The sequence below is a fragment of the Sphaeramia orbicularis genome, chromosome 13 (assembly GCF_902148855.1).
Source record: "Sphaeramia orbicularis chromosome 13, fSphaOr1.1, whole genome shotgun sequence".
NCBI lineage: Eukaryota > Metazoa > Chordata > Actinopteri > Kurtiformes > Apogonidae > Sphaeramia > Sphaeramia orbicularis.
In genome coordinates, this window is record NC_043969.1 from 8,646,102 (window position 1) to 8,782,153 (window position 136,052).

The following is a 136,052-nucleotide window of genomic DNA, read 5'->3' on the forward strand; positions in this document are numbered from 1 at the left end:
GTGTGCAAATGGATGCGTTTCTGCTGGTGATGCATGTCTTTGCATGTACAAATATTTCCAGAGGGATTTTTGTAACATTTTTCCAAAGGTACACAATTGATTTGTGTGTGTGTCTTTGTATTATGACATTATGACAGAGCCAATTAAACACATTGTCTGTGAGGTAATTTGTCATCTTCAAACACTGATTTACTTGCATGTGTATTTTACTTGATGTTGCTATTTGTTTCAACCTTACTCACTTGTAACATCTTGCAGGCTTTTCTGAAAGCAAAAAAAAAACATTTTATTTTACCATGAGGGTAAACTGTGAAGTTAAAGGACATGCCCTTGCAAGTACTTGCAATGGAAGGAGTTTTAAGTCCCACTGTGATTCATGTTCATACGCCTTTAAAACATTTGGCTGGAAAGACTATCTAGTCTGTATTCTAGTCTGAAGGTTTTTGCACTTTGAGAAGAAAAATTCCGAATAAAAGGGACTCAGGCACCACGGTACTGCTGGAAGAAATGCATAACTGTCAAAGTGGACTATGATTGAAAATAATCCATACTTGGTCGTATAATACAAGGGCATCACAGATGAGACAAGACATAAACAATCAAAGTATCCCTGCATCCATTTTCAACATAGGATTTTGAGATATCTTTGAGGCTACAAACCTGCTCTTTAGATTTCAAATGTGTTATCGACTCAAAAATGTAGCTTATTCCATATTTTCCAGAACAGGGGTCCGCAACCTGTGGCTCCGGGGCCACATATGGCTCTTTTGTATCTCTCTATGGCTCCTCTGGTCAAAAAACATAAGAAACATTTTGAAATGAACTGAGCGAGTCATTACTTTTAAACATTGTTATAGGCCTAAATCTATTCTAACTTTGTCCATCTGCAAAAATGCACAGGCTTTATACATTATACATTCAGACTTTACACGGAATAAAATAATTTTTTGACAGCATAAAACCAAAATGGATTATTTTCTTACTAAATTCAATACAAGATGCTCCATTTGCATTTGTTCATAGTTTCTAAGTAAGCCACTATGCATGAAAGTTGTGCTTTTTCTCCATTCCACAACGTAATTATGTTTTGGAAATAGTGTTCTTCTTTAAAAAATTGTACAAATCTTGAATGCTTTCTTTCTTGTAGTTGTACAATTTCATAAACGCACTAGACCTTGCATTATTGTAATGGAAATACAAAGTTTAATCGCAAACTAATCACAAATAGTCTACAGCAGAGCAGCCACCTCATGGTAAAATGCAGATGGGTTTAAATATTTTTTTCATGGCTCCAGTCAGATTTCTTTCTTTTTTTTTTTTTTTTTTTTTTTTTCGAGACAAAAATGCCTCTTTAGGTTGTAAAGGTCACTGACTCCTGTTCCAGAATGTTGTCCAGTGGTGTAGTGGTCCCTGGAGAAGTGGGTATACTCTTGATTTTTGCCAATTTTTTTATTTTTTTTTTTTTAAGTAGTCCAGAAAATCACCCTGCTTTAGAAACAGTGACATGTAAGACTACTCTATTTAGTTTACCCAAAAATCCGTCAGTAGTATTTGCTCACTATTATAAAATTATTATGACTTGATCCAGAGCAGTTTGTAGGTTTTACTGGTCACACAAGCAGTGCATGAATGTAAAATGTATTCAACATGAGGCAAACATAGGATGACATTAGCCTTTCATAACGTTAGCCTACTCGCATAGTTGAACTATTGGTGACAAAATCTCTTCTCTAAATGTGCAGTCATGTGGCCAGTAGTTTAAAACAGTGACTCATTCTGAAACCACCTTAAAACTTCCCTCAGAATTATGTACTCCATGAAAGTAGGTTCTCTCGATATCTGTGACTCACAAGACGTTTATTCTGCCTTTCTCATTAGCATTTCCAATAATCATGCATCTTTCAATGAGACGTGCAGTGACCTGTCAATCAACTGGGGTGGCACTGGCACCTGAGATGTCCAATCAGGTTCCAGAGGTACTCTACCTCTGATTGGCTCATCAGTCCTTGTGCCTAATGTTAACCAATCAAATCAGTGAAGGCAGTGAGTACTAGCCAATTAGAGGCAGAGTAGGGTGGGTCATGGCTTCACCATCCTCTGGGAAAAAGTGAGTAATGTGGTTCTCAGATACTAGTGAATGGTGTGCATCAGGGGGATTTAGAAGTGAGTATACGCAATACTGACAGAAAAATAAGTACTCTTACTCTGGACTACTCCACTGATGTTGTCATTTAATGTTGGCACCTTCTAGAAAAACAGCCAATCAGCTCCTGGGATGACACCCATGGTCATTTTAAGAGGAAATCTGTTTGGATCATCGACCAGTGACATTGTTGGCTCTGTAGTATTTTAGTCAAACATAGGACAGGTACGCCTCAGTTACAGAGAAAAAAAAACCATAATATTAGGTTTGTAAAACAGTGTCAATCTTGTGGTAGTTTTTCCAATATGCCCATTATTTTTGCAATCCGCTTCTTGTATATGTAGTGGGTAGAATAAAGAATGTATGCCTACGTATTATATTGTTGCTTTGCAGTGATATGAAATAAACTGCATTTATTCATGTCACTGTGAATGCATGTGATGAATAGAGGGAGAAGTAATGCTGAAATCATTTCTTTTACACAGGTGAGTTAGATTATGAGCTTTACGATGGTTTACTGTGACTCCCCCTACTTACCCCCTTGTCCCCTTCTCCCCCAATCTCTCTCTCTTTCTTTTTCTCCTCCTTTACCATCTCTCTTTAATTGCAGCTGGTCAAGGCAGATGACCATCCTCCAGGAGTCAGGGTCTGCTCCAGGTTTCTGTCTGTTAAAAGGAAGTTTTTCCTCATCACTGTCACCAGTCACAAGTGTTTGCTCCTGGAGGATTCTGTTGGGTTCTGTAAATTGTCTTGAGAATCTGGTTTCGACCAGCTCTATATGAAAAGTGTCATGAGATAACTCTTGTTATGATTTGGCGCTATACAGATAAAATGTGATTGCTACATGTGATTGATACAATTTTATGTTTTTGCCGGCATTGGTTAGTCTGTCTGTCCGTGTGCAAGATAACTCAAAAAGTTATGGACAGATTTGGATGAAAATTTCAGGAAATGTTGATACTGGCACAAGGAACAAATGATTAAATTTTGGTGCTGATGGGGGGGGGGGGGGCACTGATCTACCTTGGTGGAGGTCTGCGCTCTCCGAGTGCTTTTCTAGTTACATCATATTATTTTCTTTGCGAAGTTTCAAACAGATCTTTTTCTGCAGCTGTTGACAACACAAACTGTATACAAAACAGAGGTGATTTGTGGTTTTACTTTAGCTGTTTTCTGTCTAAAACAGTGCTAACAGAGTTCTAATGTAAACTATCAGTTGACGCAGCACATAAAGATTATAAGACAAGCTTTTACATTGGACCAAATGGGTCTGTGTTTGAGGGAGAAAACTTGATGACACCACAACACAGGTCTGTGTGAACACTGACTTTATACTTTATTCACCCAAAACTTTGGAAGTTATGGGTGCATCCTAGTTCATGACTTCCCCCTGCTAATGTTCTGACAATTTTAAATATTATTACTACACACTATAATTCCTTTATATATTAAAATGATGAAATAAAATGAAATGATTTAATTGGTTTTCCCCTGTAAGTTGCTTTGGAAAAAAGTGTCTGCCAAATGCATAAACATAAACATAAAATATGACTAAAATTTTATAAACTTCTGTCACCTCTTACCAATTTTCTACAGTATGTGTCTGTGTCAATAGTATATGTTTTCCTTCATCATATGTTAGTAATGTTTACTACAGTATCTGCCCCGGAATCACTACCTTTTTATGTAAACATGTGCTAAAGTGGTAGATGAGAAACAACTGGCCCTTGTGAACATAGTAAAATTAAGGAAACTGTTTATTTTTGGCAAAGCCTAACTGGTGAATTTGACGTCTTCCACATGTGTCGGTGCTTAGTCCTGCTCTCAGGTCTCTGGAAGGTGGAAAGCTCTGGAATACACTGCACATAGTTGTTGCATCCAACTTTCCCTCTCCAGGTCTCCACTCAGGGGATGGGGGCAAAAGTTTAGTGAAAACACACAGACAGTCTATACACTGTCTAACACAGAGCAAACACACACTTGGACTCGAAGGTGGGATCTTTAATCATATTATTTGTCTTGTCTGATGTACATCTCTCAGTTGGTTGAGGTATTACCAACACCATGACACCAATATTATTCAACAATCTATTTTTGTCTTTCTACTTATTATTATTCCAAAGAACATATTTGCTTTTGCATCCCTTTAACCACACTCTGTCTATCCTCACTTCATCCCTCGCTTCCCTCAGTCAGACTGTTCCAGAAAGTGTAGCTTTGTGTTGTATGGAGCTCTGAGAAACAAACTATTTTGCCATTATCAGTGCGGCTGTTTCCCCTCATTTCCACACAAACGGCTTGTCGGCTGGTGGCACCGTGCCACAACCAATGCCAGTCTTTGTAGCTCTTCCAGGTGGGTGATTTATGCGTGGCAATGAGCCCCCAAAGCGCCACCAAGACTCTGCTGTGTCCCTCCTGCCAGGCTTGGCGCTCAATGGGATATAAATCCTGCTCAGACGCCAACGCCGACGCCAGCGAACAAACTTTTTTTTTGCTTTTGTTGTTTTGTTATTTTTTAACTTGGAAGCATAGCCTCTGTGTTTCATTTACCTCGAACATTAGATTGATTTCATTCCCCATCTCTCTCTTTGCATCCATCACTTGAGTTACTTCTTGGCAGTTAGTGTGTATTAGAAAATATTGGCAAAGTAATACTGAAAAAAAACATCTACTTTAGCTATCTATTATTCATTGTTGATACAAAACACATTTCTGCCTAGAAAACACCGATAAGTGATGTTTTGTGGATATCCTAGACTTCTAAGGTTGATCTTACAACGAACAGGAAACTTGGAAACGGTTAAGAACATTTAAAAATATTTTCACTCCACAGTTATGTGAGGAAAAAAATGACTATATTACAACTGACCAATGCTTATTAGTATTCATCAATTCTAACCATTGAAATGTATGAGAAATATAAGAAACTAGATTGAATAGTGAAGGTATAGGCAAAATAAATCACATATGAATACATCTTTATGAATGTCTTGTTCTGCTTTAGATTCATGGAATAAGGTAGATCCCACAGCCCACTGTATATGCTCACATTCACACACAGTGCTGTCATGAAATAAAGATCACGGTCTGAGTCTGTTTTGCCTTTGTTTTCATAGCCCGACTGAGCTGTGCAAAGTGCTGTGCTGTAAATTTAATGATATTTATGACCGCGCACACACTGGCATCTGCCTCAAAACGTCAGCTCACACATGCATGTATGAAGACATGCAAGTTTGCATACACACAGGCACTCAAACGTGTGCTTAGACATACGCTCCCGTAAATACACACACCAGCTGATGCAATATGCATGTCTGCATAATGAATGTTGTCAGCTTGTGGTGTTGCTGCAGATAAGCTCTCATAGAAAAAGGGAGAAAAAGATGGTCAGACTGAAAAAAAGAACGTCAAGAATATTGGACAAAAACACAGAAAATGATTGAAGCTAGAATGAAAGAAGGGAAGATAGAGGGAGGTAATCGAGGAAGAGAAGTAGGAGTTGGAGTTAGAGGATTGCACTACAGAATAATAGATGGATATCTGCGTGTGTGTGTGTGTGTGTGTGTGTGTGTGTGTGTGTGTGTGTGTGTGTGTGTCCTCTCACTGGGACCAGATGAAGTATTCCTCAGTGTCCATGGCAATCGACCAGAGCAGCGCAGCTCCAATGATGGATACCACCGCACTAATCGCTCCTCCGATGCCTTCTGTTTCTCTCACACATACTTTGCTTCACTCTTACTCATTCATTTATCTCTCTCTTTCTTTTTTCCTCCCTCTCTCTTCAACCACTTTCCAACTCTGTGGCACAGAAACAGAAACAAATCACAGATTTAATGAAATTAAGTAGGGAGAGAAGCCTGCCGGAGGGGTGTTTGTTTCACATATTCTGACAGCTGCCGCAGTGGTGCACCTCAGCCACCTGACTGACTCCACACCCCGACATGACTCACAACAACTTTCCACACACACTCACATCTTTTCACATCCATGCAAACTTTGCCTGGTGGGGAGGATAAATCATAAAGGCAGTGGTTATCAAAGTACAGCCTGGGGAATCCATGACTTTTTACAGTGTGTGTGGACATCATGGACATCAGGCTGAATTTATTTTTCAGTTTGTTGCTCAATGTGACCACATCTAAACATGAAACAGGCCATAGATTACAACCCACAAAGAACAGACTAAACTAGACACTAGGGTTTTCATTTATTTGTTCAGATGTCCACGACCTGGAATGACTCAGCATAAGATGTTTTCCAACATGATTTGCAATGACCCGTTTAAACTAGAAACTCACTGCATCTTAGCGCTACATAATCCAGGCTGCAGAGGTGGCAAAATTGCACACATTCTTCACAAGTAAAAGTACAGATACTTAAAAGACTCTGGTGAGAGTTAAAGTACTGACTTCAACTTCTTGATCTGAGTAAAAGTAAACATAAAAAATGGCAGTTTCTGCAATGTATTCAAAGTAAAAAAAAAAAGTACAACATTGCTCTGTGAAGAGCCTTTCAGACTGAATCTTATTGTCATTAACATAGCATAAAAACTATTCCATAACATCAAGTGAAAACATCATGACATACGCCTGTCTAAGTTACATTTCCTGTCCATTTTGTCACATTTTCATCATCACATTTTTCATGTCTGATATGCTCTCATGGATATTCAACGGGATTAATTCTTCTATGCAGTTTTGTTCCATATAGGTTGAGAATGCACAAAATGATGCAAAAATAAAACACTCAACAATAATTCCCTTCAAGTATAGTATGTTAAAACTAGTAAAACCATTATAAAAACATTAAAAGTGAAGCTACTTTTCTATACCCTCAGTGTTAAGATGAAGTCACAACCTGGACAAATTGATCAGTGATTGGTAATTAGAGCTGTCAATCATGTATTTAACCCTCCCACCTCACTGAAAAGACTTTTGATTGGACAAAATCCCAGCGTCATGGGGTAGATTTTATACAGCCTAAAAATACAAGGAAAGAGTATCTGAAAAACTCTCATGCTCACACAGACTACTTGAATTATAATAGGCTGAAAGGTAATAATGGACTTCTTTTTTTTACTTAGTTATAAAAAATATATATGGGTGCTCCTATGAAACCGGTCTCTGAAAACAGGACATGGGGGCTAAAAATTCAAACCAGATGTAGATTAATGTTTTGAAGCAAATTTGGAAGCACTTTGGGTCTATTTTAAAAATAAATACTTACTGAGTCAAAATAGAAACTATTTTTCAGATAAAACACATTTTTATATTATTTTACATTATATTTAATACAAAAATCTGTATGTAACATGGTCAAAAGGACACGAAAATTACATGCAACTATATTTCTGAATATCTCTTTATTCTCTCTCAGGTACATTTTGGAAATTGAACTAATTATGCAAGGCAGAGTGTTTCACAAAATTTGCCGCTGTTTCAAAATCATTCATGATTTATATGCGATTAACTGGGCAGGTTCTGCATGTAATGCCAGTGGACACGATGGGTTACATACAAAACCTGGAATGACACTGCCAATTCATGGAAAACCTGCATGTCTGAAATACAAAAACCACCAGGATCATCAAATTTAACACAGTGTCTTTATTTATAGTGCTATATAAGACCATTTCAAGCCATGTTTTCCAGATCAAATGCACTGACACCTAGGTAGCTTTTCCTGTCCCAATTTTGGTCCTATTTTTGGCCCCAATATTTTATTAAAAATTCATTAATTTTGGGATGGCTCGGAGCAAGAGTATAATTTTTTTTTCATTTATCTGAGGTCATCGTTAGGTACATCCTGGGGGAAATATGTCTAAATTTCTCTTTTATTATTGGGTCTAAAAAGCCAGCAAAGTGCAAGACACCAAAATGTACCCAGTTTCATAGAACCCCCCATATATCAAGTACGGCAACTTTAAGTAAAAACAACTTGCACATAATGATCACATATGAGATGACAGAGTAAATATGAAGGACAACAGTTAAATTTGACTGCAGCGTCAAAGAAAAAGTGCAGCACTGACTTCAGATACAGTAATGTTTAGTGAGCAGCATGACTCACTGGGCAGCCTGTTCTGGATGACTGTCTATGTATCATTAAAATGCTGGCCCAACCTGGCCTGATCAAAATGATCCCAAAAGCTAATTTTACTCTGCCATATATTTGCAACGTTTAACCACCTTTTTAGATGACTTTCATTTTTACAGCAATTTTCCCAGCCCATATCTACTTCTAATGGGGTACTTTGGGATGCCATTAGGCCAAACAGCCATATGTAGTCTGACGCTGGCAGCTCTTGATATGGAAAAGCCAGTCTCCAACAACATTATAGTTTAAACAGATTGGGTAAGTGTCCTTTTAAAAATGACACACCAGGGTGTTCCTCCATGTGGCCCGTTTCGAAAGTGTATCCTTGTAACACAAAGGCCCATAGTTCGTGGAGCACCCCTGGGTGTGAACTGGATGTAGACGCTGACAGGGGAAAGATGAAGGAGGCGGGAGAGGCAGAGCAGGACAGTGGGTGGTGTGGTAGAGGGTCTCCTCTGATCTCTCCTAATCCCCCACTTTGCTTTGGACTCACTCTAAAGCTCTCACTTGAACAAATACACACTTCTCTCACTGTCTAACTTTTCAAGACACCGCCCCCTCCTGCCTTCGTACCTCTTTTCGTTCTCCACATCCCTCCGTTCTGAGACCCCATAGCGGGCCTGTCACTAGCACTATTTTCATTCTTTCATTTTTTTTAGCCTTCACTGTTTGTTTTCCAAAATAAAAGGCTCATTGAGCGTTGCGGTATGTGTGTATGTGTGCACGGATGGTTGTTTTTGCTCCTGCCAGTGGAGCCTTAATGACCTGAGTTCCACTTTGCCCAGCTGTCTCCACTCTGCATCAGCATTTAATCTGCACAAAGGCTACAGGACCACCCCAATGGGTCACAGCACACACACACACTCACACACACACCTTGCTCACCAGGTAATTATGAACCAAGGGAGAGAACAGGAGAACAGTCATCCTTTCCTCTCCCTCCTACCGCCTTCTCTCGTCTTTGCTTCCCCTAACTCTATTCCCAAGCTTGAACACAGAGGCAATAAGTGTGTGAGTGGGTTTTTAAAGCAAACTTTGTGAATTATGAGAAGCAGGGGAGGCTGCGCTGCAACTTAAAGAGCTGAGTTAGCAGATGGGAGACAATGCACCTCAGGGAGACGGCGGAGAGAGAAATGAAGGCCTGGAGATCAAATCAAGACCTCAAGAATCTCATTCCGAAGGCAGAGGAAATGCACCGCATAGGACGAGACTCAATAGCAAAACAAGTCATGTGGTTGTGCAGGAAAAAAACTCCTTGCTGATATGTCTTGTCCTCAGGAAATTGTACTGAGGGATTTTTTATAAAGTTGATGTGTTCTGTTGGCTTAATCGTGTATCAACACTGAAATAAACACTGGTGTCTTATCTGAGATACATTCATTTTCTGGAGCGAGCTGCCCCGCTGCTTAGTTTACGGAACAAACAGACTGCATTTGGACTCTGTGACACTGGTGGTGGACAAAATGTCTTCAGTCTGACTGGAAGTTTGCAGATCAGAGGTTCCAAACTAAGTGTTTACATGGACATCAATCTGATAAGATCTGTGTTTACATGCCGAATGCACTTTATCACAAACCTTCTTGACCAGCACAAAATAATTTTACTGGTTCTACCAGAAACATAACAGAAAAAGAAGAACACGACTTTGGACCCAAACATACTACGGGAAAAACATTCGGGTTTTTTGGGTTTTTTTTTTTTTTTTTTTTTTTGCTTTTTTATTCTTTATCATTTTCAACCAATCACATATCTAACAACACATATTTTTTTAAAGTCTTGCTGCTTTTTTGTTCTGCCCCCTTCCGGAACTCATCATGTGACTTGATGTCACCCCAGAAGCATGTGTTAAGAGGAATATAGTCAAATAAAGTTTGATATTTTCCTATTGACTGGATTACCAAAGGCTGAATACCACCCTTTTCATTCCAGTTGAAGTGTTATTGTCATCAGTAGGGGTGTAAGAAAATATTGGTTCTGCAATATATCGCAATATTTCATTTCACAAAACTGTATCTACTGTATATTAAAAAGTACAGTATCGATATTTTTAGGTATTTTTTCAAATGCAGATATTGTGGAGGTTCATTTTTGTTTTTTTGTTTTTCTTTTTTGTTTACATTTTATTTACTATTATTATTTAACACTCTTTTATTAAATAATGTTAGTTCCTTTGTTGAGATGGCACAAAAATAATGACATGATGTCAGCTATGAACTAATAGAATATGAACATTTGAACAGGATCTTAAACTGTAATGTCTGCTAAATATAATTTAAGTTTTAACACAGGAAAATTTTGTGATATAGCATTAGATCCTGTTCTGATAAAATAAAAATGTGTTTAGTATTTGTGCACATTTCTGGTGTAATTAAATTCTTCAAGGAAATAATCATTTAAAAAAGAAACAAACAAAAAATTGCCTCTTTAACAGTATCATGATATATCACGATATATCATGATATATTGTAACGCCAGATTCTTGCCAATACACACCCCTAGTCATCAGAGGTGTTTTTATTCTGACTGGACTCGTTCCGATCATTAGAGAACAGTTAAAGTCCATGTAAATGTTTTTTTGCCCATTTAGAAGTAAGAGCAGACAAAGATAAAAAAGCATGAACTTTATCTAAAACATAAAAGAATGCTAATGTTGGTGGATGTGCTAATTTGTGGCTAACATTTGCATTCCTCATCAAAAAGCAGATGCTGCCCAAAGCCACATACAAATGAGGAACAATACCAGTAACGTCTGATTTGTTTGTTTGCTTATTTTCTCAGGGACAATACTCTGTTAAAATGGCCGCATTAGCCAAAATTGCTAATGTTTTCAACTGTTGTCCCTCAGCCAGATGTTTCGTCAGCCATTAAAGTGACGATAAAACAACAAGATTCAATGCTTGTGCAGGAAAAGCAGAAAAAACAACTTAAAAAAGCTTAAAGAAATGAAACATGAAGCATGCTAAATGAAGCATTGGAGCACAGGCAGCTCAAACGTCCGGTTACATTACATACGACACGCAACAAAAGCCAGATCCAGAAGGCACACAGTGACAAATACTGGCAACGTATGAACAGGTCTGGTTGGTGATTACATGCAAACAAATTCCAAGAACCACTACATTGTGTATTATTCAACATGTGTTATAGAACTGGGAGGCTCTTTTATGATGACATGGGATGTTTTTTCCTTGGGACCAGCATTTTCCTCCTGGATTTGTCAATCTATGGACAGCATTCTTCTGAAATATTTGTGAGTATGTCAAATGGGAGAGGGCTAATCCTGTAAGGGGTTTATACATTAAACAAACATTATGAAATTTAATAAGTTTTCCACTAGGGAAATTATAACTAGACAGGATTCAGTGATGACAGATTTTTGCTTCATTTGCCAGGACTTGTAGAGGTTGTTATTCAGATTGCACAATCATTGTCACCAAGGGTCAGGGAAAATATTAATGTTTTAAGCTAGAGAATATAAGAATGAATAGCATATACATAAGTCCAAGTAGGTTCACATTTCAGTTCTTCTGATTAAAGGAGCTATATGTAGTGTTTATAGTAGTGTGTAGTCTTTCTCATTGTTATGATGACTATTACTCTTATCACTTTATGTGATTATCAAAATATATACACATATTATGCATATTATAATATAACATAATTACCTCCGCCAAGGAGGTTATGTTTTTGCCGGCGTTGGTTTGTCTGTCTGTCCGTGTGTAAGATAACTCAAAAAGTTATGGACGGATTTGGATGAAAAATTCAGGAAATCTTGATACTGGCACAAGGAACAAATGATTAAATTTTGGTGGTGATTGGGAGGGGGGGCACTGATCTGCCTTGGTGGAGGTCTGCAATCTTCGAGTGCTTTTCTAGTTAATTATTTGTTACCACTTTGTTTTTGGTTGTTTCTACTTATACTTTCCAATGTGCAGTTGGCTAAAGGGAGCAGTGAGTCACTCTGGTGGTCTTCAATTGCAAGGAAAATGCTCCGAAGTCTTTAACCAAAGCATAAGAAAGTGATGATATGGGATGAGAAGAAACTTTAGTGTCTAAGAAATTATGAATTGATCAAATCCCAAATACTGTTGTTGTTTTCTTCACTGGACACAACTCTGAATGAAAAAATGCTGTTTAATGCTGAAATCACAGTGTTCAGGGTTTCTCAACCTTTTCTGAACCGAGTCCCACTAACGGCATCATGACCCTACTGTCACCACCCCTATAACCGAAAAAAATTTGTGGGGGATACATAATCCTACAAGTAATGCAATGTACCTGTATGTGGAGGACAGGGTGGGTTATATACTGTAGCTCTGTAGATAAAGCTGTGACAAAGTGAAAGTGAAAGTGAGCTCCCCTCTCGTTTTCATTGATTACCTGCTGCCCCCTGAAAACACAGGGATGACGACGATGTGCCAGATGATATCCCCCCTCCCATGTGCCTCAGTCTGGACCACTATGTAATTCAAACGTGACATATCATTATCTGGAGGACGTGTAGATAAAGCTGTGAGAAAGTGAAAGTGAAAGTGAGCTCCCTTCACCTTATCACTAATTATCTGCTGCCCCCCGAAAACGTATATGTGATCGGGGGGGGTGCTGGACAATATGCCGGACAATTTTTATACAAAATGCAGTATGTTGTTACAATATGCAGTGTTAATACAGAATGAGGTGAAAAATTATTACATTATTACATAATGCAGCATAACATAACATAACAATGCCTAAAATGACTCCAAGGCATTTATAATAGTTTCTCAACTCATGTATATATACAGTATATTCAATGTTATTAGAAAAGTTCTCTTACTCATTCTGCAAAAAAAAAGACTGTTTAGTTTTTCGCATCAAGGTGCAAATAAGAAGCTGCCAAACACTTTGTAACACCTTCTGTGATCTGTGAAAGTTTGAGTAGAATCCTTCATGAATAAGTTCACTGAAGTGTTAGACAGCTACTACAGAGATGAGGCCTGGTAAATTGCCTTCTGTTTTACTCTCACATTGTGTATCAGTGCAGTATCTGTGAACACAAACGCATCACAGAAAATCCACAGTGGACATTTGAATCAGTCATTTTAAACCGGCTTTTAATAACGTTAAATATTGACTTTTCCAGCTGAAATGTACTCATATCCTCAATGCATTGTATGAATACAGATGAAGAAACTAACTCTGGTTCTGTCTGATCCACAAAATACCCAAAAGCCACTAAGTTGTGAAAGATATGAGATATAAGTATTTAACCCTATAACGCCAAACGTATCATATTTGATACATTAGTCTTGAAGCCATCTACATGATCAGTGTGATATTTTTTTTCTTGAAAAACCTGATGTATACAATTAGATACATACAACACACAGATAATCCACCAGGGTAGAGGAATTCATTCACCAGAGGTCTTTCCAGTGACACTACAAGACTGTCACTAATGAGGAAGGAGGCAGAACGGTGCCAATTTTGAAAAGGAATTACCAATTTGTTAGATATGTTCGTGTTATATTTTGTTTTTGTTTGTTCAAAAATAATATTTGAGCATTGAGACTTGAAGTATCAAATATGATACAAAATTGTCACTCATACATGGAAATTGATATTTAAAAGAAATATTTTGGGTTGTTCAAAAGGACCAATAAAAGCTCAAGTTTCAAGGAACTGGAATTTTCTGTCAATGATTTAATGGTTCAGGCTTTACAGGGTCAAGAATGTACGTATTTCTTGACATTTTTACCAATTTCCACACAATTATATCATCAGCATGCACATAAAAAGTGATGCTGTACATGTTTTTAATCCCACAGAACTAATACAACACTGAACAAGTGGTACATGCACTACAGTTCTGCACCTGCCTCTATGATAAGTGACGTACAAATTCAGCCGCGACAGATGGATTTCCATAAATCAAATGTGTTTGTTAAAATGCAAATGCTGTGGATTAATGATAGGCAGCATGTGGTTTGTGCCATGATGGAGTTATGGTTTCATGATCAGGCGGCAAATGTGTCAGTCTGCAGGCAGTCTGGACACACACACACTCACACACACAGTGGGATGGATAGATCAGTCCCTACAGTGTGATCAATTGGTGGTTTACTGCCGAGGATGGATTGATCCCATGTTGAATGAAGCGACCGTGCATGCATGTGTGTGAGATAGAGTCGTTATTGATATCATATGGCTGCCTGCTGCTCAGATCAATAGTTGTTTCTCTTCATAAAGCTGTTTTGACCGCTATATGAAACCCATCTATATACCACACCAGCTGGAACCAACTGGAACAAAGCAGCCAACACTTATAAAAACATGGTATTTTCTTCATGAGGGCCAATTAAAATCCTTGCTCTTTGTTCCCAAAGTGGCTCCACAGAACAGTCAAGTATGTTTTTGATTACGGAATACAGGTCTGGGACTCATGGAGCTCTTCTGTGATCCAGGGTTTAGCGTATTCTTTGTCGTTATGAAACAAGTCTGACCCTGTCGTCCTCTCTTGAGCTCTGACCTCACGGCCCCCGATCACTCATTCATTCCCGACTTCATAAATACCCGACTGTCAGCTCCTTCTTCGCTTTGGTTCCTGTCCTCCACCTCTGCTCCCCGGCTAATAGCGGCTGGCGGGGGCTCCTGACACCTCGACACCCTTACAGCCACATCCAATCTACCCACCTGGATCACACATGCAAACGCACACACAGATCTTTCCTTGTCTGGTGTCGGAGGAAACCCCTCTTACCCCGTGCGGTCACTTCCAATCACCTCGTTTTCAGCTGTGGAGAGAAGGGAAGGGAGAAAGGGACACAGACAGGAAGAAGGAGATGCTGTTACAGACATTTCAATGATTTACTTGAGTTTGGGTTTTCAGTTAGTTAGCATATTCCAAACATGTTATTTCATTCTATATTCCCTCTGTTTGTTTCATTTACTTTACTCTGTTGTGTGAAATTTCAGTGTAATTTAGATAATTTTAATTATAAACACACTTCAGTGGATTTGCCTTTAAATTGTGTTCGTTGAATCCATGCACAGATCAAACATTTCTGGATATTTGTAGCTTTGAGGCTTGTGTATCACAGTCCTATCTTGTAACTGGAGGTGAATAAGAGGTTTTTTTATGCACTGTTGCATACATCTGCAGCTGAAACTATTTAGTGCAGTGGTTCCTGACCTTTTTTGGCTCATGACCCCATTTTAACATCACAAATTTCTGGTGACCCCAGACATTCAAAATGGAGGCTTTTTTTGTTTTTTGGGGTTTTTTGCTAAAATTAATTTGTTTTTGATCATGTAATAGTTTGCTATACTATGTTGCAAATAAGCTTTAATTTTAGATTAAGTTTAGGCTACATAATGTATATTATTATGGACAGAAGCAGAAACACCAAGTGAGAATTTTATTTTCCTTGGTCAAGATACGTACAGTCAGTCCAGCTTGTATTTACAAGGCTGCAAATTAATACTGAACAAACAATAACTCAAACTACTGTATGAATTATGAAAGAGCAGCACCAACCACAATGAACATTTGAAAGATAAACAGTACCACACACGGCAAAAATCTAAATCTTATCAAGTGTATTTTTCTCATTTTTAGTCAAAATATCTTAACTTGCACTTAAAATAAGACATAATCACCATTGGCAGATTTTTTGCTTGAATTAAGCACAAAAAAATCTGCCAATGGAACAAGTGAAAATTATCTTGGTAAGATTTCTTGAAATAAGATTTTCAAGATCTATTGTCTAAAAATAAGTTGTTATATCTCACTGAAAAGTTACTCTTTAGGTGATTATGTCTTATTTTAAGTGCAAGATGAGATATTTTGACAAGAAATGAGAAAAATACACTTGGTAAGATTTTGATTTTTGCAGCGTAGGCTTCAGTTTCAGCTTCAGTTAGTCATCTTTTTATGTATTGTGACTGTCTCTCTCAACTCACCATATGTTTTTTTATTAGTAAGCTTTTTTTTTCTTTTTATCAATTACTAGAAATTTCAGGTGGTCCCATTTGAATTCCAGGTGACCCCACATGGGGTCCTGACCCTCAGGTTGAAAAACAATGATTTAGTGTCATCTATATTTTCTTGTTCTTCAGTGCTTATTTCTGTGGTGGCTTTTATCATTCACACCAAAAACCAGGAAGAAAATTCAGTTATTTGTGTGAGTTTTTTCACTGTTGGTCAAAGCTGCCTTTGGAAAAGGTTCTCTGGTCATGGTTACATACATCAAATATCCCAGTTGGGGCTAAAACTAAACTCTTTAACTTTCACCTTCTGGTTTTTATGATGAAACAATGATTGAAACCTCCCTCTCCTTTAGAGCAAGTCTCCTTAATTACAGAGTTTTCTCTTCACTGTGCAGACAGATGTGTGCGTAGAGTGTGCGTAGACACTGTCTGGATTTTCATTTATCTGCTCAAGGTGGAAAGTTTTCATCTCAGTTTTGGTTGTGAACTATGTTGTGAAGTAGGATTTATTCTTTGTCACAGTTTGTCTTTCTACAAGTCACCTTTTAATTTCAACATAGCAATAAACACAACCACAAGACATAAATAATGTCAACTCCAAAGTTTTCTCTATGTTTTGAGTGAAAAATGTAAAATCACATGATGAAAATGTTTGCATCTACAAACTATCCTTTAAAAAATGTGAATAGCATGAACAACCATGAAAAAAGTGAAATTTCTTCAGAAAAAAGTGCAATTTTAGCAATATTATGTCTCTGCTTCTCATTTACACATGTTCGTTATAACTTACAGATCACAGTGAATCTACAAATACACAAAATATTTAGTAACAGGCAGAATATTGTTCATATTTGTTCAGTTTATTCACACTGTTTGTAAAAAAGATAAATGTAAAGATTTTTTATGTAATTCTACTTTTTTTACACTTAAACAAAGACAAAGTAAATCAAATTGGTCTGTATGTGGCCCCTGAGCTAAACTGATTTTAACACCTTTGATAGTTAATATCTTCAGTGTAGTTTTCGTATTTCACAAATTCATCCCGTGGGCTGGATTGGACCCTTTGGTGGCCTGGTTTTAGCCCATGGGCCACATGTTTGACACCTGTGTACTAGATCAAATCCTATGGGTTAATGTTGTGACTGAAGCACAAAAAGTGTCAGGACGGTCTGTACATGAAAACACACAGGATGAAATAGTGTCGAAGCAACAGGATATGTTTGGGTCGCTGTGAAGCACCGAGCCGCTCCTCTCAGTTCTCATCTTGATGCTCCTCGGTTCCTTGCCTTGAGAACCAAGACTACAGGCATTTTACCAAATGAGACATTGCCTTGAAAACATCATTTTGGGCGGCTGTAGCTCAGTTGGTAGAGCGGGTCGTCCAATGACCAAAGGGTCGGTAGTTCGAATCCTGGCTCCGACTGTCCACATGTCGAAGTGTCCTTGGGCAAGACACTGAACCCTAAATTGCTCCCAGTAGGGCGTGGCAGTGCCTTGCACGGCAGCAACCGCCCACTAGTGTATGAGTGTGTGTGTGAATGTGAGGAATTGTAAAGCACTTTGGGCATCATGAAGGTGTAGAAACTGCACTATATAAGTTCAGTCCATTTACCATCATATTCACTCCTTGTAGATTATTGTCACAAATGTGCCACAGTATTAAACGGTTTTGGTAATGGGATGCTGCTCAACACTCTGTGAATTTATACAGTATATGTTATATATGTTTATATATGTTCATGGATCACTTTCAGTGGTCTGTTACAGTAATGGTGCTATTAGTTTTATGTCAGTCTACTGATTTTTGGATCATTTTTGTTTTGTTTGGATTGGATTGTTGACTGGAGGAAGTGATCAATACTTACATCAATAAAATAATCTACATATCTGAGACAATGACAGAATGAATGGCTGTGTGTGTTTGTTTATGTATTTATTACTGTAGTGTTTAGGTTGTTTTTGTATTATTACTATGCACTGACTGTTCGACACTTTTTTTTTAATTTTGTTGTACATGTTACATGTTACAATGACAATAAAGGACTATTCTATTCTATTCTATTCTATTCTATTATGCAATTACGTCTAATGTCACTAATTAGCATCATATCTATTGTATGTGCTATATTCAAATGAACAATCTGCACTTAATTTAGCATCTGCCTGACAGCAACAACACAAATAGTTCATTTCTTTTTTATAACTCTAAATACATTTAGGGAGTATGGGTTTAAATCGACTTCAGTTAAGCATGTACAGTAACTGCTGTGTCACATGTTTTTTTTAGTTATTTTTACAGTTCATGATTTCTGTCAGATGAGTGTCTGTGTAAATTTATGATTAACTTCTAATTCCATTCACAACATGGCATCACGTGTCAGTAGGTGATGTAGGCATGTCATACATTTTTTTAATACAAAAAAGTTTGATCATGCGTTAGATCATTTCAGATTAGTAATACAACTTCAGTCTTGCTCCTGACTAATACATCCTGCCATCAACATCATCATCATCATCATCATCATCATCATCATGCGCTGTGTCTCCCATAATAGATAGGTGCACATCTGACGTCAGCATGTTGTTAATATCCTTTGTTTTTTATCTTTTCCCATCTTCCATTTGATATTTGGCAACAACAGCCTGATGTAATGTTTAGTGACCGGTCCAAAAGTCAATCCAGAAAGTGTTGTGTAAATGAACCGAAGCATGGCTCAGTTTAATCCAGAGCGGGACCACCTTTTTTGGTGCTTGGTCAACATCATAAAACTCTGGATTCAATGACGTAGGTGTGAAAGTGTCCTGAGAATCAAAGCTCAATAAAATACTTTTTTGGTAGTTAAACCAAATTAGGACAACTCCATGTACTGTGACTTTATATTCTAAGCAGTGTCACATAAAAAAAGGTGGAGGTTTCATGGGTTCTATGTACATTATTGCCTTTGTGAGTACAGAAGATCCAGAAGGAGGGGGTGTGATGTACGGTATTGAGAATAAAATTGCAAAATGATGTTTTTTTATGCAAGTGTGTCAGAATGGCATATTGATATCTTTTTATATGCACTGAATCCTGGAGGGTTTTATTATTGCTCAACAGTATCGCTTATGAAACTCTGTCACATCAGTAAAATCCCTATAATGGCTTAAAATGACAAAAGACAAAGTATAAAAGTGAGAGCGATGAGGGTAAAGGTATCTCTGAGGATGTGAATAAGGGAGCTACATGCACATCTGGCTGAGACATTAGACCCCCACTGACCCGTCACTCCTGCCAAATTTAAGAGATGGATAACTGGATCTGAGTCAAACACAGAACACACACTGCTTTAGTCTCTTGTCTGTAATCTTAAACATGATCCAGACAAGCATCATATCTGCAGGGATAACTGTCACATACACAAATAAAACGCAATGCCATATTTGAGCGTGTTGTTACTGTAAACCAGCCATTTCATAGGTTTACTGTAGATTTTTAGTGCCTCTCTGTATCTGTTTTCATCCGTGGCGGCTGGTTGTTTCCCTCCCATCAGCAGTTCCAGCTATGAGCTGTACAAACATGGCACTGAAAAGCCATCCATCACCTCCTGCCTCTAACCCCCCGCTCTTCAAACCTCTCTTTCCTGTAGTTGTGATTGGAACGAAGCGGAGAATTCCTGGGGCGCGAAACGGCAAGAGAAGAGAATGTAGAGTTTAATTTGAGAGGATCTGCTTCCTGTACTTTGTCACCCTCAATGGGAAAATTTTAGGATGGAGAGAAGAACTAGAAGAAAGAGGAGGACTGGTGCAAAAGTGTGTGTGTTTTTCTCTCTGATTTATCATCCATGATATTTCCAGACTTTCCTCTAGCATCATTTTTATCTCCATCTGTCAATCACATGTGATATGAGACGCAGCAGATAAGACTGGCTGAAAAGCGATCCATTTTACCACAACACAGCAGTTTCAAAACCAGACATTTGTCACAGAACCTCAGTGGCCAAAATGTGCCACTGCTGGCCCTTGTCAACATAACTGTGTGCTAATTCTGACGATTTAACAGTTCATTTAATCACAGCAGTTTAGCTCTTCATCTATCAAAGCTGCTCTGACTGACAATGATGAAGTATGAAACATCTGTCACAGCTGCTGCCAAGACCAAAGTCAGGTTGAAGTTGATAGATCTATCTCGCTGTCGGCTGGATGAGGAGTATGGTGGGGGGGGTTTGTTGTTTTCACACTGAGCCTGTCAAACCAGCGTGGCTCGGGGGGGTGAAAGCAGGTAACGTATTCGCATTGGCATCTGGACCCCTGGGCTATAGCCTCAGCCTGTGTTGACCCAGCTTCTGTCAGAATGGCAGGACGCTGTGTGAAAACAGACAATGTAACAGCTACTAAAGTCAGCCATTTGTTTTGTTTTTTTTTTTGGTTTAAGAAACCCAAAACTTTTTGAGCGTGATAACTTCTGAATATAACGGTATTTTTACCTCCGCAAGGAATGGCTGGATGAAAAATGAATGAGTCAAACACCTGAATTTCTTAAGAAAATCTCAGTATATCCATTCCAACTCTTGAAAACCGCAAATATTCCGCTGTCTTTGATAATTGGTGTGATTTGCCAGACTTATTTCTTTGATTGTTGATTCTTTGACAGCAGGAGGTAACTTACATAGCAATGCCCAACCTCAAGAGGAACATAACCTTGAAAATGCTACATATCCTCCTAACCTGGGGAATACTTGGTGGTATTTAACTCTCGTCCAATCAGTGCAAGAGACCAAATGGGAAACTACCCTGGTCCTGACCTCGGGGCCAGACTGTGTTACATATCTTTAAAAACACAAGCAAAATCTATTCACCTCCATGTCTGAGGCTGCGCTCGATAACCACACTATAACTCTGAGCCACAGAAGCAGTAAGAAACATAAAAAGCATTACAGGATATGCGTTTTACAGTGCTCTCCAGGCTGAACGGCAGCCACTGCAGACAGGCTATCCATCCTGTGTTTGCAGAGACTGCATTAGTGTAATAAGACAAGGTCGCTATCACATTCCCCACAGTCAATTCCCATTGTGAGCGTTCCTGGCCAGAGGAGGACAGCTGCCAAGGCTTCTCATCCAGCGGCTGCTCGTGTGTCCCCGGCCACGCATGACGGAATAGGACGGTTGTTGTAAAGAAGCAGACTGAGTTACCAGGCTGAAAGGCATTCCCTGTAAAATCACAGCAGCCCTTTGGCTTTGTCTACACTCTCTACATAATCCATCACCTCTTCGACCTGGAGAGACAAAGAGAGAGTGTCTTCAGAGGCTGAATGGTGTATGAGAACAGAGAGGTGGACGGATGATCCAGTATGTGTTTGTCATGCATTCATTCATGCATGCCCTGCGTATGCGAAAAGCAGAGTGGGGGTTTTAGTGAACACTTACACTCTCTCTTTTTCTACTTCTTTTTCTCCCGCCTGGGCTCTCCTGTTGGGCCGGCTGACAGATTCAGCCTGGCACTTTGGACTTGACACCAGACAACTTAGCGGGCTGCAACGTTGGAACATGACCTAGAAAGAGTCAAACATAAAACGCAAGCTTTCAAAGCCGTGCATCGTCTTACTTTGTCCACTTCTACGCTTCTTTTTGACTTCTTGTTTCTGCCTCTTCTCCTATTCTGCAGCTTAATGAGGTGAGGAAAAGTCAGAATTTGCAACCTGTGTGTGCATTGGTGTGTGTGTTGGCTATGTTTTGTGAGGTGAAATACAGCAATGGAGTGCTTGTTATGACAGGGTAATGAGTGAGACAGGCCAGAAGCAACTGGTCATAGAGAGAAAGAAACACACACATACACACACCTGAACTGAAACTCACTCACATACCTCCACCGCATGACAGATTTGACTCACATGCCCACTTGAACCATGCACATAGCTACACACCCATAACAGTAATAAATAAGAAACGAACAGAGGGATTTTTAGGAACAGAGAGGGCGCTTAATGAGAAAGCCAATACGCTGGCTCTGAACCCGACGTGGGACTGAAATATGTTATTGAGCTTTCCAGAAGGGATAAAAAAAGATGGAAAGTTGACCCAAAAGGGTAGGAGAAATGCAGCGCCACAGCCAAGTGTCTAGGTAAAGAAAATTAATCGTAAATTGCGTCGCTAAATGCACCTTAAGGACATGTTACAGTGCACACTTGGAGCTGCCTCATAAAGTAACAGCTAATTTTGACTGACGCGCAATTCAACACATACTAACCGAAATGCGAGTCAGCACTCAATATCAATTAGAGGAAATCCTAAACAGAAGTAAATGAAGATATACATGTGAGTGGTATTGACAGAAATGCCAATGAGTCATTAGAGGCCCCTGTGGGCTGCGGATACTCAGTGATCCCAAATGCCCACCATGCAGCGTGGACTCAGTGGTCCTAATGAGAAGTGAAGGGTAAATAAACTCCCAGCGCGGTGAGGCAGGACAGACCGGCCAAACTGCCGCTTTGGGTTCTTCTTTCAGAGGGAGCTCATCAGAAGGAGGGTGAGTTACAAACGCAATCTGTCGTCAGGCGTAATGGCTTCCTGCTGCCGCTCATCAAACAGAGACACGGTTGTAAAGACCACAATAAGATCTAATGATGATTCGTTCGATGTAAGTGACACACGAAGACAGACGGTATTCCAGTAATCATAAATGTAAGGTCTGAGTGTGCGACCTCTTCCAACACACACGTTGCGCTTTCACATATTTCAAATGTCATTGGTGGTGACGGGGCGGACGTGAGTCAGGATGAGACTAGGCAGAGTAGCTGGCTTTCCCATTTGGTGAGCGCTGGAGGAATGTCAGGCTAAATAAACAGGGTGTCTGCCGGAGAACCGAACCAGTCCTCCCAACTCCTCTGCACTCCCCACAGCGGCGAGGACGGCGGGCAGCAAGGAAAGACACTTAACATTAAACAGCACTTACATGTCCACATATAGGCCTGGAAACATGTACACATACAAGCCTTGGAGAGATATAGGGTTTGAAGGCTTACAGTACTGAGCGCTGACTAGTTTTTATTCCAGAACCTGAATGAATGTTTTTCCACAGCGTCTTTAATGACAGGAAAAATCTCTATTTTAACGCCAAAACATGATCACAATCAATTCCTCTTCAAGTTTTGGTTTTAACTTTTTTCTGTGTTTTTTCTTTGGGGTATTATTTACATTAGGTCAATGTTGCCTTGTAATTGCACGGAGCAACAAGCAAACTTTTTCCAGAATAAAAAAGGTTAAACTTTAGAAAATTTGCATCACTGATAAAGAAAAATTAAGTTAAAGGTATTAGTTAGCTGTGGTTTTCATCCTACATTAATGGGTTTTACTCACATCTTCTTTAATATACACTGTCTGCACATTAAAATACATTCACTTTCCAGATTCCCTCTGATGTCAAATTTAACCTATAATAACACTTCATCATATATTTTGAAATTGTTAGCCAATGAGCTCTTTTGTTATTTGTTTTTCAATCCACCTTATCAAAGCATGTAAGATTTAACTAATTTTATCTCTTTCTCTTGATAAAAGTGTTTTGACTATTATTATCAACATCCTTTTAATATTGCTGTAGCCTTAAATCTTAATAGGGATCATTTGAATACATATAAAATTTGATTTGATTTATCTCCCCTTTATGTGAAGCACTTTGTAACATGTTGTTTTAAAAAGTGCTATATAAATAAATAAATAAATAAATAAATAATAGTAGGGGTTACAAAGCTCCATGAAGTTAAAAGGCTGTTAATCTTACTATGTATTTTTCTTTCTTTTTTCTACACACCCATTACTTTTCGTTGCTACTGGTTCAGCCACACACAAAAAGCAGTTGTTGTCACATGATCAACAGGATTAGCATCCCATGATGCACTAAGGTATTATAACTGAGTACGTCTTTTGTATTACGCCCTGTGTAGTCGAAACACATTGGCAATGGTGTCTCCATAGAGTTAAGGAGGAACTATTATTGCCTCAGACTTATTGGTTGTTAAATACCCTTGCTTTTTAAACACTTTAAACATTGTTTTGCTGACCAAAAGTTCTTTCTGCCCATTTTTTCCCCTTTCCCCACATCCTCGTGAACACCTTTATACTGACTTACATTTTGTGTTTTTTGACCTACATTTTATTTATTCATTTCTTAATTTAATAACCAGTACAATCTGATAAAACTGTATATACTTTATCATTATTATTGATTTCCCTATTTTATTATTAATTTTTAACAAATGTAATTCAGTGTTTTAATATGGCTTTAGAGATCAGCTTAAAATATAGATAGAGGCCACAAAGCACCATAAAGTTGCAAAAGGGTGTTAATTCTATGTAGGTTTGTCAATAGAATCTCTTTAATTATGGTCATGACATGTAATACATTTGAATATTATAATAACACACTACACTATAATACATAATGAAACAATTAAAGAAGTCTCTTTTCAGTAATAATTATCAGAAGAGTTCAATTCCTGAGCTTAAAAATATACCTTATTTAATTATTTGTTTAATTATTTATTTACTTATTTATTTATTTATTTTATTGTTTTTAGAATTTGCATTAAAACCAAACAACAAAATGATTATATAAAAGAAATCTCCTGTCCCCTTACCCCATACATCATCAGTCCATATCAGTGTATTCATTTATTTATTATCCCCATTAGTAATTATCGTAGTAACTCTGTTCTTAGGTCCATCCTAGTTTATATTTATATCAGTGGATTTCAAGCTTTAACATCACACTTATGTAAGTTATAGTTTTGTCACCAGGCAATTTCATGTGTGTGTGTTTAGTGTAAAAAGCCCAGAGAAACTTTCCCCCTTAAATAGATGGATGTGAAAACCGCCCTCTGGAGTTAAACTTTGCACATTCATCATTCTGCACTGTAAGGTTCAAGTGAGGGAACATTAAGAAGACATTTCTTGAGTGAAATCTGGTAGATGTATCTGTCAAACAACCACAGATGAAAACTGGCCTCGTAGTGAACTCCTGAACAGTATTTTAAATTGATGTAAAAAGCTTAAACGGCTCCACGATATAGTAGAGTTGACAACAGTGTCTGGCCCATTACAGCTAATAAAAACAATAATTTGAAAATAAAACGATGAAAATATAAACCTAGTATATGGTTCAGTCACGAGAACCGCAGAACGAGCACAAAAAGCCCATCATGTGCACCGTTCTCTTTTGTCTCTGTGTAAAGCTGCCCATGTGTTCAAAGCAGCATGCCAAAAATATTTCTACATTCAAAAGCATCAGCAGGACAATATATCATCTTGCGGTTTACACAGTGTGCAAAAAAAGACGGCAGCTGCCCAGTGAAAACACAGAGTTGCGCATATCAAACACACATCTCAAACACAGCGTCTGCATGTGGCTGAAGCTGAGTAATGATGTTTTTATGTGGGAATATATTGTCTTATCATTTGACAGGAATCCTTTTTATGTGTGTGAATGTCTTAGCGTGAGCATGTTTACATATTGTAGGTACATCTGATTGCACTGGGGGGGTGTTTATGCTCGAACATGGGGGTTATCTGGGTGTTATCTGGTCATGGGGGTCTTCTACTTTCTCTCCACTCGACTCCCACATGACTGACTGTGTCTCCCTTTGCTTCTGCTTTGTATCTCTCTCCCACCAGTGGACATATTTAGGCAAAGCTGTAACTAACTGTCCTCTTGAAACATTAACTTAAAGGGTGTAAAAGCTCCAAGAGGTGGGAAATAGCAAATATACCAAAAAAACAGAGAGGCTATAAAGTAGGATTTGGATTTAGTTCTAACACATGGTGAGTGTTATCCTCCCAACTTTTAAGTGGGCCATAAGTGCGGTGGGTGTTGTATTAAAAAATGGTTTTGAATTTGATGACGTGGCTTTTAGCAGAGATAGTTACAGTAAAGATGAATGGCCTGCTGCTGTACTGGGCATGAGAGCTGTTGGTGATCTTATTTTATTTAATTCAAAATGTAAATTAATTTTAAAATATTGCATTAATAGTAATAATTGTCAAAAACAAACTTGAAGTTACTTAGACATTCTATTCTCACTTGTAGCATAAGAAGTTTTGTAGTATATGGTGGTGGTTTTGCAGTGGGCCATGGACCCCATACACCCAAAGCACCACCTGCAGGATACACTAAGGAGCACGATCAGATGCCTTCTCCAAGTCGTCAAAGCACATGTGGACTGGATGTACAATCTCCCATGCCCCTTCTAAGACCCTGCAGAGGGAAAAGAGCTTATCCGGTGTTCAACGCCTCTCCAGGACCGTGGCATAGACCTTCTCAGGGAGGCTGAGGAGTGTGATCCCCTATCGTTGGAATGCATCCTCTGCCCCCCCATCCTCTGCCAGTCCAGTGGTACCAGCTGTGAGAGGGGTGTCAGCCAAAACAGCCCCACAACGTCCAGAGCTTTGAGGAACTTGGGTCGGATGTCATCCACCCCTGGCATCTGGCCTCAGAGACCTCTGTCACAGTGATGAGTGAGTCCTCCATCAAGTCCAGATTCTGCATCCTCTACAAGGCATGTCAGCTGGATTAAGGAGATCTTCAAAATATTTCTTCCACCGACTGACAATGTCCCCTGTGGATGGATAGAGCCCTGTTGACCTCAACAGGACTCCATTCATGCTGTAAACAGTATGATGGCAAACACCTGGTGGTTTGCCATCCACTAGTTATTCTCTATGGATTCACTGAACTCCTCCCGTGCCCGAGTTTTTATCAAGATTCTGCTGCAGCTATGATCCGCTTGGCCTGTCAATACCTATGAGTCAGGCCTGATAGGACCCCCTCTTCAGCTTAACGGCACCCTGCACCATTGGTGTCCACCACCAGGTTTGAGGGATGTCACCACAACAGGCACCAACAACCTTACAACAAACACAGCTGAAAAAACAGCTGTCATATTTGAAGTGTGTTTGTCTGATCTGTCCATCTATCATTACTATTCCAAAGAAAGGAAATGTGGAGAGGAACTTTGGAACTGTTTGTGAAAATTATGACACCGACTTCCTTCTGAAAAAGGAGTTGAGAAAGAGAAAAGTGTTGGAACTAAAATCATAGTTAGTTTTCCCCCATGAAAATTATAAGTCCAAATAGCGTTCCACTATGGCTGATGATCATGATCATGAAGTTTGCTTGAGGCTGGTACCAGCAGCTGCTGTCTGAATTATGCAACACCAAAGGAATCCATTAAGCCATCAGAGTAAAGTACTGACCACAAATGTATTGAATTGTGTTATGGTGTAAGGGTTCATGCACAACTGCATGAACCCTTACACCATATGCCAATATTGTATATATAAAGCATACTTAATATATATAAATAAATATGTATTTAACTATTTTTACTGTAACTAGATCATTTTGACTTGGTCATTCTAAAATTAGCTCAAGCCAAAAAAAAGTGTTGGGACCACTGTTCTAGATAATGTGATTATGGTTTGGTAAATATTTAGGCATGAAAGCAATCTGGTTAGAGTTAGAGAAACACATTTTGGGGGAGAAATTGAAACTTACACAACTGGGTATCCCAGGGTTGAAAACAGGGACGGACATTTTAATAACCAATAAGTCCATTTAAGTCCATGAGTTGTGATGACATTGTTAACGTGTGAGCACCAACCAAACCAAAATAATCAGACAAACCTGACCAAGTCAGAGTGAGTGAAAATCAAGCATACCATTTAATTCATTAAAACACTGATTCAGACTTTACTGAACATTGGCAGCACTCAGGCAGAAACAGTTCCATTAACATCAGTTCCACATTTTAATAGAGTAAAACACCTCCCACCTCCATCCCAAATATAACTCATAACTTCATTCGCATACTCAAAATTACCATTTTGGGCATCGATTATTTACGCAAATCCCTAGTTGGAAACAAACACCACCTTATAACCAACCAGAGTGACAGCTTGGGGAGAGAACAGGCTCTTTCCACTGCAGAATTCTATTCAAAAAGAAAAACCTCTCAATAACAGGATGGAGCCGCACACGTTTGTTGATGTAATTTTTGGTAGTGGTCATTGAGGACTGACGTCACTGTTCTGACTTCAACAATTCAATAATCTGTCAAAGGACATGTCAGTTACGTTGAACTTCTATATTTTTGCTGACACCTTTATGTGTTGCTTCTCTGAATTACATTTTACGCCCCATGACTACAAAAGACCAATATGTTTGTCAAAGGTCAAGTTCTAAAGAAAGAAAGAAAAAAGGAAAAGATCAATAAACTTGAACTTTGTAGAAGCACCATGAATGTAAAGTACCTCTGCACTCAACAGACACACAGTCTTAAATTAAGTCTTCACCTCCAGTTTCCCTGTGACACGTCTTTATGACAGTAAACCCCAGGACGGGGTGAGGCGGAAACATCCTTGAAGCGCACTTTCAGCAGCCTGGAATGAACAGATAAGCGAAAGTAAGTCCGCTAAAAGTGAAATATGGATAGAGTTGACATGTAACCCGAGTGCGATTCTCTCAAGAGCCCTGCTGGATCACTGCCCCGGGGCTGCATCCAACAAGGTGAATGGGAGAATCCTAATGAAGCTGTGAGGACTCAATCAATACCAGCTCAAGATGGGGGGGGGGGGATGGGGGGGGTCTGCAGGGAGGCAGAAGGAAGAGGGAAGAGAGGAACATAGAGCGATAACAATAAGGAGCAGGGAAGAAGAGAAGGAAATAACGAGAGGGAAGGTAAAGAAAGTAAAGGGAAAGGATGACAAAAAATGATTAACTGCAATACAGATAGAGGGGCAAAGGAAAGAAGAAAAATGAAAAAAAATACAAGAGAAAAAAGCAGCAAAGCAGGAGAAGTGAATGTTAAAGAGGGACGAGAGATCAAAACAATAAGAAAAGGACAAACAAGGCAGCAAAGAACTATAAGCACTAAAAGAGGGAAAGAGACAAGAAAAGGAGGGAAGAATAGAAATAAAGAAAAAGATGTAGAGATTGAGGAAATGAAAGAACCATTGGGGTATGTAAACATATATATTTAGAAAGAGAGAACGATGGAGAATGAGATTGCAGTGGAGAGAGGAGTGTGAGTCTAAATCGAAGACACTTAGAGAAAGTCCATTGATTGTGGTCACGGCTGGCTAGGCCCTCCTATTTGGTTAGTCATCTATTTCTCTTGTATGCTGAGATCAAGCCTTTCTCCTCCTCCTCTTCCACCTCCTCCTCCATCCCTCCATCAAACACGACTGGACCAACTAGACCTGCAACTTTCTGTAAGTTATAATTACCACCCCCAACTTTTTATGAGCTATCCTCTGGAGATCAGCAGGGCCATAGGGGAAGTTAACAAATCTGTCAATGTGCGACATATGCCGGCTTGAGTCTACGTGATATTTTTGTCTGTTACGTTGGTCGCAGTATCAGATTTGGTAATTAGAGAGTCACATATAGCAAACACCAGTCATGGTTTGATGATATATTCACAGAGGGTCATTGGAAAGGAGATGCTAGCAATCGATTCCAGGATGAAGAATGTAAACAAAGAGTGGAATTTGAGAGGCTTTTTTAAGTTTGGAAAAAACCTAAAGCCCATTTTGATGGTCCTTCAAATCAAACTTCTGGCAAAAAATAATGATTGCTCAGCCATTCCAACATTCTAGTCTTTTTGTTGAGATGCCATCAGGTGTGCCAGTAGGGATGGGAATTGATAAGAATTTATCGATTCCGATTCCGTTATCGATTTTGCTTATCGATCCAATTCCTTATCGATTCTCTTATCGATTCTCATTGGGTGAGGGAATAAAAGAGTACAAACGGGTGTGTTTGCATTAACTGTCTTTTATATTTCCATCTGCACAGAAAATATACCATATACAGTATGTACAAATAATAATAACAGATGACGCCGGGCCCAGTTCGGGGGGGGGGGGGTGCAGTGAAAGTTAAGACGCTTTACTAATTCCTCTACTGCCGCATGTCCACTACATCGAACCAGTTCAACTCAGCTCCCGTTGTTGTGCACCTCATTTCCTTTCCCCTACCTTTGGAAACTTGTATTTGGGTACGACGTTTGTTGCCCACTCCGGAACTGGAACTGGGCCCGGCGTTCACTCTGCCGCAACATTCACAAGCGCTGTTAAGTAGTGTATCAAATACGTGACATTCCTGCAAATGACTCACATGCTGTGGACAAATGTTTGAGCATATTGGAGGGATTCCGCCCTTTTGAAGACATGGAAGCTTTGACAGTGTTCCAGTGGACCTGGTGTCATCTCTTTTTAGACCGTTTCTGCCTCAACACCATGTTGGCTACGTTCTGACCAAAACAATGCAGCGTACGCGTGACATCATCGCGCATGCGCAACGAAGGCAGAATCGATAAGCAGAATCGTTAAGCAGGCAGGCAGATGATTCCAAGGATTCGAGTTACTGGATCCGGTTCTCAAAAAGAACCAGTTCTTGATTCCCATCCCTATGTGCCAGCATCAGTTACCATCCACTATGACACACTACATGACATAAAGCAACTGATTGGATGCCTATTGTCCTTGTTGACACAACCAGACACTCCATTTTTCTTGGAATGGTCCATAATCAGACTGACATCAGCTAGTTTGACGTCTGTCCACAAAAACACTGCAGGCAAAAAAAAAATTAATACACATGACAAAACTTTGGACCACCTTTAGCTTTGATTACAGGACGCAATTGTTTGGCATCGTTTATGTCAAACAATGTTTATGCAATGTCACAACATTTATTTCCCTCTAGAGTTGCATTGATTTTTCTTGTCCATCATATCCCAAAGATCCTCAGTGAGGTTCATGTCTGGACTCTGTGGTGGCCAGACTATGTGTGATGATGTCTCATCCCCATATTGAACCTTATACAGAGAAAATAACCCACTGATGTTCAGACCTGGTCATTCAGTATATTCAGGCTCAGCTGACCCCATTTTATGGACACATTCTTTCTGTATATTTTGTTCATTTCAGAGTTCTAGCATTACTTAGTAGCGCATGTGCATTAATATTTTATTCTGAAGCCCTTGCACTGTTCACTTTTCTTAAGACTGTGATATTTGTGTTTTATTTTATTGTTCTTATACAGTCCCCTTTGGCCCTGAGTGTCTTGCTGCTAAATTGAACTGAACTGCTAAAGTGATTTTCATTGTTCCTGTGACAGTGACAATAAAGATCTATTCTATTCTATTCTATTCTATTCTATTCTATTCTATTCTATTCTATTCATAATGTTACTGAACCTAGACCTGACCAACTGAATCGACCCCAGGTCATAACACTGCCCCCACAGGCTTATACTGCAGGTACTAGGCATGATGGGTAATCACCTCATTCTCCTCTCCTCTCACCCTGATGCACCCATCACTCAGTCAATCTGGACTCAGCAGAAAACTCTCTCGATCAAACTGATGAAAGTTTAAGTAATGAGAAGCTACTGCATCAGTTAAATTGTAAAGGAACTGGTTACAGCCAAAACATATTAATCACTGTTGTAATTATCCAGCAGAGGGAGCTTATTTGCTTAGGTAAATCCAGATGATAACCTATTTTTACCCAGTGTATATATTAAGCAGGATTTTCTTAAAAGCAATCAAGCATTTTTCTTAAGAAACTAAATCTTTGGGTTGTATGATTTGTGTCCATCCATATTTAAATGACCCAAAAACTATGCACACATGCACAAATATTGATTTTTTTTTTTTTTTTTTTTTAACCAACCAGCATGATCATAAATAATTACAAAATATACATAGTAATGATATGGGTATCAAGGTTATAATAGTTTTGGATTTTTAATTATAGTTTAGTTTTAATTAGTTTTGACTTTTTTTTTCTCTAATTCAGTTAGTTATAATTAGTTTTTAGAGCAGGTTTGTTAGTTTTTATTAGTTATCGCTGTTTTCTGAATGCTGAGTTTTAGTTTAGTTTTGTTTTAGTATTAGTTTTAGTTATTTCATATATTTTATCTTCCTCACCATCCTATTCAAAGAAATTAGTGAGGTGTGAATCAGCGGGTTACTCTGGACACTTTATTTGGGGGTCGGGTTAGGGCAGCTCATTGACTGAGCAGAGACACAAACACATGTACAGTACAATGTATAAATTCCCTATAGCAGGTTGGGGGAGGGTGCGATCCATACACAACGTCACTTACGTGAAAACAATGCGAGGATGTGCAAAGCAGCCAGCAGTAAACCACATACAAACATATATAAACCAGCCAACCAGCAATAAACCAAATAGAAACATATATAAACCAGCTAACCAGCAGTAAACCAAATAGAAACATATATAAACCAGCTAACCAGTAGTGAACTGCACAGAAACATATATAAACCATATAGAAATATATATAAACTACTTATAAACATATATAACCCAGTTCCTCATCAGTAAACCACACCTTAGCAGATATCTCATATCTTAATCACCTCCAGTTCCATTATTAGCCAACTTTGCATCATTTCAGTTCAGCTAGCTGTAGCTAGTAACATCAAACGTTTTTTAACATTATAACAGGTTCTATACCTCTGTAATTGGATTACTTTTCATGCTCCTCTTCTCTCCTCTTCTAAACTGTGGAGTTAAGGGCTTGGAAGGCCTTTTCATGGCGATAAACTCTATAGTTTTTACCTGGATGCTAGTCCTGTCTGACGCTGTCCTTTAGCTCCACTCTGTCTCTGTCACTCATGCGCACACACAGTGCGCAAAAAAAAAAAAAACACCCCACACATCACCAAAGTAAATCCCAGACAGGACTCTTCTGCTTTGTCCCAGCTTTAGTCTGTCTGTTCCAGGTAGAGTGGGGACCAGAAGACAACTGGAAACCACCAGTGACCAGACATGATGGACTTAAGTGCTGTATGGTGCCGCTAGCTAAAACTGCTGGGGCAACATAAATCAGTTTGATATCAACTGACATTGACAAAGATGAAAACGAAGGGAATTTTATCCATAATTTTTATACGTTTTAGTTAGTTTTGTAAGCTCACAATACAGTTTCAGTTAGTTCTCGTTTTTTCTTTTAATTAGAGTTTTTATTTATTTCAGTTAACGAAAATGTCTTTCCAGTTTCAGTTTTCATCATTTCATTCGTTTTCGTTAACGATAATAACCTTGATGGGTATATGCTGTATAGAAGAGGAGGACAGAGAAATCGCTTTATCACACACACATTTAGGCTACATTTGATGCTTTGATTTGATCAGGCTAATGCCACAACCACAATAATGCATATCTCTGCTGATATTTTGTCTGTTTCTCTGTTTTTTTGTTTTTTTTTTATTATTCTGTCTACGCAACCTATATTGTATAAAATATCTGTCCACACGACTATGCAAAAATGACTACATACACAGGCAGAACAGTGGTGTAGTGGTTGGTACTTCTACCTCGCAATAAAAAGGTTCCAGGTTTGACTTTCAGTTGGACTGGACCCTTTCAGTGTTGATGTTACCTGTTCTCTCCGGGTTTCCTCAAGGAGCTCTGGGTTCCTGTGCCATTAACAACCGGTAGACTGTCAGCGCCTCTGACCACAGTGCTGATGAAACTCTGGTGTTGGTGCTGGATGTAGTAGACGTACACACTTGAATCTGTCATGAAGATGAGCAGCAGCAACAAGTTAAGTTAGAAATATAAGTTACTTCACGTGTTGGTTGGGGTTGTTGAAGTGTATTCTTACATCACAGGTGTCAAACATACGGCTCGCCAAAAGGTTCAATGCAGCCCCTGGGATGAATTTGTGAAATGCTAAAATTACACTGAAGATATTAACAATCAATAATGTCAAACTCATTTTAGTTCAGGTTCCATATTCAGACCAATATGATCTCAAGTGGATCAGACTAGTAAAATCTTATCATAATAACCTATAAATAATGATAACGATAAATTTTTAGCTTCGTTTTAACATAAAAAAGTAAAATTACATAAAAATGTTTACATTTACAAACTATCCTTTCAACAAAAAAAAAAGGAATAACCTGAACAAATTTGAACAAATGAAATGTCTTAAGAAAAATATGTGTAATTTTAAACATTCTTTAAACAAAATTCTGTCTGTTACTAAATGTTTTGTGTATTTGTAGCTCCACTGCGACCTTTAAATCATAATTCACATGTGCATAAACTGAGAAATAATATTGTTAAAAATGCGCTTATTTTTCTTTAGACATTTCAGGTTGTTCATGTCTGTCACATTTTTAAGGAAACTTTGTAGATGTAAACAATTTCATAATGTACTTTTACTTTTTTCACTGTTGTTATTTTACTGTTCGGGCCCACTTTAGATCATATTTGGCTGACTGTGGCCCCTGAACTAAAATGAGTTTGACACCCCTGCTTTACATGATGTGGGTTCCACCATAACACCGGTCCCATCCATCTCCCATGTTGACCTCGATCTACTTCAGGTTATACAGCTGGATATGATGCTTCAGGTGCAGGTTCTTTACACAAAGCAATAACAGACAAGCACAAAATGAGGTGTGACGCCATTATTTTCCAATCTCTCTGTTTTTCCTGTCCACATGGATACACACAAACCAGAGTTCTTAAAAAAATTCACATACAAAAGCATATTTTATAACCCTCTGTTTACAAGATGCTGAAAAGGTAAAGAAAAATATCTGCTTTGCCATGATTATGTTTACAACAGAGAATGGAGTTACCACATGGCTGCATTCAGTAAGTCGATAAAGGCGGATTGGGATCAAACTGGCATGTTGAGCCACATCCCATCAATAAATTCTCCAATTAACATGAAATAGACCTATGTTTTGAAGCAGTCATATAGAAGAAAGGGTCATGTGAAGGTAAAAATAAAATCAGGAAGTGAGAAAAGCCCCAAAAAATGTTAACTGTTTAAATATAGCAATTGAAAAACTGTCGGCAAATACATTTATAGCAGAAGTGGGACAAAGGCAGAAAGAAATTGAAAGGGAGAGGCAATCAATAGAGAAAGAAGCTGTGAGATTAAAGAAGAGACTGGATCAGAGGAGGAGGAGGAGAAATTCAGCAAGGTCAACAAAGATACGATGAGGACAGAAAAGGAGTAAGAAGTGAGAAATACAATCAGCTGACCACCATGCAGGCGAAAAATACAAAACTACACTTTGAGGTATGACACACTCTGGGTTCTTACTGCAAAAGAAAATTGAAGTGGCACCTTTCGAGGTCTATCAATTATAGATTTCATCATAACCTGACAAGGCTGAGTTACCACCGGTGCTGTAACATGCCCACACACACACTAACACACAATGTGGAGGAGCCTCGATACCGTACCCCTGCCCTCGCTCGCTCTAATAAGGCTTTGATCCCAACTGAGTAGATACACATCCATAAACCCATGATACTGTGTCATGTGGTTACTGTGGTGCTTAGCCATCTGAGCTGAAGATAAATTGGCTAATGAAGTTGTGTGTGCATATGCATGTGTGTGTGTGTAACCTCGTGAAACCCTTCCTTTCTTCCATCTTGCATTACTGCACAATTAAACAGACACTATGACGTAAGGAAATAGGATTAGGACCAAGAAACACACACTGTATTAATGTAAAAGGAGCGACTCAGCCACATTCACAGTAGTCTATTAAATATCCTACTACCCACATCCCCGAGGTCAGTTCTAGAGTGGATTTTGCTGCTTTCCCACTTCGTATGTTTTCGATTTTTATATGCAACACACACAGGTCTGTGAGTGCTACCATGTGTACATTAACTCTGCCATTTAAAACTGAGCTCGCCACAGTGCATTAGCGTGGCTTGTGGTGTGTTAACACCCGACGCTGCAGCATTAAGTGTCGATGAGAGATGATACGGCTAATACGTGTTTATGTTCTGTCAGACAGCTTGCTCTGTGAAAAGATGTGTGTGTGTGTGTGTGTGTGTGTGTGTGTGTGTGCGTGTGTGTGTGTGTGTGTGTGTGTGTGTGTGTGTGTGTGTGTACGTAAGAGAGAGTGAGCGACGGAGAAAGGCGTGAAAGTCCCCCATCTAAACTATGTCAAGTATTTAATTCTGTTCCTCTGAGAGACGGGGCATCTGTCAAACAGAGACTTCAGCTGTGCTCTGCTTCTCAGACGTTCCCAGACACCCCCCACTCCACCCTGCCCCCACCTCTTTATACACTACTAGTAACACTGCTCAGTACTGGGCAGTAATACCTTTCTGAGAAACAGCATATTACATTACTTAGTAGTTTATGGTGTAACCAGGAGATATCAGTGTAATTCCTACAGGGTGGGGAAGCAAAATTTACAATTAACATTTAATTGTTTTTTCTCAGCAGGCACTATGTCAATTGTTTTGAAACCAAACATATATTGATGTCATAATCATACCTAACACTATTATCCATACCTTTTCAGAAACTTTTGCCCATATGAGTAATCAGGAAAGCAAACGTCAAAGAGTGTGTGATTTGCTGAATGCACTCGTCACACCAAAGGAGATTTCAAAAATAGTTGGAGTGTCCATAAAGACTGTTTATAATGTAAAGAAGAGAATGACTATGAGCAAAACTATTACGAGAAAGTCTGGAAGATACTATTAAAGAACAATGGGAGAAGTTGTCACCTGAATATTTGAGGAACACTTGCGCAAGTTTCAGGAAGCGTGTGAAGGCAGTTATTGAGAAAGAAGGAGGACACATAGAATAAAAACATTTTCTATTATGTCAATTTTCTTGTGGCAAATAAATTCTCATGACTTTCAATAAACTAATTGGTCATACACTGTCTTTCAATCCCTGCCTCAAAATATTGTAAATTTTGCTTCCCCACCCTGTATATGTTCAATAGAGACTTGTCTGTTCTTATGGCATGGATAGTTTTATCATATGACTTTGTGTTTACCGTTACACTAGGCTCCCAGTCCAAACATCACCAAACAGAATCTACAAGGGGAAAAAAATATAGAATTTAAGGAACCAAAGCTCGGAGTTTGTATATTGACTCCCTTTGGAGGCAAGAAAATAATAATTGTGTGTTTAGCTATAGTATATTTCAACTCTTGACAACAGGTTTCAATGAGTGTGATTACAGAAATGCACATTTCAATGTTTCATGTTAATAAAAAAACATTATGAAAACTTAAAAATTCCAATAAACCTTCTGAATTTCAGAAAACAGGGTTTTTTTTTTACTCTCTTAGGTTGTTCTGAAAGGCTCCACAATCAGCTGTTTGAGACGCCCTCTAGATATTCTGATAAAGCATAAAAACATGTCTGGTTGTACAAACTGTATAGACCAAAAAGGGCATTGAATTATTCCTTGGTCTCAACCATAAAAAACACCTCTGAGCCACTGTAGACGGAGAGCAACAAGAAAATGCTCTACTTCTTCTGCTCTGTTTATTATATTAATGAGTATCATGGCCTACAGCGCCTCCTTCTGACAACAAAACACAGTCTCGTTTATTCACCCCTATTCATTTCATGGAGAAGCACCTCATATTTTCTTTTTTTTCTTTTTATTTTTTTTGTCACTTTTCAATATTTGCTTCAAATTCACTTGATATTTTGTAGAAACAAAACTAAACCCAGTCTTGAAAAGTTTCATAATCATGTAGTCATAATGAACTAATACTGCTGGCAGAAAACAAGCAAAATACTATGTATGTTTAGTACAAGCATTTATCTTGGAAACTTATGTTAATGAGAAACCTTTATTATGTTTATACAAAATGAAATTGGTGTTGACTATTTGTTTTCGACTAAACATAATTGCTGTTTTAATTTATTCAAAGGTGATTTCTCTGAGACCCATTATAATGTATGGGGCTGTGTTGGTGAGGCTTTGTGGCTTAGGTACCATCCAATGCAATTCAAGAACCCCATAATGAGAAATAATTCTGTAATCCTTTGAGATAAGCTTTTAGATCTCGGGAATGTTGCAATTAGCTATAATTACCCATCTGCAATTGTGTAATCACAACTTTTTATCATCAACAAGTTTAATTGTAGTTTGAGTAGACGACCTCTGGAGTGCAGCTAATGCAGGTAGAACGCTAAATATTCAACATATAAGCTTTTGTGTGTGTGTGTGTGTGTGTGTGTGTGTGTGTGTGTTCAAAGGATGGGCAGATGGTGTGATGTGAGGTTATGATAAATACACTGTTGCCCATAAAATTGGAATACCTTTTTCAGAGACAGTCTTCTTTATATGCCTATTTATACACATCAGTAATCACCTTTGACCTGGTGTGATGATTACATTCTGAGTCCTAATTACACTTTATCTATTAACCCTTAGGGGTCCATGGTCATGGCCCTGTGACTGAATCACATGGCATTTTCAACACATCGTAGCATCGGGAGTCGGTCATGTAGACTACTGAGGAAAATTGCATTCAAAATTGCAGACTTGAAACACTCTCCCACTTTTGATTTGATGTTGAAAGAGCAAATACAACTGGAGATATGAGGTTTGAACTCGAAGCAAAGAAACATGAATAAAAGTATGAAAATGAAGTGGGGCGGGCGTTATATTTCTTACCATATCTTCGTCATTTGTGAGAAAACCAGAGAAAACATCCAAGGATGTGCTTTTATGTCAAATATTTGAGTATAGTTTTAATTTATGGGTGTGTGGATGCAAAACAACTTTCTCCAGCTAAATTCAGACAAGACTGAAGTCATTGTCTTTGACCCACAAAAACCCACAGAAAGTGTCATCAGTCATCTGGAATCTGTTACTCTAAAAGCTAAAAACCAGGTTAGAAATCTAGGGGTAATAATGGACTCAGACCTAAACTTTAACAGCCACATCAAATCAATTACATCATCAGCCTTTTACCATGTCAAAAACATTGCCAGAATCAAAGGTTTACTGTCTAAACCAGACTTAGAGAGACTTATCCATGCATTTATTTCTAGCAGGTTAGATTACTGTAATGGCCTTCTCACTGGACTCTCTAAACGAGCTGTAAGACAGATGCAGTACATCCAGAACGCTGCTGCTTGAGTCCTGACTAGAACCAGGAAGTACGACCATATCAGTCCTGTGCTCAGATCTCTGAACTGGCTTCCTGTGGCTCAGAGAATAGACTTTAAAACAGCTCTGCTCGTTTATAAGTCTGTCCATGGTCTAGCACCAAAGTACATCTGTGACATGTTGGTCCCATATGAACCATCTTGGACCGTGAGAACCTCAGGGACTGGTCTTCTGCTGGTGCCCAGAGTCAGGACTAAACAGGTGAAGCTGCGTGTCAGTTCCATGCAGCTAAACTGTGGAACAGTCTTCCTGATGACGTGAGACAGACCTCTACTCTGACAGTGTTTAAGTCCAGGCTGCAAATGGCTCTGTTCAACTGTGCATAGAACAACTGAAAGGGTTCTATCTGCACTCTTCTCTTTTACTTTGTTTTAATTGATTATTATTTATGTTTTATTGATTATGTTTTAATTGTAATTGTGTGTTTTTAACCTGTCTCTTTTCCATTTTTGTAAAGCACTTTGAATTGCCCTGTGTATGAATTGTGCTATACAAATAAATCTGCCTTGCCTTGCCTATAGTTTTAATTTATTACAGTTTTGATTTTATATACCTAATATTTGGAACGGATATTCACTTTTAAAGTCTTTGAAAAGGTTCATTAAGCATCTTTGTGTTATTTATGCAATAAATTACATAAATTTTTCAAATTGGATTTTATATTTTTTGTGTTTTTTGGCCTTTGATGTTGATATAGTAGGTTAAAATGGAAAAATAATAGGCAGATGAGACAGATGGAGTTGTGCTGAAAAAAAAGATATCAAACATGGGTATAGTAAACATTTCTTTATATAGTATCATCAACATCCAACATCAAAAGTACTCAAAAACGGCCAAAATTGGGTCAGACCCCTAAGGGTTAAGAATAAACCACATTGTCACAACCATTTCATAAGAAGAGGTACAAAAAAAAAAAAAAAAAAAAAAAAAAAAAAAGCTTTATTGTAACTTTAAGGACAACTGCGTACCTTGAATGGTGTTTACACATCTAAAGTTATGAATGAAAAAAAAAAAAAACACCTTATAAATTGACATTCTTGGCTCTGTAGGTGCAGGTACTACACTGGTATCTTCCCAAATACTCTGTCTGATCACTCAGACATCATTCCTTTAAGTCCACAAAGTTTACGTGAAGGCCAAATCTTGTCATGTTCCCATGTTATCAAGGCAGCATATGTGCAGTGTTAAGTCCTGCTTGTTTGGACATGTGCGTTCAACATCACCTTCCTCTACTCTTAATTCACCGGCGATATTACTCTATGTTAATGCTGTTATGGCTAATAACACTGATTTGTTATGATGGGGCTGTAAACTGTGGGAGGACAGAGATCGGATGTGAAAGCAGTAGTGGTGGTGTTAAGTGAAGTGTTCAGTGTGTGTGTGTGTGTGTGTATGAACATTTGCATCTTTCAGTGTGTGCGCGGTCTGTGACCAGAGCGGCAGTTCAGATGACTCACCATCAGGAGAGGATGGGGTCAGGATCTTTCTATCAGGGGATGATGACTTCATTACCTCCTGAAAGATAGATAGAAACACCATTCCATCTCTTCCTCTGCTCACAGTCCATGTAACCCTCTCCGAGGTGCAAACGGAGGTGGAACGATTGAATCATGCTAATAATAATACTGCTTTTTCTTTGGCTTGACTTATGCTGGGGGGCTCAACTGGGTGTGCTTTGTTTGCCACAGCTATTGATTCACTCTCATTGTTTTAACAACCTCCCCACCTTTAGCAGGGAAAGGGAAAAACAAGAGCGATAGATTTATAATAATAATTCAAAACAGTGCTATGGATTTCCGCTATAAAGCCAAGCTCACTGGCAGAATTGAGACTTATTGATCTTATACCCATGGTGCTTCTCATTGGCATCACAACAGAAAAGAGCATCAGATTTTATTTCAGGGGGTTGAAACAAACCATGCAGAGTCGTGCCATTTATTTTTGCCTTTTACATTTCCTCTGTTCGCCTCCGTCTTTATATCTTACCTGATAGTGCACCTTAGCAACGGATGATATCAAACAAGTACACTGCAAAAATCAAAATCTTATCAAGTGTATTTTTCTCATTTCTAGTCAAAATATCTCATCACACTTAAAATAAGACATAATCACCCAAAGAGTAACTTTTCACTGAGATATAAGAACTTATTTTTAGACAGTAGATCTTGAAAATCTTATTTCAAGAAATCTTACCAAGCTCATTTTCACTTGTTCCATTGGCAAATTTTTTTGCTTAATTCAAGATTTTTTTTTTTGCTTAATTCAAGCAAAAAAATCTGCCAATGGAACAAGTGAAAATTATCTTGGTAAAATTTCTTGAAATAAGATTTTCAAGATCTATTGTCTAAAAATAAGTTTTTATATCGCAGTGAAAAGTTACACTTTAGGTCAGTGTTTTTCAGCCTTGGGGTCGGAGCCCCACATGGGGTCGCCTGGAATTCAAATGGGGTCGCCTGAAATTTCTAGTAATTGATAAAAAAAAAAAAGACTTCCTAATAAAAAAAATATATGTTGAGTTGAGAGAGACAATCACAATCCATTAAAGATATGACAAACTGTGAAGCTGAAACTGAAGCACTGTGGTTCTGTTTATCTTTCAAATGTTCATTGTGGTCAGTTTCAGATGCTGCAGCTCTTTCATAATTCATAGTTTGAGTTCTTGTTTGTTCAGTATTAATTGTCAGCCTTGTAAATACAAGCTGGACTGACTGTACATAACCTGACCAAGGAAAATAAAATTCTCACTTTGTGCAGTAATCTACACCTGGCTTTTCTGCCTCCGTCCATAATAATATACATTATATAGCCTAAATGTCATCTAAAATTAATTTGTACCTGCAATATAGTATAGCAAACTATTACACGATTAAAAAACAATTAATTTAACAAAAAAAAGTGTCTGTTTTGAATGTCTGGGGTTGCCAGAAATTCGTGATGTTAAAATGGGGTTGAGCCAAAAAAGGTTGGAAACCGCTGCTTTAGGTGATTACGTCTTATTTTAAGTGTGATGAAATATTTTGACTAGAAATGAGAAAAAATCCACTTGGTAAGATTTTGATTTTTGCTGCGTACCATCTCTTTTTCATCAGAATATTCAACATAAACATCTTGAGCCCGTGTGTGTCTTTTCATCCTGACAAAATATTTAACAAGCTTAAAACTATGCAAATTCATGTCATCCATTATTAGGACGCTTCCTTACAAGTAAATATAAAGAGGTGCAAAGACTGACGATGAAATATTAAGCATGTTTCCAGCAGCCTCAGGAAAGGCGACGGGGAAAACAAGGTATGAATGGAGGCATTTCATCCAAGAGGCAGAAACAATAATCAGCAGTGATTACGGCGCTTTGAGTTGAAGGTGAGGTAGACATAGTTGAAACTATCAAGCATGTACGTTGGAGATGATTCCGGAATGAAGGGGCTGCTGTCTCTGTGGTGAGTGGCAGACTCATTAAGGTGCCGTCTCCTCTTTGTTTAGTCAAGACTGAAATAGTTTGGGCCCCATTAGCCTGGTGGTTTGATGGGAGATTACAGCATTTGAGACTTGCATATATTCTCAGTTCTTTAGTAACCTTGAGTGGATAAAGACATACAACTATACTTCTTAATTTCCTCTTTCATTTTGTAATTTCCAGTGCAGAGCTGTGCTACTAATGTCCTCCTCAGCCTCTAAACAGGACTAACTAAAGAAATGCCCTCAATGCTCTGAAGACCTTTGTTTGTACTACATCACTTAGCCTTCTCGTTGCTGATGCATTCGTCCTCCTCACTCCACCCACAGTGGCAGAAGTGAACTTTTGTCTCAGTGCGCTGTTGTTGACTTTGCTGTGATCGCCATCTGTGCTGAGGCCGTTCTTCACCAAGGTGGGTGTTATTCTGATGTGTTTCTCTAAAGCCACGTCGGTGTGAATGTGTCACAGTCTGTCTGCTTCAAGTTACAAATAATTAAAGGGTGGGGTATGAGTTATGGTTTACACTTTTAAAAAGAAGTTTCTAAGAACTTACCAGAACGGAAAGGTGCGTGAATTCCACTAGAGCAAACACTGTCACAAGGAAGAGAAAAAACATTTAAATGTGCACATGAGAATATAAAGTATACATTAGATCAGTGGTTCCCAACCTTTTTTGGTTCATGACCCCATTTTAACATCAGAAATTTCTGGTGACCCCAGATATTCAAAACGGAGACTTTTTTTTTTTGTTGCTATAATTTTGTTTTTGATCATGTAATAGTTTGCTATACTATGATACAAATAAACGTTACCTTTAGATGACATTTAGTCTGTATAATGTATATGTAGAAGCCAGTATATTATTATGGATGGAGGCAGAAAAGCCAGGTGTAGATTACTGCACAAAGTGAGAATTTTATTTTCCTTGGTCAGGATATGTACAGTCAATCCAGCTTGGATTTACAAGGCTCCAAATTAATACTGAAAAAACAATAACTCAAACTATGAATTATGAAAGAGCTGCAGCATCTGAAACTGACCACAATGAACATTTGACAGATAAACAGTACCACAGTGCTTCAGTTTCGGCTTCACAGTTTGTCATGTCTTTTATGTATTGTGATTGTCTCTCAACTCACCATACATTTTTTTATTAGTATGTTTTTATTTTTATCAATTACTAGAAATTCCAGGCGACCCCATTTGAATTCCAGGCGGCCCCACGTGGGGTCCCGATCCCAAGGTTGAATAACACTGCATTAGATTTTACGTAAAGTGAAGCATGTAAAGTTGGTCTTAAAATTGTCTTACTTTCTTACCTAATTGGCACATGAAGCATCGGTCCTTATCAGATTGTCTGCTCTATAAAGTTGAAAAACTGTCATCGTCAGGCCCCGATTCTGTACAATCTGACAAGTACTTTGATACATACTAAGACCTCATCTTTTCCTTCAAATGGTCTATCAAAGTGGAAAAAGGGAAATATCTGATACCCGTAACAGATATTGAAATATATATCAAGATTAAACTTAAAATAAATGTTCATGCACTGCATACCTTGTATGTACTACAGCCTATTAAGATTTTGATCTTATCTTTTCTGTGCCACCTTTGGAATCCCATACAAGGTCAGAAAGTAACAAGAAATGTTTGAAGAAACTGTGTGTGACTTCTCTCTCCCTCTGTCTCTTTAGATCTCTCTCCCCGCTTGTCACTGTCTGGCTCTATGAGAATGAAATCACCGCGCCTGTATTGGCTTTCTGGAACACTCCTCAGCTCCAAATGGGAAGGTCACCCACAGCGTGGACAACAGAAATTCAATTTAAAATCTGTACAGCTCACCGAAGAACAGTAATCCTGTGCAAATGTGTGTGAGTGTGTGTGTGTGTGTGTGTAAGAAAGCAGGAGACACTGCATGTACCTGTCTTCATGACCTACAGTGATGCAATCTTCTCCTTCTCAAATCCAAATCAGACACTGCAGCCGTTGTACATGTTGACTATCACGCCAACGGAACTGCTGGGGAATTTCTATTCTGGACCACAGAAATCACAACTTCCTTGTTAATCATAAACACATATTGCATACTAATATACACACACACACATCACACCCTTCCACAGTGCCCAGAGCGGCGCCATCCGGGGCTGTGGTGGAGCAGGTAGTGTCGCCCATGGGTTGTATGTTCAACCCACCGGGGGCCAATACAGAGATTGTCCCCCTCGGCCAGGAACCTGCCCACAAAGACAGGAAGTGGAACCCTTCCACCTGATACCACAGCGCTGCAGGGCCTCAGGGAGAAACATTTCAGTGTGACGCCTGTGATGGATTAGCTGCTATTCCTAAAACGTGTTTACCTAGGCGCACACAGAAGGTAAGCAGCAGACTGCTGTGCATACAATGAAGGCAAACAAGGCAGAGGCTGTACAGCAAATAGGGCCATGCTTCAGGAAGAAAGTTGCAAGTCAAAAAATACGAAGGCACAGGAGGGAGTGGGAGACTTTGGAGTCATTACTCATTGTTGTGTGTTGTCAAATGAGATTAACCCTTTCATCTGTTGGAGCCAGGCAGCCACGGAGCAGTTCTCACTTCAGTGACAGCTTGGTCCGTTCTGCTTTCTTCTCACTCTTCCTTTGATGCAGTTCCAGTCTAGCAAACCAACTCACCATGTCCTTTCATCAGGCTGCAGTGTACCATAAAAAAAATAACTGCTGTGGTCTGCAGAGGCACTTTCAGCATCACGGGTCAGAGCAGGACCACTGTCGTAGGTCTGACCCGACATCCCATTCACCTGTCAGACCTGCCACTCTGATGGGAGGTTGTCCGACAGAAAAACATGTATGAAGAAGAAGAACTGAAGGCAGCAGCAAAAAGTCAAAAGGATGTTTAATGTATGGTATGCACGGAAGTATTAAAGGTGCAATATTTGACATCTGGGCATACTCAGGTAGTGAAATGAAAGAGTGTTGTGCTGGAAAACAGTTTGTTTTTAGTGGACTCAACTCTTAATAGTGTTCTATGGCATCACTGCTGTAGGGGAGGAGAAAATCTGACCCCAGTCCTTTATGTAGAAATCAGTTTTCATAAATGTACACATCCTAGACCAGGGGTGTCCAACATATGGCCCCCGGACCAAAACCAGCCTGCTAAAGGTTCCAGTCTGGCCCATGGGATCAATTTGCAAAGTGCAAAAATTACACTGAATGCATTAACAGTCAAGCGTGTAAAACTGATTTTAGCCCAATTTGATCTGAAGTGGGTCGGACAAGTAAAATAATAGCAGCATAACCTACAAATAATGACAACTCTAAATTCCAAACTCAAAAAATTATGCTTGTTACTAAATGTTTTGTGCCTTCATAGATCCACTGTGATCTGGAATGCACATGTATAAATGATAAGTTGAGGCATAATATTGTTAAAATTGTATTCATTTTTCTAAAGAATTTTCAGGTTGTTTGGGTTATTCACATATTTTGTGAAAGGATGCTTTGCAAATGTTAATATTTCATAATAGAATGTTCCTTTTTTGCTGTAAAACAAAGAGAAAACTTTTGGAGTTCTCATTTATAGGCTATTATGCTGTTATTTTACTGTTCCAGCCTATTTCAGATCAAAGTGGGCTGAATGTGGCCCCTCAACAAAAAAGAGTTAGACACCCCTGCCCTAAACAGTCAAAGATGGTTTTCATTTTTAAGGTAAACTCCATCACATATACATGCAAAGCTGTGCGGCATAGCTGTATATATAACACTGCTAGTAAAGCTGATGATACTGCACTATTTCCAAGCCTACGTTGAATCTTTATAAGCAGCTGTGAGGTCATTCTCACTTTATAAACGCTTTTCTTATGTGTCTCAGATCTTTACAAATCTAAGAACGAGTCCATTCATTGCATAAGCCTACACATAAAGCTTTTAAGTCGAAAATCTAGACAAAGATCAAAAATCACAGCGCATAAATCTCAAACTATTTGCTTGTCCATACATCCCAAGAGGTTAAGTGACAACATATGTCTGTAAGAGATTGGAGTGAGTCGACCGTTCCACATGTGCACATTTTTCTTCTGATCCCGTTAACCACCATCCGTCTGCAACCTTCTACTTCTTCTTCTCTGTCCTCTGTCTTGTCGGCAGTGTGTTGTACAGTCTGGGCGTCTCTCCGGGGGCTGTTCGGTGTGTCTATGCGCCTGCGATGGCAGACAGGCCTGACCCATTTACCAAGCACTTTTATCCCCCTCCTCTTGCGCTCTGTCTCTCACTCCCCGCCGCTGACTGGCTGTACATTTGTATGCATCTCTATCACTATGCAGTGTTTGGTATGTGTGTGTATGTGTGTTTCTTCTTCGTCTATCCGTCTCATTTCTCCTGTCTTTCACTTTTTTTTCTTTTTTTTACAGTATATCTGGACTGATGAGGTGGCTCCATTAGCATTTGAAAGGGTGTTTTACAGGATACCACACACACATCCATATACAGGCTCCCTGCTAGACATACCGAAGACATTCACAGCTAAAGATAGAAGCTACAGAATGTGGATAATAAAGACATAAATATCACCGGAGACAGGAAAGAGATGTCAGTGTGGACATCTGCAAGCAGGTTGCATGTCAGTGAATGGTACAATCAAAAGTGCTGATATTGGGACCACATATGTTAAGAGGCGGCGTTCAAGAGACTGCAGAGAGAATATAAGTGTACCAACGGTTTTTTTTATTGAGTGTGTTTGCGTGTGTTGTGATGGATGACCGACTGAACGAGCCCTTGATAGAGGAACGAGACAGTAATGACCAAACTCAATTAGCCCGGCTGTGTGCGGCAAAGCCTCTGGCCCATCTCTTACAGCACAGAGAGACTCATAAATCCTGATTATTTTAGCTAACGAGAACCTGCTCCCATCTCAATAAATCACTAACAGGTAAGTGAACACACAAGGAGCATCAGACACAACCGACATTCAAAGTAAAAGAGTACAACACACACACATATATACACACACACACACACACACACACACAGTAAGCTGGCTGTTAGCTTAACTAAAGAGCTTAATAAAGCTTCACATCTGAGAAAACACACCAGTGGCACAGTCTAGACACTGACAGACAGGACACACACACTCTGAAGACCCCAATTAGTTGACCCTTAGCTTAACACACACTCTCTTTACGCCTCTCTCACCCTCTCTCACGTCACCTCATCTCCCAAAAATGTCTCCTTGTGTGCTAAGAATATCATATATCCATCATATATCCTTCCTTAGCAAGTTTTAGGTGTTTGACTGACTTTCTACTTGTTAATTTACTGCAGTTATTTTTGCTGTGGTTAATAAATAGCTTTGCAGAGATAATTTAACACTGTGGGGGTTTTTTTTGCAAAGTAATAAAATATATTACTTTAAAGCCTGTACAGTCCACATGCCACTACAGAGAGCACAACGCTTCATAACAGAGCAGGGATGTCAAACTCATTTTTAATTCAGGGGCCACATACAGCCTAATGTGATATAAAGTGAGTCGAACCGGTAAAATAATATAAATAATAGGATAAGAACTTATAAATAATGTCAACTTCAAAGTTCTCTAGTAAATTTCCATAATGAAAATCTTGACATCTACGAACCGTACTTGAACATAACATGAACAAATATAAAAAATAAGTGCAATGTTAACAATACTATGTTAATATTAGTTTATAATTTATACAGCGTGGGGAAGCAAAATTTACAATATTTTGAGGCAGGGATTGAAAGACAGTGTATGACCAATTAGTTTATTGAAAGTCATGAGAATTTATTTGCCACAAGAAAATTGACATAATAGAAAATGTTTTTATTCTATGTGTCCTCCTTCTTTCTCAATAACTGCCTTCACACGCTTCCTGAAACTTGCGCAAATGTTCCTCAAATATTCGGGTGACAACTTCTCCCATTCTTCTTTAATAGTATCTTCCAGACTTTCTCCTAATAGTTTTGCTCATAGTCATTCTCTTCTTTACATTATAAACAGTCTTTATGGACACTCCAACTATTTTTGAAATCTCCTTTGGTGTGACGAGTGCATTCAGCAAATCACACACTCTTTGACGTTTGCTTTCCTGATTACTCATATGGGCAAACGTTTCTGAAAAGGTATGGATAATAGTGTTAGATATGATTATGACATCAATATATGTTTGGTTTCAAAACAATTGACGTAGTGCCTGCTGAGAAAAAACAACTAAATGTTCATTGTAAATTTTGCTTCCCCACCCTGTACATGTGCATCAACTTACAGATCACAGTGGATCTACAAATACTCAAAACATTTATTTACAGGCAGAATATTGTTAAAATTCCAAATACTTGTCATAAGACATTTCAGGTTGTTCATATTTGATCAGGTTATTCATATTTTTTGTAAAAGGCTAGTTACCTCCGCCAAGGAGGTTATGTTTTTGCCAGGGTTTGTTTGTTTGTTTGTCTGTCCGTTAGTGTGCAACATAACTCAAAAAGTTATGGACAGATTTGGATGAAATTTTCAGGGTTTGTTGGAAATGGGATAAGGAAGAAATGATTAAATTTTGGTGGTGATCGGGGGTGGGGGGGCCCACGGGGGGGGCCACTGATCAGCCTTGGCGGAGGTCTGCGCTCTCCGAGTGCTTCTAGTCTGTAAATGTAAACGTTGTGTTTTACGTTGTTTTTTTTTTTTTTAGGAAAATTTGCAGATTTTATTATTTATATGTTATTATGATAGTATTTTACTGGTCTGATCCGCTTTAGATTGAATTGACCTAAAATGATTTTAACATCCTCGATTGTTAATATCTTCAATGTAATTTTTCCATTTCACAAATTCATCTCACGGGCCGAATTGGACCCTTTGGCGGGCCGGTTTTGGCCCCCGATCCACATGTTTGACACATGAGTAATAGAGGGTTAAAATGACCATATTTTAAAGAAAACTATAATCACTAGATAAATAAAGAACAGCTTTCTTAGTTACTGTTTAAAATAAAATATCTAAAGGGGTGTGTTCAGTTACCTTTATCATCATCATCAACAAGCTTTGGTTGCAAATGATGTACAAACATGTGCATTCATGTTTTACTATCATGTGGGGAAAATAAATTAAAGTAGTTCTAACTACTATAATAAAGGGTAAAAAATTATCCAATTACTATATATTTAGCTTTAATGGTCTACATACTGCTTAACTACACACTGGAGACAACAGGCTATGCTCTGGTCCAAGAAAGAGCAAAAAATATATATCCATATCTTTTTTCCCAAACCCTAATGTGTTCTTAAAGGGCTGTTACCCATATATTTACTGTGCACACATGAAAGGTATTGATCTTCGCTTCTATATCTGGCCAAGAAAACAGATGAGCTTTTTTGGTCTATTTTGCAGAACAACTCCCTGCACACAGAGAGTTTGCCAAAAACTTGATAATATCCATTCAAGGGATGTTGAGTGGGTTTGCTGGTTCTGGATCAAGTGTTGCCTTGTGTCATCTGTACTGTGTAGGAGAAGGTCATAACTGTGAGTTTGAAGCCTGTGTCATTCTCACACATACTCTAACTGGCTCATTTCTCATGAGTTATTGTACACTGGAACTAGACAAACACACCGTGGGAAGCTGGGGTCGTTTTAATGGTGGCATTAGCCTGAACTCCAGCTTCTCCCCCTCCCTCCCTCTGACCGCCGTTTCGACCCGAGTTTGGTAGCTGTTGTCCCTGCTCTGGAACCTCTTCACAACATGAAATCTAATCTCCTGCTTTAATTCCTCCAACCCGTGGCTGTGACTGTGGTTTCGGAGAAAGGGCCGAGTCCACGAGGTTAATGTCGAACCGCAACCGCAACTTCTCCCTCCCTTCCATCTTCTTTTCTTCTCCGTGTTGACCACAGCACCCCTTCTCCTACTGTCTGAGCCGTCAGTCATCTGTCTTCCCATCAGTCCTCCAACCAACAGATATTTACAATGTTATCTTAAGCCACTGTTCTTGTGCGGACGTCTGACGGCCTGGGCGTGTATGGAAATCTATACTCTAGATTCTGTAACTAGATCGAGTCAAGTGGACATTGTTCTAGATCCAAACAGGCTGACGTACTCACTTTAAAACCGAAAGCATATGCACACAAGCGTGAAGCTGCACTGACATACATCCAAAGCAGTCACCTTGGTCCGTCTTTACCCTTCTCTCACACACACACACACACACACACTCTCAGAGACACCGGTGTATAAGCGGAAGCCGGAGGCAGCGTAACAACATCAAAGATTGAGCGAGTTGTGGTGGGAGGAAATTGCTGCTCCACCTCGGTCTGGAGGGATGACATCAGAGGCGTGGGTGGTAGAGGGGTGTCAAGGCCTGGAGGGAAAGGCGTTGGTGGGAGAGGGCAGGACAAGGGAAGACTCGGGCCACTGGGGGAAGGTTAGCTCCTATCATTAACAACCCTGACGTCAAGGCATAATATGGGAAATATGGGAAATGGCCTGAGAGAACGTTTGGATGTGACTGGGGAAAGTTTTGGAATAAATTTGCATAGACTTATGCGGTTCGCCGCAACTTTAGGATTGAGATGTGAAGTAAATCTTAGGCTGTGACTCAGCATCTGAAGGGAGAGTGATATTTAATCCACTGTTCTTGGAAGTTTCAAAAATTGTCCTCCTTGTAACCAGTGCCAGTATTGTGCTTTGCTGTCAAACAATGGAATTCTGTAAATCCAAGCACCTCAAACAGCTGGAAATTCACAAGTCTCACAAATTCTGAGGCATCTACCAAGTCACACCGTAAGAAAAAAACTGGATGAGAGGCTGACATCTATAATTTGTCAGTTGCATCAAATTATTTTTATTCACTGGCAAATAAGTAACTACTGCCAGGACAAACATAATGCCCATATACTGCAAATGAAATTTACTAGACTCATTCTTATTATTGCATTTTCCAGTCAATACTCTCCTGATTCAGAGGATTTCGTGGAGGGAAAAGGCCGGGCAAGCACGCTGAGGCACTTTTGAAAATGAGCTGTACAATTGATATCTTGTCAGCGTTGTGTTATGTTCCTAATGATGATGACACATGACTTGTCTAGTTGTGGGGAATAGGCACTTAAGATTTTTACATTTATATAAATATATTGACTATGTACTCCAGCCCTGCAGCACTGTTGACAAAGTGAGTAAGTGATGGCAGCAGATGGGCCGGGCTACTTTGGTCTGGGGTCTGTGGACCAAATGTGCCACCTAGTGGCAGATAATTGTAAAGGTGGCACTTAGGGTCACTAACGAGTTATTCAGTCATTTCTACACAAATACACTCCGAACACTTCATATTTGTACTTCATATATGTATCACCCTGAGGCAACAATTCCTCTGCAAACCAATGACTGATACAAATACCATAAAAAGATTAAATTCTTTATTTTGCTTAGTGTGCTTTACAGTAAGTGTCAGTTTAAATCGAACCTTGATAGATTCAATATCCTTCAAGCAAAAATAAGTGTAAAGTGATCAGTTATACAAACAAATGATAGAAATACTTGCCGTTGTAGCGGAATGACAAGTGATGAAAATCTCTGATTAAAAAAATCTGTATTTCAAAATGGTATAAAACACTTTAATTTAATACTTTGAATGTACCGCATTTCACTTTCAAGAAGGGAAATTCCATGTAAGGTTACTAAAGGGCTACAAAAATGAATAATTATTATAAAATTAAATCAGAATGTTAAATGTCTTGGTCATTTCAGGTAATAAGGGCCAAACCTGCCCACATCCTTAGATTCATTTAAAGTTTTATTACAGACAAAATATTCCCTTGAATGATAAATCCAGCATATGATTTCAAGCTTCAGTATTCCCTTTTTTCGGGTAAGAATACTGGCATTTTAATATTCCATGGTATCATGGAATGTAGGAATAAAGTGGTCAAGTGCCATCCAACTTCCCATGAACTACTTACAAATATGATTGAAAAAAGTACAATACTCTAAAATTCAAAAGAAACAGTTGACAAAATTGTCTAAACCAGAGATATTAAATGATCAACAGATGATCAGATTACTTAGTGTTCATAGGTCAGTTTGTACTCAGTAACGTTAAAGACTATCTTTAAAAAGAAAAGTGCACCGTCTTATAAGATAACAATTCAATCTGCCAACTGTTAATGCCCGATCCCCCTCTTGTCCATCAGTCACCCAGGGCGCCTGTAGCAGGCCTCCTGGTAGGAAGTAGCATTGACAACACTGAACATGTCTCTCCTGACAAAAGACAGGAAGTTCTTCAGAGGGCAGAGCGGCTGGGTGGCATGTCGGTTGTGTGAGCGACAGAAGGTGGTGTGAAATGTCACATCCTCCCCGTTGTACAGCACCCTGATGAATACCTCCCCGCCCTTCTCCTTTGACTTGTCCCCTTTGCCACCTCTCTTCTTGGCCTGCCCTTGCATCACTGGGGGGCTTTTCCACAGTTCAAAGACCACTCTTGCTGCAAAACGTGGGAACCTGGCGTTCTCCAGTCCCAGCGCGCTAAGTAACGGCGCCATGGTGACATCGTGGGCTGAGGAGAGGGTGAACACCTCCTCGGCCCCTTGTCGCTGCTGCCGACCAGCCTCACTGGATTTAGCAACACGTTCCATTTTGGTGGCTGTGCGGTTGAGGTATGGGTACATAGCCAAGACGGCGTACTTATGATACAGCCCAACTTTTCTTCGATCTACTTCGTCCTCGAGCTGGTGCTGTCGAATCACAGCAAACTGCGCCATAGTCAGACACCCACCACTGCCATTTTCTCCCGCGGGGACACATGGGAAAGGAAGGCTGTGACACAGGTGGCACAGCAGGGAGTCTATTGGGTTTGCAGCTCGGAGCTGGCGAGTAGGCAAGCCCAAAGTGCGTGCCATTTCAGCATAAGACCGGTCCAGTTCTGTATCAGCCACTCGGAGCCGATACTGCCTCCTCTGCTCCTCCTCCAGGTATCTGTTCCTGGCAGGGCAGTCGCAGGCTGAGCTGCAGAACAACGTGCTCCACTGGTGGCGCACAGTTAGCTTTTTCCAGTCAAAGTCCGGGAGGAGCCCATAGAGGAAGGCCAGCCCACTCTGGAGTGTGCGGCTCTTACCTGTGGTTTCTACCCACACCTGCCGAGGTGACCAATCTGAAGGTAGGAAGGCGTGGCGCTTGTAGGCTTCACGGAGGAGCTGACCATTGCGCAGGTGCTGCACAACACCTAAAAAAGGAAAGAATGAGAAGCTTTATTTGACAACACAGCAATTACAATATAGCTTTACTGTCAGTTTTGCCATATATACAGCACATACTATGGCCCAAGGTGCAGCTGTAACATAGTTAAAAAAAATTATAAAAAATAGAATGTAAAAAAGGTTCCTTTACTAAAACTGTAGGCTGTACACCTTTGTAACACCACTGAAGAAATAACAGAAAGCAGCCCTTGCAAGGGTGTTAAATAATGAGGCAAGAACTGGAGAAACACACATACAACATGCACAGTGTATTCTGAAATTTGGTGGAGTAAAAAGTTTCCAGAAGAAGCACTAACCTCAGTTTTACAATTTATGAATTTTTCTTAACTTTAAAAACACAAAAGCTCAGTAAGTCAAATCCATGCAAGAAGTAAAAGAAAAAGCATTAGTAATGGCTTTTATACTTAATAAACAAAAACTGCACAGGGCACATATGACTGAAATAAACCTGAAATTAAACCTGCTGTAACTGAGACCTTTTTTTCAGGCACCACTGGGCAAAAAATCTGTACATTATTCAAGTAATATAGCATCTGGCATTTCCCAGATTTCAACAAAGCCTATTACTGAATTATATATTAAATATAAAATCTGACAAATCATCTCCATCTTCCGGGACTCTCCATTTTCATTTGGCTCATTTAGCTGTGGGGTTTGGCTCTGAAACTAACTCCATGACATTCCATCCAAAAGATGACTGTCAAAATGCCATGTTAAAAGTGCCTCAAGACAAATAGGTGCCATTAAACAAAAGAATAAGGGGAGTAATGACATGATTTTCATTAATAGAGCACCAGTCAAAACTCAGACAGTTGAAAACACCAAAATAATGATGAAAATATTACATTTCTGTTAGTTTCTACATAATCAATTCTCAAATTATAAGAAACTAGAAAAGCACTCGGAGAGCGCAGACCTCCGCCAAGCGCAAAAATTCCCCACATAATCGGTGATACAAATCCTACATTTATTTTTTAAAATAAAATCCGCCTTCTGGATCAGATCCGGATCAGCCTTTGAAATGTGATAGAGGACCCCATTGTCAATTCCTGAGTTAAATTTCATGAGTTTTGGTCAATAATTAAGCGAGATATTGGGAAACGAAAATTTTGGCCCCATTTACCACAATGTTAACGAAAATTTCAAAGTGATCCAGAATCCAGGATTTCTTCCGGATCACCCCCAAAAGTTAATAATTTCTTCCATATCCCATTTCCAACAAACCCTGAACATTTCATCAAAATCTGTCCATAACTTTTTGAGTTATGTTGCACACTAACGGACAGACAAACAAACCCTGGCAAAAACATAACCTCCTTGGCGGAGGTAATAAAGTGATCAGCTCAAACAATGACCAGGGATTTACATAGTAATGCTGAACTGCCCTGTACATTGTTTTTCTTGGTATACTATATACTCTATATACTGTACAACTGCTTGGTCAATGATACAGTGACTGGAAACGGGTGCGTTTTAAACCAACATCTGATGTCGATTATCCATAAAACAAGAGTTGTTGGACTATAAAAAAGTACAAATGATCTCTGTTTACCTTTGAAACCTTTCTTTAGGTCAAAGAAAGGGAGTTTTCATTCATACCTACCTGTCTGTGTGAGTTCTCCGATTTCACAGGCACTGTGGTTGGGCAGACGGGGAACATTGTTCAAAGGTGACTCCCAGTGGCCACGCCCCCCCTGACCCATGTGACCGATGAAGGGATTAAGCAGAGGGTGAGAAGGCTGCCTGTGGTTGTTGAGGGATGAAAAAAAAAGAGGGTTACAGTGTCAGAGTGTCCATTATCAAATAACTGCACAGTATTATGAGCATTATATAGCATTAGATACTAAAATCCACTTTGATATAATAACATTGATTCCACAGATGACCACAAGCCAGATGTGGACTAAGCCGAATAATCTACTTCTATTCATGCAGTTATGAGATATTATACATTATGCAATTGTTCTAAATTGATTCAGATTCCAATATTTTATATGGTGAATATAATAACACAGTGTCACATGAGAAATGGTGCCTGTTTTGCTGTATTTGACCCTACGTTTTTTATTCTCCTGGCTAAAGACATGTTACATTTCTTAAAATGAGTTGAATGGAATGACATCTAAATTCTTCTCTTCTGGTGATATTTTAAAGCTACAGCTCAGCAATGTGGCCCAAACATTAAATATCAGCTTTTTTTCAGTGATACAGTTGATTTGCGAATTTAATCAATTGTTTTTCAGCTTCACAGAGTGACCAAAAAAAAAGATGCAAAAAAATCTGTTCTTTAAAAGCTTGATTTTCTGATTCAAACATAAAAAGTAAAACCTTGATTAATTGACTCTATATCATTTTACATATCATTTCATAAGCAGATATGCTTGCTTAAAAACCACACATTCTTATTTAAAATAAATAAATATATCAAACGCCAAGTTAAAACATATGTCAAGCTTCAAGAGATCTTCTGATTTATTGATCACTATCTTTTACTATCATTAACTTTGCCAAATCAGTTTATTTGGTGGAATAAAACTTTACTAAGCAGAAAATTAAATAACAATGATTGTAAATTTTAAAAAACAGTTTAATACTTTCCATTGGTTGGACTAGTGGTGTGATAAAATAATTAGAAAGAACTGCTACTGGGATGCACTGTATTTTTATTTTTTGGGTATTTATTTTGAAGTTAATCATTAGAAAAAATAAAAAGGCTCATGATGACTTAAAGGTTATAAAAAAGTTAACCTTTAGAAAATAAAGCAATTGAGCTAGAATTACTAATGGTCATAGCAATGACAGCAGCACAGAAAATGCAACGCTTTGTGACTATTTAAACACTTCTCTACATCCTCCACCAGGTGTCGCTCTTACACAACACTGCAGATCAACAGCACTATTCAATATGTGTGGGTGGGAATATGGGAGATGGAGATATAAAAAGATGAAAGAGTTTGTTGCCTTGGGATACACACCCGTATATACACATTAGCACGCATACACACAAAAACACACACGCACAATAGCACACAAGGATGAGGGCAGGAAGAGGAGCAGCCACGATCTAATAGATTAGTGATGATTGAAGATTACAGTTCAATATAACAAATCTGTGGGAGCTGCAGCTCAGCTGGCTCAGATTAAAGCAGAGGTGGTGGTGGGGGGGGGGGGGGGACACAGGCACGCACACACAGTTTCCATAGTGATTGGGGAATGGTTCAGGAAGGTACCACAAAAACATAACCTTTTGTTATAAGCCTTAAATCATGTTTCCAATTGTTGGAACTGACCAAACATAATCTGACATCAACATCCACACATCATTATCAGTGTCAACAATAAAGCAGGAGTGTAACTGCATATGTTTCATATTCATCAAAAGAAAAGAGGGAGTTAGCTTAAAAGCACTGCTGAAAACACTGCTCCACATGTATTTTTTATTTTCTTGTCACGTTGCATCAGCAGCCACTGTCACCCGTCATTTACTCTTCTCTCTCTGAATTACATTAGTATTAATTACCATATAAATCCGCACACATGGTACATGAGACTGTCGAAATAAGAGGGACGTCGAAATCCGGCGCTTCTCCATCCTGCTCTGTCATAAGAAGATCAGCATGCTGAGGGGAGTTTTGGACAATCTAGATTTAATTGGCAACAGTGGGAGGCTGGATGTCAGTGAATCAGACAAAGAGCCAGCCTGGCTGTCTATTAGGCTTATTGTTACTAACCAAAGATTTCAAAAGGTCAATTACATTAAGCAGGAATTATTATCAGTGGATAGGACAGGGAAAGAGATTAGAGAGGAGGACAACTGAGGGAAATAACTAAGTTGGTTGAGAGTGGAGGAGAGTATTAGGCAAAAAACAGGATGACTGGTGCAGAATAACAGGCATCCATGGAGAGATAAAAAGACTGTATTAGTGAAAGAAGAGGAAAGGGGAGAGGAGTTGTTCCCTGCTGAAGAGAGCTCAGTTAACCACAGACGGAAACAGTGGGTCGGCAAGCTGGTGCCAGCACACACACATGCAAACACACACACACACACACGGGACTGAGCTCCAGGCCAGGGCATATGCTCAGTTCAGATCCCTGTAATTACACCCAGCTCTAAGAAAACACAAAAACACAACTACCTCTATTATAACCACCAGGATATGCAGATTTATCAAATAGGCTTTTAATATTCCCCCTGCACATCACGCTCCTTTAAACCACAAAATAATAAAGAAAGTAGCTGAACTGACTGATGTAGCTCTCAATAACATCAGCGCTTCAAAGCTTTCTTTTTCTGCACTCAAGAGCACTCAGGCTCAGTCTGAACAGACAGAGATGTAAGGGGAGGAGCCGTGGTGGACACATAATAAAGAAGGAAATAGTCACTGTTAATGGAAACACTGAAATCATGGACACAATTTGTAGCGAAACAAAACTGCAAAGTGATGTAATGTGCACAGTGTGAGTGGCTGGAGTGAGGAAAGAAAACAAAGCATAAGAATATCAATGCTTAAATTTCTCCATTTTATGCCACACTGTGGCCATGGGGGATTCAATTCTAATTTCACTTCAATGACAAGTCAGGTCAAAATGTGTCTCACAGCTCAGGTCCTCATTTCAAGTAGAAAGTGGAGTTAATTGTAAACTCAACATGAGAGAAAAAAATGCATGGTTTTATCAGCTTACCAGGCAAACTACAAAGCTTTAACCATGTCTCTGACATATTAAATATACATATAAGAGTACTAAACTGTCCCAGCTAAGTTTCCAGTACATGAGGCCTAGGCACAGCTTTAACTGGACTGGGTTCAATTTCTAAACCCAGAAGCAAACAGACTCCAAACAAGAGCCTGATTTCTGACTGCTTTCCAATTCAGAAAAAATGCATTTCATAAGAACCTTGTGTGCAAAATGACCTACTTTCAGCCAGAGTTCAAAAGCTCAAGGGTGTCTATAATACATGAAATCCTCAAATGTATGTTATGAATCAAAAGCACTAGACATTCTCAAATGCAGCCGTCTGTTCACTGGGCCAGCTCCAAAGACTACCGGTTGACCACACTACCCAGTGTGCAAAGCTGCAGTGAAAGACAAAATTAAATCACTGGCTAAATGTGAACTCAGGTACATGAGCCAAAAAAGGGGTTTTTTATTGACCTTATGCTCAAAATAACTCAAGTAAGGATGTGGATGCACCCATCACACCTAGTTCAGCAAACTTCATGTTCTGTATTTAGTAACAAAATGTTTATGATAGCATATGTGTATTCACATTCAGCGTTTGTATAAATCTAAGATAATGCACACAGACTCAAAGTGGTTGTGAAAGTGCTGCTACACTTCCTATGAAACTGAGATAAAGTTTATATCAGCAGCTCTTCTGGCCTGTTTGAAAAAGCAATAGCGCTTCCTGGGCCAACACATTATAAAGACATAAAAACAGGAGAATAAACAATAATGAATTTAGGAGGGGTGAGCTTTACTACAGGGATTTCTGCAGCTGCGATAGTTCTGACTTAGCAGAGTTACTCAGTGAGCATGTAGCTCAAATTAAGCGAGATAACACCATCGACTCTGCCTCCACAAACCACACATACAAATATGTTTGTGTTAAGAGTGTGTATCCAACTGCACCCAAGCAGAGCAGAACAGACGTATTAAACCAAACCCACCCGCCACTGCGGACGGATGTAACAGCTTAGGGAAACCAAAGGGATTGTGGGAGGGGAAAAAAATACATTGAGCAGATTCTGAATTTATTTCACATGTATTACAAACTACTGCTTTCTGTAAGCCTCAGAAATATCACTCAAAAACGATATCCACAGACATTTCAAATCTCAGTTAATGTAAAGGCTGAATGAATGAATTTCCTTTTCAAATACACCATAATCATTTTACAACTAGCTGCTTTTACACCTGCAGGTTTTGTCGGTGGTTATCGGAGGTTGCTGTCTCTCCTCACACTTTCAATCAGGTCTGCATGTTAGGCATTAGATAGACGTGGTACGGGGCTCACAGCTGAGAGCTACTGCCAGCTTGAATCCTGGTGACATTTGGACCCTTCACTCTGACTTGGTTTAATTAAAACTGTGTTTAAATCCTTTATCGTGAGGCTGGAGGAATGAATGAAAAGTGTAAGAATACCTGTAGGTAAGCTATTGAGTTCCTTTGATTGATGTCTTTATAACATTACCTCACAAGCACAGTGGGACAAAATACAATGAACAAAGAGAATTCAAGTACAGCATGCAGTACTCTACATGTGTGCTAATTATGGTAAGGTGACTGCACTGAATTTCACCATAAAGTGAGGGACAGAATCATGAACCATTCATGAATTTGCAGTATGATTCATGATGGTGCATACATTAATACTTCCGTCAGTGCACCTTTGCATGTTTTCTCATCATTAAGCACCAGTTTTTCATTTTTACTGTGACAACCTGATGTATAAAATGCTTCATGCTGTACCTGTGTTATGTTTTTGTGTGAAACATGTGATTACCTGCTAGTGGATAATGTGCAGTCGATTGCTGGTCGTTTGGTCTTGGGGATGGAGTAGAGGGGGTAGCGGTCTCCATGGCGAATCATCACCTGGACAGACAGGAGCTTGTAGTCGGCAGGACTGTGACCTGTCAGAAGAGAGCCTTATCAGCATCATTAACATTATCATCATGTAAATAAAAGACTGTATTCCATATTAACAGCTTAACTGTGTCTAACATATTGACTAGTGAGAGAAACCACGAAAAGGGAGAGAACAGTGAAAAACTTTCAGAATAAACTGGCAGTTATTTTTAAATTACTTTGTCTATAAGAGAGGAAAAGGCATTTAATCTCATGAGAAAGCAAACAATGTCACTGTGAACATCTGGCAACAATGAATGTTGTTTGCAACTTCATCTGTGTGACACTAAGCAACAGAACTTTACAAACATCAATGTGAGTTTAATGGTAAATTAAGGAGGTATGAGGAAACAAAACACTGAAAATGACGATGTTCCAGGGAAAATAAAGCCTAAATAAAAACCTATGGCTTTGTGATTGATTTTCAAATAGCTAATCTAAATATAAAAGAGGGAATAGACGTCTTTCCTTTGGACACCGATGTGCCATCCAGTGATAAAGTGAGTAAAGTTTAATTAACCCTCGCTGTTATGACTTGTCTCAGGCAGTTAGGGATATTTGCATGGTGGCCTCAGGGTGTGCTGACTTTTAATGTTAAGGGAAAAAAACACAGTCTCTCCGTTCCACTGTGCTGTACAGAACGAGCAGTACTGCAGCTTTATGAATGATGCAATCAAGTGGAAATGACTTCCACACAATTAACATATCCCATGAGGCCTGGCACACTAAATTTGATTATTATTGCTATTTTAAGTATTTATTCACTCCCTGCCCATCAAACTGGCTGAATCTAGCAGCAGGGAAACAGATCTATGTGCTCTAACAGTCTGAAGTAGTGACCCCTGCTACAGTCAAATTGGAGAGAATAACCTGAGTTCAGTGGCTAGTACTGGTGTCAGATCGGTTCTGAATTAACTCTTGTTGAAATGACACTCATCTGTAATAAAGCTTAGCATCACGTACTCCATGGGTTGGACCTTCTGGCTTTATTCTAAACCAGGTTGTGCGGGACACAAAAAATCTAAAAATGCTAATCACAGTCAAAACAAGAGAGCGAACTGTTGTTTTTTTTTTTTGTAACCTGACATCTACAGACTTTGAAGATAAACTCACAAAGTAAACAGCAGCTGCAGTGACAAAATGTCCAACAGCCACCATGGAGTTATTGTTGCTTAAATAAGCCAGTCTTTTTTGATTTGAATTAAATAAACATATCTCCATAAATGATGGTACATTCACACTACGCTGTCTGTATACTGTCGAAGCACATGTAACCCCCAAAATCCAGTTTGCTTAACTAGAATGGTGATTGTTCTGTCATATCAGACCCTGCTTGAAGAGGTGGGCCTTTTTGTATGATTAATAAATGTGTCCAAACACTAATAGATACAAGCATACTGTGTTGGAAAAAAGTTAATTTAGTCTAATATTTTATTCTAATTAAGCTAGCTGCCAATAAGCTAACATCAAGACATTTTAGGACACATTTAAGGACTGCCACCCAAGTGAAAATTATTATACAATTATTTCAAACATCTCTCCAGTTGCTGCTTTTTACTCTAAATTCTTCAACAGTAACAGCCAAATTGACCAGAAAAAGTCTAGCGTGAAGTTGCACCACCCAATGTAAGCTTGCCTTGCAACCAGAGACTTAAACTTAGTGGAAAATACTGTGATTACTGTTGATACTGAGATTGTTTACATGACCATAAAAGTCTGATAACTGGGAGTAATCGGATAATTGTAATAATCAGATCTAACACATTTACATGCATTGAAGAAATGCGGTAATCAAAAAAACCTGGTTTAAGAGCTGCAGGCCATTTTCAGATATCTTTTGGAGTATGTGGTGATGGTAGACTCAAACTATCTGTTGTCTTCCACTCACAGCTGACTACGTAACTTCTGTTCTCTACGACTTTATTTGCATTTACACATACGCAGATGTAAAAGAACAAAATAAATCAGATTAACCCAGTGGTTCCCAACCTTTTTTGGCTTGTGACTCCATTTTAACATCACAAATTTCTGGTGAGCCCAGACATTCAAAATGGATACATTTTTTTTTTTTTTTGAGAAAAATTAATTTGTTTTTGATCATGTAGTAGTCTGCTATTCTATGTTGCAAATAAACATTAATTTTGGATGACACTTAGTCTATATAATGTATATTATTATGGACGGAGGCAGAAAAGCCAGGTGTAGATTACTGCACAAAGTGAGAATTTTATTTTCCTTGGTCTGGACATGTACAATCAGTCCAGCTTGTATTTACAAAGCTGACAATTAATACTGAACAAACAATAACTCAAACTATGAATTATGAAAGAGCTGCAGCATCTGAAACCGACCACAATGAACATTTCAAAGATAAACAGTACCACAGTGCTTCAGCTTCAGCTTCAGCTTCACAGTTTGTCATGTCTTTATGCATTGTGATTGTCTCTATCAACTCACCATATATTTTTATTAGTACGTTTTTATTTTATTTTTATCAATTACTAGAAATTTCAGGTGACCCCATTTGAATTCCAGATGACCCCACGTGGGGTCCCGACCCCAAGGTTGAGAAACACTGGATTAACCTGTGTACATGCGGAAAGACATTGGAGTATTGAAGAGAAATCCAGGTGTGTTACTCTGATTTCTCATAATCAGTTAACTGCCATTACCTGTTTAAATGGTCACTTAAATACTCTGACAACTCCAGAAATCGGATAATGATCAGATTATTGGTGTGTGTATAACATAAACCGATTCAGTATTGCAAATTCTATTTATATTTAGGAAACTGCACACATTGCTGATCATTTTGTAAAGTCTCAAGCATGCAAACTTGAACAGGAATTAAAAGAAATACAGACACTGAACTGTAAACCTCTATGCCTGATGTCACTGAATTCAGAATATCACCACAGACACACTGGACAAGTAAAGTTCATTCTTTTTTGACTGTATAACTGTGCAAGCTGACATTGTGACTGTGACAGGGTTAATTGTGCAGCTCTAATTCTTTGATTAGATGAGATAGATTTCATGTGTAATAGTGCCGGTCTCACCCTCCCAGGCCTGTTCTGTGCGGTTGGGAGTGTTGCAGTATCCATAAGCCTCAGATATGGGGTTGGGCTCCTGGGTGTGAGGCACTGGGAACACCCGCTTTCTGCTCTTCCCCTGCACCGCCCCAGCACCTCCATCTGCGATCTGGAAGGGTCGCTCCTCCACTATGGGAGTGGTGGGAATCAGGTTTACTGTATAAAGACAGGAGAGACAGAAACACTGAAGGTGAGTTATTCCAAACCTGCTGAAGGTCTGGATTGAAGAATTACCTGCAATAATTAACAGAAGAAATAAAAGAGAACATGTAAAAGCGTGGTGAAGGAATGGGGTAAAACAATGTGATCTTAATTCATCTCCATGTCAACAGCTCTGAACCCCAAAGAAACCCTCGCTGCTACTGGTGTGTTGCCTAGACACCAGTGACCTGTGACCCCGGGGAGAAATTGTCCAATAGGAATAAAGGTTTTGTGGGAACTGGGAGGCTCGTTCACAAAGACCCAACTCAGAAGAAAAAGACGCTGAACCCATATGCCCCTTTGGGAAGACTGAAACCCAAATCCTACTTATGTCACACACATATAAGAAATCCAAGCTGGCCAGTGAACTGAGCAAATATTGAATCCTGCTGCAGAGAAAAGAGGAGAGGTTTCTGTCTGCCTGACCGTAAAACACTACAGCTAATGGGTTCTTGTTTCAAGAGTGAGCCTCAGACTTAAATCATCTTCTGTATACATAAGGTGCATTGTTAGACAGCGTCCTTCAGTCACACACAGTTTTTTACTGGCTCATTCCATGCCAACTCACCTTGACTCTCTGGGGTGATGTCATGGACTCTCTTGGAAAGAAAAATCATGTCAAATCTTTTGGGTTCATGGGAGCCTGCAAGGGTCTACATAAAATATTTTTTGAAGAATTACTGGCTGGAGCACATTTTATTATTAGTATGCATGTCTTCACCAGTTATTTTTATTTTTCACTGGACTAGGTGAAGATCTGTGCTTGTTCTTCAAGGTATTACATTAATATTACAGCCAGTGAGACGCAAAACAAAATACTACAGCAAAATAACATCTGTATTATTGTTTTTAGATATCTGCAGTGAACATGAACTCTGTCCTATAAAAAGCTTCAAGGGAGATACAGTAGCATAGTCATAAAGAGGGGTTTTCAGCTCTGAAGCTATATTTAGGATCTCTGCAGTAGTCATTTTTTTATGCAGGACCAAATAATATCCAAGTGCTGAAGTGTTATATTAAGACAATAAAATAAAAATATATATACAAGTTTTTTTTTTTTTTTTTAATGGGCAATTTTCAGTTAAAAAAAAGTGACTTGAATTTTTATTTCGGCAACAATTATATGAATACAAGTGGCAAATTATTATCGTTGGATCAATCCAGTGAAAAATCAGATGTTCATGAGGTTTTGTATACACAAACTAGTGATGAAATGCATCTGAGAGGGCCAAACTTCAGAGGTTTACAACTACAAAAGGCATTAGTATACGCTTGTCTCTGGAAATGCAAATGCTCCTATGAATACACTCTTAAAACAAATGCTACTGAACTGGTTAAGCTTAAGTAATGAACTATTTAAGCTGCATTTAAATAGATACCGATGAAATCCCAAATATGACTATAAACAAAACATATGAAAAGTTCAAGAACCGTAAATACCAAAGTTACTGTTTGATTGAGGTTTTCCACAGGAAAAGACTGACTAGACTTGAAGATTTACTTATTTTTTCAGTCGGATAATTATAAGGACAGAACAGTAATGGAAGAGTTCTTATGGGCCAAGTTAGTCATGTAACCCATGGGAAGATTTCATCCATCTCTTGAGAGTAAGGAGAAAAATGCTCATTAACAAAATCTGAATCTCCATATGAGGAGTCTTGACAGAACTCACCGGTGATGAGGAGGAGAAGAAGATGTGTGGCGACAGCGGAGACCATTTTGGTGACTGTTTGGTAGCTTGAGGTCCAGCCGCTCACACTGGCGCTCATTCATTACCACAACCTGTACCCCTTTACACTGTGTGCCTCATACACTGCCACCTCCCACTCATCCACACACACGCCTGCCTCGACTATCCAAACGTTTGGAGGCCAGCTCAGTCACAGTCGCCTACACAAAGGGGCTTTTGTAAGTTGCTGCCCAACATTACCAAGAGCATACAGGACTATGGCATAGACAGTGTACAGTCACACATACGCTGGTTCAGAAGACATGATCACTTCATGCTCCCTCAACAAATGTGGCTGTTAAAATAAGCATATAAAGAAGTTTTCAATGATTGGAATTTTAATGGTTTAGACCTCCACACATATACCCACAAACCGGAATGCAATTGCACCCAAAAGCAGAGAGCTAAACATAGAACACCCCCATTAAATCTTCCATCAGTATGTTGGTGTGTGTGAGCCCATCATTATCCACACAGACACCACTTGACTCCAATCACTTACCTGCAGGCAGAGACAGGATGTGTTCCACCTCAAAAATGCATCTAAACTAATTTGTGTCAGTTATCGCACTCCAGTGATTAAGGGGTGCGTGCGCATTCACAGAATGTGGTTTGACCTGCAATTACGAAGGTGTGTCTTCATTTATTTGACTCTGAACTGTTCTGTTCTATCAGCATTCAGGTAAAAACCAGTGGAGAAGGCATAACAAATACCAACAGAAGATAAGCACTATGTGGTGAACTTACACGGATGTGGCAGCCCTTAACTGTCCATCAAACAGGGATCTTATTTTTCTTAGACTGTACAAGTTAAACACACTTAAATATATTACAACCTGCATTTCCAAAAAGGTTGAGACATGTTCTAAAATATAATAAAATGTTAAACCTGTAATTTCTTAATTAGTTTGTACCTTTATAAAAATTACCAAGAAACACATTTTCAGGGTTTATAATGATCAGTTTAATAGTATTTTTCAAACAAAACCAAATTTAGATTTTGAGGCCTTCAACACACTCAAAAAGGTTGGGACAGATATCATTTTACCACAGTGTTACCTTACATTCTGTTTTTATTACAATGTAATTATTTTAGGAACTAATGGTACTAGAGTGTTGCAATTTTACAAGTGGAATTGCTCATTAGTCCATATTGGCTCTTGTCTGATAATCATCTTCAAGATGCTCCACACATTTTCAGTAGGAGACAGATGTGGAGTACAGGTAGGACAGTCCTACATACACACTAGGGGTGTAACAGTGCATTCATTTGTGTCGATCCCTTTTGGTTCGGGGCCTTCGATACAATACAGAGGTCTACCAAATTAATACATGTAGCCGATGTGAAGAACGTAAACACTCAGGAAGCAGGGTGGCCCCAAGCAGAAACCATGTACAGGATTTCCTCTATATACATTCAGCAGAGGCAAATTCTCAGCGCTGCTATAAAAAAAAAAAAAAAAACATGACAATAGAAAGTATAACAGAGGCACAAAAGCCGAGTTGGACTTTCAAAGCTTTTTTTTTTTTTTTTTTATTAGACCTTTATTTAACCAGATAAATTCCCATTAAGATCGAGATCTCTTTTACAAGGGTGACCTGGCCAAGAGGTCAGCAGCACACACCATGAAAGAAGACAGGTTTTACAGACAGGTAGTAACGATAAATTAAAACAAACAGTAATAACACTGCAATAACAGAAAAGTTAGACAGTTTTTTAAAGTGCAGTTGATACAGTGCAAAAATGTAGTTGCGGTCACAGCAAATTAAAAATGCAGGAATTGTCCGATTGACTCTCACTGTCTTGTCCATAAGACGGAGCAAAACGCTTGAAATGACATGAGTTCTGGCATTTTCAGCTCCACTTGACGTGTGTTCCAAGCAGAGGGGGTGGCAAAGCTAAAAGCTCGCTTCCACAATTCAGTTCTAACTTTGGGTACATTCAAAGCATGTTAAGCTTCATTTTCAGTTTTCGATATGTTGCAGTTTTGTGGCACAAAAGAGTCCACGGGTTCCTTTAAAACAAAAAGGTTTTTATTTTTTAACTCAAGTTAGCAAAATCCAGTGCACCTATTCCTCTTCTCCTTCACCATGCCTCTGCTGTGGTGTTACTGTGAGGTGACGTTCACAGCACCTCAGGGAATACTGTGAGGTGTTCAAAAACACTCAGTAAATTATAGTGTTTGCCATAAACGAACACTGAACATTCAAAAATACATAATGCGGGGTGCATGTTAATGCACAAATGACTGAACAATATTTTGTAGAAATGTCCTGTGTCCCACAGGTAGTTACAGAGCAATCCCCTGCTACCCCCCCCCCCCCCCATTAATCTCCTTCACTGTACCGACAACGTACCCAAAATGTATCGAACCGAAGACCCTTGTACCAAAAACATACCAAACCAAAATTTTTCTGTTGGAACTTGTGCAAAATTAGGCTTGGCATTGTTAGCAACTGGCCAATTTCAGTTTTCACATCAATGTTACCATCACACATAGTCAAATCAGTGATCTGGACTAATGCACACCCCGGACCATCATAGATGCTGCTATTGCACCCAGTTCTGTTTACAGTCCGGATGATGTTTCTGAACATAAGTTGGACTTGTGTGACAACAGCACATGTTTATTCCATCTCTTTGTCCATCTGAGATGAGCTCAGGCCCAGAGAACTCTGCAGAGAAATGATATGCCGTTTAAGTTTTAGATTGCATTTCTGGATACAGCTGCGAACTACAGCAGCAGTTTTTCCAAAGTACTCTTGAGTAGAGATGGATACAAAACCCAGTATTAAATGAGCCCCAGGGCCAAAAAATTAAAAACTGCATAAACATTGTCTAGCTAGTTTTTCTCACCAAAAAAACTCCAGTTCTGATAGAGACATTTGTCTGAGATGTCTTTTTGTGACTTTCAATCCAGATGTGTACTGGGTCTCCATCTCACATACAGATGTCCTGGTGGCAGTGGCCAGTGTTCACCAGAACTAAAAATAAAAGTGGTCGCTTTAATCATGGACACAAGCACAAGAAATCTATTACATATTCTGGTGGAAACAAAAGTGATCTGTCACAACACAGTCCAATCACTTATAGGCATGAAATGAATAGTTTAATGTTTAGCTTGCAGTTCATCTGTTGTTGCCCTGTGCATGTTATGTACCAGTACGCTAGCAGCCTGGAGCCCAAAAACAAACACACGTTAATTACCTCCGCCAAGGAGGTTATGTTTTTGCCAGGGTTTGTTTGTTTGTTTGTTTGTCTGTCTGTTTGTCTGTCCGTTAGTGTGCAACATAACTTAAAAAGTTATGGACAGATTTTGATGAAATTTTCAGGGTTTGTTGGAAATGGGATAAGGAAGAAATGATTAAATTTTGGTGGTGATCGGGGGTGGGGGGGCCCACGGGGGGGCCCATTTCCAACAAACCCTGAAAATTTCATCAAAATCTGTCCATAACTTTTTGAGTTATGTTGCACACTAACGGACAGACAAACAGACAGACAGACAAAACAAAAACAAACCCTGGCAAAAACATAACCTCCTTGGCGTGGGGGGGGCCCACAGGGGGGGCCACTGATCAGCCTTGGCGGAGGTCTGCGCTCTCCGAGTGCTTCTAGTTATTGTAAGTGACTACCCTGCTGATTGTTTGTTGTTATTGTTGTTTAATCTGAAATGGTCAAAACATCATCTGATCTGTCATTCATAGTACCAGAGGTCAGAGCACGTGGATTTAAAAATGTGGAAGCTACAGGCAAAATACAAAACTGTCAAAATACTGTTGGCATCCTATGATCAGTATCATACTTAAGTCTTCTCAGTAAATAATTATTGCTATATTTGAGAGATGATATGTTCTTCACATCAATATATAACAAAATCAGTCTATAATTATAAATTAATACATAGAGAAAGTAAATCAAATGATTCTGTTTCTACTGTAACCTATTACCCTAATCGGATAGCAGTATTGTTGAGAAAATAACTATTACTGAAATACTAATGTTACCCCTCCCTGTTCTTGAACCCATGTGGCTGTATTCATCATGGATGATTTCATGACAGTTTTTCAAATAAATCAACAGTGTTTTCCATTTTGACCTGTTTTTTTGCACTGAGATTTCCCCATACTCCCCAGAAGACCATAATTCTTTACAACAGAAAGTTTATGAGAGAAATATTTTTTGAGGTGTCTGACAATTCTCTTGCAAAATGTTGAGCTATGACTCAAGGCTCATTTGTGCTCACTTCACGTATGTTTCTGGAAATTATTCTCTTCAAATCTCAACACTGCCCATGTGATTTCCAGCGGTACTGCTCTGTTTCCTCCATTTGGGTTCACATCCACAAGCTCTAACCATGACCTGTTACCAGTTTACCTGCTTGTTATGGAATCTTACACAACAGTGTTACTTTTATGTTAAGAAACCTTTTCTAGTTTGCCTCTTTGCCTGCTCTTTTTCTATGTTTGGCAGGCATCAAAACCTAATTTTCTATATATAATGCATTTATGTTGCATTTCAGTTCTTATTATATTTAGAGAATGATTCAACTTTTCCAGCAATTTGTAGATGTGCAAAAATCTAACTTTATCTATTGTTCACAGAGAACAGTCAAAAAGGAATTGTATTCACAACTGCAGGATTTCTGTGCAAGCAATCCATAGGGACACAAAGCTTATCTGAGAAGAGATTATTGTCCTCCTCAGCTCATTTAATTAAGCAACAGCAAAAGGGAGGGATGTACTGATAAGCCCTCGATTCTGCCTAGAGTTGATTTGCCTCCTTTAAAATCCGTATCTGGTCACACCAGATGTTATCTGAGCAGCAGCTCAGTGATTGGCTCTCACCTCACAGTAAATCCACCTTTCATTCAAACCTGTATTTAAGAGCCAAAGTCACTGAGTCTTTTCCCTCATGATGCCATCAGATACATAATCATACAGACACACTAACAGACAAAATATGCAAGGTTAAAAAACGATCAAGTATTAAGTATCAAGTAGCCTATATGATATACATGTAAAGACTAATTGCCTGTGGTTTTGCTGCAAATGTACATCACATCGCAAATGTAGGTCAACTATCCCTGATACAGGTTAAGTAATGCAACCACTCCACCTCACATGAGGCTGTGTGGCAGTTTGATCCACACCTTTCACACCAAGCCAAAGGAATTGAAAAAATAAACCAGGGTTTGTCTTAAAAAGGCTATTACTGTGACAGTTTGTCAGTGAGTTTCTCCTATAACAGACTGGCCACCGGCCCAGTATCCCATCTATTACCATGACTCTCCAAAATGTGTCTTGGATGGAAATCAACCATACAATCCAGCATAGGATTAGCAGGTATAGAGTACTTTTTAGTGATGCACAGTTCAGCTTTAATGCCATCTGAGCCCACATCAAAGTCCGAGTCATTCATCCGCTGCCCACCCAGGTACTAATGTGGTGAGTGGTGATTTATTCAGAAGAGAAAGGAAGATGCCAATTTCTTTATAAACCAATATTTTCCTTATAACTGAGAGCAGAGCATAATTTGATTCATATGTTATATGTTCTAGCACGGGATGATATTACATGAACATCACTCTGGTTTCAAGGTAATGAACAATTTGGAACATGGATAAATACAAGACAGAACAAAGCAACATGGCAAAAGGAGCATAATAATTTAGTTTATGTCCATAAAGTGCTGCAAAAGATACAAGGGCTTCCCAGAGGTGCAAATCAGGGGTCAGGATGTTACAGAATATTCATTATTTAAAGAATATAATTCATATTCTCTCCATTATGGTGAAATATTTTACCTATGTGTAAAATACATACTATTCATCAGGATGTAAATTTTTATGGCCAGATTAACCATGATACATAGATGTAACAACAATCTCCACATCACTAGCACTTCTACATGGATGGACTGAATATTGAATATACTGCCACTTCAACTCAATCGTCATCTCTGGATGGGAAGCAAAAATAAATAAATAAATAAATAAGGCTACATAGTGTCCTGGAGTGTTCTGTGTAATATGCATGAGCAAGAGAGTCAGTTAGGAACAGCTGGCACAGTTTCAGTCTGTGAAGTCAAAAACTCTGCACTAGTTGAAATGCTATTTGTTTTACATTCACTGCTACACTGGCTGGCGTTCAGTAAAATCCTATCTCATAAAAATGCATCACTTCGTTGTAGTTAAAGCTATACAAAACAGTCCCAGATCTAGGGGTGGGTATTGATTAACATTTTATCAATACCACTACTCTTATGCATAGGTTAGGGTTAGTGTTAATTTAAATTGTGAGCAGAATTATATGTTTTATTTTCTCATTTGTAGCTTTGGCTTATATAATAAATGTATAATGAATGATCTTCTGTAAGAAAAATGCCAAAGCACTGTTTTGAACTAACTACTATCATATCTTCGCCTCTTGGGCCCTTCACTCATTTGTGAGTGAAGTGTCCACTTTCCTATTTAGTTGTCTGGTGGACACCAGCTGCCATCACTAAGATGTCTGTGTTTGCGCTCCTCGGTGCTGCAGTGTGTGACAGAGAGCTGACCCACCACTAAGGCTATGTTCAGGACTGCAGGTAAATGTGGCTCAAATCCAATTTCTGGGCTGATGTGTGACCTGTATTTGATCTGTTAAAGACAGTTTGAACAGCACAAGTCCGATTATTTCAAATTCAGCCCGCTTTCATATGTGTTCCTAAATCCAAAATGTATCTAATATTTTGCAATGCTACTTCAGTCTGAAAAGCCAGGTCGCATTTATCTGACCTCTATGTCATTGAAATGCGACAAATGTCACAATTATGCGTCCCAGGAGGAGGAGCAAGAAACTTTATCAGTGCCATATATGCCAAGGTGAGATGCCTTGATATTTACTTCCATAAATACAGTGCATACCTGCATGGTCACGTACTATGTCAGAACCTCATTTGCACATGCGGGTCACTTCAGGGTAGCGATATCATGAGAACCGATACTCACAATACCATTCCATATTATGATGCAAATGCTCCACCTCGTCTAATGGACAAAAAGTGGGGCCATAAGTCATGTGTGGAAGTATTTCACATTTCAGACGGACGAACACATCATGGTTATTGACACAAATAAACCACTGTGTAAACTCTGCCACCGCAGAATTCAAACAAAGGGGGGGGATACCATGAACCTAGTAAAGCACCTTAGTGACAGGCACCCAGATCTGTTAAAAGAATTCAAGGTGAGTTCCATTATTCAGCATTAAACATTTGACATGCGATATCATCAGGGCTCCACGTTGGCACTGGTCCGATGGCCTGACGCAGTTTTTACAGCCTGGCCTGTTCGGGCCACCGCCAATACGAAATGTTGACAACAAGAAACTATATCAGCGGTCACTAACAGGCAGGTCCAGACCCAGAAGTCGTTCCATATGGACCCAGTCCTACAGCTGGTGGTGGAGCACATCTATTTTAACCGGCGCAGCTTAAGGTAGAGTAGATGAGGAAACGCACAGACCAATTGCATGCATGTAGAGCCATCCCACCTGATTCCACTCAGCCAATCCCGTCTGTGCATTCAAAGCAGCAAACAGTGACTGACAGTGCAGACAGATGAGAGAGTTTGAGGCAATAGCTGTATTTATTTATATGAAAATACTTAAAGTAATTCTTGTTTGAGTTTATGGGTTCTTATGATTCTTTTTTGTTTTTTTGTGGCATCGACTTTGGTATTGAGAATCATGTAATTTTAGTGGTATTGGTATCGACTACAAAATTTTTGGTATCATGATATCCCTACTTCAGAGTCACATTCAGTTCATACTCAAAATGTATAGAAATCGCATTTAATGTGAAATATGAATGAGCACACAAAAAAATTGGATTTCACCAAAAAATGTGAATTATGCATTAAGACCTGCTGTCTGAATATAGCGTTACAGACCCCAAACTTGAACTGAAAATCACAAAACCTGCATCACAGACAAACGTCTTTGTCAAAAATGGAGTTGGTGAAAAAACTTTTGCAATTTTTGGCCCCAGAGCTTCTTTTTTAGAGGGGTTCAGTACCTATCCCTAACCAGACCCAATTTCATGACATAAGTAGCCTATATTTTCTAAAAACTACATCCAGAAATCACATGGTTTGAAAATATACAGCATTATTTTAACTGAGCAATCACTATGACCTGGGCAAAGTGATAGGACAGTGTGGGTGTCTCCAAATGCACCCACCAGCAACCTCAGTTGTCATCTCATAACTCTTCAACAGCAACAACACTAAAGCCTGGAAACAACAGCCCATCTGACAGAAAGACACCTCCAGGAAACGCTGAGTATAACACTGTGAAGACACAACACCTCAACTCCATCTCTCACCAGAGGCACATGATTTACTCTTCACAGTGCTTGGCATAACAGTGATAAAAATACTTTATATTTAAATGATTATTAAAATTAATGCTCTTTTGTTTGAGGTTCAATGATTTAGTAATTGATCAGCTTTTTCACTACTACTGTAAGTTAAAGGAGTGATATTTTGCTTTTTTTTTTAAATGGAACTATGCATTTTAAAACATTTCCCTGTGGTCTACATAAACTGTAAATGCTATGCTTGGGTCTGAAGTGTTCATTAATTAAACTCTACAGGCATATCTTCAACCCTAACTTTGAGTAATGACACAAGAAAGGTCGTTTTGAGCACTGGCCCTTTAAATGCACATGACCCCACCCCCTTCCAGGTTGTTGACCGTGCTGCTCTGTCCCGTTCAGCCACTTGAGTTCATTAGTACAACCAACAACTGAACATTTTAGGTAATCGAGTCGAAGTTTGGACATACACTATATTGCCAAAAGTATTTGCTCACCTGCCTTGACTCGCATATGAATGTAAGTGGCATCCCATTCCTAGTCTATGGGGTTCAATATGACATCGGTCCACCCTTTGCAGCTATAACAGCTTCAACTCTTCTGGGAAGGCTGTCCACAAGGTTTAGGAGTGTGTTCATGGGAATTTTTGACCATTCTTCCAGAAGCGCATTTGTGAGGTCACACACTGATGTTGGACGAGAAGGCCTGGCTCTCAGTCTCCGCTCTAATTCATCCCAAAGGTGTTCTATGGGGTTGAGGTCAGGAATCTGTGCAGGCCAGTCAAGTTCATCCACACCAGACTCTGTCATTCATGTCTTTATGGACCTTGCTTTGTGCACTGGTGCACAGTCATGTTGGAAGAGGAAGGGGCCAGCTCCAAACTGTTCCCACAAAGTTGGGAGCATGGAATTGTCCAAAATGTCTTGGTATGCTGAAGCATTCACAGTTCCTTTCACTGGAACTAAGGGGCCCAGCCCAGCTTCTGAAAAACAACCCCACACCATAATCCCCCCTCCACCAAACTTTACACTTGGCACAATGCGGTCTAACAAGTATCGTTCTCCTGGCAACCGCCAAACCCAGACCCGTCCATCAGATTGCCAGATGGAGAAGCGCGATTGGTCACTCCAGAGAAGGCGCCTCCACTGCTCCAGAGTCCAGTGGCGGCGTGCTTCACACCACTGCATCTGGAGCTTTGCATTGCACTTGGTGATGTATGGCTTGGATGCAGCTGCTCGGCCATGGAAACCCATTCCATGAAGCTCTCTGTGCACTGTTCTGGAGCTAATCTGAAGACCACATGAAGTTTGGAGGTCTGTAGCGACTGACTCTGCAGAAAGTTGGCCACCTCTTCACACTATGCGTCTCAGCATTCGCTGACCCCGCTCCATCAGTTTACGTGGCCTACCACTTCGTGGCTGAATTGCTGTCGTTCCCAAACACTTCCACTTTCTTATAATACAGCTGACAGTTGACTGTGGAATATTTAGGAGCGAGGAAATTTCACGACTGGATTTATTGCACAGGTGGCATCCTATCACAGTTCCATGCTGGAATTCACTGAGCTCCTGAGAGCGACCCATTCCTTCACAAATGTTTGTAAAAGCAGTCTGCATGCTTAGGTGCTTGATTTTATACACCTATGGCCATGGAAGTGATTGGAACACCTGATTCTGATTATTTGGATGGGTGAGCCAATACTTTTGGCAATATAGTGTATTTTCAGTATGGACTACAACCGCTGCTGCTGACAAACAAATATGGCGTACTCGGAGAAATGTTTGTCGGAAGTCTTGACCTTATATGTGCAAATGTAATGATATAACTATTCATAAAACGTAACAAATTGAGAGGGAATTGAAACAGGTTGTAGAAATTGACTTGATTTTTGCCGAAATGAATATAAAGACGGCTTTGGAGCACCTGGAGGGTTCAAATTCAAATTTTATGAACTGTTAGGGTCCCCAAATACACAAATAAATGTACCAAAGACTAACAAAATTGGGTTTAGCAAAATATGACCCCTTTAAGGCTTAGACACAGCACCTAGGCTGAAAAAACAGAAATGCTGCTAAGATTTTGCTACAACTCTGGAAAAAACAGATACTATATTAGTCAACAAGTTTGTAAAAAATTAAGTGACCAAAGATAGAAAATCATGTAAAAAGAATTCAAGATCACACAAGCCTCACAGATATGTGCATGCAGTTGACCAATCAATACAGAGTGACGTTACAAGGTGATCTGGCAGCTGACTCAGGTACAACAGCATTTTTTATGAGAAGAGACCAGTAAGAACCAAAACTGCACCATGAAGGATCAGTTTACGGAACCCACTACATCCAAGGTGTCAAACTCATTTTAGTTCAGGGGCCACATTCAGCTAAATTTGATCTGAAGTGGGCCGAACCAGGAAAATAATAACATAATAATACATAAATAATGGCAACTCCAAAATTTTCTCCATGTTTTAGAGTGAAAAAAGTAAAATGAAACAATGAAAATGTTTACAAACTATCCTTTCAAACAATATGAATAACATGAACAAACTGAAACAATAAGTGTAATTTTAACAATATTATGCTTCAGTTTATTATTTCCACATGTTCATTATAACTTACAGATCACAGCGGGTCTACAAACACACAGCAACAACAACAACAACATTTAATATCAGGCAGGATATTGTTAACATTGTACTTACTTCTCTTAAAACATTTCAGGTTGTTCATATTTGTTCAGGTTATTCACATTTTTTGTGAAATTATACTTTGTTTTACTGTAAATACATGGAAATATTTATATTTTCTAAGAAAAAAAAATTTGGAGTTGTGAGTATTTATAGATTATTACGATAGTATTTTACTGGTTTGACCCACTTGAGATTGAATTGGTCTGAATGTGGAACCTGAAGTAAAAGGACTGTTAATATCTTAGTGTAATTTTTCCATTTCACAACTTCATCCCAAGGGCCGGACTGGACCAAATCTGGTGGGCCAGATTTGGCCCCCGGGCCACATGTTTGACACCTGTACACTACATCAATATCCAAGGTTTACATCAACTAGAGTGGGTAAGTTTGAACTACCTACTAGTTGCTTAAGAAACAAAAGACCCAAAGACCGCTCATCAGCTACTGGTTACTCTAGTCTGCCAGCACAGGAGTGACCAGAAACACAACAATTGGCCAATTCCTGACGCTCTGCCCATGTAACTCATTTATTGTGAGCAAGAAAAGTAACATAAGATTAGCCTCATAGCTTAACTGCCCAAGTCATATTTTTGGGAAAAATGTGATACCTGTGTAACTTTACTCTCCTAATACTGCTGCTTCATTTTATGCAGATATTACAATTTGCCAAAATATGAAATAAGCAATTATGTTATGTGACTAACGATAAGTTATATGAATTAATGAAAAGACTATTTCTGACATGTCTGAACAACGGAGTGCATTTTCACAACAGAATTGTGCTTTTCCTGAATGCCTCATTTGCTTCTTAGTATGTGGTCCATGACTCTGCTTAAGCCTGGAATTCCTTTCTGTTCTTTATCCTTCTATATCTCTATTCATGGCCTCCTATGGTATTCCCTATGTCTCTATGTTATAAAAGTCATCTTCATTTGTATAAAAACTGCTGGATAAAACTCAAACAAAATGTCCTATTTCAATCACTATTTCTACTGTATGTCATTTTCCACCATTTGAGCTTTGACCATTACTTTTTAATGACATCATCTCATAACGCTTATCTATTATTACATAACCATACCACTGCCAGTATCATTATTTTCACATTTTTCAGTAACGGACATTCTATATTTTAGTTGTTCAAGTCAAATCTGCCTTGCATGACTTTTGTGTTGTGATTTTTTATTCAAACCTGATAGATTTGTCTTAAGGTGTACTTTATATGGTTTAAACAAGTGATTCCCAATTTTTTTTTTGAACTTAGCTTTAAATTAAAAATGTTCTGGAAGGTTCTTTGGGCTAAATTGTCCGTTTCACTTTGTTCTCTTAGGGCTATGTTTTACATAAGGAAATTGTTTGGCTGCACTATTCAAAAACCTGCAAATTAGTCTCAAAGATCAATGTAAAGAATCGTGATAAAACCTGGATCATGATTTTATTTTTTTTTAAAATCGTGATATGATATTTTTGCCATATCGGCCACCCCTACATCAAGCCATTTGCTACCACAACATTATAGCCCTCCTGTGTTTTTTTGGGGTTTTTTGGGGGGTTTTTTTGGAGCCTGGAGCCAGAGTGTCTTTCATGTCTTCATTGATTGTCCCCTGCCACTCAGTCTCCTGTGGCACTGGTCAACAAACAATAATAAATACATGGATGGGTCTTATCTTAAAAGCAAGCTGGAGAAGGGGCAGTGATCCAGAATAAAGTGCAGAGGACAAAGTAACTTATAAGCGACGGCAGAAAAGTGGAACAAAAACAGAAGCTCACCATCTATTAAACATGAGGTGAAATCCCATACGTGTTCATCCCTTGCTTCTCCTGGATAATGGCTCAAATCCCTCTCTGTGTTTGATGAATAAATTATGACAGCAGTGTTTCTTTCAACAGTACTACTGATCTAGACATAAAGTAAGGGCAGTTTGGAAACTGAACACTACCACAGGAAACAGTGACTGTTAATTAACAACCCCACTCATCAAGTACGATTCCAGCAAAGGAAATAGGACAACATCTCAACTCAAAAGACAAATGTATGCAAATACCTACACACTCAAAGTTAAAGTAAGGTGGTTTCACTCATCATAACTTCTTTCACTGGCTCTGAGAGTCTCACAAAACGAGAAGATTACAAGTCAAGACATGAGGGTGGGTTTGATTGCGAGGCAATAATAATCACTTACACAGCAGCCTCCTATTATACGATCAAGCACAAATTGTCAGGGTGAGGAGGAGAGAGGGAGTCACGGTTGGAGAAGCTGGAGTTTACTTTGGGTCAAAATGTGCAAATGCCATCCGAGTATGAGGAAAAGCCTCCTTAGTTTCATTTTTTATATTCATATATTAAAAATAAATGCTGATGAAGTATAGCTCAGGAAATTCTGGCAAAGATGTAAGTCCAAAATATGAGCTTCAACACACTGGATTCCACTCTAATCCTGTGTGTGTGTGTGTGTGTGTGTGTGTGTGTGTGTGTGTGTGCGTGTGCGTGTGCGTGTGTGTAAGCAAAAATAGCGTTAGCCTAATCATATATGCTTGTCCCAACACAAGCTTATGATTATCAAAAACATGTTGATTGCACTAGGTTTTTCAGGAATACAGTACAAAATAGCTTTCTCTAACACAATTTACAAACAAATTTACATTAGTCCTGCATGTCCCATCTGTGCCATCTGTGTGACTTGCAAATCCAGCGCAGGGCAGCGTGTCTCCATTTACTAAGCAGTGATTTCCTTGCATTCAGTCTCCCTGACAGGAATACACCGTCTAGACAATCCCTACAGGAGATGCTGAACAATGACTTGCTTGGAAAAGCAACAGTCGTGTGCACCTAAGCATTCCACTGCAGATGTGTGTAGCCCCTCTAAGGGCTCAGGGCATCTAGAGGCCCACTGATGGAGTTGGATATTTATAGAACTCAGGACACAGGATTCAGCTTTGTGTTTGTGTGAATGGGCTCTATTAATGAAGAATGCAATGAAAGGATAAGTGTGTATGATGACAAAAACACAATTGTTTCGTTACATTAGGTCAGGTTTTCAGGGACAGAATAAATATGCAAAGCAAGTGGGTTGAGAACAAATAAATGCAGTGCACTTACAGAACTGAAGGCTCAGACTGAGGATGGCCAGCACAGCCCCGCCCACCACCACCAGGAGGAGGAAGCGGTTACGAGCCAGCATTATGTCATGTGATTGGTCCACGCCCTTGTCCGTCAGCCATCCAGGCCACAACTCAATACCTACAGTCTGATCACAAAGACATTGTGAGCTGTAACAATTTAAAAAACACCTCAAATACAGTAGCAATGCCACAAAAAGTTGATAGAAAAAAAATAGGCCTGTCACAATGTTCATGTAATGTTATGACTGCGATTTATTGAGCTGACTCCCACCATTTTGTGTAATTGCTGAATTATTTTCAATTCACCTGTAAGAAAAAACTACACCATCTTCTTCTGCTATGGTACTAAGAATTTATCTTATTCAATCAACTGTAATTTGATGATCAAAGTGACACTGGGAGGCCAAACAGCACACCACAGATGTGGGCACATTTGGACTTTAAGACAAATGAAAAAGATCTCGCAAGAGCTTGAATCCGGCAATTTGGAGAATCTGCAGCAAAAATGGTGGTAACCTTAAAACATGTTTGTAAGAGGGTTTGCATTAGCCTATATTATACTTATTAAAATCAAAACAGAGATGTTTTATTTATACATTTCAGTGTGCAATGGCTCTTCCTCTTGCTCTATTATTACACTTTTATCCGGCTAGAGTAACAAAAGCAAAAAATGAAGAGGAAAAAGACAATCAACTCGACTCATAATTACTCATATGAAAAAAAAAAAAAAAAATCAACCAAAATGTCATGGTTGGTACGGGAGTATGCAACTAGCAGTGTTGTGGAAAAATGGGTGAGTATCATACCTTTCAGTACATTGAATTAGACAAAACATCTAACTACATGAAGGACACACGATGCTTTATCATGTACTAGACTGAACTGATTCAAAGACTTTTTTTCTTCCTTATCCACTGTATCTTCATAGTGCTGTCTGGGCCAGTTTCCACCATAATCCAAACAGTTTTGCATGTCCAGCATGAACAGTCAGTGCAAATATAGAGGGTTGGAAGTCATGCAGAAACATGGGGGAGGAACCCTCTAAAACAGCAGTAAATGTAGCCCTACACAATAAACCCTACCATTAGGCTGTCTAAAAATACTTCAAGCCTGGAGGGTTGAAGCCTACGTCTAACCAATGTAGAGTAAAAGAGGGTTCAGACATCATTTCACTAACAAATATGGCCCTTCTGATCCATCTCACTGACTGCTCACACACACCAACCTGAAGTCAAAATACTGTCAGATTATCGGTGTGTTTCTTCTCGATAAGATGTGTAAAAAATGTGGCATTTCTTTCTCTAGAAGGAGAGCCACAGATATTGTGTATTCATCAGAGGCACAAAAAGGCAAATAAGAGAATAATTTGATAGTTTTTAATAATTTGAGAGGTTTTGGAAATTTCACATTATCTAAATTTCAAAACACTCATAAACATTTTTGTGTGTCTGTATGTGGAGTGAGACTTTGGAACAGTCTGGATTTTCAACACAAGCAATGCCAAAAAATCCACCAATTGAAACTGCTATATAAACATATGGCTTGGTCACAACATAAAGATAGAGGGTCTTAATACTTAAGTTACATCAATATTCTGTCTGATGTGTGCTTGTTGTTCCTCACCAAGTTGGTATGAGTTGTCCATTACCTTTCTGGTATTGTTTACCGTTGCTGGTATGTGCCGTTCTTTATGATTTGTGGTACTGTAGTTTTCTTACCATTGGTGATATGTAATTACTATAATGCAAGTGAACGGTTAACTGTTACCCATGGTAACACCACCATGAACTTACTTTGTTTCTATTTTTCACACACATTTTAGTTATAAAATGTAAATGCTGTTGAATGAGTTTATTATAATTTGGTATAGGCCTGTTTGTTCACTGTCCTGGATTGAAGTCTAAAGACAGGGGTGGGTATTTAAAGCTTCATTATGTTAAGTTATTGATGAGAAATGGGGGTGGGATTAAATAAGCTTTCTTCTTCCCTCTCCCTTTCGAGTAAAAATAAATGAATTTGAATTTTGAACTTGCATGTATTGTGTTGAATGCTCGTAATAAATTAATGAATGAGACAGACATCTGTAAAAACACACAAAGTGATCACTAATATTATGCATCTTCTCAAATGACTGAAAAGCTCAATTCATCACTTACATCGTGCATTTCTTATGTGAAAAACACTAGAGTCGACATTAAAAATGAGGATACCCTCAGTCCACACAATTCCTCCCAAAAGGAATCATGACCTACACTGACACGTAGCTGAGTTTAGTTAACACATAAACAGTTAACCGTCTAGTACCACTTTGCTAACTACTTAACTAGCTAACAGTTAGCTAGCTACTTAACCTGTATGCGTTTCTGTTGCATGGCAGCACACTGCTCCATTCAGTGGCTCACTGAAAACAACACACACACAGCTCAACCTACTGTCATTTATGTCTATATAATTTTCTTAAACTTTATCTCTAGTCACTTGTTGCTTCCATCTCCAAGTTCCAGTCGCAGTGATAGCTTTGTACGACTGCAGACTGAACAAGGTACCGAGTTCACGAATCAAACGCAACAGTCACAGCCGGTGTAAACCAAACATGAACTACCGGTGGCATTCAACTCCGCACGCAACAGCATTTTTGTTCGGTTTTCTTACCTGCAGTAACTAACAGTGTCTCTCACCCTCAGGGAACCTCATCAGACACTTGAATCAACCGCTCCGGTTTCACTAGTCTGACCGACCGCAGACCACTGTGTATGGGGAAACACCGCGTCATGTTACCGGTGACACACAGAAGCACTTCCGGCGAACACCTGCAAAATAATGCACCCACTCTGGAAGCCTCACCTGACACTTCTGCGGGTTTTGCAAAAAAAAAAAAAAAAAAAAAAAAAATCTTGTGTAATTTGTAAACATTTTTGACCCATAAAGACCCAGTGTTACTTTTCCAGCAGTTCCCAAATGAATTTTTCTCTCTATTTAACCTTTCTTGAGTAATTTAATGCTATTTATTATAATATTATCCTCTGTGTTTTGCATTTCTTCAATTAAAATCAGGTATTTTCCCATATTTAATTTACTGATCATGTAGATCACGGGTCTCAAACTCCAGTCCTCGAGGGCCACTATCCTGCATGTTTTAGATGTATCCCTCTTCCAACACACCTGATTCAAATGATAAGCCTACCATCAAGCTCTGCAGAAGCCTGATAACGACCGCCAGGTGAGCTGGAAGAGGGAAACAACTAAAACATGCAGGATACCGGCCCTGGAGGATCTGAGTTTGAGACCCCTGATGTAGATGTTCATAAAAGCTCAGATTAAAGTTGAAGGTTATTATATCAGAAACAGAGAAAACTGAAGAAAAAGTGACTTTTCAGCAAAACATATCATTAACTGAACATAAAAACGAGTGTGTCCATCCACTGTCATTGATCCAACTCCATGGGTTTTACTGGTGAATCAGTGTTGTAGAAGATGACGATGTTTCCACGTTCACTACGGAGCCTCTGAACGTGCAAATGGGTCATATCTGATGACCATGAAAAGACGACAAACTGTATTTTACACCAAATACTTACATGTATTGATAGAATTAATGGATCAGAAGTTATTAAACATTTTATATTGGTAGATGGTTTTGGTTGTTTGGGCCTTTATGGGTTAATAGAAACGCATTCGGTCTGTTCAAGCAAGACATCATGAAAATTTCAGAATAGAATAGAATAGAATAGAATAGAATAGAATAGAATAGAATAGAATAGAATTAGGGCACTCAGGACAATAGTGTGCAATGATAGAAAAGAAAATTAACAAGGTACAAAAAAACATCACAATAAGTAGAACAGGAATAAAAACACAGTTGTAAAAAGGTAAATTGTAAAGTATTTAACCTAATGTATACATAAACAGGGTACAGGAGAAAAAAAAGCAATTAAGTGCATTTTATTTGAGCTTATTGCACTGTAGAGTCATAATGTCCTTAAAGCAGAATGATGATGGTGGAACTATTCAGACACACTGAAAATTCTCCACTACAGGAAAGCAAAGGTACTGCATTTAGACTGTGTGTCTCAGCCTACGTAAATTTTATGCAGAAAATGAGTTTATGGTATGAAAAGTAACTGTAGACCCATAAGACCCATACAATTATACACTGGCCTAAGTCACAGGATGCATTTGCGGTATCTTTCATGCAGCACAAGTTTTATATAATGTCACAGTAAATGTCAGAACATTCATTTCCTTTCAGGAAATTGTATTAATTTTTCAACTTGATTTTGTACACATAACGTTACTGAATCAAGACCTGACCAACTGATGAAACTCCACATCATAATACTGCCCCAAAGACTTGCACTTTTGGCACTAGTCACGATGGGTAAGCACTTCATCCACTTAAAACCTTTAGAAATGTTTCAGTCCTGCCTCTGTTATAATTTTTAAAAAGGTCAGTGCCAAGTGTATTTTTTTTTCTTACTTTGGCTGATGTGTTATTAATTGTAAATTTTGATATTGTAAAACTTGTATTAATTTGTACTCGTCTGTGTTTGGGTATTTTAAATTTTGTTTTCAAAGTTGTTTGTTTACAATCTTGTGCTACCTTTTGAGGTGACAATTTAACATCTGTCCAGGGACTGCAGATGAAAAATAACCATTAGGCTAACTCTGGTGCATTTACAGCAATGCGAATCAATGTACAATATCCCTGTTAAATAAGAAATAAACCACCTCTGTTCATCTCTTTGGAACATGATCAATCTGGACTCACCAGACTACATGACCCTTTCCCATTGAAACACAGTCTACAGGGTGGGGAAGCAAAATTTACAATGAACATTTAGTTGTTTTTTCTCAGCAGACATTACGTCAATTGTTTTGAAACCAAACATATATTGATGTCATAATCATGCCTAACACTATTATCCATACCTTTTCAGAAACTTTTGCCCATATGAGTAATCAGGAAAGCAAACGTCAAAGAGTGTGTGATTTGCTGAATGCACTCGTCACACCAAAGGAGATTTCAAAAATAGTTGGAGTGTCCATAAAGACTGTTTATAATGGAAAGAAGAGAATGACTATGAGCAAAACTATTACGAGAAAGTCTGGAAGATACTATTAAAGAAGAATGGGAGAAGTCGTCACCCGAATATTTGAGGAACACTTGCACAAGTTTCAGGAAGCGTGTGAAGGCAGTTATTGAGAAAGAAGGAGGACACATAGAATAAAAACATTTTCTATTATGTAAATTTTCTTGTGGCAAATAAATTCTCATGACTTTCAGTAAACTAATTGGTCATACACTGTCTTTCAATCCCTGCCTCAAAATATTGTAAATTTTGCTTCCCCACCCTGTAATCTTTATGTTTCTGTCAAACTGATGGTTATTTAAGAAATTAAAAGCTACTCAATCAGATAAAGGGTTAAAGAACTTGTTTCCAGCTGAAACATATTAATCACTGAGGTAATAATTCAGTGAAGGCTCTTATCTACCCAAGTGATGATTTTAGGCCCTTTATTGCATTTTATACTCAATATATAAATAAACTGTGAGACCCATGAGGACATGATTTAGTTTAAGAAGATGGAGATTTTACCCATAAGGGGGCATCTAATACCTCTGTCTTTATCACAGACATTCAGAACAAATAGGTTTGGGATTATATGTTCTCTGAAAAGAAACTATCTACAGCTGTTTGACAAATGTAATGGAGTAAAAGGTGCATTGATGAAGTTAAGTAGAAGTAGAGGGTCAGCTCGAATGGAAAAGCCCCTCTTTGGTGGGCCACAGTTCCATTCCACTGGTGTTAAAGTATGGGATAGACTGAGGGAGGAGCACAAAGAATGTTCAAACATAAGACAATTCAAAAACACTTATAAGAACATGTTTTTCACAAGATATAAGGAAGAGGGTTATTAAATGTCACCATCTGTTCGCTATTGTTTATGTATATATTTCCTTCCTTGAGTTAGTTATTATTTGTTTATTTATTCGCCAGCACAACTAAGAAAGGCATTGGTAAAAGATTATATGTGTATTTGTATGTGTGTGTATATGTATAAACGTATATATGTGTATATGGATGAATGAGTGTGTGTGTGTGTGTGTGTGTGTGTGTGTGTGTGTGTGTGTGTGTGTGTGTGTCAATAGATATATAAATATAGAAGAGTAATGTAAAAGGAAGAGGGACATATATTATTAATAATATTGTAGGGAGAGGGGGTGGGATTAAATAAGTTGTACTTCTTCCCACCCCTTTTCGGGCATGTAAATGGAATTATTGTGCTTTTCTCCTGACTAAGATTGTTATGATTCTTGATATTTGTGTTATTATGTATGTTTTGCAAGTGCATATATGTTAAATTTCATTGCATCTTCCGAATAATTCACTAAAAAAATGCATACATGTCTTATTTTACTTTCATATTCACAGCACAAGGAGAGTTAAAAACCTCCACATAAAAAACACCTCAAGACAGTTCTCTTATTTTGAAATCAACTTCTATTATTTCCTGGCACTAGTTTGTATTTCTCAGTCCAACTTGACATAGAAACCCAGGCAGTCTGGATGCTTCGTGGACAGTGCGCTTTGCCAAATTCCCAACCTCACTGCCCCATCTACTGGACCAGCAGCAGCAATGCACATGCTGCCTCAACCTCTCATACAGGGGTTGGACAAAATAATGGAAACACCTTCACCTCAAGATGATAATGCCCCAATCCATACAGCTACAATTGTTAAAGAATGGCATGAGGAACATTCTAACGAAGTTGAGCATCTCGTATGGCCGGCACAGTCCCCAGACCTCAACATTATTGAGCATTTATGGTCAGTTTTAGAGATTCAAGTAAGACGTTGATGTCCACCGCCATCGTCTCTAAAAGAGTTGGAGGGTATTCTAACGGAAGAATGGCTTAAAATTCCTTTGGAAACAATTCACAAGTTGTATGAATCAATACCTCGGAGAATTGAGGCTGTAACTGCCACAAAAGGCGGACCTACACCATATTAAATTATATTTTGTTGATTTTTTAAGGTGTTTCCATTATTTTGTCCAACCCCTGTACTTTGACAGTACTCAGATTGAATAGTGACCAGAAAAAAATGAACTTATTTTTTATATTTGAACGAATATTTCATTTTTCTACATCATTGAACATACGGTTCCAGATAGTCAGACAACAGACTAATGGAGCTGGTTAGTGGATATGATAATAATTTCTACTTCGAACATTCAGTAACTAGACTGATAGGGACTTGATTCACATTATTGACATCTGCAGATCAAGGAGTTCATTGAATTAAATCTAAATGTTCAAAGTAGACCCTTCACACACAAATACTGTCCCATTATTTCAATAACAATAATAATAATAATAATAATAATAATAATAATAATAATAATAATGATGATGATAAAGTGCTTCCTTTAAGTACAAATCAGTCCTCTCTGCAGTTCATCTCAGTGTAACCATGGCCCAGGGGACATGAGTATAAGCAGTTGCTTCAAAGAAATATTTATGGCAGTTGCCGTTTTCTTGTTGCCTTGGTTTTGTAAAATGCAGACCCAGCAATATTTCAAGTAGAACTTGTCAAAAATAGTGTGAACGGGGAAGTGACATAACTTCAGACACACAATGTCAATAATACATGGTGTTTTTCGATTTGTCTAAACAGTTTCAAACTTTGGGTGATCCTGAAAAAGTATTGAGAGTGGGAGAATTTTATTTCTTTGAGTTGTTCATGGAAGAGCACAATTAAGACATATGTTTTCATCAAAATTGGGCCAATGTTATTGTGTAGCTGCAGCTCAGAAGTGCTTGTTGTTGTATTTGTTCTTTCATGTAGTGAAGAGGATTTTCATAACAGTATCATCACCACTAAGCAACAGCCCATCATCCAGCAAGGCAAGGCAAGGCAAGGCAAGTTTATTTGTATAGCACATTTCAGCAACAAGGCAATTCAAGGTGCTTCACACAGGACATTGAAATAAAAGAAACAAAAAGAAACACATTTAAACATTATAAAAGAAACATGTAAAAGGTGATTAAAAACAGCGAGTAATAAAACAACACATAAAATTAAAAAAAATAAATAAAATAGAATAAAATAAAATAAAAATAAAAACACACACATATTAAAGTAAGAGTTGCAGTGCAGAGTTTCAAAGAGAATATAAAGTTTAAAAAGTCAAAAGCCTTTTAGTCAAAGGCAGCAGTGAACAGGTGAGTCTTTAACTTTGACTTAAAAGAACTCAGACTCTCAGCAGACCTGATATTTTCTGGTAGTTTGTTCCACATATATGGAGCATAGAAACTGAACGCTGATTCTCTGTACTACAGAGTACATCCTGTATGATGTAGATGTAGATGAATGACAATGACAAATGTTAGTAATTCAAGTGGAAATTTATGCATTATGGTAACAAATCATTATTGATTAGATTTAAAATGATTGAAGAGTGATAAAAAAAAAAAAAAAAGATTAATATTTTAGAGCTTTGAGAGATTACCTGTAGATGTTTGGTAAATCTAAAATGTCTAATAAATCTATACATCTTATCTATATTTTGAAAAAAATATTTCTCACTTTATGTAAAGTCAGAAATCTTGTTCTTATTATTTTGTTCTTATTATTTCTTTATATATATATATATATATATATATATATATATATATATATATATATATATATATATATATATTAGTGGTGGGCAGTGATTAAAATTTTTAATCGCAATTAATCGCATGGCTTTCTGCAATTAATCGCATAGTTGTTGGGGGGGGGCGCATCAACAGCATGTATTTCCTTTCACTGATATTCCAGACTGGAAGTACTCCGCTGATAAAAATAATTGCACGTCAGTGCTTCCAAACTCCTGTGTCCTTCTCCCCCCCACCATCTGAAGACATTTAAAATGAAAATGTCCATGTAAAAAACCACTACTTTTACATGTTTATGTCCCCACCAGTGTATTTACAGTTGTGAGTGATTGACAGGAGTCTTAAGCCCACTAATCAGTACTAATACTAATAAGCCCATTAATATGTGATGTTCAGTTGTTCAAAGCAAGCAAAAGGGGCCCTGAAGTGGTCAGAATAAGTTGCACTAATGTATGTTTTGTCCTTTCCGTGTTACCGTAGTTAGTTCGGACATAGAACTAACAGACATGTTTCTTTCACTCTGTTTGTATGGCCCCAAAAACGTTTGCCTGTGAGTATTTTATGTTCAGTTGTTTTAAGAATGAATAGTATCAAATATCTCCGATGTGAGCCTTTGTTGCTGAATAAAAAGACGTTGTAAATCTTTAATTAACCTGTAAATGCTAATCGTTAGCGTGTCTATGGATTTTCCCATTCAAGTTAGCATCGAGATAAATTGACTGCTAATACAACATTCACATCGTAAATGAGTACAGGTTAGTTCAAAGGCTGACATATTCTACCTAAACACAACCAATGAATTTACATAAACTTAGCATGAGCCTGCAGAAAGAATTAGCAACCCATCTCCGACTGCTTGCATAAACAAATTAGCTTAAACATCAGCATTACTTGTAAAGTTCGCCGGTTTTCTCCTCTCAGCTGCACATACACACAGCACCGGTGTGTGGACCGGCAAAATAAAAGCATGAGTTTCAAAATAAGAGTCCGTATGTATAAATCAACTAAGACTTGCTTGAAAGGCAGAACAATAATAAAACGGCGTTAACGTGAGATTAAAAAAAAAAAAATTGTCGGCGTTATTTAATGAATGCGTTAACGCGGTAATAACGCGTTAACTTGCCCACCCCTAATATACATATATATATGTATATATATATATATATATATATATATATATATATATATATATATATATATATATATATATATATATATGAAGTGTCTGATATCGAGAAAACGTACCAGTAGCAGGAAAAGGCTGGAGTGAAAGACAGCACAGAGAACAGGCCCTGAACATCAGAGCAATAGAGGCCTGGTTCTACCACATCAGACAAGACCCCAGGTTTAGGCTGTGTAGAGAAGCCCCTGAGACAGTCCAGCACATCACAGCAGGGTGTAAGATGCTGTAAGGGAAGGCATACATGGAACAGCATAATCAAGTAACGGCCATAGTGTACAGGAACACCTGTACCGAGTATGGACTGGAGGTCCCAGGGTCAAGATGGGAAACACCCCCGAAGGTGACAGAGAACAAACAGGCCAAGATCCTGTGGGACTTCCAGATCCAGACTGACAAGATGGTGATGGCCAATCAGTCTGACATAGTGGTGGTCGATAAACATCAGAAGACAGTGGTAGTGATAGATGTAGCAATCCCAAGTGACAGCAACATCAGAAAGAACGAACAGGAGAAGCTTGAGAAATACCAAGAGCTGAAAGAGGAGATACAGAAAATGTGAGGTGTGAAGGCAACAGTGGTACCAGTAGTGATTGGGGCACTAGGGGCAGTAATGCTCCAAGCTGAGTGTTAGCTCCAGCAGGTACCATGAACAACATCAGAGATCTCTGGCCAAAAGAGCGCAGTCCAAGAAACAGCTAAGATCCTGCACAGAAGCTCCCAGGACTCATATATATATATATATATATATATATATATATATATATATATATATATATATATATATATATATATGTATACACACACATATCTTTGGGATATGTTACTTTTCTGCAGATGCTGCACTCCTCTGTCTCTGAAACTGTTTATTCTTATACCATCCAGCTCTTTGACTCTGAAGTCTTAAACACACAAACACAGAACCTTCAGCGTGGCCTCCAGAGGACTTCTCCAGGAAACATTTCAACATATATTTGTCAAGTTGTGTGAAGTTTTCTGCTTTGAGCCAAAGATATAATGTTTATTTCTGTCACATAGAGAGCAGAGAAGCAAATGACACTGCTACAGACAACATTTACGGTTCTACCTCTTGCAGTGCAATGGATCTGCAGCTTTAAAGAGAACATGAGAGGAATTGTATAAAGTTCACAGCCCGTTCTTGTCCAGTCAGAGTCCTGCAGTGCTGCCGTCTGCCTGCCTCTAATCAGTGTCATCCTGCCTGCAGCACACCGCTGCCTGCTCATGTGGTTAGCAAATTCTACACAAGGGCAACGGGTTTACTCACACTTAGCCTCAGTCAAAGCAAGACACTGAGATGTTACTCAAACTGTGAAAGAAAAACAAGCTCATATGGATTCTTTGGGACTCTGCAGGGTCACAGTTCCTTCTCAGTTAGCTCACCTGGTTGAATTACAGTTCTATGGACACTAAAATCCGTCCATAACATTTTCCAGTACTGAGGGCCAAGCAAAAGTTACAGATGCACTTCAATAAAAAAAAGTAGTTGTGATTCATTTACATATATCATTTGCAAAATATAAATATTAATTAATAAATATTAACATTTTCTTTTGCAGCTTTTGTACATTGCCTACATTTTTCAGTATTTTGTGTGATATTTTTTAAACAGTCTTTTTTGCTCAAAGTGTTTTTGCTGCTTAGCGGATTTTCATTGTTCCTATTCTATTCTATTCTATTCTATTCTATTCTATTCTATTCTATTCTATTCTATTCTATTCTATTCTATTCCATTCTATTCTAAATAACACAAAAGTATACAGTCCTTTGCTTTTATATACACACACAGAGAGACAGATAGACAGATAGATAGATAGATAGATAGATAGATAGATAGATAGATAGATAGATAGATAGATAGATAGATAGATAGATAGATAGATAGATAGATAGATAGATAGATAGATAGATAGATAGATAGATAGATAGATAGATAGATAGAATTTTAACATCAGCATTTTTCAAGTTTACTTTAAAACTTAGCTGAAGTAAACTCCAGAGCAGTGTTATTGATTCACTGAAAGTCCACTCCTGGTTCTCATTAACACTATTTGTTAGCTGGATGTTATTGATGCAGAGCAGCAGGAAGTGTGTAGACACTGACTACCTGATGTATTCTGCAAACAAACTCATTATCTACTTGGACTCTTTTGTTTATATTCTCTCATGGGGATAGACAGCAGCTTTATTACCACCATTTTGTTGCCGCTCTGAGGCTCTCATTCTCTAACTTCAACTCCTGCAGCCATAACTGCATCTTATAGCAAATGACATGATCCACAGCGGTGACTTTTCATTGGGAGGAGGGTCCCAGACCAGACGTGTGGTGAGTGATGATTCAATCAGACATCTCGGAGGAAGCTCCCAGACCTTCAGTGGATCATTGACCATCCTGTCCTACAGTAATATCTGAAGGTACGGCAGTCATATGAGTCAAGCTGCTGAACGTGCAACCACTTAACTTGACCTTTTTTTGATTCCAACTCTACTCTGCTCCAATAGAAGTCATGGGATGGGGATGACAGGGATGATGTGGGTGATTGGGAAAGGCATTTGTATAAGTGTGTGTGTGTATGTGTGTGTGTGTGTGTGTGTGTGTGTGTGTGTCTGCATTGTCATGTGGATGCCTTAAGTAAATAGCAGTGATGTATTAACTGTCTTTTTAGGAATGTGGGGTATGTCAGGGTTATATTCCAAAGTGAACTCATCACAGACAAAATGCTGTCTATATCTAAAGTGGTACCGATGTAATTTAGAGAGAATCCAAATCATGCTTGTCATCCATGTGCCTGAAGGTCATGAGATTCTGATTTCCAAGTGAGTGAATCACTGGTGGCTGCCTTGATTTTTTTGTTTCGAAACTTGAATGGGGTTGATTATGCAACAAAACATGCTTGCCTTTCTGCTTTTAAAGCAGTGTATGACTTTCATCACAATTTTTTTTCAAATATGCAAAACCCGAGTGATAGCCAAATTATCACTAATCCATTACTCTTTCCATGCTTACGCACCTGAATCACTTCCCTCATGGTGAACAAGTCCATCATAAACACAGTCTGCTTGTTTACATAACAAAGCGAAACGTCACTTGGGCCTTTTTGGAAGAGCATTGTGGGAAGTGAAAGCAGTTTCTCACAAATTCGGCAAGAACACAACCCATATCAGAAGGAACAGCGAAATTGCTGCTGCGTGGAATTCCCATTCCCATCTATTCACATCTTTGAAGTCGTTCACCAGAAGTGATTCAAGTGCGTAAGCATCAAAAGACTAATGGATTAGTGATAATTACTAAGGTTTTACAAATTTAAAAAAAAATTATGATGAACGTGATACGCTGCTTTAAGATAAAAAACACAGATGCATGAGCATACTGTTATCCACATATCTTGCACAAAATACAACAAATTCTTAAAGCTATAGTATGTAATATTTGATGCTTGTTGTTTATGTGTACATTGCCCATCTTTGCCACTTAGAGAGAAGCTGTAAATATGAACAGGACGTGGTATCAACAAAACAAGCTGTAGTTTTTTCTTTTACTCTTGTTTTTCCACTGTAATTACAACATAAATGGCTATAGCCCCCACCTTTGTACAGCCCTACTTGACCCTTTGGGGTTAAGAAAACCAAAGTACAAGCCTACATCTCTTTGTATCTCTGAGTAATTCACCCCTGTACTTTGTCTCACAGACTCGCACAACTGCAGCCAAACACAACTAGAGCAAACATAGGAGGCACCCATAAAACTAGTCATTATGTTCATATATACATTTACTATATACAGTCAATACTGATAAGGATTAACGCCTTTAAAGTGTGGTGTTGTACACAGTACATTAAGCTGACAAGCATATAGACAAAAATACTGGGATACATCATACCAACAGCACGTAGGACTTGCCAGTCTAGTTGATTTGAGATACTATCATGTTACAAAAAAACAAACAAAAAAAGGGTTTACATCAGTTGTTGTTGGTAAATATCATGATAAATGTCAAATGAATATTTAGATTAAGTTTAAATTCTGATTTTTCTTCCCTGAGTGAGAGTTGAGGAAACCAGATGGTTACTGGTTTTAAATGATTTTTTATGATTAGGACAAATTTAGACAAAGATAGAATAATAGAAATAGAATAATAGAAAGTAAATAAATAAAATCTAAATGGAGTATAGTTAAGTAAAAGTAAACCCTACAGCCCAAACAAAAATATTTATTGAAATTATATTTGTCACAGTATAAAATGATGACATTTATGACCACTGTTCTGGAGTTCGTGTGGTCCTGTTAGCAATGAAACTCTTGAACTAAATGTGTCCCAATATTTCTGCCCTACAATGAATGTGTATACCGTATGTCCAAGAATTCAGCTGTCTTCAAACTTCTCATATTTCTATTTTGTCTTGCAGCAGCAACATTTCAGAAGATAATATTGTACATCGTAAACAGATCATGAAAGCGTTTGACACGCAGACATATCAAACAGTACTGAATACTAAACTAAACCCTAGCTTTTAATCCATTACAAGGTAAGTTCTGCTCCCTTATGTATCTATTAAAACTGTAGTGCACTGAATGGAGTGTAATGTAGAAGCACTGATGAATTATATACGTGTTGGTTACTGTAGATTTTGACTTAAATAAGTTAGAAATACGGGCAGGCCAAAAGAGACCATTCAATCCCCTTCACTATTTTCAGTGAACACAAATTAATTCAGAACTCAAGACTCAATATTTAGTTTGTGTAAATATGCAAATAACATGGTCTTGGTAAGACTGTTTCAGGACTGAGACAGTGCATGACAGTACCAGATCTGGTGGCAGTCAAGTCCTCTAGACACAAATATTAATACATTAATACAGTCTGATGAAAATGGTACCTTGTCACCTTAATTTTACTGATAACACAAAGTATGTTTTTAAAGCCAATGCAGAATTCTTGAGATAGTGTACAAGAGTCTGGTACAAAGCACTGTGTTTTTTTTGTTTTGGTTTGTTTTTTTTTTTTACCTTGGTAGCTTGGGACAGACACATGGATGTCAAATCTAAAGCCAAATTGTCCAGACTAATAAACACTGCCAGTAAAATTACTGACAAACAAAAGATACAGTGCAGTAGTTTCTGTGTAAATTATGTTTCTGTCTCTTTTAAGCATATCCTGTTTCTCTGCATGGAGCCGCAGACAATTTCCCATAGCTAGTAAAGTTCAACCTAACCCTAACCTAACCTAACCTAAACTAAACTAAACTAAACTAAACTAAACTAAACTAACTAGTTTAAAAATACAACCTAGAGGCTGGTTGTGTGTGTTTTTGTGTTTCAGCTGACTCATGGCATACTCCGACTGCAATGCAACTGAAATTGGATGCACTTCATTCACTTGAAATGGCCTACAGGTCACAGTCAGGGTGCCCGGGTGCATGTGAGCAAACCGTGGGCACCTGTGTAATGACTGACAGCCCTGCTGACACGTGTTACAAACAGCAACCCAGTGCCCTGAAAAAAGTTAAAATTTAACTAATATCTGAAGGATTTCACTTGAATGAAACAAACAAGTCTCCTATCAACAATACACAACTGTCATTATAATATACAGCTATATATACACATTTATACGCACACACATATAGAGTTGCTCTTAAATGATGGAATGTTTAAGTCTTTTATGAAAAAAAAGGTTCATTAGCCTTAAAACTCAAACAGTGGTTGATGATTGATTCTGTGTTGACCCAACACATGTTCCAGAAAATGCTTTTATAAGAGTAATGATGTAGAAAGTTTGTTTTCTCCCTGCAGTGTCTCTGCCGCGCGGGCTACATACACCGTTAAAAAGGTAGAAACTGTGTGTTTTACTGGAAATGGGTTGTTATTAAGCACACTTCCAAAAACAAAAAACGAAAAAACACGCCTATCCACATTATAAAATAATTCTATAAGGCCATGAACAGTGTTTCCTGGACACTCTCCTAATATGGTGACAGTAAACCTGCCAGAGATTACTTCACCATGAGGGATTCCCCAAATCAATTTTCTTTATAAGGGAGAACCCTAATATGGTGGCCACACAGCACTGCTTTATGTTCACTGAATCGCTGTGTAACAGATACGACAGGAAGCTGCACATGAAAGAATGACTAAACCAGTCTGCCTCTGTTGGTTTTACACAAGAAGACTTAGAGACAAAAATGTACATGGGTTAAACAGAAATGGCAACAACATTGAAAGACAGAAATGGATTTATATTGACTTAGTAAATGTCTTTGGGTCGGCCCGATTAGCAAAAGAAAAACAGTGTCTTGAGTGAGTTCAGAAAACAGAAAGCAATTCCACAGTACTGTAGGCTTAGTAGTTGGTCCAGAGGTGAATGTAGTGTACTTTACATTACATTTATTAACAAAACATGTTTTGGCTACCACATTTTACCTTTAAAGATGTTTGTGTTCAGGGGCCTACCAAATACCCTAAACTGACTGTTTGCTCTCAAAGTTCAGACAAACTTTTTATTTGACTTCTCCCAGACCGGATCAAAATGTTCCTCGACTGAAGAAAGCAAACACAAAACCACCAGACCAAAACTACACTTCCGTTGAAATTTAGACACCAGGTAAACAAGTACTCAGAGCTCAGGTTGCATCTCATGAAAAATTAATTAATTTAGCGAGTAGCACAAATTTTGTATTTGGTGGACAAAAGTTTGCAGTTTCAAGGGTTCTGTGAAACATACAGAAGTGTTTCAATGCCAAACAGAAGGACGCTATAACAATGTTTAGTGTTATTACACCATGTGCACGTGCAACCACAGTGTAAATACAGCTCTGGAAAAAGTTAAGAGACTACTGCAATTTCCTCTGAAATCAGCATGTCTGCATGTATGACAGCCATTCCATTCCTGTGTGTTGAATTCCAACACAAGCACACCTTATTCTACTTAATAAGCACCTGATCCATGTCTTACTTAAGAAGGAGAAGCATAAACACCACTACTGTGGCCATCACTATCTTCTTGCAATAGGACTAGCTGGGTGGTAAAAACAGTGCTATTAGTACCGTAAAAGTTATTGGAATCAAAAAATAACTACTGAAAACTACTGAACTTCTGCTCTGACAATGTTCCCAATCTATGAGGACTATTTTTTCTATCAGGACAATGCTCCTGGCCTCAGCTAGGTCAATATAGGTGTGGATGACGGACCACTAGATGAAGACCCTGTCATGGCCGACCCAATGTCCAGACCTGAACCCACTTTGAAAATGTCTGGAGGAACATGGATGGTCACAAGCCATCGAACATTGCTGAGCTTCTTGAATTTCTCTGCCAGGAGCTGCATAAAGTCATCCAACAGCAATGGTGGAGAGCCAAGACACATGAAAGCTGTCATTAGAATCAGTATCAGTAAATATTTATGTCTGAACTTTTTCCAAGTTACAACATTAGTATTGTGTTGTTTAAAAATGAATATGAACTGGTTTTCTTTGCATTATTAGAGGTCTGAAAACACTGCATCTTTTCGTTATTTTGACCATATGTCGTGTTCTGCAAAGACATGCTCTAAATAATTATATTTTTATTTGGAATATGGGAGAAATGTTGTCAGTAGTTTAGAGAATAAAGCAAAAATGTTCATTTTACTCAAACACATACCAATATACGGTCAAATCAGTGAAAGTGATCATTTTGCAGTGGTCACTTATGTTTTTTCCAGAGCTGTATGCAAATAATATTTCATTTCACTTTTTTAATTCTAGTTCTATATTTATGTGAAAATGTATATAAACACCAATTTTTTTTTCTTTTTTAATTCATTTTTCACTCATTTGTGGTTTTTCTACCTGTTTTTTTCTCTGCACTTGTTGTATGTTGCTGCTGTTAACTATGAAACTTCCCGACAGTTGGATAAATAAAGTCATATTTTATTTTATCTTATTATTTAGTAGAATATTCAGAGTTCATACAGAAAGATTTCCCTTAGATTTTGGTCATTTCCTGATGGCTCCAGAGTGATGTACCCATGAGGTTGCCAAACATAGAAGCTCTCTGAGCCACTACTAAACATGTAGACAGGACATGCTGGTATCTGACTCCCTTTGTATAAATATTGGCCTGATGGTGTGAATGTGTCACATGTCATTGTCATCATCTCATTTTCAAACAAGAGATGTTGAAGCCCAAAGCATCAAATAAAAGACTCAGTATGCTTTTTAGTTTGACAAGGCCAGGACCTGCAGTCATGGAAAAAATTATTAGACCATCAAAAGTTATCAAAAACAATGGTTATGCAATCAAGTACTAACTCCTGTGTGTATCATGTGACCAAAACAGACAGAAAAGAAAACATGGAATGCCTAAAAGCACTGTTTTTGGTAGTACAATGACAAAGCTATTGATGTAAGAACTTAAGTGATTTTAGTTATTATCAAGAAAACATGGAAAATGGATAGATATCAGCTGTGAAATTAAACTCTTATGAGCTATTTTTGTTGTTATCATTATATTTGTTGAAAAGAAATCTATCTTTAGTTGTACCAGGCATTAAAATGAACAAGAAATTGAAGAAAACAAGGGTGATCTAATAATTTTTTCTACAACTGTATACCTATAATATACAGCATATTCTGTGGTACATAGAGGACTCCGGTCTTTTCAGATTCAGATAAATGCTGCCAAACTGATTGGACTGCACTTCACATTGCAAATGGATAATGTCCTAAAACATACTGCAGAAAAACTCAAGAGCTTTTGAATGTAAAGAAACAGTTGTTCTTCAGCGACCAAGTCACTCACCTACTCTCAGCCCAGAAGAGCATGTTTTCACTGAAGAAACAAATATTAAACTATATAATTAACAAATATTAAAAACAATCCTCATATTTATAAAAAACACAGTTTCTCCAATTCATTTTTGAGAGATTGCAATATTTTTGTTTTCTTTTGTTTCTGAGTCTCAAACCCCTTAAATCATCCACACACACAGGCAGAAAGTCTAATCTGGAGCAATAATGACTGTGCAATAATGCCACGCTGCTGTTGATACTGTTTTTACTGCTTTTTGTTTTTTTTATTGTTTTTATGATTTTTACTGTTTTATTTGCTGTTTTATTTGATGTAACATGCAGCACCTTTTGAGTGAGAAATCCAAAACTTGAATTTGTGGGAAACAGTGATAGTAATAATAAATAATAAATAATAATAAAGTAATAATAAAGTTCCTTATGTCCTTATATTCTTCAAGCTCAAAACCCACACTTTGCTCAGTCACATCTTTACTCTTTCACTTCAGATCAAATGAGTTTGTGTACAGTCAAAATAATACAATTTGTATTATTGTTGCAATAATTGTGGACCTGGTTTAATGTAAAAAAAAAAAAAAAAATGAGGTGACTAACCCAATTGTTTCCTTTCTCAAGAGGAAAATCAGCATTTCAAATATATGGCGGAAATCTTGGCTGTGAGAGCAGGCCCAAAAAAGGGAGTAATAGGCAGCCGCACGGACAGAATCATGGTGTAACTAGCTTAACATGTGTTAACATCATTAGATCAGAGGTTACAGTTTTAGAAGTAAGCAGCGGATATTGATTTGATTGTCTTATCATGCTTGCACGCCATTCAAAGAGTATCAGCGAAGCCTGAATCGGAGATGTCTGCTCTTGATCACATCTTTTATAACTGATGTGTGTATTTTACTTTGAGCACCTTACAGAACATGAAAACAAATGTACAATGATATTTTGCAATGACAATAAAGCTTATTCTATTCTATTCTATTCTATAAGATACAGTGAAGACCATGAAACTAAATGTTAGGGAAAGACTTTATTCCAAATATCTGATAACTGAAGAATTATCCTTTCATGTGCTATTAAAATTATGAAGGAAAATCTTTTCAAGATTCAAATTGATTTAAAATTTAAAATAAATCAATTTAAGATTTCAAATTAAGAGATATTATTAGGTTATTATTAGGCTACTATGTATTACAAACACTGATTCACAGTGTCCACAAATCCTTCAAAAAAATAAAAAAGTCAGAGCCAGTGATCCCAGCAGACATCCTCTCGTGGCTTTTCTGTCTTTGATAAAGTCAGTCAGTAACATAATTACATGAGGAACTGTGGCACATGATCTGGCCTGGTTACACTGCATCTGTAATTATGAAATTAAGTGGCGTATGGATTTTATTCTGCTCTCCAAATTGGAAAACCTCATTTTCTGTGTACATTTGACTCCCAAGTTTCACTTCTCCTCCCTCTACCTTTTTCTCCTATACACACTCAAATACAGTTGCCTGTCATAAATAAACAAAGAATGTCTGTATGAAGTATTTGGGTCATATTCTAAAATGGATGGAGGTCAAATCAGTCTGTGGGTAGCAATGTTGGCTTTTCTTTTCCGTGTCTAATTTCATCATATCATGCCTGCCATGCATAAGCTTTGGGGCTATTTAAAGGTTGCAACAGTCGGCCCTTTCTCTGCAAAAATGTTGATTCATTCCAAGTCTTGAAGTGTTACATAACATAAATACTACATAACATCTCATGGGAGTGGGTACTGCAGCACCATTTGTAACCATCGGGATCAGTGAATAAAATTTGACATACAACATATAGTAGTACACACATAAACTGATATGACCTACTCTACTGCACACACACTCTGACACATGATACATACAGTATAGTTCATCAAATATGCTAGTAATATGTCAGCTGTTGCCCATAAAGTTGGAATAAAATATTTTTACATCTTCTCTTGAAATAACTGTGACAATATGATTTATTCTTGATAGATAAAGTGTAATTGGGACTCAGTATCATTGCACCTGGTGATGTGTATAAAGAGGAATGTGTCTGAAAAAAAAAATTATTCCAACTATATGGAAAACAGTGTATATTCAAGCTGATTTGTCTGGCTTTTAAATGCATGGTGTTATCTTTGACCTACACTTTCCTGTCACCAGTGCTTTAAAGATATTATACAGTGTCTTTTTATAAATACCAAAAATTCCAAATATGTGTCATTTTCTGTCTGTTTTGTGGCTTTTGCAGAGACTTTTATTCATTATTTGATACATCATTGTAAAGATTTATTTTTAGCATTCTGCATTTATGTAAAAGTCTTTGAACGGTTTAAAATGCAGTGGCTAGAATCCTAACCCAAAAAAAAAAAAAAAACTTACACACTTGCTGCACCTCAAAAGCTACCCATGGGATTCCAAGGTTCTTTTCATGACTCACAAAATACTAAATGTCTTTGAGTCTTTGGACTTGTTTCATACCTCACACCTCACTTTACTTCTACATAAATTCAAAGAAATCATATGTTAAATGTCTCTTTCCTACTGAATACTATTTGATGAGTTCCCCTCTGACATCAGATAATCGGACTCTTATGATGCACATAAATCTAAGCTTAAATTCATCTATTTGACATATCATTCGGTTCATATAGAGGCAGAGGGGCTGTAAATCCTGTCCTTTCATTCAATGAGATTCAATGAGACTTTAAAATATCCAAGCACCTTATGTAGTTGGACTACACCCACTTTTCAAACCACCGTAGAACACTTAAATAACTGTTACACTTACATCACTGTTTCACATTATATCACTGCTACACTTTATATCACTGTTTCACTTTATATCACTGCCCAGAAATGTGTAAATACAATCAGAAGTCTTTATTTACAGTATTGTACAGGAAGCCCTTTTAGAGCAGTTCTTTAGCAAGTGTCTTTTAGAGTATATATACCAACCTTATTGTCAACCTGGTACTAACCCACTATTGTGTTGTGTTTTTGGTCTGTTTGTTTTTTGTCTTCTTGTGCTGTATGTAAGCTGCTGAATACTTGAATTTCCCCTGGGATCAATAAAGTATCTATCTATCTATCTATCTATCTATCTATCTATCTATCTATCTATCTATCTATCTATCTATCTATCTATCTATCTATCTATCTATCGTTCTATCGTTCTATCTATCGTTCTATCTATCGTTCTATCTATCTATCGTTCTATCTATCTATCGTTCTATCTATCTATCTATCTATCTATCTATCTATCTATCTATCTATCTATCTATCTATCTATCTATCTATCTATCTATCTATCTATCTATCTATCTATCTATGCCACTGTGACAGAGGTGTGCTTCTCATGTCCGATCCATTTGCAATATCTGAAAAGTTCTTCTCATCTCCTGGATTATGTCTGTCCATGAACTTCCACGGCTTTTTTCCACTATTTTCCTTTTAAAAAATAGTTTCCCTTGTTTGACTGTGGGTCTATGGACAAAATGTATATTGTACAGAGTGTGTAGCCTCTGGATGTAATTAGATATTGGGTTATATATGCACAATTCACAATTGTTTATGTGAAACACTTTGTAACATGTTTTAAAAAGTGCTATATTAATAAAACTTTACTTACTTACTTACAATTCAACTGAGTTAAACTGGAGTTGGATGCTTGATATAAGAGCTGTTGCAGATCTTCATTAGCATATATGCAGTGCATTATAGTTGCACAAAGTATGTAGCCTCTCACTTATGTAGTGGAATAAAATGAAACATGAAAACCAAGGGGAAAGCGCCAAAGTTACAGTTCAGCTGAATAGATCCAAAATCAGTTTCATTACGTATTTGTGAGCCCGGATAGCTCAGTCGGTAGAGCATCAGACTTTTAATCTGAGGGTCCAGGGTTCAAGTCCCTGTTCGGGCGAACGTTTTCTTACTCTGACAAATACTAATAGGTGAGTTAGGCTTACGTTTAGTAATGATCTGATATGATGCTATAAATTGTGAAAGTCACTCCTAAATCGTTAGTGTTAAATCGAGGTATTACAAAACACGTAGCCTCCATAGTTTTGCAACTTTCCCATTTTCAACGTGTACAAGTTCATAGGCATGCCCCTGTTGCAATCTACTATCTTTTACTACGAGGTCAGGCGCTAGTTTAACAATAAACGGCTCAGTTGTTGATAGTGTTCAGTTTAACCCACCTAAGTAAAACAAACAGAAGATCGTGCGTCTACATCTCGGTATACACACACATACACATCCGTCCTTCATCTCCACAGTTATGATCTCTGCCCTTCAAAATAAAAGCGCTATCACGTGAAGTAGTAGTGATGGGGCGGGTTCACAGGGATACGGTAGACGCGTCAGCCAATCAGCGCCTCTGTTTTGCGGCTTCCCATTGGACGATAAACACTGCGACCTGACTCAGAGGCATTCAGAAAGATAGGGCACGTCAACGTGAAGAAGGCCGACTCGTGTCTACGGCACTGCAATTACTTCAGGACTGGAATTATTCCCCTGCATTTAAGACACGCACACCATGCCGAAGCATTATCCTGTTTCAGAGGGAGGAAAGGCAGACCCGTGGCCCTGATATCGACCCGTGCCACCGGAAACCTGTTAGCTCAGGCAGCTAACGACAGCTAGCTAACTTAACGCTAGCTGTTACATACCCTCGTTTTTTTCACGCATCTGACCTCCACCACAACACAGGCGTATTGAGTATCACCAGCTTGTTAGGTTGGGGTCGGGTTTTTTGACTCCCATCCCCGTTGTTTGTGTTTGGTGCCCCGTGGACTCTTCTCGAATATGATACATAATGAGTCAAAGAGATACTTTAGTTCATCTGTTTGCTGGAGGGTGAGTACATTTTCAAGCCACATTCATGCAGAAGCTGTGCTAGCTAGCTCAACGCCATATCTGCTAGCAAGTACGAGACATTCTAAAATCATTTTTAGTATTATTTTAATATTTTTAGAGTCATATGCATTCAGTAAAACTGTCATTATTACCATCCTATGTGTCAGATGTCAGCTTAATAATCTTGTCCGTGCATCTGCACCCGTTGAAGTTATGCCCAATGTCACAAGTTACAATGACATTTCAATGTATAGTATGAATGAAACAGCTGATTGGTGTTAGTGTATGTCATAATTACATGCAAGTATTGGTTTCGATTGTCACATTTCTGCATTGAAGTTTTGCAGGAACTCACTTCAAGTAGCTCCGGAGCTTAAAAGAGACAATGAGCCACTTTCTACGTATGTGACATGCAATATCGGCTATAAAATAGTGCATCAAAACAAACGGAGGCTGTCTGTCAGTAAAGATCACCAGTCTCCTCAAAAAACTCTTTTAAGAAACCACAGAGATTCCTTTTGTAGTGTGACCTGATGCAACATCTAAACTGTGGTCATTTAGGTATCGCTTATTTGTTTATTCTTACCGTCCTGCAAGTATTTTGTTAAAGGGGTCATTTTAATTTTGGGTTAGGGTTAGTCCCATTTTGGAAATGTTATATGTGGATTGAAGCTATAAATCTTTTGCTTTTTTGGTATTTTAATGCAGTGTAAACATGCTTGCATTATTTATAGAAGCAATGTAAAATGGGCAACAAATACACTGCCTTGCATAAGGTAGAATATCCAAATAATGAGTGGAGAAACAAGATGTACCTATTATGACCAATTTATTCAGTGCACTCAGTTTACTGCCATTCTATTCTTCCTCTCTTGACTTTGCAAAAAAAGTTTGTTGACAGGACTTATCCCTCTGGCTGAAGTTGATTGAAAATTAACCTCAACTAAGAGATAACTGCCATCGCTTATGTTTTGATGTACTGCACCCAGGCCAGGCCCAGCCCTTACCTGCCAGCTGCAGTCCTGTCTGCACACTGTAGTAGTCTGCGCTGTTTTTATTTTTCAGTTCTCTCTTATCAGGCTTATTTACCGCTGAGTAGTTGATTTTTTTTTTTTTTTTTTTTTTATTATTATTAATCACACCAAAGCTTGTCATAAACTGATGCTCTTTATTAAGGACAGTTTATGATGGTCACAGGCGTGGGCTGAGTAGATTTTGTGGCTATAACAAGATTCATATGGACTCGTGTGAAAACTTTGAAATTCACATGGGTTACAAGGTGAGTCCAGACGAATAGGAAAACAGAACATCGCTAAAGCTGTTAAATGGAACCTTAATACTAAATTTGTTATGAAACTAAAGCATGTTGGTCTTGCCATTGACACTGCAATTCAATTTGATATCGATTTGGTTGATGTTTATATGAAAATGGACATATCTATGAGTATGGAATGTGATGCAGAGCTAAACAAAAGCTTTCTGTTATTCCACAAAAAACACAAAGCATTCCTGAATCTGGGTTCCCACACTGTGCCATTTCTTGTCTAGATGCCGGGAATCTTTAGAATTCCATTAGCCACACCATTGACTAATTTATTTATGCAGCACAATTAACGCTTTACGTACCTCTGACCATCTCTGCTGTTTCTGACACTGAAGAATAACATTAGGATTCTGCTTTTTCCATCAGCAGTGACGGTAAGATTGTTTGCTGACTGACATCATGTTTTTCCTGCCTCTGTTTTCATTCCAGATGTGGGGGCACGGTTGGAGCCATACTGACTTGTCCACTGGAAGTAGTGAAGACCCGTCTCCAGTCCTCTTCCATCACCCTCTATGTATCTGAGGTTCAGCTCAGTACAGTTAATGGGGCCAGTGTGGCCCGCATGTCCCCACCAGGCCCCCTCCACTGTCTCAAGTGAGTGCTCAACATCCCAAGAGTTGTATGTATGTGAGAGAGATTTGCCTGCACAGTTGCGGTTCCCTTCTCAGCAGTTACTGTGTTGCTGTGGCTGTTGTTGTGGTTTAGTGTGGTGGATGTCCTCTGGCAAAAGCAACCGTTTCCAAGAATCCAAGTCGCCAAACCCTTTGGAACATTACACACAGAACTAGGGCTGGGTAAAAAAATCTATTTAATCGATCTTAGATCGATTTCGTTTTAATTTTGCATAATCGATTAATAGTGGATAAGATCGAGTTTTCAGAGCAGGACTGGGACTATGCGGAAGCGCGACTGGCTCCATCTGTGAACCCCTGGAGAAGACGGGGTGTCCTGGTGTCGCTCGCAACGGCTCTGGCATGGAAAACATGCAAAGGAAGGAAGGGTGGGGGAAAACCCCTCCCGCAGTGTGAAGGAACTGGATTGGACTGAGGTTCTCTGAGGCGAGTCGCGAAAGCCGGTCATTCTTGGAATGATAACTTGGATCCATACTATCACCTATGGCTGAGTATAGAGTGAGTTAGCCCCCCCCAGTGAGTAGAAGCCACCAGCCATAAATCACAATAAAGATGATGGAGCAGTCTGTTCTGAGCCACTGCAGAAACATGGCCATGTTTGTGTCCTGTTCATTATTTCAGAGCAGGTTCAGCTCCCTCCTGCTGAAATGTCATATTTATTTCCTTTCTAATATCAATATTGATAGCAGTATTGATGCATGACTGCAGTGGTCAAATAATCAGGTTAGAACTCAAAATTGTACTTTGGTATCACTAAATTAATCTGAATCAATCAATTAAGACTGAATTGAATCAATATTGAACTGAATCGAATCGTGATTAATCGATTCAGGACCTTATGAATCAAAATCAAATCGATTGTGGAAATTGGCTATGTTACCCAGCCCTACACAGAACATACCCGAGTCACTTTAGCCAAGCAGGAAATTTTATAAGGGTCCAACTATTATCAGTTGAGCTTATAAGATTTTCATAACTTTGATTCTTTATGACTATGTGTTTATTCTGATAGGCTTTTTTTTTTTTCTATTTTTAAGTCAAGTCCCTGTTTGATTTCCACGGATGAACAGTTGTGATGCTAAAGGTAACCTAATATGCTCCATAGTGTAGTGAATCGTTGGATTACTTACCAGTAGGTCATGTTAGGGCTGTTCTGAACTAAAGCAGCCCTATTAATCATTTCTGTAATGTGATCTAGATTCACACCCCTCTGCTATCTCATATTTACATGACATGTCTGCCAATTCCATTGCACCAAACCGACCACTGCCTTTTTTCCCATAGCTGTTGGAACAAATAATAGGACGGTATATACCACATGATATTTTGTACTTAGAAAGACGAGGTAGAACCAAAGGAGACTTTGATTCAAGGTGACTGTTCTAGTAAATCTTTCCCTACACTTCACAATAGTACTGTAATGCAGTGACTAATGAGACACTACCCTCTATCTCATGGAGTAGCACTATGGGCCTCTCAGTGGTCCATTACTGTTAGTTTAATGTGTCTTGCTGCAGTTTATGGCAGTCATAAATTGTCACCAAAGCCCCACTAAATACTACTTCTTACCATCTTAACTTGACTGTTAATGTATTAAACGAGGATTGTGATATGTGTTTGCTGTGTGCAAACTATAGAGTTTGTCACTGAAGCTTCACTAGCAGATACGTCTTCACTCATACTGTGTTGTGTAAAGAGAATATCATGTTGGATCACAGAACGTAGGCTGTAATATTTGGTTTAAAAAGTCAAAGTGCCATTTGCAAGTGAGGTCTACAAATTAGACACACTTGGACATTAAGGTCATTGCCCCTGAATCCTAATTTCACCATAAAACAAACATCTTCCTGGTTGTTGGCATTCATTTCACCTGGTCTGCATACCAGATAATAATAATAATAGATTGGATTTATATAGCGCTTTTCTAGACACCCAAAGCGCTTTACATTATTGATTTGCTCTCACATTCACACTCTGGTGGTAGTAAACTACATTTGTTGCCACAGCTGCCCTGGGGCAGACTGACAGAAGCATGGCTGCCAATTTGCGCCTACGGCCCCTCCAACCACCACCAAACATTCATACACCAGAGTGGGTGGCACTGGAGGCAGGGAGGGTGAAGTGTCTTGCCCAAGGACACAACAGACTGACTAGGACAGAGCGGGATTCGAACCACCAACCCTTCGGTTATTGGACGACCCGCTCTACCACGTGAGCCACAGCTGCCAGATAGTCATGTGATCATAAATTTCACAAACTTTACTGCACAAATACTGATTATTCATTACTTTATTAGAGATTTAGAAAATAAATAGGCTGCATTGCACACAAACAGAAAATAGGTTGTCATGTTACTTGGAGACTGAATGTGGTTGCCAAACTGAGATCAAACATGTGCACGTAATCTTTGAGAACACCATTCCTCTGAGCAGATGTGTCCTGTTTTTATGACTTTAATCCCTAACAAGAATATGTGAACATTTAAAAGTCAATGATAGAATGCTCTTTATGATCTCTTAGGCTGCCTGTGTTGTCTGTTCTGTAACCACAAATGTACAGATTTAAACTTACTCTCATCTGACCCCATAATGTGTGACATATATAGAAGCAGATCAAAAGCAGATTAAACCATTGTCTTCATTCAAAAAAAAAAATAAAAAAATCATGAAATGATACATAATAGTTCAAAATTAGCTCTACCTGAGTTAACAACTATTAAATCTTGATTTCTACATTAGCAAGTGCTGCCAGGCACAACAAACACCACCCCCGCACATATTTTGCCCATTATAAGTAAATAAGAAGATTTTGAAAATTCATAAAAATTTTTTACTTTGGTCTATTATTCCCAAAATGTAATGAGATCCATTGTGGGTCACTGGCAATCTATAAACCCAGTTTGGTATGAATTCAACTAACAGTTTTGCTGCTAGAGTGTTACCAAACAAACATACCGAACCAAAAACAATCCCCTTTGCCTCCCTGTCAGGGGGCAGGGTATTAAATATAAAACAACAAACTAATATTAACATTTTCTGCATATGTACATAATTTTAACCTTTTAAGGGCCAAATTTGCAATATTGCGATAAGCAACATAACTGAAGGAAGCAGACCATTACTCCAGATAGTTGCCAAATCTTGTTACCACCTCCTACCAATAGATGACAGACATGCGCTCCTTAAGTCCTAACACCATTTCAGGGCATGTTTCTATTCAAAGTGAAGAAGAAAATTGAATTTGAAAGGCACGGTCCCAAGCTGGTTTAGTAAATAAGTAAAATTTATGTAGTTTTAGTTTTGATAGATAAGGACAGATTTGGCTACTGTGCTGCTTGGCTAAAAAGCTACTAAAACTTCCTGCATTTTACTTTCTAGTTATGTTTAAGTCAATTGATTGATTTTAAGGATAAGATGACAAAAAGCCAAAAACACAAAGAAAACTTTGATATAAATATGTTCAAAGTTCAATTTTACTAAAAGTTAGTCAATCGAATATGGCTGCCGCCCTGTGATGTCACAATAAGCAAGATGAGTAAAATAGATGAGTAATTTTGCTCCCATCATAAACTTTGGATCATGGCCAATATTTTTCTCATTTATAGTATGACTTTACCTTTAACCAAGCTACAGTTTTTGTTTTTTTTTTAATCTTGATATCAAAATTGAATGTTTTTTGAAAATTAAAAAAAAAAACAAAAAAAAACTCTGGCACCTAAAGGTTTAATAACCTACCTTTACACTTTCACCCATAATATACCTTCTCAAATATGTTTTTGTAATATTTTTTGTCATTTTTGTATTTATACCTAGCTATAGAATGTGAGTATTTCCTCCACCATTGACTTGCTGTAAACAAACATGCTTACTTACATAACATGTTGCATAATCCTTTGTCGTCATGTTTATAATTCTATAAATTCTTAAGTGTCGAGCTTACGTCAAAGTTTCATGCATCACTAGTAATGGAGCATTTGCTCAACCAAAAAAATCGCTCCTGTTTTCATTCCTGTATGGGCCATTGCAACTGATAATAAAACACAGTACTTTTTGAGACGTTTATCATACCCCAAACATCTTGTAAAATTTCATATTAATTACTTTAAACTCCACGTTGCAGTGATTATGTTATTTCTCAAGTCATCATTGTGATTGTGATTGCGGTTTAATTGATTGTTCAGCTGTAATTGTATTTACATCCTGAGAAGCAGAGCTGTCTTTGTTTAAATAAAGATACACAGCAGATGTCATTTCCTGCAGTTGGAAACTAATTTTCCGTTAAAAACAGGACCCTCCTGTTGAGAAAAATTGCTGTGACTCTCATATTTCGGTAATATCATATTCATTCATCTTCTGGACCACTTTATCCTCGAGGGGGTGCTGGGGCCTCATGTATAAAGCGTGCGTACGCACAAAAACCTAGCATACGCCCTTTTCCACGCTCACATTCACATGTATAAAGAGTGAAATGACCATGGAAATGTGTGGTCCTCCGCGCCCAGTCCATAGCTGGCGTACGCACGTTTCTAGTGCTTTTGAATCATTGGCGACACTTAGAGGTGACACTGGGAAACTGTTAATAATATGAAAAATAGGACCAATGGCCCTGTAGCTTACCGGCCAAATTAAAAGCTTTGGGAAATGTATCCAGATGCCATTTATTATCACCCAGTTATGTGTATTTATTATATTACAGAAATAGCCCATGTTTTGGTCATATTCCAATCAGATCTGTAAAAAATTCAAATTCCAACTTGATATCATTGATACTTACTGATTCAATCCACGTCCTATCTCTTATAATGGGAACATTTGTCAAAGTCGCACCAAATCCAGAGTCAGATCCAGATGGAAATAATGTCGATACCTTGTGTTGACATCATCATAAAGAAGCTGTATACCAAGTTTGAAGTCAATCAGAACTGTAGTTTCGGAGAAAAAGACGATTGAAATTTTTTCCCCATAAGAGCCCATGTCAACTTTTCCGTAAGTTTACGGATCCAGAAGAAGATCCTGATCAGCATGTGGACATTATGTTTTGGTCATCTCCCCATCAGGGTTGTACTGTAGAAATTTACACTTGATATCATTTATATTTACTGAGTTATTGCATCAATCCACGTCCTATCTCTTATAACGGGGAAATTTTTCAAAGTCGCACCAAATCCAGAATCAGATCTGGATCCAAATAATTTCACTAACTTTTGTTGACATGATCATAAAGAATCTGTATACCAAGTTTGAAGTCAGTCGGAATTGTAGTTTCAGAGAAGAAGACGATTAAAATTTTTGTAACGGATGACAGACAACGCTGACGGACGCCGCATGACGACAATAGCTTACGGCCTGTCGGCCGGTAAGCTAAAAAGGTCATTCCTCCTATTGATGTGCACATCAGAGATACACAGATGAACAATGAACACACCGACATGTCATCATACTGCCAGAGCAGCACATCAACCACCAGAACCAGACCCTGTATACCAGTGCCAATCCTGGCCGGTAGGACATTAAGCAACAACCATATGAAGAGACAAGGACACAAAATTCATTTGTTGATAAATGCATTTAATGTAGTGTTAATGTCTGTGAGAACATTTATTAGTCGGTCCAGTCGCTCATTGACTCCGCCGATTGCCCTCACGATGTCCTAATGTGACTCGGGTCAGCTCGGACCCATGCCGGTCTGATGGGCATCAGCAGCTGGCTGTTGGACCGGAGGATCGGCTAACACCAGGGAAGCAACAGGAAACCTCTGTGACAGGAGGCTGAGACTGCGTCACACCGTCTTCTGCCTCATTGTTGGAAAATAATAATTTGAGTGATTAAACATGAGTCAAAGTCTTTGGTTTCCTCTTTGATATCCTGACATGATTACGCATGAACCTTTATCTTTTTGGCTGTGATCAGACTATTGTATGACCCGTAGAATGAACTAATGTGTGACTTACACAAATAATAAATATATATTTACCTTGGGGATGATCCATGTCAGCCCTGTGAGAAAAGTATCACCCATAATAGCGGTGAGTCTTTGCTCAAATGCGCTGAGTTCGTCTCTTTTCTCCTGCCTGTTTTGGCCTCTGCTTCGCGTCCACCTTGATGTCATCATCTGATCATGTAGAGAGGGGAATCCCAGAGGGAATCCCACCTGCAGACCCCGTTTATACTAATTTGCATATTTAAATGTGGGCGTGGAGAGGGAGGAGTCAGGTACTCCAACATATGCACTCAATTCCACGCTGATTGGGATGTATAAAGGAAATGTACTTGGATTTGGGCGTACGCTCAGTTTTATTCATCTGGATTTTTTTTGTGCGTACGGACATTTCGAGATTTAAGCGTACGCCAGGTTTCAGTATGAAATCTATGCAAGTCTTTATACATGAGGCCCCTGGAGCCTATCCCAGCTACCATTGGGCAAAGGCGGGGTACACCTTGGACGTGTCACCAGTTCATTGTAGAGTTAATGATATCATATTGTTTTTCTTTTTTCAAAGGCATTATGCAATACAAGAATAATAAGAGAAAGAAAATTGTATTGGTCAAGAATCGTGACTTTACCCCTGCATGAAACAAATCAGGACTTCCTTTTAGCCTGTCATGGAGTCACTTAGACAGGTTAACATGAAGTGCTCAGAGACTATGCTGCTTATGACTGTGCATATGTCATCATCCTACATGATAAACAGAAAAAAAGCAAAGACATCTGTTTTACTGTTTGTTTTAAATGAACCCGCTATGGTTTTGTGTGAAGAAATGCAGATTGGTAGATGTGAATGCAATCTGTTAAACAAGACAGCCTCCTCCTGTTCCATGAAAGCTGGCTCAAATGGTTGTTTTCTAAGACCTCCATATTTATATTTATTTGTTTGTTTGTTTGTTTCCTCAGTCTACTTTGATACAAACCTCCTCCAAGTCAATGTTTTATCTAACCTATTCCCCACACAGTACAAAGACCAGTGTGATGAATACCACTGTTTACATACCATAGGGGATCCAGTTGGATACATACGTAAGATTTTAATAAAAGTTTTGGAGAGCAGGAGGATTGTGTTTAAAAACTAAAATGGGACTTTAAGCTTTATTTATGAATGCATAACACCAGTGGGGAAAAATGCACATCTGCCACTAATAAGCATTTGATCTTGAAGTGTTGACCCTACCTAATGATGCCAGATGCTTCTTCTGGGACAGAATCGTGGAGATGTTAGACTACTGATGTCTGCCATATTTCTTTGTATTACTCAGGTTAATTTTGGAGAAAGAAGGACCTCGCTCTCTCTTCAGGGGCTTGGGGCCAAACTTGGTGGGTGTGGCACCTTCTAGGTAAGAAGTTTGTTAAAACTTACATCTATACACCAGTTTTGTTTTCTGTAATGACAGCAGACAAAAGTGGCGTTCCTCTGATCAACTCTTAAAGCATTTGACTTCAAGAAATGCCATACTATGGCCATTTATGTTATTGTAAATAGTGATGATGGGAAAAAATAATTTGAAAACTATTTTTAGGGTGAAAACATGTTTGTGTTTTTTCTAAAGCCAGGTATGTACTATGTGATTTTTGCATTGTCCATCCAGGATGGAAGTTGAAAAAACATTACATCTGTGGGTTTAAGAGTGTTAAAACTCTGACATACTGTATGTAATTCTGAGAAATGAAGGATGAACATCACACATTGCAACTGCTATTCCAACCACTGTCTACCAGCCAGCCAATAGGAAAGCAGCATAGAACTATGCAATGATCAACACATCATGTACATTTCACACACATCATCCACTCAGGTTGGCCTCTTTTCCTGAGCCATGACTGAGTTCACATCTTCCCCTTATAATTATTTTTCATACACATAAATCCCACTATTGGGTCAACATGACTTTTAGCTCACTAATGATGTTTAATGTTTTAGTTTTCTATATTGATCTGTGTCATAGCCTAACTTTTGGTATCATTACCATCTACATTGTCCATAGGTACCCGTAACTGGAGAATTGTTCATTTTCAATCACTTGTCTCACATTTTGAGCAGTTTACTGTTGCTGAGCTAAGTTGAGCACTGCCATCATTGCGTCATATTCATTAATTATCCACAGTGGCAATGCCAGGAGCAAAGTGGTGGCTAATGGCAGTCAGGAGGCACTAATGCTGTAGCAAGCAGCTGCCAGTGCTAAGCATACGTCAAGTGTTTTGTTAGCATCTTACATAAATGAATACTGATGCGGGAGCGTGGAGGCCAGTGTGCCTACATGCTTCAGTGAAGATACAGATGTACAGAAAAACATTGTCAGTGAAATGTGAGTGATGAGCATTTAGTGTCATTGGGTCTGTCGGTAGACAATAATCTGGCTCCAACGTTGCATTGTGCTGCTCAAGAGGAAAAAAGGCAAAACCAACATAAAATCTTATATTTTAGACAGAAGTATAAATGTAACTCTCATGGCCTTTTAAATGTGTGAAGACTTAATGAATGGAAGTAGAAATGAATGATCATTTAAAGCTCTTTAAGCTGAGCCTGACACACGGGCAGTTTTTATTTGTTCTTATGATGTAATTAATGAGCTACATTGCTGCTGTAGGCACATTATTGGATAAGACTCATTAGCTTTGAGCTACAAGACCAAAGTTTAACTTTTGAGAACATTTTTTGCCTTGTACCATTTCTAAATATACTCGCTATTGTTGAACTTCAACAGAGCAATCTACTTCGCTGCTTACTCCACTGCCAAAGAGAAACTGAACGGTGTGTTGGAACCTGACTCCACACAGGTACACATGGTCTCAGCTGGAATGGCAGGTAAGGAAATCTCTGAGGCTGTAAGTTAAGATGTCCTAATGCTTTCTAACATAGGAGGAATGTGAACTGCTGAGTAGTGACCGTCTACAGCGTGCTTGTCATAAATGAAGGCAGCCCATTCAGTGCACATAAACCTCAATGAATGTATGTGTTCCATGTAGGACCAGGCTTGTGTAACTTTCTATATAGGTTAGCTGTTGTGCCATATTTAATGCAGAGACCAGCAGTAGAAGAACTTTTTTTTTTTTTTTTTTTTTTTTTTAAAGCCATTGTTTGAAAATTCTAGTCATGCATCAGTAGCTCCTTAAACCTTATGTACTCAACACCATGCTTATGCTGGTTCTTTGACCCTTTGCCTTGATCCACACTCGGCTCACTATGATAAGGAAGCTTGCTTAAAATTGCCTTGACGGGATGTCATTTAGTCACTATGCATGTCAGCGGTGTGTTATTTGCTCGTGTGAATGCTGAACCTTTTTACAGCGCAGATCATATGGGCTGTCTTCTTCATGTGTGTGAATATGTGGGTGAATCTGACAGATCTGTTTCACTGCCAGATTTAACACAGCATGACTTAGACCCTTTAACTCGGTCAAGGTCAGCGTTTGTCGGTTCTGCTCCGACTGTTGGCAGTGCACACCTGCAATCAGAGTCCTGACATGAGTAGCACTGACAGCTGAGGAAGCGTTGACAGTCCAGCTGTTAATGTAGTCGGCACGTTGATACATGATACCAAAAGCAGAGGTTACATCCTGCATTTACTTCTGCAAACAAAGTGCAAAGATGACCTTAAGCTAAGGCAGATCTGATTCATATCTTACTCCTCAGTAACAACATTGGCAGGACAAATAAAAATATTGCGTATTATAATCTACCAATAAATCTTCATTAGGTGTAATTATAGATTAGTATTATTTAACTTATGTGCCAACTAAGCTTCTATACTTGGCATCATTTGTGTGTTTTGCAATTTAGCGGAATAAGTACCGCAGGGCACAAAGTTAATTATTGTTTTAATGTCAGAGGGTTTACTATATACGGCTGTATTCTTCCAGCCGATCCCATCTCCTGTCCTGTTGGGGTTCATTGTTATCTCACATGAGGCTACCTAGAGTAAGCGATTCTAATCAAAACACTTGTCAAATTCAGCAAATCCCTCCCCACAGTCTGCTTCAGTCTGTCCCCTGGGGAAAAAAACATTTTCTTCCATACAGCCACCACTCACAGGGTATTTATGTTCATCCATCGTACCTCTACTGTTGAAATGCAACCACTCTGTAGATTTGTGAATTTTGGGGTTTACGCTTCCATAGGAGCACTGTGGGTGTGGGTGGCATGTGTGTATTTTGTTGATTGCGTTCACCTATCAGTAGTGATCGAAAAGTAATTGAATATGTGGGGTCTGTTGGATGGTGGGGGAATGGGAAGTCAAATGGTTGCATGCTGACTATATTGCTACACACAAGCCTGTGTCTGTTTTAGGCTTTTACTCTACCCTAGCTCTCCTCTTGCAAGGGCATGAGACCCCCACACCAGCAGGGGTCTCTAGCTGCATCTGTGAGGAGTTACTTGGGTTTGTGTGAGTACTCACCACAGATCTGTGCTTTTTTCATCTGGTTCTTCTTTCTCCTCTATGCATTGTTTCCTTTCTCTAATCCCTTGTCTTGTAGGACATTGGGTAGGAGCCTTTTTGTTCAGTTGATTGTACAACACAATTTTTAGGTCATTAAGTCATAGAAGTCTTTAGTGGGACTAGCCCTGTGTGTCTCTAGGCTGCTTTTGTGGCTCTTCAGACATTTTATTAAAAATAAAGTTTACATTATTTAAATGCATTGTATCTGATCTAGAGTATTAGTTTGTAGACAGTTTGAAACAGTTTGTTGTGCGACTGAGTAATTCTACATTCTACATACAAGCTGTAAATTATTATCGTTTTTTACAGGTTTTACAGCCATCACAGCAACTAATCCCATCTGGCTCATTAAGACCCGCCTACAGCTGGATGCCAGGTAAATATTACAGTCATATATAAACCCTATTTCTAGAAATGTTATGTATTTGTATTATTTGTATTATTATAAAGTCTGTGACATTTTTCTTCAATACAGATTATGACATAGGAATTCCTGCTAAACTTTTTTGGCTTTAGAGGGTCATTTCTTCATTTAGTTCCAAAATTTCAACTTATGATCCAACCCATATAAAATATTGCTGCTGTACTGTGTTCTTTGTTTAATACTGTTGTTTCTTTCAACTCGCCACAGTGTTATCCGTGTACTACAAGATGAGAATAGGGAATAGAATAGTAAATAGGGCCCTGATACCTGAGGGCTGCATATATATCAGGGTCTGGTCGGTTAACTTTTGGTTGTTAGTGTGCTCTTCTTAGCTCCTAGGCCTGTTTTTTCCACTCTTCATGCAGGGGCACAGTTTCCATTAGTGCAGTCCAAAACCCCACTAACACATAGATGAGGTTAATGTTCCATTTAAATTGGGGACAGAAAAACAATTTGTGCCAACCTGAACGACAGTAGAACTTGTGGAATATGACACATGTTGTTCAGCTAAGGGTCTGATAAATATGTCCAGAGACAAATTATTGTGTTTTTAGATAGAGGAATAAACAAAGAACATGAATACTATCATCGATATTCAATAATAAAATAAAAACAATAAAATATACAATAGTAAAATAAACTAATAAAATTTATAGTAGGCTGTTGTTTTTGCATAACTCAAAAGCAGACATGTATAAAATGATCTAAGTTTACAGAGCTGAGAATGTGTCATTATTTCAGGGTTGTCTTATTCACTCTGTCATATTTCACCCTTAACAATCAGCTGCCACTATTTTTGTCAAGTTATCAACCCATTATTTGTTGATTAATAAACATCAGCATTATATCAGCCACTTCAGGTACTGCTTATACCAGTGGCGGCTGCTCGTCTTTCAGAGAGGGGAAGCTCATTGTCGGCTTACATTAAAAAAAAAATCAAGTTATTTAAACATAAATTCGGCCCTCCATTCCTTTTTAAGAAAATGGTCAGTGACCTTATCGTACCAACTAAACAAGAAAACGTTGAAATTATGTTAAATTGAAACAAGGAAGTACAATGAGTGTGTTTTATTTACAGTGCAAGAAATGAACAAGTAATTTCGTCGTGATTTCTCTGTCGATTTCACAGCAGAATGCGCGACGGTATTAAACTGAACTCTGTCAAGTGAAGGAGTATATCTCAAAATAGCTGTCAATCAAATGGGATTCAGCCTTTCGACTGATCCTCCAATCAGCACGTGGAAGCCTGGCGTCCAGCCCAGCCGATGTCCACCCACAGCTCCATTCACCCCCAGAGACACCAAGCGTCCGGGGGCGGGACAACATCGTGGCATTTATCCAATTACCGTCCAGTTTTGAGGCAATGAAAAAAACTGTTCCACTCAGTCCCATTGAAGTGCATGGATGCTGGGCTTCTATGGGCAAATGCGTTGACCATAGACTGTATGAGAAAACAGTGCAACGGGAATGTATGAGAAGTGAACAACATTGAGTCCGTTGATTTGTGGTAAAGCTGATTCTGAACGAACTCGTCTGTGAGATGAACATGTTCTAACACATTTGTAGTCAATGAATTGTCAACACAACCGAACATATTTGACCATTTAATTTTTGTAATTTTAGGGGAAGCCGAGCTTCCCTTGCAGTCTATGAGAAATCGCCTCTGGCTTATACTCATGCCAAGTGCTCACCAGCAGAGTCCAACAGGCCACAAGACATGTTCGCTGGTGTTCTATGTATAAACAGAACCGGTGCAGGGAGCTGCAGCTCTGCTGATACCAGTGTAATAGAGGTTTTGTGACTTTGTATTTTTAATATGAAACTACATATCACTGTCATTTCTATTACACTATGTGTGTGTTCTCTCTTCTCAGGAATCGAGGTGAGCGAAGGATGAGTGCGTTTGAGTGTGTGCGGCGAGTGTATCGGGCAGATGGCCTGCGAGGTTTCTATCGGGGTATGTCGGCATCCTACGCCGGCATCTCAGAGACTGTGATCCACTTTGTGATCTATGAAAACATTAAACGGCGCCTCTTGGAGGCAAAGGCACCACAGAACATGGATGAGGAAGAGGAGGCATCTAAAGATGCTTCAGACTTTGTGGGCATGATGCTCGCTGCTGCCACCTCCAAGACCTGTGCCACATCTATTGCTTATCCTCATGGTGAGAGTCCGCCATAACCTGTAAGCTAGACAAGCCTGGTTAATTGGTGGGGCTTTTCTTTAACCTTTCTGTATGTTCTTGCCTCTGCAGAAGTGATCCGTACTAGGCTACGTGAGGAGGGCACCAAGTACCGCTCCTTCTTCCAGACTCTGACAACAGTGCCCAAGGAGGAGGGCTACCGCGCCCTGTACCGCGGCCTCACAACGCACCTGGTACGACAGATCCCCAACACGGCCATCATGATGTGCACCTATGAGCTGGTGGTCTACCTCCTGAACGGTTAAAGTCTTCCCCCTTTTAGACAGTATGTGTTAACCCTGCCCCTGTCCGGAGAAGGAGAGAAAAGAAAGAGAGCAACTGCACACCAGCTAGCAGCCTGTTCCCAAGAAGAACGCAGAGACAGCATGTTGACCTTTGTCTCAGTGAAGGAAGGGGTTCTTAAAAATAGGTTTTGTTTTATAACCAAAGGGTCTGGCACAATGACAAGACTCCCAAGGGTCTGCATTAGATGGGGATTTGGGTTTAGCAGTGGCTAGGCATCGTTGATTGCTGTCAGCGCCATCTACTTTCATTTGTTTTCCATCTGATTCCCCTTCCTTTGGTTATATGCGCAGCTTGTGCATCCTCTAATTGAGAGTAATTCAAAACGAAGTACCATAGTTACAGTATAATCTGTCTCTAACAATACTAATAAGAATGAGAAAGTACAGTAATCCCAGCCCTTACCTCCTAATGGATATAAGACCCTCTACAGCTACAGGCTTTGTCCTTGCGACTATTTAAATAGTATGATTACTCCAAGAGGCCCCAAATACAAAGATGCCCAGAGCTTAAGTCTTGGACAAGGGTTTTCTGACATTGAGGAGAGTAAGGAGCAGTTGGTGCTTGGGGCTTGTTGATTGAAGATGAACAGAGGATAATGGTGAATGGGAGGATAGGTGAAAGACAAAATGTGCCTTGTGTTAAAATGTGATGTAGACTAAAGATGCACAGCGGCTGCAGGGGCAGGTGGCGCTCTGGTTGACTGGACACAGATACTAGAGGAGTAGAGCTGTAGCTGTACACTGGTGTTATGTGTTTTCAGGCGCTCATGGAACCTTTTAGTGAAGCTTTTTTACATATCGTGAACACACTTATTATTTTCCCTGAGCTCTTTACACTAAATACCCACAGTACATGAAACCGTTGCATAAGTGGCAGATTTGTTTTCCCCCAATGCGTAGATGTGTATAATATGAAGTCAGGACCTTGGAAACTGTTTGTGTAAACCAAGTGTGAAAAAAAACTAATCACTAAGGTTTAACGGAGCCTTTAAGGTCACCAGAATATAATCCACCTTTAACTACTGGAATGTAAATAGGCCAGAGGAGTATATAAACAGAAGCAGAACATAGACCCATATTGTGAATTATAAATAAATAAAAATCTTAACAAATTTTAATATTGATAGATATTATATGAATGGCTACATGATTGTGTTGAGCTTGTCTGACAAGTAACAGCAAATGTTCTTTACAGCAGAGAGGACTAAGCGTGATACCAACTAAAACAACAGTGTTGTCATTGCAGTATGTTTTAGAGTTTCTCTACAACTCTCATCTCATTTGTTTTGCCTCAGTTGGAGAACCCATGCTAGTTTTACAGGCGAGGACAATCCTCTTGAGTTTACTCTGGAAACTTCTTGTACTAAGTTAAACCAGTGTGTGCAAGAAGTGGCCAGGAATATGCTCGTCATAAGCGCACATTAATTAAATGCAGACTAGTGTAAACATGGTTGATTCCCTCCTGTATTCAGTTGAGGGTTTTTGTTCTTGGTGAAAACATGTCTTCTCCAAAAGAAAAAAAAATCACTGCATTTCAGGATTAAAAAAAAAAAAAGAAGAAGAAGGCTTTTGTTTTGTTTGTCAGTGTTTCATGTACTTGGATTTCCCTGTTATGGGATGGAAATGTGCTTGCTCTCTGCTTTGAATGCTTTTTTAAAAGCAGTTTTATGTTATGAACAGTTCAAATAACAGCAGAAAACAGTGTTTTGCTATCATCTCGATCATTCGATCATCCCAGTTACCACATATGCAGACCTTCTGTAAACACATCACCAGCTCTTAGCCTGTTGATAATTAGTGCATTCTAACCGACTGCAAATGGTTCAGCCCACAACACAAGTAATCATCCAGCTATAACAGCTCACGCTATGGTTTTATTCCAGTGTATTTTAACTGACTTTGATAACTTCTCTAAACACTTCCCTCACCCTTTTTTAGGTCAGAGTAGTGCTGGTGCGCAGCAGTCCCATGGAAGGGAAGGGCAGTTTTGACATATGCAGCTAAACTATGCTCACTCTCTCAGTGCCGTTGTGCTTGAGACTGTAAACACAGCTTAAGTGTGACCCTGATGCTTTTCAGAGAACTCCACCGCAATTATTGATCCTCAATGTGAACACTTGAGTTTTACAGCATACATGAAGGATGCATTAGTTTAGCCTCACTGTAATTCTTATCAGATGTGTCGATGCTTACAGACTGTACCGTCAACACACACTAGTGGTAGGTGACACTGTTGCTGCTAGTAGTGATCATGTTACTGGCTACACTCCTATTGGTTTAAAACAGGATGGATAGACAAGTCATGCCAATAGTGTGAGTTGGTGGTGCAAATTAAAGGATCAGTTCACCCATAACACAAGTGAACATGTTTTCCCTTTTACTTTACTGTATGTTTGTTTTCCAAATTTTGAGGATCCATGAGGAGAGTTTCATACACAGGTTAAAAAAATGTTTATTCTTTGGCAGGAAGTAGTTTCAGCTTATGCAGAGAGGATTGTCATTGTTTATTGTAACAGGAACTTTGATTCTAAGCACCACAAATATTGTAGCGTTCACTTTCAACGAATGAATTGTCATCAAAATGCGAAAACAAAACCATCTCTAGCAGTACTGTTCAGATATTGTCCCTTCCATTTGGGTGAACTGCCTCTTTAACTATGTGTCTGTATGCATCTCATTTGTTTGTGTACGTGTCTCATAGTTTGTCAGATGATAATTTTCTACGTCCCGTGGTTATTCTTTTGCACCCACACGTTTGCATTGTGTGCCAGTGAGTGTGTGTGTGTGTGTGTGTGTTAGCGCGGACTTGCTTACATGACGGTCTAATGTCATACAGTCTTGTGTGTAAGAGATCATAAGAGTGTATGCACTCAGTTGAATAGCTGCAAACTGTTTTTATCTTTTTAAATGAATTGTTGCCTTTTTCCTGACACCCTTTGTTTTTTCCATGTTGTCATTGTGGAGCCGACTGATCGGGAGGCTCGGTCTATGCATTCTCTCATACCGGTTTTTGTAAAACAACAAGTCAATAAAATGGAGAGTGCAAGTACATTCTGGTGTCTGAAAGTCTTTATTTTTGGTCTGAAACACAAATTATCAAAGGAGTTAGTTTACATATCTATATAGTTCCTGGTTTATGGGAAATGATTCCATTTCCATCATCATTTATTCATCCATCCATATAGTTGTGATAGTGTTTATTATATAGTTTCGGAGATGGTAGAAGTATCTATATGCAGTAGTTGTATATCCACAGTTATTCACAATAGTCTCTCTCTCTGTCTCTCTCTCTGAGACTTTCTCCTATTCAGGCCATGATAATAGACATATAAGTTTGATCCAAAGAATGTTTACCATTTACAATAAAACATTACGAATAAATGGAATACTGTATACTATCATATCACTTAAAAATCATAAGCTGGATAATGCGTTTTCCTTTTCTGAAAATCAAATGAGGTGGAAATTAAAGGAAAACAAATTGTCTAACCATGTTAATGCAATAGTGAGTCACTTCTAGACATTTTATTTCATCTATTTGCACATTCAGCTTCAGTAAAAACATAAAAACAGACAGGGTGTCCTCCTGCTCCAGTTTAACACACAGACCCAAACAGGTACCAGAATCATGTACTGATCTAAAATACTTAATCACTTCTGAACCTATCAATATGTTGAAATAATTCAGGTAAAATGCAGTTTGTCATCTTTTCATGGTCATCAGACATGACCCATTTGGATGTTCAGAGTGAACATGGAAACACCGTCATCTTCTACAACACTGACTCACCAGTGAAATCCATATAGTCTGACAAATGACAGTGGTTGGAGACACTTGTTTTTAATTTCATTTATTGATATCGTTGCTGAAAAAAAAGTCACTTTTTCTTCCGTTTTCTCTGTTTCTGATATAAGTCTCAACTATAATCTGAGCTTTTATGAAAATCTACATGATCAGCAAATTAAATACCAGAAAATACCAGATTTTCATTGAAATTTTTCAAAATACAGAGGATAATATAATAAATGGTGATAAATCACTTAAGAAAGGATAAGTAGCATGGGGTGTTTATGGGTTAAACAAATGCAAACTTGTGTCGATTGCAGGAATGCACACAGTGTACATGAAGTTGTTGCAGGTTTGATTTTCAACCACCAGATGGGAGTGTTTGATTTGCTAAACTCCTGTCAGACTTCTTCCATTAGTTTCATCAGTTCAGTGGAGCAAATATTAAAAGGCGACAGCCTTCTGCTACCTCACCCTTCCATCCAAAACTTTTAAGTCTGGAAAAGGACCCACCTCCAGGTGTTAAACTGTATCCACCCACCACAAACAACACTAGCATCATGAAATGAGCCACATCCAAAACCACATCCACATCAGGCCAATGAAACCTGAAGGAAACATAAAAAAGAATTAACGAAGACAGATGTCAACAAAGGCTGGCACAGTCAAGGCTGGAAAACATTACCTAATTCACAGCCCATTTCCTGGCCTGAACAACAGCATCACATCATCACATTAGTTCCAGCAGGACCAGCTTGACTCAGACACCACACGTATTTATTTTGTGTCAGACATAGAGGGAGGAGTGTGTTCCCAAAATGTACTGCACAATCTGCCTGTGACGCCAGCACTTTTGGAATAATGCAAAGTGCCCGAGGGTTTTGGTTGTGTCTCACTTGTAAATTGAGCATCAGAGACACACTGTGGAATGACAGTCAAATACCTGATGGAGTCGGTGGAGTGTCACATCTGGCACCTTGCTTATCTCTGAACTGCAGTTGAAAAAGAAGGGAGGGCAGAGAAACAGACAAAAAAAAATGGTGTGTTGTGTTGAGGTGTTTGGTTTTGGTCTGCATTGGCTTAATCCTCAAAAGGATATTTGGACCCATAATCAGTGTTTTGGTTACATGTGAAGATTAAAGTCTGTTTCTAGCCATCACACATAGAACATTTTTGATGCCTACTGCTTTGACAGATTTTTTTTTTTTACATTTTCTGTTATTTAATCCTCATGTTTGAGGTCCTGCAGAGGAAGGTAGCACTCATCTGACCAGCGATGATTTAGCATGTACAAGTCTTCGGGGCTAGTTTGTGGAAAGAATTTTAAAAAGGATGTATTGGCTGAGATATCCAGACTTTAAAGCTCAAGCTTTCACGGATGAGGCTTTAAAATACTAAATCCTGTATTTCCTATGATACAACTCCACTACCAGGTCAAAAAGTCCTCACCTGGATTTAACTAAGCAAGTAGATAAGAGTCATCCAACAGTGATTAATGTGATGTTTGATGCAACAAGTTGTTTTGGGTTTTTTTTTTCACCAAATTAATGCAGTGATTAGTTTATCATTTCATAAACAACCATGTGAGAAGATATTACTTATGATCATGGAGATGTTTTTTGTTTCAGACGGGTCAAATTATTGGTCTGTAAGGAAGGATAGTCATTTTCAAGGAGAAAATGTGGCTGGAAAAAAATCCTAAATGATTTGAATTGGATATCACTTCAACATTTGGTTGAATCGCATGACTATTACTATTAAGGAATAAAGTCGTGAATCAAATTTGCATTATAATAGTTCAAAAGAATACTTTGTAAATCCTAAATGTTTGTAACAGTAGTGCAGATGATGGAGAGAAAATCACTACAATTGAAGCAGTGACAATGAAATTACTTAATGCCAGTTAAAAAGTAACTTTAAATCAGTGCAACATGAAGCTATGCATCATTTAACAAACAGCGAACTGCACATGATGCTGTTTTATTTATGTTGTGGCGTTTCAGATCACAAATCAGTTTACGGATGCTTTGTGTTCCTCCACATGGATGCTGGCAAGAAAATTGGATGAAGGCCAAACAAACAAACAAACATGGGAGAGAGTAAACATGGGGTAGTTGAGAAAAGGAAAAGGACTCCAAGCAACCAATACAAAACAAGGACGTTGGTGGGTTAGGACTGGATGATATATACTGTGTAACAGATTAGATATAGACTTTCCATAAATTCTGGTCACATGTTCCTTCAGTATTACAAAGCAATATGCATCTGCAGCCTATTTTAGCTCATCTCAGACTGAGGTTGTACTATCAAATCCTGCATCCTATTGCTTCTCAATTCATTGTTGTTAAAAATAGTTAAATGCACTTAAAAAAACTGCATTCAGAAGTGGAGGATGTCACCGCTTTCACAGGGTAACACCTGACTTACTTACAAGTTGCTGACAAGTGAACCATCTTTTCATTAACTTGGTATTTCCTTCTCTCTTTTTTTTCATTGCCTTATAGTAACCTCAAGCAGAGTAATTTGAGACTCTCAGTATGGTGCACAGGCAGTTTTCTGGTGAGTCACAGACCGGCAGAACACAGGAACCTGAGGGCTAGCCAAAGCAGTCTGTGCCATGACTTTCTGCTGCAGCTGCAGCCAAAGCTGAGCGCTCAGCAGCTCAGAGTCATGAACAGCTCTGCTCCACACTCAGACAAACCATCCTTGCTCTTTTTGCCTCAGATATCTGCCATGGCCCGTGCTGTCAAAGTACAAAACCACAGTTGCAGCATATGGTTGACATGCTCCCGACATCATGCACACCACATCGCGTGCATGGATAGAAGACAATGCCTCCAATCTGTTTCCTCTTAGTTTCTTTGTTCTCCAAGCACTTCATTCTCACTTTACATGGTTGTTCGAGGATCACAAAGATACTGAAACTCAACCAAGCTGTTTTTAAGTATGATTCATCTATGTTTATGCAGTATTTTTAGTTCATCGGCCAGTAGGTCATGAGTTGTTGTGAAGGTGCTGTGTCCGGCATTATCTTGGTCAGCATCGGCGTCTTCATTGTCATTATTAGCAATTTCTTCAAACATCTTCTTTGACAAAACTACTGGTTGGATTCATTTCAAATTGTATATATAGCTTCCTTAAGACAATGTCTACAAAGTTTGTTTAACATTTTGAGATATTCAGATTTTTTAATTTTTGACACATTTTTGAAAAAATTGCCTTTACTTCTAATGGTCCATATTTTGATGGCTTATGCCATGGAAATGGTTAGAGATATGAATATAGATACTACTGAGCACTGATAGGAAGTCATATATGGACTTTCATTTCAGTCCATGACTTTTCACCTTGAGTGACCTTGAAAGGTCAAACTCAAGGTCACCAATGTTTACATTTCAACAAACTTCTTTTCCAGTGAAACTACTGGTTGAATTCATTTCAAATTTTATATATAGCTTCCTTGGGACAATACAAAGTTTGTTCACATTTTTCAGAATTTTATTTATTTATTTTTAAATTTTTAATGAAATTCTGAAATATTCAAAATGTTTCTTTATTTATAATGGGCCATATTGTGATGGCTTATAACAGGGATATGGTTACTGATATCAATATAGTTACTATTGAGCACTGATAGGAAGTCATATATGGACTTTCATTTAATTAGTTGAGTTCTCTTCCAGTCAAAGTACCACCCACTTCTATTGGGAGATTGATCTCCTACATCACGACCACAGGACTCTAACATAGCAGCAGAACCTGACAACCTTGCAAATTCAACTTGTTATTGATGTTCGATAGAACATGCTGGTGAGATACAGGGCCACTGGTCCTGTTTTTTTTTTAATAATGTAAGTATATTTAGGCCCTTGGATGTGATAATCTATTGATAAAAATAGAGACAACCCTGCTATTGTAAGTGGAGTAAAGGGTCAAAATTCCAGTTAAATGTGTAATGCATTCAAAGTATCCAAACATAGGATTTGTGTGAGTCCCCCACCCAGTGTGGTTGGCTGTGAGAAGCATGCTGACTCGGGTTATTTCAGGGACATCTCTGCATCACACACATACACAAATCACCTACATATGGGAGACAAAGTGAAAGATAGTTCAGCCAAATCCACACAAAGCACCCCCCTTTATTTTCTAACAAGCAGAAATCCCCTTGGTGATTGTGTGACATTATTTGACTGTCAGTACAGCATCCAATTATGACCGGCTCTACAACTGGTCTGGGGAGAGATAGACCCACTGGATGAGACTGACACATAAGGGATGGATAGCGATAAACAACTAGGGAAATGGAAAGTGATAGACAAAAGATAGTGAGAGAGGCGACGTGATGAAAGGCAGGGAATGAAAACATCTGATGCAAAGTGTCTGTCGGAGGATTTGGGGAGGACTTGGGGAGCTGGCGAGAACGCCGAGGCAGCTTTCTCTGAAGTCAGCGCTGAAAGGCTGACAAGAAGACACACACAATTTCTTGCAATTGCACAGCCTTGTGCACAACTGATACTTACTCTTACACAACACCACACACACACAGCATGGGAGAAGTGAGTCATTTTCAACAAAAAATGGCAGTTTGAGATCAACTTTCTGACTTTATGAGCAAAAGACATTTTCTGGTCTGGAAGGATATAAGAGGCTTGTCATACTATAATAATAATAATAATAATAATAATAATAATAATAATAATAATAATAATAATAATAATAATAATAATAATAATAAAAGCCATTGTCATATGTGAGTGTATATGTAGACATCACGCATAATCTCAACAATTTATTGACTCACACACAGGAGTAATGAAATCTGCCTTTTACACTGACAGGCAAGTGATATAAACCCATCATCTTCAATTCCCGCAAATATCTTTGGAATTGATTTGAGGCCAGCTGCTCAGGGAGCTGACGGTCTAGTTTTCACAATGAATCTAAATTCATCCAAGCCTTTATTATGAGTGCTTGATTATATTTGATTATATTTGATTTTGATTTTATACTTGATTATATTTAAATCCATTGTTAATGCCATCAAGGGTGAGTTACACTGAACTGGCTACTGATTTACTACAGCCTTTCAGGTACAACATATTTACTTTAAACACAGATCTCTGTTTTGTGACTTTTACTGTTAGATTGGAATTGCCCAATTCTTTACTTAATACTGTGGGTTGATCAGACTGCTAACAGTTACAGTTTTGAGCATTAACTCCACTGAAGTCCAAACAAGCTCCTCTGAATCATGAGTTCGAATAAGATTTTGTGAAGCAACAGAAGTTACAAGACACCAATCAAGTTTGATGATTGAAGTCTACCTTACGTACCAATATCCAAAAAGTGGACATAAAATTTAAATATCCACATACAGACAAAAAACAAAGTAACCGCAGATGCTAGTGATTATATAGCTATGAATTAAGTTATTTATGCACAAATGTCATAATCTGAACCTAATATATTGGACTGAAGTGCATGTGCATTAATTATAACTTATATAGACATCCTGGGCACACTCAGTGTCCCTTATAAACACATGCAAATTTTAATTTACATAAATTTACTGAAGTGTTTGTATTTTATGCCACTTTTCACCTGCTGTCAATAAGAAGAATCTTTTATTTGTCAGTATGTTGTACATGAGGATATGCAACACACGCTGAAGGTGACCCTCCGCTTTAACCCATAGAGACCCAGACCTCCACCATCAACCTAAACCATCTACTGTTGTAAGATGTTGAATATCTGTTGATCCATTAATCCTATCAATACATGTAAATAATTGGTGTAAAATACAGTTTGTCATCTTTTCATGGTCATCAGATATAACCCATTTGGACGTTCAGAGGCTCCATAGTGAACGTGGAAACACTGTCATCTTCTACAACATTGATTCGCCAGTAAAACCCATGGAGTTTGACAAATAAGAGTGGATGGAAATGCTTGGTTTATGTTCAGTTAATGATATATTTGACTACAAAAGTCACTTTTTCTTCAGTTTTCTACATTTTTGATATAATAACCCTCAACTTTAATCTGAGCTTTCATGAACATCTACATGATCAGTGAATTAAATACAAGAAAATACCTGATTTATACAGATAAAATGCAAAATACAGAGGATAATATTATCATAACTGCTGATAAAATCATTTAAGAAAGGTTAGATATTGAGAAAATTTCATTTGGGAACTGACATAAACACCGTGCTGGGTCTTTATGGGTTAAACCCGTCACTATCTGAACATGCAGGAACACATTCCATACTGCAGATGAGGGGCATTATAACTACTTGTTCCTTTTTACATTAAAAGTATATGGTAAGAAGCACCTTAACAAAGTATCTAAAATAATTTCTACAAAATGGAACATTAAAATGCTCTTGAACAATAGATTAGCACAGCATTCTATAATCCCGTAACACTTTGAGAGGAACCGTCTTCATAGTAAGCATACTTTTATTTGAATCTTTTAGAGCTGATTTTGATGATATCACTGTAATTTTACCAGCTATGGAATATAAACACTCTAATCATACTTAAGTATAAAATTAAGGCACTCATACTTCACTGTACTAATCATGTTATACAACTTTACACTTGCAGCCTACTTTACAAGGCCTGCACCTCAGTAGAGTGAATAAATCCTTTTTAATTACGCTATATGTGTTGACAGCTTCAAGTTATACATCTATACTTTTTAGATTACGTTTTTCTATGCTCTTTCTGTCCAGTGTAAACCATGTATTATATTTATTTATTTATTTAGATAAACTGAGGGATTAAATTTAAATCCTTTAAAGGCTGAGAAAACAGACCTGCTCCTTATGTTAAATAACCTCTTTATAAACCCTCATAATTTAGGATTAATATAAAGATGCATTGTCACCAAACTTAAAACGAGGCTTTTTTTCTGAGCTCTGACTTTTCAGACTAACAGTTTCTCACAGGACAGCAACAATCTAAAAATATGCTGATGTTACCAAATATTATGCAAACAACCCAGTAATACATAAAGTATTATGTAAAGTATACATGAATAGTGCAGTCGTATGAATCCAAAAGCAGATAATACAAACATAAACTGCACAACCAAAAAAGGTGTCAGTAGGATTTAACCCATAAAGACCTAGTGCTATTTTAGTGCCAGTTCCCAAATGATTTTTTCTCTATATTTAACATTTCCTAAGTAATGTATCACAATTTATTACAAAATAATCTTCTGTATTTTGCATTTTTCCAGTGAAAACATTAAATATTTACAATTTTTAATGTACTGATGATATAGTTGTTCATAAAAGCTAAGATTAAAGTTGAGGGTTATTATATCAGAAACAGAAAATACTGAAGAAAAAGTGACTTTTTCAGCAAAATATATTATTAACTGAACATAAAAACAAGTGTCTCCATCCACTATTATTGATCAAACTCCATGGGTTTTGCTGGTGAATCAATGTTGTAGAAGATGACAGTGTTTCCATGTTCACTACGGAGCCTCTGAACATCCAAATGGGTCATATCTGATGACCATGAAAAGATGACAAACTGCATTTTACACCAATTATTTACATGGATTAATAGGATTAGTTGATCAACAGGTATTAGACTTAGACTTAGACTTCCTTTATTGTCATTGCACAAAAAAAAAACACAGCAGTGAGATTTTGGCAACGAAATGCCATTGCTTGGCTTCCGGAATCCACAGAATTAAAATATGGTCTATATAACTTTAAAACAAGCTAAAAATAAATGAGTGCAATAGATGAGTGCAATAAATGAGTGCAATAAGGAATAAATAGATAAACAGAATGTAGACAGCAGAATAAAATAAAATAAAATAAAATAGTGCAAAACGGAATAACCAGTATAATTTGTGTAAACAGAACAGAAACATTGTAGCAGCTGGGGGGGCTATTGCACAAACAGGAGGTAGTTATGGTGCATATTTTTATATTGCACAGAAATAATGTCCATATAGAAAAGGTGCACTGAGGTAAAGTTGTCCATCAGAAAGGATATTCTGATATTGTCTGTGAGGTAGGTGGATGTGTGGGCGGGGGGGGTGGGTGTTATTTGGTATTTAGTAGTCTGATGGCCAGGGGGAAGTAACTGTTTCTGAATCTGGCTGTTCTGCAACGGATGCTGCGGAACCTTCTGCCAGACGCCAGGCGGGAGAACAGTCTATGCTGGGGGTGAGTGGGGTCAGAGAGGATCCGGTGGGCCCTGGATAGGCAGCGGCTATCTGCAATGTCCTGAATGGTGGGGAGCAGGGCCCTGATGATCTTCTCCACTGTCCTCACCACTCTCTGCAGAGACCTCCAGTCCGAGGCCCTGCAGCTCCCAGACCAGACGGAGATGCAGCTGGTCAGCAGGCTCTCTATGGTCCCTCTGTAGAAGGTGGTTAGGATGGGAGGGGGGAGGGAGGCTCTTCTCATCCGCCGCAGGAAGTGCAGACGCTGCTGTGCCTTCTTTGCCAGGGAGGAGGTGTGGAGTGACCAGCTTAGGTTGTCTGTGATCTGCACCCCCAGGTACTTGGTTGTGCTCACGATTTCCACAGCTGTGTTGTTGATGCGGAGGGGTGTATGGCAGGGTCTGGATCTCCTGAAGTCCACGATGATCTCCTTAGTTTTGTCGACATTCAGGACCAGGTTGTTCACCTTACACCAGTCCGCAAGATGTTGCACTTCCTCCCTGTAAGCCAGTTCGTTGTTGTCCTGAATGAGGCCCACAACTGTTGTGTCATCCGCGTACTTCAGGATGTGGTTGCTGCTGTACCTGGGGCGACAGTCGTGGGTCATCAGGGTGAACAGCAGGGGGCTCAGAACACATCCCTGGGGGGAGCCGGTGTTCAGGGAGATGACACTGGATGTGTTGTTACCTACTCGGACAGACTGGGTTCTGTCGGTGAGGAAGTCCAGCAACCAGTTGCACAGGGATGTTTTGAGACCCAGGGGCTCCAATTTGCATACCAGGTCCTGGGGGATGATCATATTGAATGCTGAGCTGAAGTCTAGGAACAGCATCCTTACGTGGGTGTTCTTCTCCTCCAGGTGCTCCAAGCTCAGGTGGAGAGCAGTGGAGATGGCATCCTCAGTGGAGCGATTTGGCTGGTACGTGTATTGGTGTGGGTCAAATGATGGGGGGAGTATGGAGATGATGTGGTCCTTAACCACCCTCTCGAAGCACTTCATGATGGTGGATGTGAGTGCAACGGGGCGAAAGTCATTAAGGCATGTGATGGCTGGTTTCTTGGGCACTGGAATTATTGTGGCTGACTTGAAACACGGGGGGACGACAGCCTGGTTCAGTGAGGTGTTGAAGATGTCTGTGAGCACTTGGGCCAGCTGGTCTGCACATTCCTTGATCAGCCGTCCTGGAATGTTATCAGGGCCTGCAGCTTTCTGTGCGTTGACCTTCCTCAGGGCTCTCCATACTGCAGTGGTTTCGAGCCTGAGTGGCTGTTCGTCGGAGTGGGGGGTAGCTTTCCTCGCAGGGTTGTTGTTCAGAGCTTCAAACCTTCCGAAGAACTTGTTTAGCTCATTGAGGAAGCCGATGTCGTCCTGACAGGGTGTGGGTGTGGCTTTGTAGTCAGTGACAGTCTGGATGCCCTGCCACAGTTGTCTGGTATTGCTGGGGTCCTGGAAGAAACCTTGGACCTTCTGACTGTTTTATTAAACAATTTAGATCAGTAGACACTTATTGTTGTGGGTGGATGTTTGGGTCTTTATGGGTTAACTAAACATATAGTTCAGATCTTTCCATATGATAATTACTGCAGTGACTGATATGTTTTGACTGATGGAGTGAGAAGATTCTTATGTCTTAAACAACCATCAGTTTGACAGAAAGTGTAAAGATTGGACTGTGTTTCAATGGAAAAAGGTCATGTGGTCTGATGAGTCCAGATTGACCCTGTTCCAGAGTGATGAAGTGATTACCCATCATGTCTAGTGCCTACAGTATAAGCCTGTGGGGGCAGTGTTATGATCTGGGGTTGATTCAGTTGGTCAGGTCTAGGTTCTGCAACATTATGTGTCCATAAAATGAGCTCAGCTGAGCTTGAATATTCTGAATGACCAAATCTAAACATCAGTGGGTTTTCTTCTTCCCTTATGACACAGATCTATTCCAAGGTGACAATACCAGGATTAATGAAGATCCAATTGTGAAAGAGTGGTTCAGTGAGCACAAGACATCATTTACACACATGGATTACACATAGTCCAGACCTGAACGCCAATGAGAATCTGAAGAGGACTTTACACAGTGGTCTGACTATACCCTCATCAATACAAGACTTTGGTCAAAAATGAATACAACTCTAGACGCAAATAAACACTGTAACAGTAGTTTGGACAGTGTACTTTAATTAGACATGGGTTTCTAATGGAGATACGTTCCACAGAGTGAAGTATTTTCACAGGGAAACATCAGTAGTCCCTTAACCCATAAAAACCCAGTGCTACTTTTGTGGCAGTTCTAAATTATTGTTTGTCTATATATAACTTTTCTTAAGTGATTTATCACCATTTATTATAATATTATCCTCTGTATTTTGCAATTTTTCAGTGAATATCAGATATTTTCCTATATTTAATTTACAGGTCATGTAGATGTTAATAAAACCTCAGATTCAAGTTGATGGTTATTATATCAAAAACAGAGAAAACTGAAGAAAAAGTTACTTTTACAGCAAAATATAACTGAATATAAACCAGGTATGTCCGTCCACCATCATTGATCCAGCTCCATGGGTTTTGCTGGTGAATCAGTGTTGTAGAAGATGACAGTACTTCCATGGTAACTACCATGGTAACTATCCAAATGGGTCATATCTGATGACCATGAAAAGATGACAAACTGCATTTTACACCAATTAATTACATGGATTGATAGGATTAGTGTAAACAGTTTACATAAGTCAGGGGTGGGAAACCTATGGCTCCAGGGCCACATTTGGCTCTTGGGCCCTTTTCCAATGGCTCAATGTGGCTTTGTCAAAAACCATATGGAAATGAATAGCACTTTCTTTAATACACATTTTGCTATTATTGCTGTAACCATTAAGAGTTTTTGATGTAATGCAGTTGTAAAAATGTAGACTATACTCCAAATTAATTAAAAAATAGTAGCAGTCATAGTAAAAGAAGACAACTTACATTTTAATTGAATGTATAAAAACCTGTTCTACCTCCCAGTACTTTTATTTATTATTATTATTATTATTATTATTATTATTATTATTATTATTATTAATATTATTATTATTATTATTATCATCATCATCATCATCATCATCATCATCATCATCATCATTATTATTATTATTATTATTATTATTATTATTATTATTGATACAGTACTCCATTTTACAAGTGTGTATTTGTGTCTCTATGTACAATAACTGTTTTTATATGTTTTAGCTGAGTTTATGTTTTGTTTCTGTTTTTGTTCATGTCTTTTTTTGGATTCTGTGACTCAGGGAAACGCACAAGAATTCCAATGTACCTATCCTGCGATATATCTGTGTAAATGGTAAATAAAGTCTATTGTATTGTATTGTATTGTATTGTATTGTATTGTATTGTATTCTATTCTATTCTATTCTATTCTACTTTTTAATCTTATGACACTGAAGGTATTCATCTGTATTCTTCATTGTAAAGAAAGCCTTCACATACCAGTTGATTTTTGCTGCAAAACAAAAATAACAAATATCACTGTTTTCTTTAGTTCTGTAAATGCACTGAAACTGATTTATTCTCCTCATATTCTGTACAAACTAATCTTGAAGAGCTTCTTAAACTGTCACCCCTTTGAGGAAAGATATAAGTGTATCTTTTGGCTCCAGTTGGCTCTAGTTTTTCTATTTCTGTCCTAAAATGGCTCGATAGATAGATAGATAGATAGATAGATAGATAGATAGATAGATAGATAGATAGATAGATAGATAGATAGATAGATAGATAGATAGATAGATAGATAGATAGATAGATAGATAGATAGATAGATAGATAGATAGATAGATAGATAGATAGATAGATAGATAGATAGATAGATAGATAGATAGATAGATAGATAGATAGATAGATAGATAGATCAACATTTATTTCGTTCATGGTTGTGCATTTCATCAGCAGACATTCAATAATCATCATGTGAACAAACATTTACACACCCATGCTCGAAAAGGAGCAGAATGAAGAAAATCTTATATTTCCTGCCCCCTCCTAAATAATAATAGCCTTAATGGTTAGCAATACACAACTAGCTATAAAGTCATACTGTATAAAGTCAGACAAATCAAACAAAATATATCCAAAGATAATACAAAATGAATACAAAGCCAAGTGCAAAACTGCATATCCAGGAGGTACAAAGCAAACAAAACATAGGTAAATTTATACCTGACAAAATAATGCAAAACAATTACAATACCAGACCAAAATAAGTAAATAAATATGTCGCAAGATGCTAAACAAATACGAAGCAAAATGTAAAAACTTATAACTGCTCATATAATCTCATTGTTCAGTGTTTATACACTTTTTTCAGTTGGAATATGTTTTTATTGTCCTTCAGCTCATTCTAAAGAGAATTCCAGAGTTTAACACTCACCACTGATATACACATCTGCTTCAAAGTTGTCCATGCACACTGATGCTTGAAATGACCTTTCCTTCTATGCTCTACATTCTCTGAAGTGAAGGCAAACATTTTTTTGTAATTACCTCCGCCAAGGAGGTTATGTTTTTGCCAGGGTTTGTTTGTTTGTTTGTTTGTCTGTTTGTTTGTCTGTCTGTTAGTGTGCAACATAACTCAAAAAGTTATGGACAGATTTGGATGAAATTTTCAGGGTTTGTTGGAAATGGGATAAGGAAGAAATGATTAAATTTTGGTGGTGATCGGGGGTGGGGGGGCCCACGGGGGGGGCCACTGATCAGCCTTGGCGGAGGTCTGCGCTCTCCGAGTGCTTCTAGTTTAGCTAGTGCTTTACTTTTGGCCTTAAACATAAGTAATATCTGTAGTTTAACTAGCTCCTGCCATTTCAATAATCCAGAATTAATGAATAATATAATATAATATACTAAGATATTAGTGCGTTAAGATTGCAAAGGTGGCTGACCCATGACATAAGTAGACGGTTTTGGTCGTCAGTGGCTGTTTGGGTCTTTATGGGTTAAATTTCTTCTTCGAGCCCTTATTTCTTTATGGAAAACCTTTAGAGTCTTGGACTTCCTAAAGCAGTGGTTCCCAACCTTTTTTGGCTCGTGATCCCATTTTAACATCACAAATTTCTGGCGGCCCCAGACATTCATAACAGAGACTTTTTTTTTTGTTGTTGTTGTTGAAATTAATTTGTTTCTGATCATGTAATAGTTTGCTATACTATGTTGCAAATAAACATTAATTTTAGACAACATTTAGTCTATATAATGTATATCACAGGTGTCAAACATGCAGCCTGGGGGCCAAATCTGGCCCCCCAAATGTTCCATTCTGGCCCGCAGGATGAAAGTGCAATAATTAACCTGAACAGTCAAGGTTGTCATAATCATTTTGGTTCAGGTTCCACATACAGACCAATGAGATCTCAAGTAAAAATAACAACACAATAACCCATAAATAATGACAACGACAAATTTTCTTTGTGAAAAATTAGGTTGAAAAAATTTAAGTGAAAAAAATAATATTACACTGTGAAAATATTTACATTTACAAAACTATTCTTTCACAATAAAATG

General features: G+C 38.5%; 2 protein-coding genes and 1 non-coding gene across 6 annotated transcripts; 2 read left to right on the forward strand and 1 right to left on the reverse strand.

Annotated features, from left to right (window-relative positions):
- Nucleotides 1–52,032: 52,032 nt before the first annotated feature.
- pxylp1 (2-phosphoxylose phosphatase 1) lies at nucleotides 52,033–82,476 on the reverse strand. Of its 4 annotated transcripts, none has more exons than XM_030152708.1 (6): nucleotides 82,358–82,476; nucleotides 79,683–79,830; nucleotides 63,572–63,760; nucleotides 60,391–60,517; nucleotides 55,489–55,628; nucleotides 52,033–53,851 (listed from the first exon to the last, which is right to left on the reverse strand). In XM_030152708.1, exons 2-6 carry the CDS (start codon nucleotides 79,762–79,764, stop codon nucleotides 52,824–52,826), a joined length of 1,566 nt encoding a protein of 521 aa, XP_030008568.1. In that variant the 5' UTR covers nucleotides 79,765–79,830; nucleotides 82,358–82,476; the 3' UTR covers nucleotides 52,033–52,823. The 4 variants fall into 4 exon arrangements, with proteins under 4 accessions (XP_030008568.1, XP_030008569.1, XP_030008572.1 ...); XM_030152709.1 differs by having other exon boundaries at nucleotides 79,683–79,823; nucleotides 82,358–82,469; XM_030152712.1 differs by lacking the exon at nucleotides 79,683–79,830 and having other exon boundaries at nucleotides 82,358–82,469.
- Nucleotides 82,477–102,207: 19,731 nt separating this feature from the next.
- Nucleotides 102,208–102,280, forward strand: trnak-uuu (transfer RNA lysine (anticodon UUU)). The gene has a single exon. It is a non-coding gene; the product is annotated as a tRNA-Lys (tRNA).
- Nucleotides 102,281–102,783: 503 nt separating this feature from the next.
- Nucleotides 102,784–121,566, forward strand: LOC115431425 (solute carrier family 25 member 36-A). Its single transcript, XM_030151756.1, has 7 exons — nucleotides 102,784–103,218; nucleotides 104,972–105,136; nucleotides 112,425–112,502; nucleotides 113,871–113,971; nucleotides 115,914–115,980; nucleotides 117,903–118,192; nucleotides 118,283–121,566. The coding sequence occupies exons 1-7, from the start codon at nucleotides 103,178–103,180 to the stop codon at nucleotides 118,474–118,476; spliced, it is 936 nt and encodes a 311-aa protein (XP_030007616.1). The 5' UTR covers nucleotides 102,784–103,177; the 3' UTR covers nucleotides 118,477–121,566.
- The last annotated feature ends 14,486 nt before the right edge of the window (nucleotides 121,567–136,052 follow it).

Bases quoted from the DNA above. Each gene is read 5' to 3' on its own strand.
- LOC115431425 (XM_030151756.1), top strand. From the start codon at position 103,178: ATGAGTCAAAGAGATACTTTAGTTCATCTGTTTGCTGGAGG. The intron at 105,137-112,424 runs GTGAGTGCTCAA...TGTATTACTCAG, and splicing joins GGCCCCCTCCACTGTCTCAA to GTTAATTTTGGAGAAAGAAG. The intron at 115,981-117,902 runs GTAAATATTACA...CTCTCTTCTCAG, and splicing joins CGCCTACAGCTGGATGCCAG to GAATCGAGGTGAGCGAAGGA.
- pxylp1 (XM_030152708.1), bottom strand. From the start codon at position 79,764: ATGCTGGCTCGTAACCGCTTCCTCCTCCTGGTGGTGGTGGGCGGGGCT. The intron at 63,761-79,682 runs GTAAGTGCACTG...GTCTTTATACAG, and splicing joins CAGTCTGAGCCTTCAGTTCT to TAAACCTGATTCCCACCACT. The intron at 60,518-63,571 runs GTGAGACCGGCA...CTCTTCTGACAG, and splicing joins CACAGAACAGGCCTGGGAGG to GTCACAGTCCTGCCGACTAC.